At 39.2% G+C, this 107,533-nt stretch overlaps 1 protein-coding gene across 1 annotated transcript; it reads left to right on the top strand.

Moving 5' to 3' along the window:
- The first annotated feature begins 35,271 nt into the window (after window positions 1–35,271).
- Window positions 35,272–105,064, top strand: PIP5K1B (phosphatidylinositol-4-phosphate 5-kinase type 1 beta). The gene is made up of 14 exons (XM_065656936.1): window positions 35,272–35,348; window positions 37,128–37,196; window positions 52,333–52,463; window positions 62,310–62,427; window positions 66,489–66,641; window positions 68,427–68,726; window positions 78,775–78,986; window positions 82,508–82,591; window positions 82,689–82,737; window positions 83,279–83,363; window positions 85,782–85,937; window positions 86,532–86,676; window positions 100,961–101,078; window positions 105,038–105,064. The coding sequence occupies exons 1-14, from the start codon at window positions 35,292–35,294 to the stop codon at window positions 105,062–105,064; spliced, it is 1,704 nt and encodes a 567-aa protein (XP_065513008.1). The 5' UTR covers window positions 35,272–35,291.
- Window positions 105,065–107,533: the final 2,469 nt, after the last annotated feature.

Raw genomic sequence — 107,533 nt, 5'->3', positions numbered from 1 at the left:
TATAGGATGTTTATCCCATGGTTTATTATGGTAGAGATGCTTTTGTAATAAAATTCATTAAATGGTCTCTCAAAATTCTTTGATCTTCAAAGCAGGGAATACACAGTCTGATGAATGCCTAATGTAGTTGTTGCTCTGACTCTTCCAGAACCTAAAAACCATAAATAATTCTTAATTTGTCACATGTCTTCCTCCACCCGGATACTTTCTCCTATCCTTAATGTACTTTTTTTTGCCTTATAGCCATCTCATAATTGATTCATGAAAAACAAAATTGAAGACAAATCACAGAATGGTTAGGGTTGGAAGGCTGAAGACAAATATTTAAATCTATTTTGTTTTTAAAGATCAGTTTCTGGTAATTAACATGTGAAGCTAAACATAAAATGCAATTGTAAAAATGTTCTTCTTCACTCGTTTTATTTTACTGTATTTAATCTCTTTCCTAGATTCTCCCCCTCCCCCAGTTAGATAAAACAGGGAGTGGAAAATAATTTTCTAAGTTTAGGAATTGATCCTTAAACCTTAAACCATTAAAAACGGCAGGAGGTTTCTTTCACTGAGTTCAGTTGGTGCTAGCTTGGAGCTGCTTATAAACTTTAGTTATGTATTTGGGTCTTCTTGATATCAGGAGAATTGAAACACATGCCTGAAAATAACCATATGCTTACGTGGTTTGCTGTAGTAGTGTGTGTTTGTGGGATGGTGTTTCTTGTCTAGCCTGTAGGTAGGTGAGGGATGATTTTTTTTTTTCTTTTTGACAACAGCGGAACGGGCTAGGAGCTATAAAAAATATTTTCTTTGTGGCTCGCATAATGTGGTACATGTAGCATTGAAAATATACTTGCTGGTTCCTGCAGCTCCATGTGTACGGTGTCTACTCAGTGTGTTTGTGGTCTGTGTAACCAAGGCACGGTAAGTGTGCTGGCCTTCTTGGCTGCTTTGGGGTAGAAACTGGCAACAGTCTTTTGTTAGGACCTGGGCAGCTGTTTGTAAGGTGCTGCTCCCCCTTCTCCCCTCAGCTCCCATTTGGTTTTAAGAAGAGATAAGAGCTGGCACAGATTCTGTGCAGTTTCCAGCACCCTGCAGGGTACAGTGCTAACAGTTGCTGAGTGCCTGCCTAAGCATTTATCTTACACAATGATTGCAGAGTATATGCTTGTTGGTATTGCAGTGTGGTTACTTTGGTTACTGCTAGTAATTATATGGTGCTATAGTTGAAATTTATATACTGTGGGAGCTAAAAAGCAAACTTTACTAGTCAGGTGAAATAAAATGTGCACTTAGAAGCATACAGATGAGCAGTTTGGTATATGTTGTAGTGTTCAAAACCCCATATTGCTTAGAACTGAATAGCAAACTCTGCACAAGTTAAATGCAATGAAATGCTTTTCTAAATTGAGTCTTATTGACAGTGCTAGGCAGGACTGGGAATAGAGTCTTCATGCTTTCCCTACCATCCAGTGTTAGGTACAGCTTGGACAATTTTTCGTCTTCTAGGTGTCATTTGTATTTGCATCCATTTTGTACTGCACCTGCTTATTGTGGACCAACACCACTGATATTCTGAACTTTATTTTCCCTAAATAGATCAGGCATCTCATTTGTCATCGCAGATTCCTGCTGTGATTATGAGGTCACACCTCTTATTCTTCACATTTATACAGTCCAGAAAGTTTTTTCCCCTTCCATGTGAGGAAGAACCTTCAAGTCCTTCCTCAGAGAGCTGGAAATCCCATCTTTTACCTTCCCTCTTTATTCTCCAGCTGTGAACTAGAAAACCATATCAGCCTGTTGCAAGGTACAATATCTACCATTTTGCTGTTCCTCCTTGCTGTAAACCTAGCTGGTTTATTTGTGATCATCAAAGTAAGGGGGAATTTGTAGGTGTTACAAGTGCCTTGTGTATTTTCACCATTGTTTATATGTGCTTCTGTTTTGTATTTTAAAACATAAGATTTTCAAAAACTAATAGTAAGCTAGCATTAGTTTCTTCAGTACATCATGGTTGTGATCTGCATCATAGTCAAAAAGTAAGTTACTTGTAAAATTGTGTGGTGCTGTGTACAGGCATAGTCATAAGATGCTTCTATGACTAGAAAAGTCATAGAAAAAGCCTGCCTTGGTGCCCTTTAACTAGAGCTAGTTTATGATCAGAGTTATGTTAAGTATAATGGACACAAATACAAAGATGATTTGATTATACCAATACTTAAAAAAACTTAATACCATTCAATAGTAGAAACACTGCTGTAATTTACAAATGCAGTTATTAAATCTTGTTCACCACTCCAGAAACATAGCTGTGCCAGTTGAACTGAAGGAAACGGCTAGCATTTAAGCTTATAGCTTGATGAGCAGTGCAGTTTAATGGGATGTTGCCTTCAGCACCAAAGCTGACTTCAAAATACTGCAACTGTTATTACAGTTTGCAACTTTTTTGACTGGTGGCAAACTGTTGGTGAGGGTTTGTGATAATATTGGATCACTGAACTGATCCAGGTTAAAAATAACTTTGCAAGAACAAAAGAAGTTGGTGTGGAGGGCAGCTGTTTTTCAGCTGACTGTTTAAATGGTGCAATTTGCTGGTACAACCATTTGTGGGGGTGTGTAAATGGCAGTGGAGAGGTGGAAGAGAAGTGGAATTAATAGAGAGAGACCTGTTAGTTTTGTCTTAAGAAAATAGTATGTGAGATTTCTGTCAGCGTTCCTGTAAGCTAGTTAAGAGAGAGAAACTTGCTTGGTTGCAACAGCTGTTGCCCCGACCATGTCCCTAGTCTGCATCATAGTCCAAATCTCACTTTGTTTGCCCATCAGGGCTGCTTTTGTTGGCATGAGCTTTAGCATTGCAGACCTGTGTCTGCAAAGGGAGTGAATGAGCTGGATTCTCCTTGGGCTATTTTGTTCCCAGAACTTCCCATCCATCTCTATTTGGGAAAGTAATTTTCTTTTTTTCTCCTGCAGAGTTTGTTTTCACAAGAAGTTCTTGGCCTGGGTACCTGTGTAAGTCATTTAAATGCCAGAGAATACATCTGTGTAGCTAACTGATAGCTTAATTGTAGCTGGGGTGTGCCTGTCCCTCTCCTGGTCTCAGTGCAACTAGTCCAGGCAGCAGCAGCTGGAGGAGCAGGGAGGTACCAAGGGTGGCAAGCTGATGGGAGCCCCAGGTCTGTGCTGGGCTCGTAGCCTGTGCTGGCCTTTGTCCTGTGTTACTTTGCTGCTCTTGCTGACTGCTCTGTGTAGAAAGGTGTCCCAGTGCTGGAACGGCGCTCCCATTTGGTTACGTAAACTCTTGTGAAGTCTCCTGCCACTGGACATAAGACCATGAGACCTGGAAGAGTTTCCTCTTGGATTCATTACAAGCTGTTGCTTCTTCCCCAAATCTAAGGTTGATTTTTCCCTGCCCCACCCCCCCCCGCCCAGTTCATGGAGAGGGTTAACTGCGTCTTAAACTGTGGTTTGCTTGTTACTAGTGATTTTTGAAGCAACAGTAGGGTCACAGGCTGTGTGTCAAATGGTCTTTTTTTTTTTTTTTCCTCTTAAGCTTACTAAAGGTTTCTGTGGATCTCTGAGTGATTTGGAGGACAGTTTGTTGGCTTACAAAATTTGGGAAAAGGGTTTTCTTTGTTTGCTTTTTTTTTTTTCCCCAGCAAACTCAGTTGTTGGTAAAACATCCTAAGCACTCAAGACCCAGAGAAACAGGGAGCAGCCAGGTTTCTATTTGGGTCATGTCAAAATCCATTACAGTTGCCACTGTTGCCTATCTCTGATCAGAAGATTAATGAATTTTTTTTTTTTGGGTCAAGATGGCAGTCCTCATGGTTACATATCTTCCCTAACCCAAGCTGTGAAGGTGTAGTATTATGAAAAAGGAGCTTAGAAATTCATGGGCTTCTTTTTATGACTGTATATTAAAATCTTCAGAGTATGATTGACCTAAATGGAAAGATTCCAGGAATCCCTGGATACTGCTAAGGTAACTTTCTGCCTTGAGATGTTCTGCAGTTGTTCTTGGTTTTAATGTGTCATGAGTCAAGGCTTTTTGCCTGAGAGTAATGCAATGCTTGTATGAGACCATGCCCTGGTTGACAGTGTGGCAGTTGCACTACGTGGCTTGTTGGTGTCTCCTCCTCAGGAGGAAGGTGTGCTTGTGCAGTGGTGTGTGGTTGTCTTGTTTGCCCGTCATTGATAACAGTAGCTCAATGACTTTTTTTAATCTCAGGAAAAGAAACAAAACCATCTTGGCTAAGAACACTGAACTTTATTTTAAGTGGTGCTGAGTTAAGTTTTTCAGATGACTTTATTACTTGGTTGCTTCAGCGTCAGGTCTTACGTTCAGAACCCCAGTGAGGAATTTGTCAGGTGTGTCAAGGACCTTTGTCTTTAGTGTGCACTTCTCTTGTTCTAATGTCTTACAAGTTTCAGAGGGCTTGTGTACAGATTTGTTTGAATATACACATTTTTGTATTCATAAGTCTAAAAAAATACTACTAAGGCAATAAATAGCCCTGTTCAGCCTTTTTTCTCCAGTATGTCTGCTGGCCATATTACAAAAGGCCATCTGAGGATGGGAGGGTGAAAATTTACCTTCTTGGCTAATGGAGAGGTTGGCATGCACTATAGTCTTTTGGCTTATGAGTCACGGTAAAAATTACTGCACCTTTACCCTCTTCATACCACAAAGTGTAATCAGCAGATCTACACCTGCAGGCGCTGATTAGGATCTTTTCACCACTTTTCTTTATGATATGTTTTATGCGAGTCTGTTCAGAGAGCAGATGGGGTGTTCCTGGTTTGTGCAATGTGGAGATTGCCCCTACCCAGCCCGCCCAGCTCCTGGTCACCAGGCTGCAGAGAGATAAAGTGATATTTCTGTGGCTCTGAGCAGTCTTGTGTAAGATACCTCAGAGCTCTGTATAAATAGTCTGGAAACAAAAAGGCATATGTGGCTTACCTTGCATGGAAGAGTACACCCTTAAGTCAAATTTGAGTACCCAGGTACTGTGAAAAGTGGTGTCTTCATTTTGAGTGATGTGGAAGTCAATATGGATAATTGTATAAGGTATAGTGCAATGCATGAAGACACAGGCACATACAGAAGCCTTTGAGGGACTGTCACTTTAGCCCTTTATTCCTTACTCAACCTTGAACACACTTTGAGGAAAAAAAAAAAACCAAACTTTTCACATTCAGAGTGGTAGTGGAAGATCCTGGGAGGGAAGAGATAAGTCCCAAGTTCGGTCACTTTGTTCAGCACAGAAACAAAGGAAGTATTATGAAGTGCTTTTTGGCTAGGAAACAGAAAACCTTTTCATGGGAGTCCACAGCTTCTGGTTTTGTTTTTAATACAAACATGATGATGTAACAAGTCATCTCATTAAGGAATGATACTTGAACATTTCATGTTGTTTGGTTTTGTTTACGTTGTAAACCCTTTGCCAGCTATTCACAGATCACTATAGTAGGACATTAAAGTATTGCAAATGGAAATAACATTATTATAACATTATTAATAGAAATCTGAATTGGAACCTTACTTTGCTTTGAGGCTTTACACTAGGAATAGTTTGAAACTACGGGGAATGTGGATGGGTAAGGACCGTAAGTCTTTCATTATCACATATGCTTTGGTTATGCTTCTGCTGAAATGTATGGTGATGATCCTGTCAGAGATGTGGTGCTACTACTTTATTCTTCAGTCATGTGAATATGGTCATTCTAAGCATATGCAGAAACAGAGATGACGTAGTCAAAGAGGCAGTTCGGCATCTGATTTCTCAGCAGAAAACCAGACATGGAATATTATTTCTTGGTGTGCAAATAATGTAATTCAAGTGTGAGATATTAGAAGTACCTACAATCAAAACACAAATATCTGTGTAATTTTAAGACATCTTTTAAAATTCTATTGTAACTAGATGAAACAATGAATTTCAGAAAAGTTTTACTGATACTGATTGTGAGAAGGAAGAGCTTCAGACCTCTTCAATAAAATAGTCCAAAGTAATTCAGAAGGACTTCTTAGATTGCGGTGCGTATGGCAGATTGCTTCTGTATCATTTATGTAGGAACACTTGCTAACATGTTCACTGTTAAATTAACAGTTTATTTGGGTTTTAAAATCTAATTTTTCAGAGCTGAGACTAAAAGAATGAGTAGCTTCTAACTATAAATATTTACGTTAAAATGGTTCATGTTCTACTTCACATCTGAAATGTATTCTTAAGGATATTTTATTCAGTCTTAGGCTTCAGTGTTTGAAAAAAGTGACTTCAACAGTAGGAGAGGTGTCCTATTTGTTAGCCCTCAAAACTTTTAATTAAGTCTTTAAGTATTATAAACCATCATCTTTGCTCAGCCCTGAGGTCTCTCTCTGGAATTATGTAGAACATGGTCAACTAATTTGGACCATGTCTGTGAACAAAAATTTTATCTGCACATGTTAAATAGCAGATTTGGTGTACTGTGGTGTTCTCATGCAAAATAGCTAAGAACATACCAGTGTCTAGCTATACTGCATATTTTGTAAGGCCGTCCCATGCCTTTGTTTAAAGTTTACATGATTGCTTCTCTTTCTCAAGGTTACTATTGTGCTAGAGAACGTACCAGTTTTTGTTGTGTGTTGTTGTATTCCTCAGTGTGACTTTTGTCATATGCTTTGCATACAGTTACATTGGAGTCTGAAGTGTTACTGCAGACAGCCAGACCCTATCTAGGACTGTCTGTCTTATTTGACTAGCTGTTTTCAGCAGAGTAGCAAAACTGGAGGTTTTGAGCAGCAAATCATTACTTTGAGGTCACCTGCAGCCTATACAGCCTGCAATGAAGGCAGTGTTTCCCTTGTTTATGTCTCCTTATCTCAGCACACTGCATTATTATTATATGAGCACAGGCCTTCCTGTTGTGCTGTAATTAGCCAAGAGTGAGCACATAAAGCTTCAGTGTAAAAGAAGCAGCACATTTTGATTCTGAGTTACTGGTTCTCAAACTTGGGATTATTGCCTTCTGTTAGCAGCTGAACTGATCAATTAAATTCCTCTTTCTAATAACAATCCAGTAAGTCATTAAACTAATTATTCCATTGCTAATTAGTACTCATTTTTTTCTTTTTCTGTATAGGTTTGGTTGTAAAGGGGTGTCTAACATGCACTTGTCTCACAGCTTTAGAAGATACAGTGCTTACTGTGGGAAGGCTGATTATGTTGTAAGATGAATGTACTTTGCAACACCAAGAAAGGAAATTGTTATCACTGTGTTTCAGCAATGTTCATAACAGTATTTTCTTAGCATATGAATAGTTAGAAATGTTATGTAGACAGAAAAAAACGAACCCTAGTCTATTTTGCCTATGGAGGATATAGTTTCTAGAATTAGCTGGATTTCTTTGGAGTCTGAACTCCATCGTATTAAAGCCCAAGCAGAGCATGCCTTGCATGTTACTGACCTCTGAGTTTATTTTGATGAGTCTTTTCAATGTTTGAACATACCCAGCTTCTTTCTGCTTCATGTGCTTTGTGTCACAGACGTGATGGGAACTCTACAGGGTGGAAGATGCATCTGAAGACCGACACGTCAAACTGATTGTCAGAGAGCAGTGCCCTCTTTACCTTAGTTTCTCCAGAGGAAAAGTTGTGTAAGGATCCCTACAGTAATTGTGTACTGCAGAACTCATCTTTGAACCTGCTCAAGAAAGATCACTGTAGTTTCAAGTGCATTTGATCAGACTGTGACTTCAGTGCAGTCCCAAAGTAGTTGTGCATCATAGGAGTATCCTACCTCCTATTTGTGGTCCTTGAATTTATTTACCTGTGATGTAAGAATGATAGTTTTTCAACAGCTGTTTGACCTTATGTGGAGGTCAATCGTTAACTAGTGAGCAGCCATGAACATCTGCACAATTACTGAGTGCAGTTACCTTTAGCACTTGCCTTGACTCCTCCCAGTGTGCGCATACACATTGCAGAGACTACCTGTCATTCAGAATTGCCCTTTGCATCTCACCACTTTAGTCATCGTTCCAAGTTTGGTATGAAGTGATGATCTGTGACTACAGAATGTTGAAACCTAATCAAGACCCTTTCATGTGTTTCAGCTGTTCACACTCCTTTTGTTAGTTTGCTGCATAGGCTTCTCATCCGCAGCCTCTCCCTCTGACACATGCGGGAGCTGAAGTGGTGAGATCTGAGTCTGGGTATTCTTTGGGTGAGGAAGGGAAGCCCCTGCTAGGGGGAGGTGTGTGCCATGATGTAAAGATTGAAACAGGACTTCTACCTGGCCATAGCTTTTCCATACTTAGCCACACTTCTTTTATGTGGGCAAAGGTGGCTCTGGATCTCACTCAGTCGTCCCAGTGGCAGCCTCACCAGTGCCCTCAATCAGCCTTGTGGCATGACGGTCTGGGCAGATGTGCCTCAGGACACAGCTGGCAGAGGGGAGACATCAGTGCAGTGTTGATGCAGATGACTGATAGCGTGAGGGGTATACGTAACGTATTATCATAAAGAACTGATGCACATACAGAATCTCTGGCTGGTTTGTGTCTGTGTTTAACTTATAAATGAACTATGAAAGTCACCTGTGAAGGATGACCTGATTTCTTTGATTGTGATATGATATTATACAACAAAATGTAGCTTTGCATGTTTCATTCTTCTTGCATCAGGTTGTGTTTGGAAAAAAAAATGGCTAATGAACAGACATTTTTGTTAAATTAAGGCATGTAGTGAGAATTGTAGTAATTAAAAAAATCTGTATTAATTGTGTATTGGAAGCTAAGGCACTTAACTTCATTATTTTAAATAATAACATGTACTGCCAGGTCATAATCTAATTTTGATTGTACATTTGCCTTTCAAAAGGGAGATACTGCGGACTGATGTTTTGTTTTGTTTTTTTCCCCGCCCTGAGGCAGGCTACCAAAACACTGGAGTGGTTTATTCCAGAAGTGTACCCCATAGCAATTATGATAAAATTTATTTAAAACTTTTTCCATGTATGGCATTATAGCAGCCCTTACTTGAGCTGAATCTTACCTGTTTATGACTGCATTCCTGTGCCAGGCTGCCTTTGTGATCAGAGAGGCATTGGAAGTCAGTGGGAGACAGTTGTGTCAAGTAGTTCGTAGCCCTTTGCAAAACTCAGGGAGATTTCCCATTGATTGAGAGGGGCTTAAGGAAGAGCTTGAATCTAAAATCGTAATGTTTGGTTTATTTTAGTCTGAAATTATCTGGTCTGTTCAGATGTTGTTTGTACAGGTATTATAGAACTTCGAGTTGAATTTAGGCAGCTAACAAATGTGATCTGAAATTAATTCAGTCTTCTAATTTATTTGTTCATCCAAACTTGATTTCTTCAATGTCCAGTCTTTTTTTGGTGTATCTTTTCAATGTCCAGTATACGTCTGATTTAATCTGCAATATCAGGATAGCATCATAGCTATAGCAAATGTGAAAAATATGAAGCACACAAGAACATTATCTGTTTGGAATAGTTAAACTGGAGGTTAAAATGCCAGTGGCAATTTCAGCTTCTTTCAGCTGAAGCTACATGTTTCATAGCAGACTGTGGTAGGAAGTAATTTATAAATTGTTTGGTGCCTTTTTTTTTTCCTTTGGTCACAGCCTGTCATTAGTAGAAGAATTTCACTTTGCTTTGCTATACCTGCAAATGATAAAGTGCATGATGCACTTGTGTGGCTCATAAAACTTGAGTTAAAAACAGAAGATGCCTTAGGATATTTGTATTGGCTGCTATTGAGCAATGTCTTGATTTTTACATAGATCCTCAAAGCAGAAGAATTTATCTTAACTTTAGGTCTAATTACAGGGATGGTTAGTTTCAGGATTTTAACTTGTTTGTTGAATTGTAAACGTTTTTCTCAGTGTTTGCAAAACCGTAGTATTGTGTTAAGCACCACAAATTAAATGAAAACTGCAAGGAATATATGTGTTTTTATGAAGTAGTTTGAGGAGGTAAGTAAGTAGGCATAGTGAAAAATGGCACTTAATTGTTCCATTTGCAATAATCTCTACGGATATTAGTGAAGAACCTCTGACTGGAATTTAGTAACTGCTTAGGTTAAAACTTTGTTACAGTAACAACTGCATTAAATATTTTGATGTTTGCTTGCGATGTTGGTTTAGTATTGTTTAATAGTATTTAGTATTGTTGGTTTATATTGGTTTTATCCAGAATACATTTGAAATATTGGGGACTTACATTAAGAGGCTTTTCAGCTCAGGCTGAAAAGGTTGGGAGCAAACAATTTTTGACTCTGGTGTTTTTGTGGTGCTTCTGCTAATTGAAACAAGAAGCAGCTGTTGATACAGGGAGGTGGAAGGTGGAAGTCTTTCTGTAGGAACTCAGAAATATTAAGTATAAACATAAATTCTGCAAATTTGTTGCTTTAACCCGTCAACTGTAAGTGGTATTTATAAAGTGCTTTGCAAACTCTGAGAAATACTAGAAAGTATATGTTTACAAAGCGAGAATGGTAGTATGGCAATAATATACTTGAGGGTGGGATTTGCACAAAGTGCCCTCAAACTTGGAAGGAGGAGAAGTAAAATTATTAGTGGTTTTCTTATAACTTCTATGAGCTTTGCTGGATACTGTGTCTTTGCCGTAGATTTAAAGTTGCAAACATGAATTTTATACAGCACACGTGATGCAACTTTGCATTTCATGGAAGAATTAAAGGTAGCTGGTATGTGGAAATGAGTAGTTCAGCAAGCTGCAGCTGGTTCTTGTAACCTTGGTTTTGGTTGTATAGATTTGTTGTATAAGGCACTGAAGGTAAGAATGTTTTCATGAAGATCAGCATACAAGGCCTAGGCTAAGTAAGTTTTTTACTTGTAGTTAAAAACTTGCACTTAGATTGTGACATTCAACTTGATACTCTGCCCAACAAGCTGTCACTTAAAACCTGGGATGTGAAGAGAAAACCAGGGCTTGCCTCATGAGAGCTGTTGAGTCCCTGCAGTTTCTTCTGGCAGAAGTGAGGGGTGCAAAGGCTCAGCCCTTTACGTGAGAGGCTCTTAAGGACTAAACCAAAAGTTATAAGAGCTGTACCTTTAAGGGCTAAATGGAAAAAGAAGAAATGCAGTGTACTATGTATAGGAAAGGGGTGGCTGCTGTCCCTGTTGTGTTTCCTGTGGTTTGTCACCATCTCACAGTAGAGCCGTGTGCTCTGCCTGGTACCTGCCTGTATGCATGGCAAGCAAACACAGGCTGTCAACCTGCTTATGCTGTGGGTCTCTAAGAACCTCTAGCAGCTCCCAGACTTGGATTTGACACTGTGAAGCACCTATGTTATTTAACGGACCTTGGCATTATATTTCATGCCATATATTCTGTTAGATGACTTTATGCCTATATATTCTACTCTGTCACACATGTTCTGTTGAAGTGTGGCATTATATCAGTGTAACTGACAATCAGGCCTGGCATTCACTGAGTGATTAGCAAAGCCAGCAGTGATGTTGGGAAGTTATAAGGTCATTCTTGTTCCTTCCATCTGTTCATTTACATTCTCTTCAAGAGAATAGGGACCTCTGCGGCAAAAGCAAACATTTTGGTGAACTAAACCCTCAGACAGTGAACTATCATTTCAGATGTGTGCAATGGATATTAAATGAAGAGAGAGAAAAATAATACAATTTGTTCCAGTTTAAACTTTTTTTTTTGTGCTGATAGAAGATAACAAAAGTGGATGACAACAGTAGCAAAAGGCAATTTGCAAGGATTATTACTCTAAGTAGCGTGGGAATGGTATGTGTGAGATCATGTTATCTCCACTGTGTTGCATTCTGCTGAGTTAGAAGCAAAACTGATTAATAAGGTAGTCTTTAAAAATCTATGTACACGGGCAAACTATATCCGCAGATATCTGGGTTTCACTGGAAAGAGAAATTCCCATTTGTGCTCAGCCAGGATTGAATTGATTTGGATGTGGTCCATAAAATGTGGTTGGCACTACAGCCCCAGTACCTTGTATTGACAAGGATTTTTTTTGGTGCAGCAATATGGCCTAAGAATGCCAATAATCAACAGCAAGTTCAGCTAAATACAAAGTAATTTATCTGTTTAGTTGGCGTGATAAAGATACAGAGACTTGAAAGCCAGGAGTCACTCAGATCTAATACTGTGTTGCAGTGGCACACAGTAATATTGTAAATGATTTTGAATACAGTGTAAAACTAAGTTAAAAACAATTTGTTTTTATGAAAAGTCATAAACTAGTATTGGAGGTGCAACCTGTTATTCACTGATTCATAATTCACATTATGCAGTGATTTTAATAAATATCATGAAATATTCATTTTTATATTCTTTGTGTTTCAGCTACTGTAAGAACATATCTTCTCATATGTAAGAAATGCCTTCGTTGTGTAGTAAAAAATGTTAGCTTTCTAACATTTTAGATACTATTTTTCAGTAAAAGTCTATGTTTTTTAGTATCAAAGAGTTATACAGGAACAAATTACTTTTCTATTTCACAGTTCTGATGGTATGTTCTTTTGAGGATATTTTCCAGTTTGTCACAGCATGTTAGGAACCAATTGTATTTTATAACCCTTTATCTCTCTGTATGTATATGTACAACATACATATGTATAATATCTTCATAATATAAAAAAGTCTAAAATGCAATATATATTGTAGACAGTATATATAACATATATATAAAAATTGGATATGTATGTATAAAAACTTCTGAGGGGTCTTTCTGGACTCAGGTAGATTTTACACATTGTGTATTTCCTTTCAGCCTAATATGCCTACCTATGACTTAAATACGTGCTTTTACAGAGATTAAAAGTATATGCTATTTTCCTGTGTTTTCAAAAGTCTGCTCTAAATAGGAATGTTCTTAAAATCAAGTTTGTTTCTAGTAAATGGAAGTGATGACAGTAAGTTTGTGAATGATTACAGAATCGTTTTTTTCTGTCTTGAATTATGGAGAGGAAAAAGGGCTGTAAAAGAGGTGATTTCTAGTCATATTTTCTTTGAAAACGCAGGAATGATTAAACAGGCCTTTTCCCCCCCGCCCCCCCAGTCTTATTTTGACCTTGTAAGAATATGAACACATCTTCCATGATTTTATAGTTCTGAACACAGAAACTTTGCAAGTTGCCTGGACTATAGGTGTCTGTACTGTCACCCACATGGGCGATACTGTCTCTTGCTACCTGTCCCAATGCTAGAAGGAAATGTAGATGTCTTATAAGGAGCACAGGGCCTCCTTGAAGTTGTAACTCAACAGCTTTTTGTAAAGCGCCAGCAAATTGAAATTCTTAGGTACTTCTTGTGCAACTCAGACACTGGAATTGAAAAATACTCTTCCGAGTCACACTGTTGAAGCGTTAATAGAGCTTTGCTGTGCAGGCATGAAACAATAAGCACTCCCTTTTCAGATGTTCTTAGCTATCAAGCAAAGCTGCCAAAGCTGTACCCCAGGTGCTTGCAAACACTGATGTTTAAACCTTGAGTTCCTTGGCCAGAATAGTTTATGCTAGTGGAAAAAAGAATTAAGATAGAAAGTGTTTCCCAGGTCTCTTGCCAGCTAATTGTGAGAAAGTGTCGTGTACCCATTTTTAACATTTGAAAGTGTGCAGAATTATGCTTCCTTTAGTCAATGGCCAGGAGAACAGCTAGAAAACCAAACCTGGAGCAGCTTGTTTTCTGCTGATGTTTGGTGAAAATTTTTCACAAGAGAAAGAGGAAGGCTAAAGCTTGTCAAGGTGTTAGGTTTGGTCTGATTTTTGGATGGTGAAAATGTGTAAGGCACTTATGTCGTGCATCAAATCCAGCTTGCTTTACAATCCACAGTTTTTCTGAAGTGGTATGCTTGTAGTTCATGAGTTGAAGTACGGATACATGGAGGAGTGGGTGTGGGGATGTTTATAGGTTCTTCTTGCCCCTTTCTGCCCTTCCAGGTGATATGCTTGCTAGCTGGTCTGCAGATTGTTTTGCCAGTAAGTTGGAGAAGGCTGACAGTTTCTTGTTTTCATCTACCTGTGAAGTTAGACAATATGTCAGTATAATGGAAAACTGAAGCAAACTATAAGGATGGGGAGAACAATGACCTAGAATAACAAGCTGGTTTATTTTCAGTGAAGTCTGCTTTCATCTCAGTTCTCTTCAACCATCCCCCTCATCTTCCAATCCCCAATGCAGATAGACTACAAACAGATACTTGTCTGGTAATGTGTAAGATTCTGGCAGCGAGTGGTGACCAACAAAATCATGAAAAAGAAGGACTTTTCTTCTTTCATGGTGTTTCAGGAAGCATGTTCAACTCCTGAAATCATTGGATTGAGTGCAGATATACCTTCAAAATACACTGTTTTCATACAGGATTGTAAGAAACTGAGCTGCTTTTGTCAGTTTAAATATGCCTCCCAAGTCCTTATTGCTGACCTCTTTTGTAAAAAATGATACAGATTAGTCCTGTTTGGACCTACAGCATATTGCAGATGCAGCCTTCAGGGCCTTATATTTTTTCAACTATTGAAAACCACATTTTGGAACTCCAGGACTTTGAGTCCATGCTACAAGCAGATTAAAAAACTACTATTTCAACAACAACAAATTTAAAAAGTGTTTTCATGTGAGAGAGCTCTGTTTTTCTTTCTAAAGGTGTTTCCTTAAATACTGTTCATCAGAGATGAAGTGTCTGTTGTAGGATTGTGCACTGTTGATAACTCATACAGATGATTTGACAAGAAAATGTTCTAGCAGTGGAACATCTTAGAGGGGAGAGAGAGGATCACATTGAGGATGGTGGATGAAAAGAGCTTCCATTTCTAGTCTGTTGCAGAACCACACATTTTTTTTTTTCTCTGGCTCTTCTGCACTGTAGCAGGATGCATACATAAGTCACCTGCCTGCTTTTTATCTAGAAAGGTGATCTTCTGGAGTGATGGACCTACCTCTCCCATCTTGTCTTTTTTCTTCATGTTTTCCTTAGTCTCTTGAGATTTTCATAATATGCTTGTTTGGGATGATATTTACAGAGATCTCTGTAGCCTGGGTCCTCTGTTAGATGTGAAATACATTGGACTTTCATCATCTATGCCCTAAATTGAGGGAGAAGAGGGACACTATATGTGAAAATAAATGCTAGTTTCATTTATGTATATGCAAATAGGTAATAGTAGTAGCTTTTACAAAGAATAACGAGGTCTGAATTTTGTCAGACTAGAAGACAGTATTGATATTACTTTATTGTGTTCTTAGTAACTGATGAAACAAAACTGAGATGTGCATTTACTAACAAAGTGATATATTACAGAAAGAAAAGTAACAGAAGCCTGTGGAAAGTTTGCAACTCCACACTTGACATCTTTCTCTATTTTTAATGGGCATCTTGATGAAATTAAAATATTCTGCTCTTATTCTAGGAGACCTGTAATTAGCTACTACATTGTATCCAAAGAGTGCTTTTTGTTGTAATTATGTTAGTGCCCCTCTCCTTTTACCCCTTTTGTGAATGTAAATGTTTTTTTTGGTGCCATAGATTTGCTGTAACCATCCCTTCTTCCTGACTGGAACAAAATTTTCAGGTCAATATTTTTATTACAGCTCATTCCAAGTTCTAAATTAATCTTAAATTAATCTAAACTAGTCTTAAAATCACACTTTTAAGGGTGACAACCTGTTCCCCAGGATATGCAGTTACTTTGATATAACCGTGTTCAAATGAAATCAGATTGAATATACATGTTTAGCAAAAAGTGTTCTGAAATACAATCTAAGTGGTTTCATCTCCCTGGAGAGTACAGGGACATAGCAGCATCTCCTAAAATTTTAGTTCCTTATGTCCCATCAAATAAGTGTTAGAAATAAGAGCATCAGTTGAACAGTGAATCAGTCTTCAACTACCTGCCTCACTTTTTTTTTTGATTGATTTTTAAGTTCATACTGTTAGAAAATTCCTTGAAATGGGAAATCAAATTGCACCCTGTATATACCACGAGAGTTTTCCACTTAGAAAAAACCAATGCATTAACATGTGTTAGGTCTTTTATGGACCATTACCACTTAATATAAATAGACAAATAAAACCTTTTCTGCAGCATTCACCTCAGACTCTGTAACTTGAAAGGTAGGGTGCTGCTTTCATCTCCGACGTAAGTGGAAACCCATCTGAGTGTCTCATTTTAAGAACAGATGGGCAGTAGTGGATATCTGAAAAATCAGAATAAGAGGGGAAAACTGGTAAGGCAGTTGTTCTTAATCTTACCCACAGAGTTAACAAATACACATACAGTAGGGGAAAAAAAAGGTTTCTGATATTATTTTTGATGCCATGCAATATTATACAAATATTTGCAAGAGTCTGAAAGAGTGAAACCATAATTCTGAAAAGTCTCAGTGCAGAACAGGACAGTTGGCCTCTGTGAATTCAATGATTCTGGGTTGTTCAAAATGCGCTTGAATTTTGGCAGTCCAATTTCTTGCAAAGCGAAATCAATACAGGCAGTAGTAACTATAATGACACTTCTAAATACAGCCGATCATTGCAGAAATGTGGCTTGTATATAATTTCCATTTTTTGAAGGTAAGGAATAAGGAAAGTGACAGGAGTGTCACAACATGCTTCTACAAAGGAAATAAGGATGTCAGAGATTCTGTATTTCCATGATTAGTCTCATCTTTTTGTCCTGTGGGCTCTGGGTTCTTGGCTATCTAGCTAAAACACGAGCTCTTTTCCTGTAAGAGATGGACCTGTTTCTCATCCGAAGATGCAGTTACTGATGGCGTAGTGAGAATTTCTCATTAAAGGGAAGTTTCATGTGTAACTCTGTCTATATGCACAACTATTAAAAGGATTCAAGTAGTTTCCCTTTTAGACCACTCTGAACTGTAGAATTTCATGAGTGAGTTGTTTCCTATTCATAGTTTCCTTAGGATTAGTTTTGCATTTTCTGTTCTATGTGGCTACTTCTGCAGCTATTGCAGTAAAGGTGGGGGGTTTGTTCAGTACATAGGGACTTCCACTTTATTTTCTTTTTAACATGTCCTGGTTCTGCCAACGGCTAAGCATCGGAGTAGTTTTACTAAGGTCATGGGGATGCAAGAAGTAAGGAAGACACATTTCTTCAGAAACATCATTGATTCTCTTATTTTTGAGCCACTTCTTGTGATGCTTAAATTTGTTCCTAATTATTTTATAAATGCTGTATAGAAAAACACCTCAAGGGAGTGGATATGGACTGTTTGTCATTCACTTAGTCAGCCTTGGCATTATCATTGCATTTTTGCAAATATTACAGGCCCATTTAAATAATGATGAGTGATGCCAAGTGATAGGAGCAAACTATATTGGGAAAAGTGTGCAGTGACAGAGTGTAAGAATGTAGTGGTGAAGCTTGCTTATACAGGATCGCACATACTGCAGCATACAGTCAAAATGATGTTGTTTTAATGAGCTGCAAAGGCAGTTCTCGGACTCATATCTGGAATTTAACATTGATTAAATGGTGTGTTCTGCAAAAAGCCTGCTCTGAATATATTTATTAACTATCTTCATTTTCAAAAATTGTAACATTTCATTTCACACAGAATGTTGGGAGTGGGGAAGAAAATCATGCTGTATTTTTTCCCTTATTATCAAATATGTGTTTTCCTGGTAGGAATTATATAACAATGAGCTGCAAAATAGGAAAAACCAATGTATTTCAAGTTACCATGAGAATATTTTGTAGTTTAGTGGGTCAGTTTGGAGATTAAGCTAGAATTTGTCTAGCAAGAGTGTGGATCAGTTGAAATGATGACAGAGTCCAGATGTTGAATAGGAAATAGAACTCTGAAAAATCACCTTTCAAGAATTCCACTGAGCATGTGAAGGAACAAACCTGAAGAATGACATGTTTGTGGCTAGGTATTATGTCACTGTGTCCAGGATGAGGCATGGTGAGAAAAATTCAGGCTTCTGCGAGGTGTCTCCTGTGGGAGGAGGAGCAGAGGCCTCCATCACTGCATGCTGAGTGTGGAGCTTTGTGTTTGGGCCTTGCAACAGGCGGCATGTGACTGAGGCCTGTGCAAAAACACGAGAGATGGGCTCCTTCTCTGGTTATGAACTGCTGTACTAAAATTCACACAAATGTTATTTATTGAAATTGTGGCCGTGAGGTGTAAAGGCAGTTAGATCACAATACTGATATCCTGTATTTCTCTCTCAGGGCCCATAGTTCCAACTTGTATATGAATTAGAAGAAGAAAAACACTATGCATGCAACCTTTACTTTCTCTCTTTAATCTGTGATCTATTTTGCATGGTGTGATGACAGAGGAAAAGAAAGGCTGCATGAGGCCTACATGTCTGTGGTACAAGCTCTCGGTTATCAAAAAATGTGTTGCAGGAGCAACTTCGCTCATTTGAGCCTGTCTGGTTCATTGTGACTGTGCTTCTCATCCCTGTGAGGCTAATTTTTGCCTCTGGTAACAGGTAGAAAAGGATCTGAAACACGTGTCTTTGTTCAGTTTGGAAGAACAGTGTAACGCAGAACTTTTGCAAAATAAGTACAGGTTCGCATCTTGCTCCTTTGTCTCCTTCCTTTAGCCCGAAGGTTCCTTTTGTAACCATAGAATTATCCCACACAGAGAGAGTGCAAGCAAAAACTCTTTTCTACAAGCAAATGTTACTTTCTCGTAAGGAACATTGTCCACCTAGACTTCCAATTTGGGCTGTTTTGTGTGGTGAAACACCATTTGGAGGGCCATCACAAATATGGACAGTAATGCAACCTTAGTTGCTTGGCAAGGTTTTAAAATATGCTTTACCAGCATCTCTTACTAAAGAGCAGTACACTTGAAATAACCATGCAGGAGGATGTTTCCCAATATTGGCAGGATGTACTGCAAAAAATACAAGTAGTGTTTTAGTATCTTGCTGAATTCCTCAGGTGGTTGGTTTTTTTTCTTTTGTAAAGGTTTCATCTGGTTATTAAGCCATAGAACTGAAGTGTTATCTCCTTTTGCTCTGATTTTGTGGTACCAGAATTCTTTCTACAGTTGCTTTTGTTTTAGCCAAAATCATGCATACAAGTAGTAGCTTAGATTGATCCATGTCCAAATATTATTGTGCTTGATGTGTTCCTCACAGAAATGCATCAAACTATTAAGTGGCTAAAAGAAAAAAATATATGGTGGTTGGTGTCAATATTTTTCTTAAAGAAATTACAGCAGAAAAGGATTTAAGGTGGTTGTCTTCAAGCCAGTGGTACTCAGCAGTCTACTGAAAGATTAGGAGACTTGATAGTAGACGAGTGAGGAGTTAATAAAGACTCCAGACTTCTTGAGAGAGGTGAGCAGGACTCTGATATTTTTTTTTTTTTCCCCTCTGTTTTGGCTGTCTACAACTGCAACTATTTTTCATAACAGTGCTGTGCTTAGTGTAAACTAAAAATCCTAATAAACTAAAAATAAACTAAACATAAACTATAATGTAAACTAAAAATCCCGTTCAAGAGTTTGGGATCAAAATGTTATGCACTGGTATGCATGGTTAAGAGTAATAAGAATCACATCTCACACAGATAGATCAGCTGCAGGTTGGTACAAAGTAGTAGAGGAAGACATGAAAGAAGTGTGTGTATATGTGTGTGTGTATATATAATTTTTCACTAAATGTGAATGCTAAATTTCTGTCTGTAGTTTGTGGTACACCTAATAATAAGTCATGGTAAATATCTGAAAGTGATGAAACCAAGGCTGGACAATCCTTTCTTTTCACAATAACTTGGTATAAGCGAATGTGATTTACTGTAGCAAGCTGCTCAGGTCTGCTGAGCCCATAACAGACTTCTGCATGAGCCAGTTCTGGTTTGTTTGCACAGCCCCCCCTCAGTGTCTTTTGCAGACAGGTCTCTTCAAGCTTTTCTGCGGTGCAGGAGCAAATTACAATGCCTGCCTCTGCATCTAAGCTCTTTGGGTTTGGCTGATTGGTTTATTTTGGTCTGTCTCCTTGATCTTGACCATGGATTGGTGCCATCTTGTAAGACAGTAGTTACCTCATAGCAGGCAAACAGGGCAGGACTGAATATCTCAAGCCCTTTCTGTGAGATAAATGTATATATCTATGCTTCACAGTGAACTGACCCTTCTGTATGTTGGGCCAAAAAGTACCTGTATTGTCCTGGATATAAAAATCAAGTTTGTTTTCTTGCTCTTTTCCCTACAACATAACTTTATTCTATTAGCTGTTTATTGACTTTTTAAATTAATTTTGTCCCTCCCTGTGTATCCTTTTGACTATTCAAAGTTAATGGCACTGAATCCCTGTTTTTAATAGGCCAAAGCAGAAAGCCTTTCCTATCCATGTATTTCCTGTTAATATATATTTCCCTTCCACTTTGGCTCCCTTGCTCTTCATCCACTGTTGCTTCCCATTCCTCCTTTCTTCACAGTTCAACAGTGCACAGTCTCTTACTGAGTCTCTCCATTCCCTTCTTGCACATTTTTCTCTTTTTTTTCCTTTGTTCCCCATCCCAAATTGCTCACTGTGTTTAGTTGCACCCTTCCTGCCTGTTCCATGTGTGAGTGTTTTCAAAGTGAAAGAAAGTATACTTCCCAGCTAGTTTCAGGTTTTTTTCCTGCTGTGAGGACATAAACACAGCCAAGGAAATCAGTGTCATGAAGGTTAGTCCAGAGAGAGAGAGTTTCAGTAGCCCTGGCTGCTCTCTGAGCAAAGAAGAGTGTACACCCTCATGGAGTTACGTGTCATGCAGGTATGAAATACCTCTATAGATTCCTCTTCCATCTGCCCACCCTGATACGTGTCAGCTCTTGGAAGCTGTGTGTGTTACGCAGAGCTGTGCTACCTGGAACTCGCTGGCATGGAAGGACACCCTTCCAAGCCTGTGCAGGGACCACACTGGCTGACTCTGGGACCTGCCAGGCCTATTGATGCAAGAGATTGTTCAGAGACAGGTGTACCAACACAGGCAAATTGCTTGGTAGAGCAATTAATAAAGAGGTATTTAATTAGAAAACCTCCTTGTTACTTACATGGTTCAGAGAAACTCCCAAGTGAAGCATCTACCAAAAAGCATTGCAGGACATCTGCTTTACCTTTGTGTGGGGAGAGTGGTTTGCCATCAGCTGCTGGGTCAAGGCTGTTGTGTGTCCTTGTCACAGCCTCATTTAGCATCACCGTAGCAACTCCTTCATTCAACGAAAATGCAAGCTTAGACCTCTGTCTCCAAGCAAGTGCTTTCTGCTGAAAGCCGTTTGCTTTGAAGGGAGATATGGATAGTGTCCAGTTTTTCTGGCTTGTATGCTGGGCCAGTGTTAGTCACTGCTAGTTAACAGCAGCTTTTTTTAATGTGGTACAGCATCTTCAGTCTGCCTTGTGAGGCATCTTACAGTGTCCGCCCTTCCTCTCACATGTGTATACACTAACTTGTGCACACACACTCACCAGCCAAAGTGCCTCAGGAAAGATTTTTATCTGACCTCCTCATCAGCTTCTTAAATTAATGGCCTTCGCTTACAAGCATTTGAATAACACGGTGCTCTGCAAGAAAACTGTTTACACCACCGTCACCATTTTTGTGACCTTCTGCTGCAGTTCCCCCTGCAGCGAAGGGGCCGCCTCTGTCTGTCTTGCAGCCACCCTTGCTGCTGGGATGATGAGGAGGGTAAGTGTGCTGGGTAGTCTGGCTGGCTCTTGTATGTCTCGGTTATTAATTTTTTCTTCCCTTTTATTTGGTGGTCTTTGGTAACTAGTGCAGGGTTGCAGTTCAGTGCTTTTATAATGGTGTTTTATGGCAAGACCAGTCTCTTATTTGCTATAAAGTAAAAGCACAGCTAGCTAGTCCAAAATATTAATGAATATCCCTTTTCACCTACCTGCAAATTGACAGGCTGCTTATTCCTGGGAACAAGACACAAGCTGGAGAGGTTTTGGGAGTAGTGAGTGCACACTGCTAACAGCAACTCTTGAAAGGCCATTTTCTATAAATACATTTAAACATATGTACCATTCAGTGTACTGATTTATGTCACCTCGGACTGAAAAAATTGCAACCCAGTAACTGGTAAAATCATAGGCTGAAAAAGGTGTTTAATTTATTTAATTGGACATTCCAGCTGATTAATGCCAGGTGAGGCATATCAGAAAGTGGAGTATTACATTGTATACTTTAAATCGTAAGAACACTCTGTTCCTCTGTGAACCTATTAATTTAATGGATTTTTTTTTCCCTTTAGTTTATGGAAACTATGTAACGTTCACAGCCAGTGACTGCATTTTATCTTATTGGAATTTTATTCTCTTTCTTGTTAATGATTCATAAAACAGCATGCATTAAGCAAAAAGTGTGTTTTGTTTTCGGTTTTTTTCCTTTCTGAATGCTGAAAGCTTTATTTTTACCTTTTGAAAACTGTGGTGTGGGCCATTCACTGACTTACAGAGAATGCTGTATGCCTTTTCTAAACTAGTCATAATGATGCTTCTAACCCAGTTACAATGATGCATTGGGAGTCATAGATAGTGTTTAAGAGGGCTTCTGTGTGAAGGAAGGAGATTCTTATTGGGGCCTCCGAAGAAGTCAGAGACCTCTTTCATTTGTGAGGAAACTCACACTCATTTTCCTTGGAATAGCTACCAGGTTCTGGTCTTTCTCTTGAAAATTCGGTGGTGTCAGGCTGTCTATGGTTCTGCTACAAAGTGTTCACCCACTACTCGCTCTGTTGCTGGTGGAGAACTGTCTCCTTTTTAAGTCTCATTCTCATTGTGTTCACTGTCTTGTGTGTGTCTTAATAAAAAGCTAAGTTATGTTCAGATGTATCCTTTGCTTATAGTGATAGCTTAAGATTTTGAATTTTCCTATAATTTTTCCAGATAGGTTATTTTAAAAAAAGGAAACTTCCTTGGGAGGAAGACTGTGGCAGTGTTTATATATTATTTATGGACTCACAATTATCACACAGGGATGTTCATATTGGTGCAATTAATGTGGAGTATAAACCACGTCTAGAAAATAATGGAGTGTTTCAGAACTGGCAAAAATATTTAGAAATGACTTCATTTTACTTTCTTGCTGCCAAAAATGTTCAGGGACAGGCTTTTCCATTTGATTTTGCAAGTGAAAGACTGTTGGAAAACAATTTGCTTATATTATCTGGCTGTAAATAACAACTTAAAAAATGTTTATTTGAAAACGTTTGTATCGCCATTTAAAAATTCTGTGGCTAGGTTTTCATATCTTAGAACACCTGCACATATTTCTTCCCAAGATATACCTCATGTTCTTTAACGTCAGTAGGATACTTATGTACACTGACGTAGTTTTGTTTCTTAAAGTGCACTACAAGTATATTCATAATTTGAGATGAATGCCAAATTCAGCATACTGTCAGGCTGCCGTCAGGCAAAAAGCAGTCGGTTGCTCATTCTGGTCTGCCTATCGAAGACTGACTTGGAGAACAGAAGTATATGGTCCATTATAAGGGCAGTCACAACCTCTGAATTTAAGCAGCCACGTGGTCAGGGAATGGCATAACTTTTAAAAAACAGTAGCAGTTATTTTGGTGCACTTAGTGGTGCAGTTCTACTCTAGTGGCTGTAAAATTGCTGTCTCTGTTTGATGACAACTAGACAGCAGCTATGACAAATAGCAGCTATTTCCTTACCTGCTGAGCAGTTCTTTCCTTAATTGGTTTCAGAATTTGACTTTATTGTATTACTCTTGTTTTTTAAACTACTCCTGTCTAATGCAGCTTCTGAAATTATTTTTTTCTCCCTTAAAGCTTTCTCTGCTGTTTAAAAAGAAACATGTTAGAAAGCTCATTTAAACTGAGACGGCTTTTGTGCTTTATAAAGCATTTCATAAAATGAAATAATGGTGTCTCTTTCCATAGCTTTGTGAGTGGCTTGGGAAAAGTCTCTGAGGAACTTTTGCTGTATAGGAAACTGAGAACTCTTAATCTAATCAAGGGAATTTTGATGATGTAGAAGTTTTTCTTTGTTGAGAATTTTACAAGGGGGTTTCTTAAAAATAATTTTCAATAATAAATGAGCTTTCCGTTGAATTCTAACTAAAATTAAGTTGGATGGGTCCAAGGAAAACTTCTAATTGCAGATTTAACTTTCCTGAAAGAAAAGAGGGTTTTTTTGGGGAATGGGAGGGTGTGGGGTGGGGGAAGGTGTTTTGTGGTTTGTTTTTTTTTAATTGGTCATAACTGATGTTATTATTCAGTACAGTAACTTCAAGTGTTTCTCATGTAAATTTAGATATAACTTTCAAATTAGGTGCTTACAGTGGTTTTCTGTATCTATTCTTGAGTGACCTTATTTTTCATACAGCCTAGGCACCTGAAAAACAAGTTGCTGTTTGAATATATGTTTGGGAACTTAACCTTAGCCATGTGTTACTGCAGATCTTTTCCTCAAGCTAATTTTGAGCTTAGTTCTGATGCTGTTGCCCACCCCATTGGGCACTACTGATAACACTTCTTTCCATCTGCCTCTCAGTCTTGCTTTCTGGTTTTGTCAGATGTAGACTTGCAGCTCTGAGGTTGTGCAGAAGTATGTGGATGATTGGAGCAACTGAGACACTAGATCTGCCATTCAACATGGGCCGAAGGTCTGACATGTTGCATCACATTCCTCATCCCCTTCCAAGTTTCTTCTTGATCTCAGACATGTCTGTGTAAAAGCTGTGTTCATGGCTCTAAGGAGATCCATTATGGTGATTATTCTTTGGTTGGTTATTTTCCTGTTAGCTTAGTTGTCTAGGTGGGTTTTCCTGGAGCCTGAGGAGGACTGGCACCATAATAAGGATGCTGGTGGGTGCATGCTTGTAAGGCAGGACCATAGCAGCACTGGCTTGGATCAACTGAAATTGTTGCAGATATACAGCCTGAGTGGTACATGGTGATACTATGGAAACCAGGAGGAATCATGACAAGGTATCCAGACATTTTCCTTCCTTCAAGACAGTACCAACTACATTTAAAACAGTTGTATAATCTGTCAAAAAATCTCCAATATTGCCTGCACATCTTCTAAGGTAGTCTGTTCCAGTCTTCAACTATGTTTTCGCAGCTGTATAGAAGGGCCCTCAAATGGAGGCAAAACTGGGATTTTAAAGACTTGAATTTCTTTGATAACTTGGCTGCTGAAAAGCTTAACTTAGTAAAATCTGTATATACAAGCTATGCTTGCAGGACCCCGGGTAAGAAAGCATAGAGGACTTGAAGATCATGATCATCTACTCCAGCATTCAGCTCAGTGTTTCCACAGCATATCCTTCTGCAAACTTTGTTGTGATTGATTATATGCTAAGGGGCTGTGTAATTCCCAGTGTTGTTTCACTTACAAGTTGTCAGTGGAGAACTGATGAATAAATTACGCCATCTGTTTTAGTGCATGTGAATTATTTTAACCACAGTTTTTGTGTGTTGTCCACTTAATCTCTTTTGCAATGTTTTTCTAAGCAAATAATTTCTATTGTCTTTCTTCTTTAGGTGCTTCTGTTGTAAAGTTCTGCTTGCATAGCCATTTTGAGTTGGTGAAGAAAAACACAGTATGGCTGACCTTTTGTTGAGGTGGAAAAAGGTGGATAAGTAGAGAAAAGATAAAGGTCTCAAAACAGAGCCTTACAACTATTGTGAAGTTGTTGTTTCATACACATTTCTCATAGTAGTGATTAGTCTTGTGCTTTTCTACTTTTGATCTTGTGTGTTCACTCTATGCTTTTTATACTTTATCCTTTTGACCTATTTTCCATTTTTTTGGTATGCTTCTTTCTGGTTCCAGATCACTAAAGTTGTTGGTTTGACAAAATTCCTCTTTTCTATATATTAGCCACCAAGCAAGGTGGAATTGTTTGCACTTCTGTTTGTGTCATTCCTTTAGGAAATAAGTAACACTTTCACTGACCTCCTTTTCCCTTTGTATGCGTCTTCATTCCCCTTGGATCTTACCTATCCATTAGATAGTGATGTAGCTTGCCTTACTTTCCTTCCAAAAATCATGACCACCATGTTATGTGATCCCTGTCATTCAATTTTGTATGTAATGTCAAAGGCAAATGTAGAATAATTTTCCCTCTGGTGCTTTTGGTTTCTTAATCAACCATTGGTCCTATCACGCTGCAGTATTTTGTTGGACAGCATGTGTTATGTGATGGTGTTATCTTGGAGTGCAACATCTGGTATGTGTTAGTAGCATCAGGACTATTGCCATATCAAAGTCGCTGAAGTGATGGAGCACAGCTCTGATTCTGGACTCTGTAATGTCTTCTTATGCCCTTCAATGGGATACTATGGTAACTTCTATTTTCTTCTGTTGCATACAGTTGTATATAGTGTGTAGACATTTCTTTCTTTTGCTTGTCTCAAAGACAACCCCATCTTGACGATTCTTATTCATTTGTAACCCCAGCTGACCTGGTAGAAAGGTGGCTAGTCTTCTAAAAGCTACTGTTGTTGGCATGTGAGATCTCAGTTATGAAAACATAAGTAGGAATTAGAAAGTCTTTTGCTATGTACGAATACGCCTTTCTACTTCATATGCTTTCAGTCTGTTACAAAATAATGATAAATTAATGAGACCATTTCACTTTGTAAAAGGAGGGCCTGTTAGCAGTTTCTGCAAAGTACACAATGTGACATCAGTTACGTAAGGGATCAAATGTTTGTTCTTTCTGATTGCTGGTCTGGGATCAGTGATTTGGAAAAGTTCCATAGTTCTTAATACATGAACACCGTATACTGTGCAGTAGAAAGTTTGCTCTGCTTTTACAGTTGGTGTTTGGATGGACATCAGAGATCCTTCAGTGCTTCTGGGAGGAGCAGAAGAAACAGCAGTTCACAGTAGAGGTTAAAGGGGCTAATAGGCAGTGGAGGAGTAACAGATTTAAGACTCTCAGAATGTAGCTTTGAATTTGGAAATTCCTAGAGGGTTTTCAAGTTATTTGTGAGATGCAGAATTTTAAAAATGCAGAAAACACAAATGGAAAGGGGTGTGTTTTGTTGGAGGAGCACAGCATGCTATGTTTCCAAGGACTTCTAAACTTTGATTCCCTTAAATTTGCAGTTTTATGCCCATTGTTGTAAGCAAGTTTCCATCTGAAAATTCACAGTGGATTATTTTTAAAACAAAGAATGTGATTTGTTACAGAAAATAAAATACATAGCTATAAGTTGTGCTATTGTTGAGAGAGAACAGGTTAATGCACTAGGAGTACAACAAATTAATAGAAGAGGGCAGGACTCTTGAGAGTTGTTGAATCTCCTGGGTAAAAAAACTGTATTCTGAGTATTTGTAAACTTTGGATGTGATATTTGCAGTTCTACCTTTTTATTTGTTTTCCCTTTCTGAAAGCTAATGGAGCAGGATAGATGATCTGACAAGTCTTGAAGTAAATTGAAGCATTACAGTATAAACCTATGTAGTTTATAATATAAATAACACTGGTAAACTACTTTTCAGCAAACTAAAAAAAGTTGGCACTTCTATTATGACCTTTTTTAAAAAAAATCAAATACTGTGCCATATTCCTGGAAATAGTGTCACTGTAGAAATCAAACAGTGTGAAAATCTTAGCATTGTACTTGGGTCAGTTACTGAGAACCTAAAAGATCTGGCAGGGCACTGGAACTATTGTGGGTTATTAAGCTGGGTAAATAAAGGTGGTATGAGCAGCTGAGATGATTTAGACTATGTGAACAATCTGAATGGCAGCTTTGTGATGCTTTTTCTTGCTGGTTTCTCTGTAGCCTTTGTACTGTCCTGATATTATCATGAAGACCATGAGAAGATGATTTTTTTTTTCTTTTCCATTTTACTTTAGATGTGAATTTCATCACTTTGTGTACTACTTGTGATCTCCACCCCTCTCTTATTTCTGAGAGAAAATAAAAAAACTCACTGGATTTATAGGCTGATCAGGTCTTGAAACTAGACAATGTGAGCAGGGTTATCTTAAAAATTCAGGTTTTTTGCTGGACATAACAGGCTATACAATTTCTGATCTACTTTTTTTAGCTTGGTGCAGCTGTTCACTCTGAAATCATTCATCCTAGCATTAATTAGCAAGACTAACCTCTTACAGTTTCCAGTAGTGTAACAACTGTTACAGTACTATCACAAACTTTACCCAGAAGGTTTGATTTTGAATCACATTTAACAAGTTGGGGGTGGGAGGGAACTTGCCAAGGTAACAGACCTAAGTATTCTTTCTCCCCTCCCCTTTTCAATTAATACCTTTTTTTTTTTTTTCCCTGCCAGGTAGGCAGAAAAGATAGACGTGTGGTTTGGTGTTGGTTGTGTGGGGTTTTTTTGTTTGTTTGTTTGGGGTTTTTTGTGTGTGGTGTTTGTTTGTTTGTTTGTTTTTTAAGCAGGATAAATCACTTATATCTGTGATGCACTAAAAAGTATGATCTGCTTTCACAGTTGGTGTCTGGAAAGCAGTAAGAGATCCTTCATTGTTTCTGGGAAGAGCAGTAGTCACAGCAGTTGACAGTAGAGGTTAAATAGGCTAACAGGCATTAAAGGAATCATAGACATAAAAGACACTCAGATTGAAGTTCTGAATTTTAGAACTCATTGAGGAAAAGAGACTTTTTCACATTTTAAGCTTTTTCAGAATTTTTAATGATTGTCCAGTCCATTGCGACATGTAAACATTGACTTCATTTGTGGGATATATTGGTTTAAAATACATATACTACCTTTTACTACTTGGATGTTTTTGGTATGGGGACATACAGGTATGTTTGCTCTTAGATTGCTACATGACTACTGATATGAAGAAATAAATCCATTCCACAGACTAGTGTCTGGGACATTATTTTAGAAAAGAAGAGAAGAAAAAAAATAGCTGAACTGTATATGTATTTTCTTAAAACTTAGTGGACACATATTACGTCAGTTTTTACTTGAGAGCTGTGTAACTGCAGACACTCATGTACAAAGAACATTCACTGAAATTGAAGGATATAAGTTGAGGGGGTTAACTTGGGAGGGGGATGACTGTTGAGAAAGTTGTACAATGTTTCGTGTATTGCCTCTTTTTTTACTCTGTGTGCTACACCAGATTATACTTCCTTTCACTTGTTTACATTTGCTTGTTGGCACACTGCCTAGCAGGGCGTGCAGGTTCTCAAACACCGATCCACATTGTTTGGTCACTTCAGAATGAAGGCAATTAAATAATGAAAAATACAGTCACCATTGTTTTAAAGCTCTATAAAGAAACTGAAATGCAATAGATGTAAAAGTTCTAACAATTTAGGTGACGCTTTTCACTTTATGTTAGCAATTCATCTTGCCTCCTGAGAGTTCTGAAAGCAGTGCAATGTGAAAAAGCTCTGAGGTCCCTTCTTCAGTTCCTGTTCCCAGGGACACCTGGAAGTATGCTGATATTTTTGACTTGATTTCCTATGGAAACAAGATGTGTGTATGCAATTTATGATGTGTTTGAGAATATTTTGTGTGTCCTGAGCCCCTGCCTTTGCAAATAGTCTTACGAATAATCCAACTGCTCAAATTCTACTGGAGTGGAAAGGGGAAAGCTATATTCAGTTTTTGTTGACCTAAATTTGTCAACTAAACTTGATAGTGGTCCAGGGTACCAGCAAGTTTCATGGAAAAATAGATGAGATGATATCTAATTGGGAAAACTAGTGCTGATGTATGTATTAGATGCCCAAGAATACAGGAGGGAGGGAGACTTTATAAATGCATCATCTTCAAAAGAAGTTTGGTCAGTACCTAAGAAGGTGTGAGTTCCAGTCTTGCTCATCCCAAGGCAGTAGGGGAATTAGCATTATTAGTGCCTTTTGATCTTGGAGCTGCTCTCCCATGGCTCCAAGAATACAGTGAATGGTTTCACGGCAGGGTGGGAGAGAATCACAAAAGAATGAGTTCTTAGTAGTTTTTTATTAGTGAGTATGTGTTGAGGGATTTCTTCTCCTGTGGAGCATTTTTGGTTTAGAGGTTTTGCTCCTTCCCACACCGGTGTGTAACACAGATTTCCAGTTTCATGCTTGAGCTGAAATCTGGCAGTGTGTGACCTTGTCCCTCAAGTGGTTTGTTGGAAGCACGTTGCCATATAGATTTGCAGGTCCTTTTAGTGAATAGAGGAGCTGACTTGGCAAGCTACTTTCACAACTACTGCAAGGAAAAGTATGATCAGGCAAATCTTAGCAGTAAAAATGAGTTTTGCTGTAAATGAAATGGTTGAGATTTTCATAGTTGCATTAAAAGATGCTGCTGTGAAGTCATAACACTGGAGTAACGAGGGCTACCAAGGAATTTAACTTGGTGACTCTTTTTAATGGAATACACTATAAATGCTGTTTATAGAATTATGAATGTCTGGCAACATCTTTACATGTTATGCTGACAAACTGCCATAGTCAAGAACGCAATCTTGTATTGAAAACTTCCAGTTACTTAGGACAAATAAAATTATTTTTCCGATCATCTCAGATTTTTGTCTTATGCTGACTTAATATCCTTGGTATGAATTTAATATGAGATTGTGTGCTTTTCTGAGGAGTTGGCTGCCCCATTCTGGGGGTTTTGTGTCTTTCTGGAGGAAGAGAGCTCTTTAAGGATTAGAAAGTGGCTATCTCTAGTAAATAAGTTGTCTGAAATGCATCAAAGTAAAAGAATCAAATTTCTGGATTAATTCCAAAGTCTTGTATTCCATCCCAGTGCATTCACTTAAAAAAAAAAAAAAAAAAAAAAAAAAAGGGAAAAGAAGGTCCAGTTGTGTGTTTCAGACTCTTAAAGCTAAAAAATGTGCACCTGTCTTTTTTGTTTATTATTGGTCTTAAACAGACTGTTGTGGTTTAACCTGGCAGGTGGCTAAACACCATATTCAGCCATACATTCCCCTCCTGCCCCCACATCAGAGGGACAGGAGAGAGAATCGGGCGCAGGGGCGAAAGTAAACCTCATGGGTTAAGATAAATACAGTTTAATAGGACAGAAGTGGAAAGTGATAATGATAATAATAAAAAACCGAATATATAAAACAAGTGAAGCACAATGCAATTGCTCACCAGCCATCAAACAATACCCAGTTCCTGAGCAGTGGCTCCCTTGCAAACTTTTCCCTAATTTATAGACTAAGCATGACATCTCATAGTATGGAATAACCCTTTGGCTAATCTGGGTCTGCTGTCCTGGCTGTGTCTCTCCCAGTTTCTTGTGCATTTCCAACCTCCTCACTGGACTTGGTATAAACATTGCTTGGCAACAACCAAAACATCGCTGTATTATCAACATTAACCTCATTCTAAATGCAAAACACAGCACTATGCCAGCTACCAAGAAGAATATTAACTCTGTCTTAGCTGAAATGAGGCCACAGGCGTACTTGCTTCTTGTATTCTTTGACTTCCAGTATTCTCCTTTTGCCCACTTGAATATTTTAAGTGTCATTTTGGTTTAATTTTTGTTTGTTTTTTTACTTCTCATATTTAAAATGACAGATTATGCCAGGTGAAAAGGCAGCAATACATATTCTTTCAAATGATGTTTCTCTTTCTGAAGGTATTGGCCACTGTAGAAGCCTGGCAGCAGTACACCTGGGGAGATGTCTCTCTCAAAAGCTAGGAAAAAAACATATGTGAATTTTAATTACCAGCCAGGACAAAGTAGCAGTCATAGCAAGAAGCTACATGGCTTGTATTTGGAATGTGATTCCTAAATAGCATATTTTATCAGTGCTTTTAAAAGACAATTAATTTAAGAAAATCATCTAAAGATGCTAAGAAATTCATTCTTCAAAACAATAAGATTTTCTTGATAATGAAGAGAAGGCAGAACTCCTTTTTGTCTGGATGAATTAATATGTGATGTCTGGGAGTTTAACAACAGCATTTGTCGTGGATGTTTGCTTTCATTGAAGCTGGTGGGAATGCTAAAGTTCACTTGAAATTGAGCTGAAAGGTGTTAGTACCATAACCTGTGAGCTGGGCCTAAGCAATTAAGGTTGTGTAAAAACAGGTACGTACTTATAATCTGGCAAAATGAATGCTTTATGCTGTTGGTAAAGGGTGAATTTCTGCAGGAAAATGCAATTAAAAACTAAGGAACAAAAAGACAAGCTGAGTGGGAAGCTCACACTTGCTGTCACCTCCGTTCCCAAACCTCCAGCTGTGTGGTGGGCAGGTGGAGCTGATGCAGCAGGGCCCTGGCTGGGCAGAGAAACTAGAAAGGCGCCCCTGTAGCTTTGGAGTAGAATGCGTATGGCACTTTCCCCCCAGAATCATGGGAACTGCAGTTTCTGTTAGTTGGGAAGCGTACAACTCAACAATTCCAGTGTGAAAAACTGAACCGTGAACCACAATTTTTTTTGTTTAAAGGTTGAAGTGTATATTGAGTAGGCATGATTCTTTTAAGTCTGTGTTTAGGACAAGGATGGAGATGTTCTGAGCAGAAAGTTGGAATTAAAGACTGTAGACTTGTGTCTCAAGAACTGAACGTTTCACGCTGTTTTTTTGCTGTGAGGAAGACTGATAACCAAAACATTGACTCTTCAACAGCATTTGGGAAAAATACTCTTTGAATTTCTACTGAATTGTAATGTTTCTTTCTTTTGTCATCAGGTAGGATGTGTGCATCTAAGAAACCAAACAGAAAGTCTTTATAGCCCAGTCGTTCACTGAATACCTACAATATTTTTGAGACTAAATGTTTTCCTCTTCTATACCCACCCCTCACCCCACAGTCTTACTTTATTGTGAGCCTGCCCTTTCTCAGATACACGCAGAGATCCAATGCTTTAGTTATGATAGTTTCCTGCTATTGTAATAAATAAATAATAGTAGCTTAGCCTGGAAGTGGGTCGAAGACGGTAAGTTATGACCTATCTTTACACTGTTAAACCTCAGCAAATCTGAGATGGTAGCTCTTGCTATGTACACTATAAAGTACATGAGAAGGCACACCGTATCATTTCAGTAGCTGCAGAGCAGGGAGGAAATATGTGAAATAACACTTGCTTTGAAAAAAAAAAAAATTATTAGCATGGAATAGTTGTCACAGCAAAGATCTTGAGGGATGTTTGACACAACCCTAGCTGTGTTGTTAGATCTGTGTGCTCTGTTTCTCAAAAGATTAGGAACTGAAATAATTCTATTCTAAATGTCTCTAATAATGAAATAAACTGGTATAGATAGGAAAAATTTACTTTCTTCATTTTCACATAAATGTTCTTGATTAATTTGTTTGACTACACTGGGAACAAGCAGGGTTTTTTTCCCATGTCTGGCATGTGTGTTTTCTTCAGCTAACATCTTACTGAAAGAAAGTTCTGGTGTCGCATTCATGTTTGGCTTTTGCAGCATATGTATGATCATATTTTAGGAAGTTTTGAGACTAATAGAACAGCTTATTATATCGATAGTCCTCGGAGGTGTGTGGAGAACAACATTTTGAAGGGTTTTGGTGGTTTGACCCAGGGATCAGTTTAATAAACAGTCTTCCTCCTACTAGCGACTAAAATGACATTTAATTTCCTACAAAAGTAGTTTTAACAAAAGTTCCTGATGTCTGAATTAATATACTGATAGAGTTGCAAGCATGGATTGGTATTAATTAATATTAAATGTGTGACTATAGGTAAGCTAGATAAACTACACTCAGTTTTAAAAGGTATCATAATTGGGTTGTTGCCTTTAAGTAGGAGTTGACGTATAGGATCATGCTAATACACATCCAAGTAAAGGAATTACTGATGGAGCTAATTTAATTGCATGAAGGCTACAATGAAGAATGTAGCTAGCTGCAGTAGGAAAATACTGGTATTTGATGTTAGGAGAGGTTTTTCTAAGGAAGCTTTTTTTTGTTCTCAGAAAATCCAGGTTTCTATTTGTTGTCCCCTTTCTTGTCTCAGGTGCAATTAATAGTCTGCTTCTCTGAAGGGGACGAAAATACTGTTTTGAAGTCTTCTATGAAAATATTTCTTAGTGGTATTATGTGTACTTTTCAGATTACTGGAAAATTAAATTCAGTGGTTGAGGCCTGGGAATATTTTTTTGTTAAATCAATTTTTAGTTATATACAAGGTGCTGTTTGTACTGATTAAAGACAAATGAGATTGGTTTTCTTCCGGTAGGGCTGAGAAGTTGAATTGAGGACTAGCCTTACTGATGTATCTTGAAACAGATGTAGAAGATGAGAGGGAGAGCTGATGCCAAAGAGCTATCAAATAATATCTGATTGTGTGGTATTTTCTCCTATGTTTAGTCAAACCGTTTTAACTATGAAATAGCTCACCTCAACAAGACTACTTGCAGAAATGATGCTGATAGTAACTACCATTATTGGAAACTTCCAAAATGAGTTTGTTGTCTATGGCTACTCAGTGTGCAGTCTTCCAAACTGTCACTCCTATTGCTTGTTGTTTGGGTTTGGTGGAATTAAACTATGGACTATCCCAAGTAATTGGTTTATTATTTAATTTTTAAAATCTTCATGGAAGAGAGCATGTAATTACACAACACTCCAGAGCATGTATGTCTTCTGCTGTATAGAAATGTTTACTGTGGCGTTGCTGGTGCTGCAGTAGTGAAATTTCCCTAGGGCAAAGGGAAATTAGACTGCACTAATTTTATCCTGTGTAGTACTGCCGGTTTCTACGTACATTAAATGGAATGCTGCGTTCAGCTCTGGGACTCCCAACATAAGGAGGACATGGACCTGTTGGAGAGGGTCCAGAGGAGGCCACAAAGAAGATAAGAGGGCTGGAACAGCTCTGCTGTGAGGACAGGCTGGGAGAGTTGGGAGAAGAGAAGGCTCCAGGGAGACTTTATAGCAGCCTGCCAGTACCTAAAGGGGACCTACAAGAAAGATGGAAAGGGACTTTTTACCAGGGCCTGTAGTGATAGGACAAGGGGTAATGGCTTTAAACCGAAAGATTGTAGACTTAGATATAAGGAAGAAATCTTCAGTGTGAGGGTGGTGAGGCACTGGAACAGGTTTCCCAGAGCAGCTGTGGATGCCCCATCCCTGGAGGTGTTCGAGGCCAGGCTGGATGGAGCTTTGAGCAGCCGGGTCTAGTGGAAGGTGTCCTGCCCGTGTCAGAGGCATTGGAACTAGACGATCTTTAAGGCTTTCAACCCAAACCATTCTGTGATTAGTAACCAAGTTATATGAGATGAATGTTGAACAGAATCACTCATAGCTGGTTTCTTGCTTAGACTGAAGAATAGTAGAGAAAGGAAATCTAAGGCCGTTCTGCGATATGTAAATTTGTGATGACAGAGTGATAACAGATTTTTCTTTTAATAGGTTCTGGAAGGCATTAAGAACACTAATGAATGGCTTGATCTTTGCTCTCAGCTCCAGAAGACTTGTCCTGTTGTTCATAAGGGTATGTATACTTCCATTGTTAAAGTGTTGACAAACACTAGAATGGTTTTAAAACATGTCATAATAGTAGTTTGTTTTATTCACTTGCACAGCCACACTTAGAGTGTCTGACCCAGGTGATCTCTAATGTAGTGGCTTATTCTTGATCTAGTGTTGCTTTATAGCTATGATAATATGCATTGTCAAATAAAATATCTCTGTGCTCCTTTGAGGAGATACATATATCAATGCAGCCAAAGGCCTTGGACCTGTGAAACATGCCACTGAATATCTGGCTCACAAGCCTGATAGTTTTTCCCATAATTGTACCTTTCAAGATCATCTCGTGCAGTCCACTGAGGAGCAAGATTTCACTGCGGTGTCTCCCTGCAGACCTTCATACTGGTGTGGGGAAAAACAAATAGAGGGTCACATAGAATCAGTCATATGCTGGACATATGGGTGGGGCAGTGCTGTCCTTTTAGTATGCCCGAAGAATCCTTCCCAAAAGGATCCTTTTGAGTACAGGTTTTGCACTGTAGATGTATAAGGTGCTTGCACAGTGTTTTGGGAGAGAGGATAACTTGCCACTCGTATATATTTGATTTTTTGGAGAGGGATTTGCAGAAAAGCTGTCTTGGAAAAATCAAAATTTCAAAGCCTGCATGAGTGTCATTAATGTTATTGAAAATGTAAAGTGACCAAACTGTGTGAAGCAAAAGAAAAATGTGTGTTTGCTTTGGAAGAGGATTGCATTGCTGACATAACTTAAAAGAGAAAAAAAACACAGAAAATAAAATTTCGCTGATTTCCAGTAAATGTTGTATCTCCTCAGTTTACCAAACCTTATCCTTTTGTATTGCATTGTGACTAGGAGCTCCTGGTTTTGTTTGCCACTGTACAGCATCTAATAAATAGACGTTGCCTTTCCCCAAATAGTTTACAGGTCAAGTCATTTAGAAACTGATAAAAGTTAATTAGAAAGTGACTTGTGCTATATTTGCTACTGTTGATCTGTGAAAGTTGGTGAAGTAACCATAGAGAAAAGGTGGCAAAAAATGATAGCATGACCTATAACTTCTAATGTTACTGCCAGTCCTTTGTTAGTTAATACTACTTTAATAATCCAGAAGATTGCATTACCATCACAGTAATGGAATTCACTACCTTTTTGATAAAGAGATGATGAGGCTGATAGGTGTGACTCCTGAACATGTTCGTGGACTGCACACAGCTGGGGTTTTGTGTTGCTGCTGATGCATCACCTGTCTAAATGTGGGACCCCTGGACTTAGAGCTGAGCTGTTTCAGAGACATGCATAAAGGTAGTAGAACAAGAATTAATCAGAAACAAATGGAGCAAGGAATATAGGTGATATGTTTGTATGCTTAAAAGCATGTTCCTTACTCAAAGAGAGAAACACGTAACATAGTTGTTCTAAAACATATAATGAGTGAATTGGCAATGAATTCAGTAATTCAAATGAAGAGTGACTTTTGGATACAATACAAAAATAGGATGTACAGTGCATTTTGTGCCGCCTCTATAAAGAGGAAAAGAGGTGATCTTAAATGAAATATTTACCTTCTGTCCCTCTGGGCATCCTTTTAAGCAAGTGACAAAACAGAGAGGAAAGCTTGAGAACTTCAGTGCAGGAAAATGCTCATGAAATGTCACTGATCTTGGTGACTTGCTGTCCCCTATAAAGTTTGAATTTAGCAAAAAAATGGATAACAGATTGTGTGATGTTTTCTGGACATTAAAGCAACTACTTTGTTTATAACTTAAGCTTTGTTCTTAGATGTCATCTGTTACTGAAAATGGAGATGTTACTGCGGGAAAACCAAATGAAGAGAAAACATATAAGAAGGTAAATAATACAACACTTTCATGTGTGTTTTTCCCTTTATATTGGCAATTCAAATCTGCTGTAATTGAAATATATTTCAGACCTGACTAAATATAAGAACAAACAAAGCATGTTCCATGAATTTTTTTTAAAGTACCTTTTTCCTTCTTTGAAATCGTAAGACGTTTCTACTCATTCCAGAGCTGAATATTTGAAAGCTTGTTCTGTACAGCTTTAAAGTATACGCTCTTGCCAGATTGATAGAGATTCTTTGCTCTTAGCAACAGATGCAACAGATACACCTCTGGGCATAAACACCGTTGTCAGAAATTTAGTATGGTAAGTTCCCAGATACTTAGAATGTTTAGTCATAAACACCGTTGTCAGAAATTTAGTATGGTAAGTTCCCAGATACTTAGAATGTTTAGTCAATGTTTGTGAACTACAAACCTGCCCTACCACCTCCTCAGTGCTTTGCCAAACAGTACAGTTTTTGTTTGCTTTGCTTTTTAAAAAAGAAATGTTGTTAAAAGAGAGGACATATTTAATGTAGGAACATGCATCAATGGTAGTAGTGTAGGGCTATTTAGATGTTGTAACAGTAGCTGATACTGGTTTTGGTTTTGTTTTTCTCTCACTGCTTATCTGAGACCAGCATTATTTAGGTTGACTGTTGATAACTAAAGGGAGCTGTAAGTGCACATTTTTTCTATACATATTTACACAACCAAATTGTTAGCTACCAGATTGCATCACTTTCTTGACAGATCACCTCAAAGAAGTGGTGATTTTTTTTTTCTTAATTTCTGTAATCTTGTGTATAGATCCACATACTCGAACAGTATATATAATGGATTAGGGTTTTTCATTTCTGAGTGTTACCTACAGCACTGATGATGGAGTCAAGGAGAATAATAAGCTACTATTTCTTTTCTCATCTGTTTTGTTGGCAGGTACATTTTCAGTATCTGGGCGGCCTTGACATTCCAGATAATTTTCTCAGAAATGAAGTAATGTTTGAGAAAATGTTGGTTTTCTTTTTAGATATAGGTTATGTTCAGTCTCCCAGCTTATGACTATGAAATGTTGAAGTCTAAATTGTTCTTGACAGTTAGTATGAGAAAGGAAGAAAAGTTCAGTGCCTGAGGTGGACACTTTTGCAGTTTTATAGTGCTAGGCTAGACATGACAAATCCTAGTAGTCCCACCACAGATGACTTTCCATTCCCTCTAGTCATCCTTCATGCCCTTCTCTGTTCATGTTCAACTCTAAATTCACAATATTCCAGAGGAAGCCTTGTTAAAGGCTTTTCACCATGGCACAAATTCTTCTGTGTATTTACTAGAAGTCCGTCTCTGACAAAACCCAGGATTCACAACCACATCACACAGAGATCACAGGGACTGTCATCTCTAAATTCTGCTCTTTCCCCTGCACTACCTGTTGTCTGTACTTGTATCTTATACCATTTTAATTCCTTTTCTTATACTTACACCATCAATTGTTCTGAATTCAAGATCCTATGCTGCGTATGACCCATAAGTTAGTGTTATGACCAGCTATTACTATGTTCCTGCTTTTGTGGTAATGTTAATAAAAAATTTTTAAAATGTTGACCCCACAATTTATCCATGTGGAGTTTCCTAGTAGCATTGCTTTGCTAAAAGTGAAAGCATCAGGCAATGTATCTCTCCTCTTAAGCCCAATTCCTTGCAAACCTTGCACTTTGTTTATTCTCACCTTCTCCAGACATTCCAGTTAACATTGTTTTGTATTTTTTTACAGAATCAACTGCATATGTCTAGAAAGTTGATTACAGGGTGAGCCTGGCAGGACCTGTGTTTGACCTGTGTTTCCCATTTAATTCCATAGTTTTAGGTAACCTTCACAAGGCAGTCTTGCTCTGTTGAAGTCCTATTTATAATTAGGAACCTCCTGCCTTTTATTACCCACATCACTTTTCTTCACTCTTTTATACAGGTATTGCATCTACAGTTCTCCAGGCATATGTTGTTGCACTTGGTTTGTTTGGCTGGAAAATACTTGTGTTTTTGTCCTATGACTTTGCCACCTCCTACAGAAATTGACTGGAGAAGAGCTTGTTTTCTCACCTGGTGCTTTTTCAGCTACTTGGGCAGTTCCTGTTCCAGTCTACTACTGCCCTCGATCACAGTGGAAACTGTGAGACAGATGAGATAGTCACATAGTTCTAAGGTCAGATCATGCTTGCCAACCCATTCTCATTGCTCAGAGGCTTCACTTCCACATTTTTTTGTTAAAAAAAAAAAAAAATCATAAAGGTGAAGAAGCTTGTGCTGTTCAGCTTAGAAAAGCAAAGGGCTGTACCTGGGCGTGAATTGTGACAATTCTGGTTTTCACTCTGCTCTGCTTTGAACTCTAATATGTAGTACAAGGGCAGCTGTATAACTGCTGTTAAGATGGGACTGAGTAAGTTTATGAAGGACTTTGTGGCATGGGACCTCAGGTACTTGTGTTTGTCTTTGACCTGGAGTATTCTAACTAGTGATGTATTCCCCACAAAGGTCTGGTAGCCAAAGAAGTTGTATCATGCGAAGTGGATGTGGAGGATTTCAAAGTAGCAATAATACAGGTGGAAGCAGAATGAGTAACTAGCATGTAGTCCAGAAACACAGACATTAGAAAGGTTTTGTAATGTCGAGTTTTGTGTGGATAATTCAAGGGATTTCTAGTGATAATTCTAGGAGAGAAGAATCCTGAAATGTGATGACAGTTTCAGTCTCAAGCTCACCCCAGCTAGAGGTCACCTTTGCAAAGCAGAGAGATTAGCAAAGGAAGAGTTAATGTCATCCTGCCATCATCTCCTGTTGTGGGACCAACTGGTTCCACATAGGCACGCAGTAACAGTAACTCTGTTCTGAGCTGTGTGGTTTGGTCTTAAATTTAAGATCTTTCTTCAGCTCTTTTATCTCCTCAGAAAGCAAAATGCCAGTGTGCCTCTCTATCCTCTCCCAGCAATTGCAAAGGGACTTTATGATTCAGGATCTGCAGTCACATTGTGGCAGAAAGTACACAATGCTCAGATGCATGCAGGAGTGTCTGTAATGCCCAAAATAAAATGAAATCTGTAGGTAAAAGGGAGGCGCTGATACTGCCCTGCTGAAAGTTATGTTTTCCTTGTGTAGGGTGGGAGGTGAGGGAGACCAGTCCTCAATCTGATCTAAAAGTCAAAGTGGCCTTTTGCTTTAAACAATATTGCATTTTGCTTAATTATATCTTGTGTCCATTTGTCTTTCATAAGAGCATGCAAAGGTTATATCTGTGCAGCTTTAGTCATATATGTATATATAAGTACACACAAATGGAAAAAGTATTGCATGGAAAATGTCCGCTTTGTGATGTAAAATGCAGTGACCCATAAGAAAAAATTAGATAAAGGCCTTGGCTTTGGAGGTATTTTCCCTGTGTCAGATCCAATGAGAAATAAGCCTAACTAATCAATATATATTAAACAATGTTTTAGTTGCTTGATCTGGAAATGTAAATATCCCTTATTAAGAACTGTGAGTTCTCTCATAAGAGAAACCTGGAGGGAAATTAGAGAAAATAATTGCAACTACTTGATATTTTTAAATCGGTCTGTTTTATGCAAGTGTAAAAAAAAATCGTATTTATGTCTTGGCGATGAATGTGTTTTTTATCTAGTGTAAAGGAAACTGCTGACTTTAGCCAATACAGTCTGTCCCATTGATATAGAGAAGAATGACGGCTTACTGAAACCGATTTTCATCAGAGAACAAATTATTTCTGGAAGCTGTTTGGAAAAAACAAACAAAAACCAAACAAGCAAACCCAAACCAAAACACAACAACAAAAAAACCCAAAACCCAAACCAGAAAAAACAATTTTCCACTGGGGCGTGTAGGAAACCTTCATATTCTTTTTCTTGTGGTTCACTCCCCCTTGCTTGTGAAGACTCCAGAGTAGATGATGTCGATACAGCTTTGAGTAGCAGCTGGACTGGACTGACTGATGTGGAAAGGACATACAGCTGCAGTTGCACCTGGTGACATGGGGCTCAGCTGCTGGAGCAGGTGTAGAACAAGTGGGAAGTAAAGACTCCTTAATCTGCTCCTTCTGCTCTTGTTCCCCCTTCACTCCGTAATTCTGCCTTTTGCTGTTCATACTGTCAGGGTGTGCACTGCTGAGAGTGATGTTCTCATCTGGTGCACCTCATCTCTGAGGACTAGCTATCTGTGATAAATTAGTTTGTAGCTCTATGCTAAGAAAAAGCATCTGAATCACTCACTGGTGAAAATGGGCAGTCCTCAAAATGTACTTGTCCTTCCTCTGTCTGTATGCATGGGTGTATTTTGGCCCTGCTTTAACTCTTAGGCATAGTTTGGCCTTGGGATTGCAGAGAGATTACTGTGTGTTCATCCTGGGGGAAAAAAGGGAATCTTGTCTATAACAGAAAAGTTTATTTCTGACCTCTAGTATCTTTGCTGTGCAGTGACAATGTGTTCTAAACATGTCCTGAATCTATGTAGATTAGTTAAAGAGCTATTAATGTTTTACAAACATCTGTAGTAATGGCTGTTTTTCATTGTTTTAAAGTTCACCCCAGGTAAACAAACTTTTTCTGGGAGAGCATCTCTGACCTCCTCCAGGATAAACTCTCTAGAATAATAGGTAGTCTGTAGTGGTATCAGTTGCATTTCTGGGACTTTAGATTCTTCCAATATTTTCTGTATTATATTGGTCAGCTCAGCTAAAACAAAGGTACATAACATCTTTATCCAAATTAATTAAATCTGCGTTTCTTCAGTTTTCAAGAATAGCAACGTTTTGGCCCACTCTCCTACCAGAAGAAAACCTGACTTGTCAGCTGCATGAATGTAAACACCTTGCAGCTCCAGCAAAATGTCTTAGATTACTAAAACCTTGTGAGAGGACTTGCATGACTATTGCTACAACATCTTTGCTCTTCGGTGACAACCAATGATAGGCCAAGGGGTAATGGATGCAAACTGGAACACAAGAGGTTCCACTTAAATTTGAGAAGAAACTTCTTCTGAGTGAGGGTGACAGAACACTGGAACAGGCTGCCCAGGGAGGTTGTGGATTCTCCTTCTCTGGAGACATTCAAAACCCGCCTGGACGCCTTCCTGTGTAACCTCACCTGGGTGTTCCTACTCCAGCAGGGGGATTGGACTAGGTGATCTTTCGAGGTCCCCTCCAATCCCTAATATTCTGTGATTCTGTGATCCTTTCAGACTCTGAAATGTGTAACTAGACCAGGACAGTGTCATGGTTTCTATTATGAATCTTGCTTTTTTATTCAGCTCTAATTTGTTGGTTTGTTTATTTTTGACTTTTAGTATTTCTGCTGTTGCAGTCTGACATAGATGCTCTTCTGGCTTTTGTCTCATATTATTTAGTCAAATCCTTGAGAGAAGATGTAACACAAATTTGTGGCGTTTTTTCTTTCTAAAAAAATTTTCTCTTTTTCTTCCCCTTTTGCCCCCTTCTCTGCTTTTACTCCTTCTCTTGCACCCTTTTCCTTTTTTCTGTTTTCTGCCACAAACTTCCTTTGCATATTCTCTCCTTAAAATGGTGTTATTTAAGGTGAGTCTATAGGGCTCTTCAGTTGCAGTCATTTGCTACAAGCATTACATTCTCTCAAACTCCTCTTGGATTTTCTCAGTATCAGTAAATTTCAAGAAGTTGCTAAGTTTACAGCATGAATATCACCTAAATAGTTTCAGTCACTCTAATCAAAGAACTTAGCTAATGGAAGAGAAATTGCACAGATAAGTGCTCAATGCAGCTTTTAAGATAGGGGATTCAAATAACTTTATCAAAGAAATCTTAAATCATGCAAATCGTGGCCAGCTCTTTGAGGGGAGGGATGCTTTTGTTGTTTGGTTTGGTTTTTGGTTGGTTTGAGGGGTTTTTTTGTTGGTGATGTTGTGGTTTGTTGTGGTTTTTGATGGTGTTGGTGGTTTTGTTTTGTTTTTCCCCCTGGGGGTGGGGTGTCAGGAGGAGAGAAACAGAGAGAAGAAAGAAAAAAAAAAAAAAACAAACCAAGAGACTGTGATTATTTGCTCGATTTCATTCTTGAAGATCCTAAGCAAAGTAGTAGGGGAGGCTGGCAACAAAATGCAATCACCAGACTGTAGCTTCTCTGGGATATTCAGAGTCTTGTCACGGAAATCTGGAGTATATAATAGCTACTTTTTTTCATTTCCTCCTGGTATTTTGCAGACTTTGTTGTGAGAAGCTGCTGACACACATGCAGCTTTTAAACTGTGATGTCATCAATCACACCGTAGTCCAGGGGAATGTAATTTTAGGAATGTATAAATGTAACTACTCCTACATTTATACAGTCCTAAAATTAAATTCGGACCTTTGAAGGCAACTGTGAGGTTGGTATCGCTCCCAGTGAAAATGAGTTTGACAACCCTGTGGTGGTACCTAAATCTACTTTCTGACAAAACAGACTACAGTAGCATCTTGATGCTTAACTGTAGGACGGTGGCAAGAATGGGGCACAGGCAGATCTGCCAAAGCCCATTAAGTGTGTAGAAGAAAATCGCACCAGGAAACAAAGCAGAGATATATAGTGCACTTGTTGTGGAAACCTGCTACTAGATTATCAGAATATCTACTTGTAATCTGAAGGCTGCCACACATGTATACAATTAGACTTTGTTTATCATTATTACATATCTTGTGGCTCTTCCGCTTAGTGTATTACAAGTGCTTTACGTAACTTCTTCAAAACTGTGTGTCATAAGTGTGAGTCACTTCGCCCAGGAGCAAAGGGAATTTGCCTGAATAAAGGAAACCAGCTACCCATTGTTAGAGCTTGCAGCCGTGTACAAGCAGCATTGCTGCATCACTTTTGGCACTGGTTTATACCTTGCGTCTAATGTGTGCATGTAGGTGACTTATTCCTGCAAATACTGAAACCTCGCTACTGGATTTTTTTTCTGCACTGGGACCTAGGTTTTCAATGGCAGACTTCAAGCGCTTTGTACATCCGTAGAAGATGCCAGTGACTGTCTTTACGGGGCTTGCTGGAGCAACTACCAAACTTATGGGTCTCAAATTGTTTTCCTGAGAGACAGAGAGAAGAACCAAAGAATTTGGACTCCCGAAATTTAGGCATAAATGTTTTGAAATGGAGGAAAAATGAACTGAAAGCCCTGGAGTCACCTGAAACCAATTTTGGAAAATGAAGGGAGATCAGATTCAGCTTGGATCAGAAAATAATTCTGATAGCAGTTAAGCTGGAAGAATCTAATGTGTCAGTGTCTCAACTGCTTCCTGGGAGACCATCCCAACAAAGTTGTTAAAATTACTCATAGAAGTACAAGAAAACTACTTTCACCAATTACTTTGAACAGTAATTGTATAAAGAGGAAAAAAATATGCAGTATTATCAGTTCCACTTGTTTAATGATCTAGCATTTATGCTAGCATTCAGCATAGTATGTTAGAAGGAAGAACAACTTAGTAATAGCCATTCACTACCCCCATATCCCGGCAGCAAGATCCAGAGGTGAGGGTGATGGGCAGAAGTCCATCCTTCATGAAGTGTGACCTGCAGCAGCTGGGCAAACAGTTGATAGAGAGAAAGACAGTGTCAACTGAAGGAAGAGGGAAGGAGCGTTGCAGCTGCGGTCACCCATGGTTACAAGTTGTGGAGAAACAGTAAAACTACTTAAGTCAGTGGGATTTTCTAGTAACTCTATTTTTATATCCTTGTTTGTGATATAAAAGGAAATCGATAGCTCAAATGTGGCAGCTGCACAGAGCATGCTGAGATGTGGTAGCCACCTTCAGCAGACGCAACTACAAGAAGTGTTGTTTCAATGGGAATGTGAGCACAGCAGGCACTCAAAGATGAGACAGCTCTAATGCAGAAGCAACAGACTAGCAATAACGGCGCGTACATCTTGAATCGAATTGCAACTTCCCAGTGTTCAAAGAGAGGTCTTTTAAAATGTTACTGAAAGAAAGCATGCTGTTTTTCAACAGGCACACCTTTCAGGTGGTTTGGCTTAGGGGTTTGCACAATTTATGGAGGCTTAGTGTCTTTTCAGGAATCTGTAAAAGATAAACTGTGTTTGCATGGGAGCGATGGTGTGTGTGGATTGATGGTACTTATGGTAGCCACTATAACTGAAGAACAAATGCTTATTTGTAGTAGAAAATTCATATCTAGCCTAATGCATGTGGCTTGGATAATTTTTACCACGTTAGACCATGTGGATTTCCTTTTCCCCTTTTTTTTTTTTAACTTCACTGAGAAGGTGTCTACATGCAGCTAATCTACACCAGTCCAGTTCATTAAGTCCCACCAAGCAGCAGAGTGGGCTGGTGAGGGAGACCAGGCTTCTCCACAGACAGCAGCAGAAAGAAATGAACTAACGGCAGCTATGTTGTAGGAAACATGGCTGCAGAGCAATGTTAATCAGTGGTGGCTTCTACTCAGATGCCTTTTTCTCCCTATCTGTTACGCAGAATTGTGATAACTAGGTATCTCTACCATTTCATTAGGCAGATTTTGAAACCTGTTTCAATGACAGTAGCATAGAAGGTGGAAGAAAGCAAACATCCTGCCTTCCAGAGTGATAACGAGGTGGAGTTGCTGAGGCAGAGTTCATTTTTCGTCATTGCTTTATAGCACCTGCAATAAGGCAGGTGTCTTCTGGAAGAATCGTCATCTTTGCCTCAGAAAGTTCATAGGCCAAACTTCAGCTGCAATAAAATGAGTTATAAAAAGGGAGAGAAGATAAACAAGGACAAAGTTTACATCCACGTAGTCCTAAAGGACATTCCTAGGATGTCTGCTTTTAAAGAAGGTAAGAATATTAGTGTTACATTTTTCATAAGCTGCTTGTGGAGAATGCATAAAGAATTAGCAAAGACCAATTGAGAGTTAAAAGAAGAGTGGGAAAATAACTTTGAATGAGAGTAGAGGGCCACTTCCGTAAAATTAAATGAAGCCTGTGTCCTACTCTGTTACTTTCTGCTGGTGGTTTGTTAAATGATTTGGTTTTGGTCATTAATAGTACCATATGAATATAGGGAAAATACAAGAAAACTTGTTTAAAAGAATTAACCTATTTGCCATGTCCGAAGTCTTTGTGCACTATGTACCCAGAACCAATCCTTTACCTTCACATCGGTGGTTAGTTAGGTTTACCAGCCATTTACAGCCCTCACACTCTTCATGGAAATAATTATTGAGCAATGTATAATATGCTTTGTGGTAACAAGACTTTCAGTCTTGTTCAACCTGTTCATCAGTGGCCTGGATGAAGAGACTGAGTGCACTCTCAGCAAGTTTGCTGGTGATACCAAACTGGGAGGAAGGGCTGACACACCAGAAGGCTGTGCTGCCATTCAGCGGGACCTGGACAGGCTGAGGGACTGGGCAGAGAAGACCCTGATGAAGTTCAACAAGGGCAAGTGTAGGGTCCTGCACCTGGAGAGGAATAACCCCAAGCACCAGTACAGGTTGGGGGTGGACCTGCTGTGGAAAAGAGCACTGCAGAGAAGGACTTGGGAGCTCTGGTCAACAACAGGTTGACTGTGAGCCAGCAATGTGTCTTGTGGGCAAGAAGGCCAATGGTACCTGGGGTGCATTAGGAAAAGTGTGACCAGCAGAGTGTGACATATTGTGGACAGCGAGGCAGACTGACTAAAACAGAAAATGTGGCAATATTAAAGGTGGAATTACCTAAGCATTATGGAATACAGGGAAGGAATTTTGTAACTTGAGGTGAAAATAACAAAGTCATTGCAGTAAATCCTTCTCTTGTTTGTTAACCTGTTACTTGGATATAGAGCAATGCAAAGTGGTAGGGTGATCCCATTCATGTTCAGTGTGAAGCTGGGTCTAGCAGAGTCTGTCTGGGAGGCTTTTTGTCTCAACAGTTCAGTAGCTGTGGGACTCCTGCTGGAGCAGTTTATCCTCAGTCCATCTCTTCCTGAAATGCAACCATTTTCCCTTTGCTGATCTGTTCCCATTTAACAGGCAACTGGAAGGAAGTGGAAGAGAAATGTCTCTCTACATGCTGTGAAATACTGGCATTCTGGGGCAGTACAGAGAACGGGCAATTTCTCAGTTTGCATGGCTGCAGGAATTGTAATTTACATTATACTTAATGGTATGGTTTCATGCTTTGGTTTGTACTATCTGCATAAGGTACATTTTAACCTGAATTTGTGTGCAAGTCTTGCTTTTCTCTCCTGAACTAAGTTTTGTTGAAAACTTAGAGTGGGGAGACAGTCTACCTGATGCTGGATGTCGTCTGGAGGGAAATCCAGGGGTCCTGCTACCAAGACAAAAGTGTGATGTCCCTATGGCACAAAGCACTGAGCTAGCTTAAATTCAGTGTCTGTTGAGATGTGCCTGAGAGGTGATGGCACATCAATTTTTGAGGAGGTAGGTTTTTTGCTAGTTCAGACTTCACCTGTCCTCCTGCAGCCAGTAGAAAGACAAATATAAGCCCTATCCAATTTGTTTTATGCTGTGAAGGTGTGATTTTTTTTTTTTTTTTAATTCACCTGGGTGGCTCACATTAGTACTTAGGCAAATTGAGGAAATGATCCTGCTAAAAAGTTATAGTTGAGTCAGGTCTTTTATAACTCCTTAGCTGGACACAGAGAAGCTGTTGCTGGCACAAGAGTACCAACACACAGATTTTAGGGGCTGGAGGGGAACGAGCGTGTCTGTGCTTTTCAGCAGTAGCATCAGAAGTGGATATTAGTATCAAGTCAGTACGACCTTGGCTGGTCTGAGAAAGATGAGGTTGCTTGTCCACACCCATGTAAGTTTATGCTGTCATGTGTTGCCAAGGAGGACAGATCCTGGCCTGGTACGTTAGGATCCAAGGTATCAGAGCCAACAAAAGGTAGTTTAATCTGAAACTGGCAACATTTTTATTGGTTTCTGTCTTCATTGTCAGTACAAAACCCATTAAAGCACCTGTGCAGTAGGCAGTAATACCCTAACCAGCAAAAGGAGGATGGTTGCTTTTGCGTTGTTGTGCCCCTTTTGGTAGCAAAGACAGCTGTCGTCACAGTGTGCACCTTTTGCTACAAGTCCACGTAGTTTCACAGTCTAAAATTCATCAGCTGAAGTTGTTTATCCTGCTGATTATTCTCTTTTCATTTCTTAGTGCTTTAGAAGGTGTTGAGAATAGGTTAAAAGATCCAAGAGCCACTGTGCAGTCACTGTACACTGTCAGCTGTACAATTACAGCTGATATGTGGACTCAGAGCAACTTTCTGAACCTCTACATGAGGGTAATAGGAAAAAAAAAGATTATTTCAGTCTCTAAAAGAGAGAACTTGTGGCACAGAAGGTTGCTGAATTTTTTGCTTGCTCTACAGCAGGAAAGTATTCAAGAGGAATTGAAAGAAATAAGGGGCTTGAGTTTGAAACTAGATTTTGCTGCCTTCATGGCCATTAAAAGAGGTACCTGAGTAAGGAAAAAATGCACGAGAGAGATCAGTTTTTCCATTTGCATTTGTAGATTCCAAAAATACATTTTTGTGGTAATGAAATTGATGAATCAAGAACATTTCCCCTAAGGCTTGAGGAGCAGCTTTTTTATCCTTCCTTGGATTCCATTATTAATCACAAAATAATAATAACAGTAATAACAAAGTTAGACCTAAACCAAGTATTTGTTTTGAGATAAATTCCAAGGTTTGTTCTATTTTCATTTTAAGGCTTGTGAAAACAAAACCTTGTAATTCGTAAGGGGATATTGGGTGAACAGCCTTTGCTGGGGTTAACTTACAACAGCGGTTTACAAAGAATTGACTTTCGGCCGGCAATTGCCTTCAGCATCCTGTAACTGCTATCAGTTTTTTTAAAAACAGTTGTTAAAATATCCTGAATTATTTCATAACATTGCTTTTTCTGTTAAACCCATTACTGTGATTGCTGCAGAAATGATGGGTGGTTACTAATAGCATTCTTGAATAGGAGTAGGAATTAACAAGAAGGTAACGTTATAGGCAAGGTCTGCACCATACTAGTAGAAGGCCTTACATTCTGCATTCTGAAGACTCTAGGTCTCCTTTTGAATTTGCAGAAATCCTACAGATATTGTTTGTGAGCTTCAAAAGTGATCCAGACTTGAGTTCTTCAAATCATATTGTCAAGTTGCCTGCCTTTTTTTTTTTTTTTTTTTCCAATAACTTATCCTCTCTCATCCTGCCTGAGGCAATTGGCAGGTGAAGTTGCTAAGCCACTATCCGTCACATTTGAGAAGCCTTGGCATTCCAGTGAAGTTCACGCTGACTGGAAAAGGGGAAGCATAAGCCCCATTTTTAAAAAGGGAAAAAAGAAAGAGCTAGGGAACTACAGGCCAGTCCGTCTCCCCTCTTTGCTCAGCAAGATCATGGAGCAGATCCTTCTGGAAACTATGCTAAGGCGTTTAGAAAATAAGGAGATGACTGGTGACAGCTAACATGGCTTCACTTAGGGCAAATCATGCCTGACAAATTTGGTGGCCTTCTCCAATGGGATTACAGTGTTGATGGGTAAGAAAGGAGCAACTGATGTCATCTACCTGGACTTGTGCAAAGCATTTGACACATTTGACATCCTTGTCTCTAAACTGAAGGGTCATGGATTTGATGGATGGATCACTCAGTGAACAAGGAATTGGCGGGTTGGTCCCACTGAAAGTGTTGTGGTCAATGGTTCAACGTCCAAGTGAAGACCAGTGAAGAGTGTGTTCCTCCATAGTCTGTATTGGGACCAGCACTGTTTAACATCTTTATTGGTGATGTGGACAGTGGGATCGAGTGCACCCTCAGCAAATTTGCTGACGACACCGCGCTACGTGGTGCAATCAACATGCTGGAGGGAAGGGATGCCATCCAGAGGGACCTAGACAGGCTCAAGAGGTGGGCCCATGCGAACCTCATGAAGTTCATCAAAGCCAAGTGCACAGTCCTGCACCTGGGTCAGGGCAGTCCCAAGCACAAATACAGGCTGGATGGAGAATGGATTGAGAGCAGCCTCGAGGAGAACGACTTGGAGGTGTTGGCTGATGAGAAGCTCAACATGACCCAGCAGTGTGCTCTCACTGCCCAGAAAGCCAACCATACCCTGGGGTGCATCATAAGAAGTGTGACCAGTAGGCTGAGGGAAGCGATTTCCCCCCACTTTGCTCCACTCTGGTGAAACCCCACCGGGAGTCCTGTGTTCAGCTCTGGGACCCCAGCATAAGAAGGACATGGATCTACTGGAGCAAGTCCAGAGGAGGCTACAAAGATGATCAGAGGGCTGGAGCAACTCTCCCAGGAAGACAGGCTGAGAGAGTTGGTGTTTTTCAGCCTGGAGAAGAAAAGGCTCCAGGGAGACCTTATAACAGCCTTTCAATACCTAAAGGGCACCTACAAGAAAGATGGAAAGGGACATCTTACCAAAGCCTGGAGTGAGAGAAGAAAGGCTAATGGCTTTAAACTGAAAGAGGGATTTAGATGAGATATAAGGAAGAAACTCTTTACCATGAGAGTGGTGAGGCACTGGAACAGGTTTCCCAGAGAAACTGTGGATGCCCCATCCCTGAAAGTGTTCAAGGCCAGGTTGGATGGGATTTTGAGCAATCTGGAAGATGTCCCTGCACATGGCAGGGGGAATGGGCTAGATGACTTTTGAAGGTTCCTTCCAACCCAAAATATTCTATGATTCTGTAATTAGAAGAATACAGTACTGTGGTATCTACTGCTCTTTCAGACATGTTCACTGCCACAGCAAGGGACTAAGATGGGCATCCAGCTATGAAGCAGAAACTCTGTTTGCATGTGTATCGTTTGATCAAAGTTACATAATTACTGCTTTTGTTGGGCATTAATCATTCATGAATAGAGGCTTTTCAAGGAAAGAAAAATGTGAATCTTCTTATGACACAAAGCCAAATCTTTTTAATAGTCAAAGTAGCACTCTAAGAATGGTGGTGTTGTTTGTTCCCACCAAATTGCCTGTTCTGAACTGTTATGCAAGAGCAGGTTCTGCTTGGTGTGCAGTCTCAGTTATTTAGGAGCTACACATCTCTGTCCTTTTCTAAAAATAAGCAGTCACTCTAGCATATGCTGTTCTGAGAATTATAACAAGAGTAGTTTTGTTTACTTGAACCCTTTCTTATGTAATTCCCACTCCTGAAATGTGCTGAAGTAGTTCTGACTGTGAAACTTCTGGTGTTCTTTGCTTCCACTGAGACAGTTTCGTGCTTGTTTGGTGGGTGGGAGGTAAAACCTGTAAACAGGCTCCAAAATGGTATCATCAAACTGGTGAAAATACAACATGCCAAGGGAAGATAACTTTCTTCCTGATAGCCTTCTTTCCCTTCCCAATGATTTTCTTTGTTTACCCCTTCCATCTTTTCCTAAGAAGAATTCTTTTCTTGACTAATTTCTTGTTTTGACTCCGTTCCAGCACTTTTTTTAATCCATCCAGCAGGTTTGTCTAATCAGCAGGAGAAAGTTTCAGAGATGGTCTCAATTTACATATATACAGTATTTATCACTATTTGGCACTATACTTTTGAACCCTTTTCTCCCCTGCAAGCCCTGTTCGTTGAATTTAAGATGTTTCACTCTATGCGCATAGATTTTTATATAGAGGTTTTTCTTCCTTATCACTTCAGTTTCTCTCTGGATTCCCCCCAGTTAATGCACCTCTTGCACTGTCTGTTAAGTAAAACTTAAAATAAATACATTCATATCCAGAATCTGTATTTAAACCATCAGCCTGTGTTGTGATGCCTTGGTATGCATGTACAATCACCTGGAATTTGTGACTTCTTTTCCAGAAGATAATGCAGTTATCTGAAGCAGTTTGAATGTCCAGTTAGATTGGAAGTGTCTGAAGTTAGAAGCCAATTTCCAAATTATTTGAGCAGTTTGAAAAGTCTGTCTGTACAATCAGAGCATTGATTTTTTTGTAGCTTTTGCTACAACATAGTGTTTCTTTTAAATCTTTTAACTGAAAAGTGGTCTTCTCTCTGAGGTCTAGGAGGTAAATATGACATAGCATTTTTACTAGGAAAATTATTGACAGTTTAGCCTGTAATGTTATGGATAAAGGACAGAAATCTATTTTTAGCAAACTCATGCTTGAATTCTTTATACACAGACTGCTTCCTCAGCTATTAAAGGTGCTATCCAGTTGGGAATAGGATACACAGTAGGAAACCTTACGTCAAAACCGGACAGAGATGTTCTTATGCAAGACTTCTATGTAGTGGAAAGTGTCTTCCTGCCAAGGTAAGGACAAGTCTATTCAATTTTGTTTTCAATAGAATTTCATAATGAAACTCTTAACTAGATGTTTTAAACAATGATTGTTTTCCAGTTCTAAAAAAAATAAGGCTAGGGTTAGTTGAATGTATGAGAACTTGAAAATTATCCTGTCTTCATGTTGTCATTGAAAACAAAAGTAGGGAGAAAACTGGGAAGATCACACTTCAACTGAAGATTTGAGACTTGTTTCTTCTAGAGAAGGAAAGTAATTGTGATGCTTTCAGTTAAAGGATCCGTTAATTATATTTGGAAGTGATTTGTGGATCTGTATGCAATTAAGTATTATATCCTACATTCACTTGTATAGTTTAGTTTTTAAAAACTGAGGATAATACTTGCCATTTTTTTGAAGTGTTGTCAGAATTTAGGAAAAGTCAAATCCTGCAATGTTAAGAGTAGTGTAAGAATTTACACTACACTGTAAAATTCTAGCCAGGACTAGCTGGCTCAGCTCTTACTAGCTGACTCAGGTTGTGCACCATTACTGCTTTGCATCTCAACTTGTATTGCTGCCAAGTGGATGCTATAGAATTTGTAATAATACGGTTATGCTGATAAGAGAAATCAAGGTCATACTAATTTGGGGGCTTCAGAAGCTCAGGTACAGTGCTGTGTAACTTTTCCAAGTTACATATGCTAGGAATGGATAAAGAAGGTTAAGGAAAAACATCTTTCAAAACTAGGAAACTAGAACTGTTGTCTGGATTCTTAGAAGTGCTCATTATAAGTAGTGCCCGTCATTTCCATGAGGATATGCTATGTATGCAGTATTCCCTGAATTTGGGAGAGTTTTCTGTGAGTTTTTCAAAGTTTGGTTCATGTGCAGTTTGAATGCCACTTCATAAACTGCTTGTAATAATTTACAATCCTTAAAAATTACTGATGTCACTAAAATGAAGTTAAACTGACAGTGTACAAAATAATTGTAGGCACTTAAATGTTGATCTCTCCTCATGTAAAGTTGCTTGATTCATCTTTTGTTTTCCTCTGAATTGAGATATCTTTCAAAGAGAAGAAAATGTATTTCTTAAGTGAAATGAAGCTTTTATATTACATTCTTTAGTTCCTCGTAGTTGAGGGTATTGTTCTGGTATTAACTATAAAGTTTGTGCACAGTTTTGTAGTCTTTCTCTTGTAGATTAGGTAAACATATAGAAGTTAACTATGTGCATGTGTTTTCATACACTGTAATAACAAAATTTTGTTTGCTTTAAAAAATCCAAATTACAGCTGAGAAATTTCCATATCTTTTGACGAAGTTTTTGTTGGTCTGAAAAATGGAGTGAGAGGGAGTGACCCATCATATTAGTGAAATTTGTGACTGTGACAATGATGCAAGCTTCTGTCGTTTGGCTGTGGTACCAGCTTTGTTGTTCATGGAATTTAAATGAAACATATATGGCAAAACTGTTCTATTACGTAGCACAGTTTTGGGAAAAAAATCTCACCTCTACCTTTTTTAACATAGTTGTAAAGGAACAGGTAAAATAAAATGGTTTGTAGTCCATAACATTGCATATGTGTTCTCTCATGTAACATGCATGTACACTCAGATTTCTCTGGTTTGTGTTGGTTTTAAGGGAGAACTGGGAGAGATCCCTTCTGGCTTAAAAAGAAAACAAAGGCAGAAGGAATAACCTGTATGCACTAACATAAAACTATATTATAAAAGCTTTAGTAGCACCTTTTTGGACAGTTTCCTACACATAAATCATGTAAGGAAAATTAAACAAATGAAAGTAGTGGCCAGAGCAGCATAGTTGTGGGGTTTTTTTCACAGCTATGTAGTAAGCAGAATTATATATGGAGCCTCTCCATAAAGAGCACTTGCTGATAACATTCTCTGTGAAACTAAAAACTGGCTATCCTCCACAATATCTTAAAACCAAGACACTCAGTTTCTTATGCTAATCCACAGACGTCAAATTTCAAGTCTTTCCTGTGTCTCAATGTAACATGCACGTTCACCTATCTAAAATGGTTTCAATCTAAAGTGGTATTAGTTTCTATAAATTGTGGTAATTTAGGATGGTACATAATGATACAGGCATCTTTCCTTCTGGTTGTGGGTGTTGGGATGTTGAGTTTTTCATCATGTCATTATGTGGATTGCTCCTGAGTCATATCTATAGGTAGTTTCATTACCATAGTTGGAGGTAAAAAGCTAAGATTTTGTCTTTTTTCCAGACAGGGCTGTGCTCTCAGGTTCTCTTTTTCCTGGATTGGTACCTACATGTGAAGGCAGTGTTGTTAAAAGTCATTACTGTAATGACTTTTTTTTTTTCCTTTGGATTGGTCTGAGTTGAAAGCAATTAGCTGAAATTAGTTACACTGTCAGTTCCAGTGGGCTTACCTCCATCTGGGAGCACCCTGGAGCGAGTAGAAGTTAAGCTTTTTGCCAGGTGTCTGCAGCTGGAGGAGAACCTGACAGTGCAGCAAGTGCAGTGCTGCAAGCAGGCACTTACGAAGCAAGGAGCAGCGTGTTTCCACTTGCTTTGGGTATGCACAGTTCAGCTGCAAGCCCAAGCAGACCATTAGCTGAACTTCCCCTTCGTTGCAGACTATTCACAGCAGCCTCTTTGCAAGCTGTCCTGCTCCACCTTCCTCCCATGTTTTCCCTGTGTCCACCTCTCCCCATGTGGGTGTGCAGCCAGGTGAGAGCACAGCTGTCCTGCAGAGCCACGGCACACCTGCTGCTCTGGCAGCAACAACAGTGCTGTTATGGTGGTGGCGATAAAATAGACCCGAGATAGTAGAAATGCTGTGAAACAGCAGCTTCCGTGCCAGAGAGCAAAATAGTGTTATCTGTGCCCTTTTACTGTTAGGAGAAAGTTACCAGCAGTTGTTTATAAATGTTATCAGTTGCAGAAGATAAATAGTCTCCTTGCATCTCTTGGCCCCCAAAGTAAACCTCAGCACCGCCTGTACCCCAGCTTCAGTAACCATAGCAAAACGCTTCCAGCAGCAGTCAGGATTCATGAAGGAGGGAGAAAAACACCGAGGGAAAAAAGTGGCCCGTTCAGACCTGAACATAACTGCCCTGCTTATTGTGGCAGCTACTGATGTAGATCAGGAATAACTCTATGGATTGCAGGTTATGCCTGGTCTAGAGTTACTTTATAACTGGGTTAAATTGTCCGAGTTTAGCCCAGAATGATTTAGGTGTTTATTTCAGGAGGTGGCTTTGAGCGTAATATGGGTATCTCTGTACAGTGGTTGGGTTTGAATTGCAAAAGCACTTGCTTTCATTCGTACATTGTAGTGGTGGAGGGGTTTCAAAACTGCCTTTGTCACTTTTTGCTTCACGTTGTGGCATCCCTTTTTCTTGAGCTGCCGAGGAGTTCATCACATGTGGCTTTTGAGCACTAAATGAGGTATTATTAGGGGATTTTATAAAGGAGTTTTTTGAGAACCACTGTCCAGAGGGAGTTTAAATGGCACTATGCAAATGTGCTCCTTGGACTGAGAAACAAATGCAGTCTGCAGTGACTCAGTTGATTCTGAAGATAGTGTCTGAAGCTTCTGCCTGGATTCCTGAATAGGGTGAAACCGCAAGAGGAACTACTACAAGTAACCTGTCTTCTGGCTTTTAAACACTGCTTTGGAAACCCAGCGACAGAGTTGCTTACCTGGTGCTGGTGCTGCTGCAGCAGTGGCTGGAAAGTTCAGTGGGAAGGTTTTGTGTCCTGCCAGTGCTCTGTACGCTCTGTCCCCGTGATTCAGCCATGTGGGCCGTATTGTCCTCTTCACGCATTGTGCTCTGTGCCCCTGACTTCCTTGGTTGGAACCAGTTCATTTTGTGGCGGCACATTTTGTCTCCAAATCGGTCATTCGTGCAATGTGGCCACAGCAGTGTCTTGACAGCTTTTGATTGAAGTGTGGAGCTGGCTCCAGGTAGCGTGGCCGTGGTTAGAAAGGCTCGTTGCTGAGCTAATAAGCCTAGCTGTGTCAGGCAGGGGTGACAAGCCGGTGGCTGGGCCATGGGGCCGTGCAGCCGCCTGTGAGCTGGCAATGTGGGCCACCGGCTGAGCATTTCTAGCAGGCACATACTGAATAGGCACATTTTCTGTAGTGGTGCTTGACAAGCCAAACAGAAGCTGCTCCACTCTGTCAGCTACCTGTGGCTAGTCAGTCATATGCAGCTTAGAAATGCAGAGCATTTGGAGCAAGGCAGCACGTTCCAGGCTTCATCTCGTTTTGTTTTCTTGGATGGAGGCTGCTGCTAAGCACAGCTTTGAGTCTGACCTTTTTGCAGCAAGCTGTTAATCAGTCTTGTGCACTTCCCGTGCTAATACACTTTATTTTTAGGGTCTAAACCCTGCATATTGAGAACACTTGCTATGGTTTCTAGTTTAACTAGTAAGTCTGTTAGATGCTATTGACCTCTCTGCACCCTGCAGCTACTGTCATCTGTACAGTAAACTGGTTCAATTACAGATTGCTTTCTTGTGATGCTAATGAAAGATTATTCAGTGTTTTCTGCTACTTAATGTCAAAAGCTTAACATTGTATTACGATAGCATTTGGATGACAGTCCGAATAAGCAGTCAAAAGTACTAAGAAAAGTCAAATCTTGGACATATTTTAACCTGTTTTGGTTTTACCCTACATATTAAACCAAAATGTACTGTTTTCTGGTAGGTTTTTTGGGAATGATTTAGAAAAATGAAAACTGACACTTGTCCTTGGAAGAATCTTTGTACCAAACTTGTGTCATAGGTTACCTGATTGGCTAAGTAATGTCTTGGTAATTAAAGTAGTATAGAAAACTCTGTAGGCTGGGTGTGAATAGTACTCAAATGTTCACACTAGTACTTAGTTGTTGTGTAACTTAAACCACTGTGTTTGTTTCCAGTTGGGCAGTTTCACAGCCAGATAAGAAAGTAGCCTTTGATAAAGTGCTGCTGCTTTTCTTTTGTTTTTCAGTTGCAGAGGTGCACAGGGTAACCCAACTTCTGACGCTTTTTATGATTTGTGAGTAGAGTGATAGCACAGATAGGAGGAAGTTGCTTCTGTTTGCAAAACAAATAGTATTCAAATTGGAGATACTGTGGCAATAAAAGCAAAAACATGCTCATTATGAATTATTGGTCTTAGCTACTTCTGTTAGTGACAAATTCTTGGTAAACCTGTGATAACCTGGTTACTTGTGTGGTTATGTAGACATACTTAAGCTATTTTAAGGTACCCTGAGTGAGATCCCTTGCCTTAATAGCATCTCCAGTTGGTGGTGAAATAGTCATATCATCATAAAAAAATGTCTGTGTATTCAGCTATTACATAGATAGAATTGGCTTGACTTGTTTTGAAGATACTTACTATCACAGTTCTATTTTAAAGCTGCCTTGCAGGGGACTGCTTAGGATAGCATATAGTAACCAAAAGTATAGGAGAACATACAGTGGGAAACAAAGCTATTACCACTGGACTTTATCCCACAGTGTGAAAAAGCCACCACACACCTATTTGTACAGATAGCCGTAATACCTACTTCCATCATGTGGGAAACAGTTGCTTTCCTGAAATGATATATAGGAGATGAATACACCAAAGCACTACCTGGTCTGTGAGTTTGTAGATTTTAAACACATTTTGATGTATTGTAAAAGAACAGTTTTATCCAAGAACAGTGAAACTGATTATCTTAGTTTTTAATATTGGGAACATTTGATTTTAGATGTTTTATTTTGATTTGAAGATTTTAAAAAGCGTTGCTTTCACAGGAGAGAACTAAGGTGTTCCTTCTCTTCACTGTTTTTACAATACATACAAGAAGGGTATACATAGGCTCACAGCTACAAAATTACTATTTCTTTTGTGAACAGCTACGTCAGAGCCTCTTAACATTGCTCTGCGGTGAAAGCTTGCTACCAAGAGATGCAGCTGGCCTTCCCTGCCACTTCAGATAGGTGTGCAGTCTCCTGAGTGCAGCCTAACAGGGTGAGGCCGTAGAAGAGAAAAGCTGCCGAGAAACATATCTAGGTGTCTTGTCTAGCAAATTTTTGCAAGCCACGGGGTTAACCATTAAAAATGCAATGAGTTTTAGTTCATTTTTAGTTTGATATTGTACCACCTACACTTTAAATCAACTCTCGGCATTTACTAAGAGACAGGTTAAGGTGCACATACTGTCATTTCTAGGCATGCTTGATTAAAAAAAAAAAGTCTAAAATTTCAGTATTAAAGCAAGCTTGTATACTAAGCTTAATCTTCCTTTTTTTCTTTTTTATTCTACCTACGAGTCTTTTGCTTTTGTATGGTCTTACAACTGAGATTATTAAAATACCTCATAATTTACAGTTGCTTCCTAATCTTTCCAAAGCCTATATTGTTTGTCATAGTGCATATGCAGAGACTTGAATTCCTCAAGATTGCGAGAACCAAAAGAACCAAAGCCATTGTTAAAAGCCTTTATTCTTCCTTTTTTTAAATTCTGGTAGACCTGTGCCCTAAAGTATCTGGGAGAAAAATTGTACAATTACCTAATAGTTTTAATATATAAAGTACATTTCTATTTTATCCAAAGCTCCATTTTGCAGATTAAGTTTGTCAACAGTTCACAGGTATTTTTCTTGTCCAACTTCAGAGACATAATTGTCCCCATGAAACTCCCTCCTCTGATTAAAAGTTGTTATACGCAGTGCTTTGCATGTGTACTTTAGTACAACCAGACTGAAACACACTTTTAAATTGCACCAAGGAAATGTGGGAAGAAACCATGAAATACATTATCTCCAGAGCTAACAAAGTGGAAGGTGGATAATTTTGTCTAAATAAGGTTGAGATGTATTTGCAATAAGCATTTTGTACAGTGGAAACTTTCCTTTTCAATTAAGAGCAAGGGCATACTCAGCCACAAGAAATTTGAAGGTTTTCTGTTACTGTAGGAAATTGATGGAAGTGGAGGTGCTTTTTCCTTTAAAAGTAGCAACAAGGAAACCTTACCAACTTTCTTCCAGAAAGATAAACATGAAATCTTAAACTTCTGTCAAGCTTGATTGTTGCATCACAGAAGAGCTTACTGTTGCGATCCTGAAAACTTTTCTATCAGGCAGTAAAGCTGAAAGTAATTATTATGTTTAACAGAAATGGAAGGGTATGATAAAAAGCTCTAGAGAGCTTTAGTAAAAGGTATTTTTAAGCTGATTTTACAAAGGACAAGGAAACTTGTCTGCATAATGAAATTCAATATGTTTTCTGTAGTAGACTTGTGTGCTCTAACTAAATGGAATTTCCCTCGGTGTAGATGCTGTTCCAAAATAATTGCTCTGTTCTGCAATTACTCTGGAATATGTCTCCACCTACTATACATCACTGTCTGTTTAAAGACCCAGTATTGGCTATTTTACTCCATATGCACTTGCAAAATGACTTGGACCCATACTATTGTCGCTGCAAACCTCCTGTCTTCGTTTCAGCCTGGTGAAATTCCAGCAGCAGTAGATGTTTTGGTATAGTAGGGACATCTAATCTATTTAATGCCATGCTTTCACAAAAGAGGCTTTTGAGTTACGGCTGCAGGAAGCAGAGTTATAGAAGTATTTATGTATTGAAAGGTAGGACTTTTTAATAAAGTTTAGGTGATTAATCTTCCCTGACAATGATGTGATGCTTCAGCAGAGAACACTGTTCTGTTCTTGTCTGTCTTACAACAATTAAATGCATTTGCAAATATAGCCTCACATTCCCGTTATAGTATGTATTACCCCATGGCATCCTCAAGTTGCACAAAAATGCAATGACATGCATCCAGCTATATAAAACTTAATGTCAGAGAAGACTAGCAGTGTTCTGAGCAGCTGAAAGACCTTACGAGAAAAAGCATTAGCCAATCTTGACTGTGAAGAAAAACTCTTATCTTCAGCCTAATACCCTGATGATTTCAATTTTTTACTATATAATGGAACAATAAAATACACGCAGATTTGATTTTAATACCTTGGAGTTGTGATACAGTAGACTACAAAGTGATCAGATGAGTTCTTTGGGACTAGGCAGCCTTCACTAGCTGTAAACCGTGTGGTTTAGCTCTCCAAGAAGCAGCAGTATTCTAATGTCTTTGTATGTGTCCTATGTCATCCACAACCATCATTTTGTTTGTGATTTCCAGACAGAAACTGGGTTTTTTCCTGTTTTCATGTCCTATTCAAGAGTCTCAAGTATATGCATTTCTGGAGCCTGAGAAAGCTTATTCTCCCACTCACACAGTTTAATTAGTTCAGTTCTGGTGGATTTTGGCAGTGTCCATGCAGTGGTGGCTAGGTGGGTTGAGTAGACTTCTGTCATCGAATTGCTATTAAAGGAAGGTGACAAGTTCATATGACAGGCATTAATTTTACAGGATCAAAGCTCTTAAATATTTTCATGATATTTAATTTAGTCTTTGCAGGAGTGTTGCTTGGAGTTTACTTCTTTTCACATCTGTGTGAATTCCTAGTTTTATTTATCTGTTTTATATACTTTGAATAGTCTTATTGCCAAGCGTAGAGGTATGTGCTTCATTTCTGAACAAAGTGGTTAGGGTAAGTAAGTAAAGAAGTGTTCAAGAGCTGATGTTGACCACTGTGTCAAGTCTTGGATTTTGTACTCCTCTATTTATCAGACTATTTGGAGACTGATCAAACTTTGTCTTAAACTGTTCCTGTTTGTGTTCAAATCATAGTGTAGAACTTTTCTGCTTAAAAGCCTTCTTTTGGTTTGCATTATTAATGATTCCACAGGCAGTTTTAATTATTTTTTTTTTAATTCTGGCAGCATTTTGCATCTGACTTTCTCCTTTAGCTCTAATGGTGTACTATAATCTCAAGATTCATACAACTGCAGCTTAAAAATACAGTGAGATAGTAAATGTAAAACTAGAGAAGGAGCTAAGGAGGCTACAATTATTTTTTTTTTTTTCCCATTTAAGAAAGACTGTCTTCCAGGCTGGCCACCCTAGTAGTCTTTGTGCCTCTTCTGTTTTCAATCTGTATCTTGCATGTAAGTGCACACCATTTCCCAGAATTCTCTAAATAGTCTGTACCTTGTGTTCCTATTTAACCAACTTAGTGTGTTAAGCTAGTGCCGGTTTAGATTGGGGTGGGATAAAATACGTGACGTGACAACCAGCCAAACAGAAAACCCCTTTAAGATCAGCAATGCCAGAGTGGCTTCCCAATTTCGGACTGTACTATCAGGAAAGAAAAAGATACCATGGCCGCAGTTAGCCTGCGGAAGACGAATGCTGAGGATGCTGTTTCATAAACAAGGCTGAGCAAATCCATGTTTGTTTGGCACCAAAAAACAGGTGTGGTCCTACTCCCTTCCTACTGCTCTGGCCACGCAGTTCTGCCCTCGGTGTTGTGTTGTCCTTAGTGCCCGTTTGACCCCCCTGCAAACCACTTCAGGTCACCAAGCCAGTGTGAAGTTGTTTTGCTGCATTGACTTCCAAACCTCTTTGCAAGAGCGTACGTGAGGTGGAGTTGACCCTTCCTGTGTCAGTAAGCTATTAGACTGGCTTACCTGGGAGGGGTATCAGAAATTGTAGCATTAGTTTAAACCCGATCTTTATGCAAATGGGCATGGCTGGTGAAAATAGTCATTCCCTTTAAGACAGGAGGAAGGAATTTGCTGGCAGTATTCTGTCTGTCACAGACATTTCCGTTACACTGATAAATGGTGATAGGGAGGTTTGTCTGCACTTATGACTCTTGTCTCAGAAGGCCAATGGTTGCGTTAGGCAGCTTTACAGTAAACCTGGCTGCAAGGAGGAAATAGCTAAAAATTGCTGAGTAATAATTTGGTTTGGTTTATTTTTGTTTTTGTTTTCAGTGAAGGGAGCAATCTAACCCCTGCTCATCATTACCCCGACTTCAGATTTAAGACGTATGCACCTCTTGCCTTCCGCTATTTCAGAGAACTTTTTGGTATCAAGCCTGATGATTACTTGGTAAGAGCTTGCAGTTTTCCTTTGAGTTACAAATGATTGTAATGTATACTAGTTTCATAGTGGCAGAAGAGGATGCTTTAATAGTGCCAAAATGGGTAGTAAATTTTGTGTGTAGAGAGGTTAATAACTAGTGAATATTTTTAGTGTTTTATGAAAATATTAATTCTTTGTCTTTCAGACTATTCCTATAAAAACTTGCCTTGTTAATTGACTAGAGTAACTTGAGTATTACTGCTCATTCAGGTCATCGTTACTAGAGAAGTTATAGTCACTGCTTGTGTGACTTCTACCAATTCAGTTCTAATAAAGTGCTCTTGTGTTATTTACGTTATTTATTCACTTCATTAAAGAAGCACTTATATGCAAATGTTCCCATCTAGCCTTGAGAAAACTGGGTGGCGGGCTAAAAAAGAAGCATTTTAGAGTATCTCCTTTGTTCTCTGTATTTTATAGTCTGACTTTTTCCTTCTCAGTATTCAGCTGTGTACGTAAGAAAAAGGTGATGCATTTGCTATTGTCATACAAGCAGGCTTTACTTGGTAGAACCACTTTGTGCACTGCCAGGGATGAAGATCCATTATTTTACTTTTCCTGTAGTTCTTCTGGAAGGGTAGTGTGAAAGCAAAGAGCTGGATTGCTTTCTAGATGTTTGCTTTATGTCTAGTTTGTCTCATTACGGTCTACCCAACAAATCAGAGTCTCAGTACAGATTAGCAATTTTGTACATCAGTCAGAGTTTTATTGTTAACTACTTTTGAATGAGTTTTCAAATCTTTTGCTTCCATTATTGATAACTATTTATTTAAAATGAAAATAATTTGAAAGAACTTGAAGGAATAAAAAATTAAAATTTATTAAATGGTGCTGAAGCATTACTTAATATATTACTTCGCTGAGTTCTGTTGTGTTCAAGTGTGTTATAAGGGCTTTTTCCCTTGGACAATGAACCTTAAAGCAAAACTTGACTAGTTTTGCTTTTATTTCAGTTGAATGTGGGTGTTTGATTTTAATTCTTTAACACTATTTATGGATTTTTTTTATTACTAGGCCTCATGACAATAATTATATATAAAAACAGATAATTCCTTTGAATTGGAGATGTTAGTAGCAGGGAAGTGGAGTTAAGTTGGGGTTTTATAAAGGTGTCATTATATATGTGTTATTTATCTACATTTATGGACCTGGCAAAAGACGAAGTACCAGGCTGTGTTGCCAGCTGCTAAAAAGACTGTACTTCCTAGAGTAAAGCTATGATCACCTGCAACTTCTGTTCCATCTAAGGAAGCGTTTGCAGTGGCATAGATTAAAGATTGTAGAAAGACTGCTTGCTGTTGATAAGAGATTTGTGACACTCAGTTTAGCTACAAAATGACTAATCACTGAGGGAAAATCCCAGTAAAGTCAAATTGTTGCAGAATCTTTTTCCTCTTGGCACAGCAAAAGACACTAGTGATATTTTGCCAAGGAACAGGCACAACTAGAATAGCTAGTTTCAAAATTAAGTGTACTTTGTTTTCTTGAAAATACAAGAGTAGATTTCCTTCAAACAGGTATTTTTGTGAAATGTAGCTGGGATAACAGTGCTTGTTGTTGTAAGTGATGCATGTCTGTGTTAGGGTTATACTTGCTCTGCAAGCACGTTAGAATCCATTTCTGTTGTTTCTGATTCCAAATGGGCATCACTTTGCAATCAGAGTAGGTTGTAGTCTCTTGCGGTCCAGATGCAGATATGATCAGAGGGGTGCTATGATCATAAAACAAAATTATTGTTTGGGACCCTTTTGCCAGTTGGTTACGACCGAAACATCTGGTTAACAATTTGCTCCCAGTAGTGTGTGTCATGGTTCTGGCAGAACAGTCCCACCTGTTTCTGCGAAATCTGGATCTGTCATGCAGTGACCGTGATTCCAATTCAGTATCTAAAACGCTGTAACAAAATGCCAACTGATTGTCCAACTGTGGCTGAAGGGGAATGGAAGTAAAAAGAGAAATTACAGCAAGTGCATGTGAGTTGACGCTGTTCATTTGCAATGACAAACCCCGCAGATTTGCATTTTCACCTTTTCCAAGGACCTTCAGTGGTAATGCACTGTAGGAGTCAGACTGGATAGTGAGGGTAAATATATTTTAACAGCTGGTAGAATTAAATTGTCACTGGAAACCTCATTTTGCGAGTAAACTTCTTGATCTTAAAGTACTTAATGGTCATGGGCTTGGGGATTTTCTTACTTTTCAGATTTGACTTGATTTTAATCTCTGTCCAGTCAAAATTTGCTGAACTTTTTGTATAGCAGTACTTGGTGGGTAGACTTTTATTTTACAGGAATGAACTGAATAGTATAATGACCGGCACACAGTGTAGGCTAATGACTGTGCTTATGCTATACTGTTTTATTGAGCTTTAATGCTTAGGATAATTGGTTTGAAAATGCTTACAATAATGACAATTACTCATGAAGCTTGATATATTTAGGCAAGAATAATGCAATACAGCTGCTGATTTGCTCTGAAGGTCTGTAGTACTGCAGACCAGTATTGCTGTTCTATCTGTAGACAATTGCAGCTGTAGGATTAATAAGAAAGGTCTCTTGTATTAATTGGAACTGAGAGAACTGGAGAAGCAGAGAGAGAAACAGGTAACATTTTTATGGCGTGCAAAAGTCATTTAAAAATTGCAAGCATGGAAAAAGCCGCGACTGCAGCCATGATAAGAAAATGCATTAAGGCAGTGGTTTTGAGTCCAGAGGAAGGACATTTCTTTAGTTCAAGTGCTCACCAAAGAATATATTTATTAGATTTTCTTGTATCATTTTCTGTGCTATCACCACCCACTGAAATTGGTGGCGAGGCCCCAGTTAAACTGAATGAAAGCTGTTTTGAACAAACAGAACTGTTTTTTTCTTGTGGAATTGCTCAACTTATCTCAGGCAATAACCCAATAAACCAGATATTTGTCACTGAAACAGTTATTCCTTTTGTTCTGAGAAGACCAGAAGGCATACCGTACTGCTAATAATAATTCCCTGGTGCTTACACTACTCACAATTCACATCCTGTGTAATTTTGTTTCTTTCAAAGACTGAAGCCTTAAAATATTGGACTGTACAGCAAATCTCCAAGTGTGTAAAATGTGTGCTATATAACAAAGGAAAAGAGTGTGTGAATGAAAGTTTAATGATATTATATTTTAAACAAGCTCTCAAGTTTAATATAAACAGATTTTCCTATGTTTTCGAGGTTAATGTCACCTCTCTGTTTAGCTTGAATGAGGCATGAAGTGTGAATTAATGGAGATTTAATGAATGTACATTAGCCTCCATGTGAGATCTGCTTCTACTAGTAAGGAATACTCCTCGATGTCTTTTTCCTCCTGATGTGATAGTAATTATTACTGTCTCCCTGTGGAAGAGAAAAACCTGTCTAAGCATCCAAAATAATGGTCCTTCAAAACCCCATTTTTCCTACTTCACTGGTATTTAGTTTTTCTGTTTCAAGCAGTTTTCAATCAGAAAACTACATTAGCAGCTGTGCCGAGATGATTATTCTTATAGTTTCAGTCCCAGTTTCCAAAGAAGAGGGCTTGTCCGTTTGTCTGTATTGAGAAACCAATACTCCCAGTGTGTTTGTCTACCATGTTCTTGTACCTGTTTCATAAATGGCTATGAAAAGTGAACAGTTGCAGTGAAAATATCATCTTAAGGCTTTTGACTCAAGAATTCTCAATGCTGATGGTGCGAGGTTGGACTTTCTCCACCTCAGTCACTATCTTCACTCCAGGGAAGGTTCAGCTGGTGCAGTGGGACATGCAGAGGGACCATAAGCTCACCTGCCCGTTGCTTCTCCAAGGTTGTGCAGAGTGGGGTGTAACAACGGCCCTGCTGAATCTAAGCCAAATTACTGTGACCCAGCTTGCTGTACACTAGCAGAGTTGCTGCAGTTGAAACCCAAAGAATAAACTCTGTGATTCCCCTGTGCCTACCTGAATGTGTGGTTATCTGTAGTAAACTTGTATTCGAGTAATGCATGCATTGGCAGTGAAAAACAATTTTTTTCTCTTCCAGTACTCAATCTGCAGTGAGCCTTTAATTGAGTTATCCAACCCAGGTGCCAGTGGGTCCCTATTTTTTGTAACTAGTGATGACGAGTTCATTATCAAAACAGTTCAACACAAAGAGGCTGAGTTTCTTCAGAAGCTTTTGCCAGGTTATTATATGGTAAGTCAGTCAAGACTGTATTTTACCTGTGTTTTTCCTGTTTTGTGTCACATGATTGAGTTTCATTTGTTGTCTTTTAATCTTTCATTGGCTTTATCCATATTTCTCGTAATATTTTGGACACTTTTTACCCATCTTTCAGCTTTCTGCCGCACATCCCTATTGTGAAGAATAGATATAAATCAAGAATATAGTTAAGATAATAATTGCTGTTCTTCTAGCATTCAAGATGAAACTGAATGTAGTCTTCTGATTTGATACCAAACTTTGCTTCGAATAAGCTAGTAACAAAAAAGCTTTCTAAATTTCTAATCCAGCTTTTTTTTTTTCTCCATTTTTTGTTTGTCTATGCTCTGCATTTCACTCAGAGTGGACAAAGAAACTAGACCGGTCAGTTTCACTTTTGTTTCTGGACTACTTCTAATTTCCATTTCTCGTGTATTAAAAACAATGATGTAAAAACCATTTTTATCCATAGAATTTGTTCAAAACTTAATTTTTGAATGAGGGCTAATGCTAAGTTGATTGTATTGTTTTATGTCTGTCAGTCATCAGAAAGGGAAACCATTGATCCAACGTAAGAACTTAATTCTCCTTTTTTTAAAAAAAAAAACAAACAAAAAAAACCCCAACAACAAAACACAAACAGGAAAAAACCCATATGTATGAACATAGATTCTCCTGGATGGTACACAGGACTTTAGATTATTAAACCTGTGATTGACTTTCTTTTTTTTCTTTGCTTTCTTAAGACCTGAAAAATTACCCTCTCACTTGCACTAAAAATGAGGACTGTTGTCATTATTACACTAAAGTAACATGGATTCAGTGTTTCTCTTAAAAAAATTGTGCACTGACAGTATCAAAAAGTGCAGTGGTGGCACGAACTTTTTTGTAGTGTTACTAATCATGATTATTGGCTCAGCCTACGTTTGAGTTATTACAAATAAATAGAAGACCTCTTTGCTTTGTTTCTGAGAACTTTATCCTCACTGCTACCATATGAAAGAGTTTCCAAATTGTAAAACTTCAATAACTTCGATTTTTCTCCTATTAATGTACTTTATTCCCATAGTTGTATATTGTGACTTAGTAATCGTGTAAGACTTGAAGCAGCTTTTCCCCTTCTTGCTTTTTCATGCCAAAAACTGAGAGTAGTTGTATTCAGGAGGATGTCTTTTGCTTTCACCTCTCTTATCCTCTCCTAGTTAATTTTTTGCCTTTTGTGGAATTTGGCTTATTTCACACATTTCTGTTCTGATGGTCAGTCATGATTCTGTTATGACTTCACATTCCTGTGGAGACAACCTGGTCATTTGGCACTAACCCTCAACATGAAAAGCCTCATGGAGACAAGGGTTCTGTTTTTCAGAGTCCAGATCAAGCTAATGAGAACTACATTTGGCCCAAACTCCTTCCAGCAGGTGGAATGCAAAGGTTGTTTAGGCCAGAATAAATAAATGAAATCTTGAGGATGCTTTTAGGTTTGGCCTGTCTGCTCTGCCCTTTCATGGGGTCTGGGAAGGAGAAACCTGTCAAAATGCAGTTACTGCTCTGTTCGTGGCCTGTATAAGTTCCTGGCAAAAAGGCAGTATTTATGCTAGCTTTCTGAAATACAGACCCACAACAAAAATCAGCTGGTCAAAGAAACTGTACTAAATATGAAAACGTGCACAATTTTCTTGATGTTTGTTTGTGTCCTTTTGTATTAAAAAAACCCCCGAACTTTCTTAAGCATGGAAATATTGAAAATAGACATATTTAACAATACTTCTTTTGTTTTAGAATCTGAACCAGAACCCAAGGACTCTTCTACCTAAATTTTATGGGCTGTACTGCGTTCAGTCAGGAGGCATTAATATTAGAATTGTTGTAATGAACAATGTTTTGCCACGAGCTTTGAAAATGCATTTCACGTATGACTTGAAAGGCTCCACATACAAAAGGAGAGCATCAAGAAAAGAGAGGGAGAAGTCCAACCCTACGTTCAAAGACTTGGATTTCTTGCAAGACATGCATGAAGGGTTGTATTTTGACTCTGAAACACACAGCGCACTAATGAAAACACTACAGCGGGATTGTCGGGTGAGTAAACATTATTGACTATTTAAACTTCTGTGTTTGCATCTGTTCTAGATTTACGTAAGCAAAACAGAAAGCAAGATGAGACTCTGTTATTTAACCTCCATTCCTTTTCCATGCAATTTAATTAGGAAAATCTATGGATGTCAAAGCCCTGATGAAGCCTGTATTTTAGTTAAGTCGTTGGGATCTGAGATTCTGGAATTGTAGAATGGAATATCCTGAGTTGGAAGGGATCCACAAGGGTCATCTGGTCTGAGTCCTGACTCCATACAGGGCAATCTAAAAGTTAAATCATGTATCCAAGCGTGTTCTCCAAATACTTCTTTTATACTAACAGGCTTGGGACTATGACCACTTCCCTGGTCAGCTTGTTCCAGTACTTGGCTACCCTCTCACTGAAGAACTTTTTCCTAATGTCCAGTCTGAACTTCCCTGCTGCAGCTTTAAGCAATTCCCTCACATCACCAAGCACCCTTTTGCCACGCTCATGAGGAAGCTGTTGACAGCAATGAGGTCTTTTGGACACATTCTAATATTTTTTATGTCCTTCTGCTATTGTGGAGCCCAAAACTGCACACAGTACTCGGTGAGGCCAACCAATGCTGAGTATAGTGAGACAATCGCTACTTTCATGTGGTTGGCTGTACTGTGCTTAATGCACTCCAGAATATGGTTGGCCGTTTTGGCCACCAAGGCACATTGCTGACTCATTAAGCTTGCCATCCAACACAACCCCCAGATCCCCTTCTGCAGGATTGTCTCCCTATTTGTCCGTACATGCAGGATTACACTGATCCATCTATGGAAATACAGATTAATATAGGAAAATAATCCAGTAGAGGTCCTATTTGGTTGGTTGGTTTTTCAGTCTTTCTTTCTTTCTATTAATTTGGAGATTTTAATGATTTTTTTCTGAGGCACAGTAAATAGCCATGCGGTACCATTGTTACTTTTGATAAACTCTATGTAAAGCTGCAAGCTCAGTACTGCTTTGGTAAGTCTACCCCTTTGTAAGTTAACAGTAGCTGGGAAGGTTGAGTGGGGGTGGCATGTTTAGTGGCAGCAATCTTAGTTCTGGAGCAAAGTGATTTCTTCCCCAGCTGAAAGGTAGCACTTAATGTCCACATAACATTTTCAAGGCAGGAGAAGGATGGATACCTGCCATTGTCCTTTGAGAGGACCTTGATGAATGGAATCAGTGCCTCTTATAGACAGGCAGAATTGTTGTAAAATGGATTTTTTTTTTTCTGTAGCAAAGGTAAGAAAATATAAAGTAGGAAAAAGGGCAGTTACCCAGGTCTCTGAGTTTCACAAGATTCACAGGGGTTGTAGAAAGAAAAGATTGGCTTTGTCTGAGGGGAATCCTAAGAATTCCAAAGTAAAACAGCAGAATGGGTAGGCTGAACTCATCACACAGAAGAGGCATCCTGAACATCAGAGTTTGTTATTCGCTGCCACCTGTGGCGAAAGATGGAAAGCATTGTTTTTGCACATGAATAGTACTTTTTGTTTAATCATCACAGAAGTCTGCAATGCCTTGTGCTTGGTTTGTAAAGCTCTGTGACCTAATGTTCAGCTGCATATTCAGTGTGAGATGTTTATCTAACACCACACATTGTTCTTTCTGTAGCCTCTTGCAGGGAGCTTTTCCTGAGCTCCTGCCATGTGTGTTAATGCAGAACATATCAGTATGTCACATCTGGGGATCTGGATGCCTTTTTGTGTATCTATCCCCCTACTTGTCGAAGGTTACTTACCCAGTGAAAGCCTGGGAGGATCTATTGTATAGAAAATAATGAAGAGAATCTAAAAGAAGGAACTGAACTGAAAAGTAAATAAACAAGAATCAATCACTTAATTGTTGCATGTAAAGGGGACTCTTACTGGTTGTTTGAAAGTAAGGGCAAATTCTTGCTATGTGTTGAGTGCTGAACTAAACATCAGCTTTTTCAATGTGTAGTCTTACATTAACAACTCTAAAGTTTGTTTGCAGTTCTTAAAGACCCAGCTAAATCTTTATATTATTAAAATAAAATAAGAAAATTATGTTTAAATGATAAATGTGTATACATAAATGTGTATATATATATACACTATAATATGGGTCTGTGTGTGTCTGTATGTAGATATACACACACTGAATGTTATCTGTCTATTAAAAAAATAAGACTGACATTTTTTTCTATTAGAATAAGTCTTCCTCTCTGTCGTAAAACAAAGGGAGCACACACTTATCTTTCACAAAGCTGAATATGCTCAACAGATGAGGCTGGATCTGACTACCTGCCTTTAGAAAGAATAGAAATACTCCACCCGTTTTGCCACTGCTTTTTTTCTGCCCAGATTTTATTTGGATGACTACTTGGTATGAGTGCTAACTGACCTAGATTTTTAAGGCTTCAAAACTTGTTATCTATTTCATTTTATTCCAGAGTGAGAAAGTTAGTGTAGGCACTGGAATTCAAAATTCATCAAAGAAAGAAAATTTTTGATCTTGCTAATATTTCAGGACTGAAAAATTATCCTCTGTGTTGCTTAAATTTGATTATATTTTCATTGTTTATGTTTGCAGTCAGAATCAGTAAGCAATGATGTTTTTCTCCTGCTGCTTTAATATAAACATTGCCAGCTGGTAGCCCCTCTCCTCTGTAGCCCCATCATTAAGTGCAGAGGCCTGGCAGAACTTGCTGGTGACCACAAAGAATGCGATGGTGACCTGTTGTGATATGTGTCTGTTGCCACTGTATCACCTGCTGCGTTCAGTGGTGGGCCCACATTTCCCTTCGTCAGCCTTTTACCATGAATATAGCAGTAGAAACTCTTCTTTGAGCCCTTGACATCTCTTTCAAGTCTCAACTCTATCTGAGCTTTGGTTTCCTTGACAATAATTGCCATCTCATCATGCCCAGGCAATGTTTCTCAGTTCCTCTGTTGTAGCCTGTCTGTCCTCCCCCATCCTGTATGCTGCTTTTTCACACTCAGGTTGTGCTGTGGCTTCCTTGCTTAGCTGGGCTGGCCTCCTGAAACATCTCCTGAGCTGACAGAGAGCTCCCTCCCCAGGGAAAGGTAGTAGTGGTAATAGCAGCAGTGGACCACTGCTGGAGGATCAGTTCTTGTCTGTCACACCTTCCTGCAGCTCTGAGATGTGTGATATACCTGGTTAGAGGATAGAGCTGTGGGCTGGTGGCTCCAGTAGCCACTGCAGGTTGCAAGCTTTGGGACAGGTACAGATTGACAGTGTTCTCCAGCTCCTCAGTCCCCTGCTTATTATGTTTACACGCAGGGTGACAGGGTCTGAAAGCTCTGCTCACATACCATTTTGCACCTTAGATAAACCAAGGAGTGTAATGTTACAGTGTTCCTAAAGATGTAATATTCCTGAGTTTATTGTACATATGATGCACACAATTGAAAATTTGAACTAGCTTTCAAATTTCAGACTATTGCTGAGACTTACTATAGCTATCGTATCCTTGGCAGCAGACACTATCATCATAGTTACTGGGGTGGGTGGCAGGAGGCAAAGGGGAAATGACAGGGACACACTACAGGCAAACGGTACTAAAAATAAATAATTTCACTTGCCCGAATACCTTTTCTGAAAATCTTTGCTTTGAAGCCTTATTCACTTCAGAGTGCTTTATTTGATAAAGCAAATGTGCCTGTATTTTTAATAATGGTAAATACTGAGAGTATTGGAAGGTAGTGTCAATAGCTGTGATTTATTTTTAATAATCATGCTGTTAGCTACTCTGATCAATGTATAAAATTATTAATTAAGAATAGTGTGGATTCTCCAATTTCCAAATAAAATTAGGCTTATAAATATTAACAGAAGCTGTTCTACTCATTAATGAGACCAAGAATGGTACATAAGGAAGTACTATGTAAAAACAAAGTCAGTAAAGACATTAAAGACAGTTTAAAGTGCATTTGGGGATTTTTTTTTTCCTTAAAGGTGCAGAAAATTAAACTCCATGTCAAACTTAGCTGCTATTGTGTTCTGTTACAAGTACCTAATCCTGCAGAAATTGTTTTCCATGTGGAGGAATACTTACATGGGGCAAAGGGTATAAGCTATGGCACAGGTACAAGTAACATTAGCACAATTCTGTATGAGGAAGACTAGAAGTGGATTAATAGTAGTATTTTTCGTAGTTGATATGGAATCAAAGTAAAGCTGAGCATCCATTATTACTTATTTGATCTTTACTGGAGCTCTTAAGCAGTTTAATAAATACACGTTACCTCTGTTCTAGGCAGAAAGCATGGGGAAGACACCTGTTCTCTGCTATAAGGAATTCAAAGTCCAAAGTTTCTTTTGATCATCCCATTTTAAAAGTGAAGATAGAGTTTTATAGAGGTACATGTCAAAAAGTACTGTAGTAGAAGTACACCAGCACATCTCATCAGCATATAGTCCAGTTGTTTGATTATGAAAACACTCTTAATATCTTCCATGTAATCCTTTAAAGTACGGAAGAACTGGTAACTGTTTATTAAAAATAAAAAAGAGGGAAGTCCCTTCTAAAACTGGCAGTGTCGTGGTTATACAGAGATATTATTCTACAAACTGTTTCTCATCTAGTTACCTAACAAAGCATGTTAATATAGCTTTAAACAGGAAACATGAATTCCAGCGGAATAGATAATCACAGGATTCTGTATTAGTAAATCTTTGCTTCACATGCTTACACAGATACAGTATGTTCTCAAATGTCAACTAGTCATATGCAGGAATTTGAGGTATTCTATTAAAAATAGCCTAGTTTTGTTTTTCTCTTTCCATCTGCTGCTGAATTCAAGAGAAAAGAATATTGAAAAGGGCTAAAACGAGGACTACATGTAAATTCAGTTAGCTCTAGTAACTGGGCAAATGGGAAAAAAAATTTACAGGTGGTGTTCCTCTTGCTGTTAATGACTACTTAGTAAGATGTTTACCGGTATGCACTCAGATAACCTCTTTTTGTAAGTCAGTGGTCAGTTCCCAGTATTTCTGCCTCCTCTTGTATATAAATATGGGAGATGAAAAAACTGTCTATACAAATCAAACTGTATTTGTTTATCCAGAAATTTGTGATAGAATTCCCCAGAGAAATTGCGAAGACATGACCTTGTAAAAACTGCAGTTAAGTTTTATTCCCCAGGTACTTAAAAACATGGGGGAAAAGTGAGCCAGAATTTATAAGAGCACTAGTGATCTTCATTTGTTACCTAAGGATGCCTTTTTTCTTAAAGAAGCATATTTAAGAGCTGGCCTATAAACTCAAAATTAGTTCTTCTCAGTTAGCTTGCTGACCTTAGTGATCCTGTGACACCTGTCACATTTAAAACTACATTAACAAATGTTGTTTTACACAAGCAGACGAGGCAACTCACTGTAAAATTGGAGAACTTTGTCTTGCAGTAAGTAATTAGATTTTCTGTCTCAATAGGAAGAGTATTTTCCCAGTTATCAATTGAAATGCTAATGACCTACATGTAGGCAAAGTATGCATGTTTTATGATTTCTTACTGGGGCATACCTCTTCCAAATTCATGAGCATGGAAAGATAAGTTTCTTCTTCTCTCTGTAAATACAGCTATTACTAAGAAGTGTTCTTCAAATAATCTTTACTATTTCCTTCTTCATCTCCTTCATTAAGGCATATCTTACTGCAGATGAGGAAACCAAAAGCTTCCCTGATGGATGAAGGTTGAATCAGTGGTGTTGCATCTGTGGCAGAACACTTCATTTTTATAGTGTATTTTTGCATTAGGAAATTAGGAGAATGATTAGATGCCTCACAGGGCTATTATCAGGAATATTAAGCTAAGAACTCCACACTACCTGGAGGATTAAAGTTTGTGAACACTATTTTTGTCTGGTGGTCAGAGTTATATATATAGCATATCCTTACAAACAGTGAGGTTGGCACAACTTGAAGAAATATTGAACTGCAGCATAGGGCAGAAATAACAGATGGCATGGAGGTGGAGAATGTGCTGATCTTGGATGAAGGGCCTCTTTGTAAGAAACAGTAATTCAAGGAAAATGGACATAGAATGATACTGCAGATCTCTTGTATCTTCATATATTATCACTCCTGTAGTGTCAGCTGAAATTCCAAATTTCCCTTTACTTCTACTTTGAAAATCAGAAACCAGATTGTAATTTTTAGGAGTGTTAGTTAACAATATGTTTCAAGAATTCTGTTGAAATGAGAAGTGACTCAGTATATGCTCTGCGGGAGCTGGTGATTAATTTTCTTGGGGTAGCTGTAAATCAGACCCAGCACTAGGCATTTGATGTTTGTGTACTTGTATCTAAGAAATGCTTATCTTACAAGATAGTCCTTTATTTTGTGGAATTTTTATGTATCTTCTTACGTTAGAGAATAATCGTTGACTTGGTGTAAAATCTGTCTTCTTTCTGTTATGTTAGTTCCTATATCCCTTTTCCAAAATGCTTGTAGAAGCGGAAGTGCTTGTTTGCATGGTTATCCTTTTAGTTGTTGCATTTCATAAGCTCGTGAATTTTTTTTTTGAGTAACGTTTTCCTTGATTCTTTCATTAAAATGACCTTCTGACTTGAGTTGTTTCACATGATTAGCAATGTGAATGCAGATTTCCCTGTCAGACAGTACACAGTTTGGGCTGCATCTAAAATAAAAATGAAATTTCATGGCAGAAATCCTTGCTTTCCTCTACTAGTCACTGTCTGAGATAGTTGAGTGTAACCATGTCTAAGACAATTCGCAGAATGCTTTAACATCTGATTAGCTCAGAAAAGAAAATCTCACTCAGGGAGTTATTTTTCCGTGTTCCAAAACAATGTATTTTGTGATGCCATTTCACTGTGGTTTTTGGTTTTTAATATGACATGAAAACAGAATCATGCTTAAGGCTAGAAGGGGATGAGTGATGCTTGCCATCTGGAAGTTGTCAGAGCAGCTAAAGCCAGCCTTGCAAGTGGTACTCGGTGACCAAGTGACAACACTGTGTAGACAGAATCGGTGTCGTTAGTGAAATAACACATAGTGAATAAATACAAATGAGATGAACAATTTAATATCAAGTTAATGAACACGATGTTTACTTGTCATTATCAAATACAACACCTAATCATGCTGCGTGCTAACAAATAAAAATATCCTGGCCGAGATCTCCCAGTGCCATTTTGCTAGCAAGGTGTATTTCAGAATGGTTACATGAGTAAGGGTTGAATTTGCCTCACTTCTAACTACACAAGGGTTGTGTTTCTGGGAGTTAATGTCAGTTTCTAGTGATCTCACATGGATGACATCAGGTGTTTTTTCAGGGCTTTCTCATTTCGCTATGAATATAGCCTTTTAATACTGTGGTTTGTTTCAGTGTTTTTTCATTAGATCAGAAAATGAATTTTCATTTTGGTATCTTTGCAGCAAAAACTTGCTGCTGCTTTTGAAAAGCAGTTCCATCTAAAATCATCAAAACTACTTGCAAGCAACCCTTGACCCAGGAAAAGGCTTATGCCTTTTAATGTTCTCGTAGGATGCTGCATGTTCAGCAGTATCTCAATGTGTTGTAGTCTGTAACTTTTCCTTGGCCAATCAGACGAATTTGTACAACCGTGTGTACAAAACATTGCTTACATATTTTTTAAAAATAATGATTTGATATTTGATATATTAATGATGGTACATATTTGAGAACCCTTCAGATATTTGTATATTCAACTGGAAATCCCACTGATGGAAGTAAAATTTCTGTCTTAATACAGACCGAAGAGTTTGACACAAAGTAAGATGTTGTTGAATGCTGATGTTTGAGATTCTTCCTTGTTCTGGTTAATTATTTCATAGCAGAATTTTCCTTGAAAACACAGGGGAGTGAAACATGCTTAGATCTGGTCAAAGGGTGTATATTTGCTTTGGGAGTGGCTGGTTTGGTTACCAAATTTCTAAGGGGAGGTAATCAGAACTGTATATCAAACCAGCAGGCAGGCAGAGGGGCAGATGGTGTTACAATATCCTGAAGGCACTTTGTAGACTGGACAATCCTGCCTTTGAGTAGGGCTGTGAATAGGATGTCAGGGCACAAGGGCTGGACTTCATTTGCTATGTGCTGTTTGTAAGAATACGTACTGTAGTTAATACTTCAGATGCACATGTGTTTCAGTTTCCTAATGATCTGGAATAACAAAATAGCTACTTGTTTTTATGATGTTTTTCAGAAATCCTAGGACAAAATCATAAATAGTCAAAGATATTTTTAGTCCATTGTATCTCACAAGTAGTATGGGTTTAAGTGACAGTGGTGAATTGATGCAGTCATAAAGATGAATTTTATCACATAAGATGTCCCTGCGGAAGAAGAAGCAGCACATTATAGTACAGCCTTCCATGAGGCTACATCCAGTCCTAGTCATAGGTTATGTAATTAGTGCAGTTAAATCATAACATGTCTGTAATCTAATTCAAAAACCAGTAAAGAACAGCTTGAAGGCAGAGCTGTCAGCAGCTATGTTTATAACTAAAATAAAAGCGGCAATGCTTTTTCCAAGCCTGACTAGCTGCTGTAATCTGGTTTTGCATAAGCAGTGTTGCTGACTGTACTAAAGTAAGTATTTTTATAGAAGATGCATTGTATTTTTTTTCCACCTTCGCAGAATCTGCTTTCAGTGGAAAATGAATGCCAGAGATTGAAAAGAGTTCAGCTGTATTGTACCTTTGTCTTCTACTTAATATAATGGGTACATCAGAAATACAGATAGACCAGAACAGAGCTTTCCTACCTCTTTGCCTATATACTTAGATGTTGGAGTTTAAATTATCTCTAGTAGGCTCTCTTTTCCTCCTCATGCAATTTCACAGACCACAAGACCTTTCCTGGTGATTGCCAAAAAATCTCATTTTGGATTTGCAAAATGTGTGTTAGCCATCCCAGTGTTTTGTGTAAAAATATTTATGCTTTGATAGTCTTCATCTAAATTATGTACCTGGAGTTACTGCTTTTTATTTTTCATCTCTGCAAAAATCACGTTTTGTTCTTGTTCACGTAAAAAGATATACTATTGCCTCTTGATTCCATGCCAAAAATTAACGCCGTTATCTTAGAGCATTGTCTGCCAACACATATCACAAGTCATTCCTGATCTGTATGAGGTGAAAGAGGGGTGAGTGGCACACCACATCCTTCCTAGTTGCTACCAATTTCTTTCCCTCTAGTTAGTACTGCTGCCATATGAGATATTTAACACAGCCGCTGTTTGCCAACAGTTTGGTTGTATTAGGATCACAGCTTGTTTTAATCCACATTAGCGTATTGACTTGAACTGTATTTCCTTTCAATGGCAGTATGCCAGACTTCATAATGGTGTAACTGACTAGGAACTTACGACAGTACATGTGCATGAACGAAGAAAGTGAACTCATCTACTGACAGAGGCAAAAATGGTTGGTAGAGCTGGAAGAGAAGGCTGCTTGGTTAAGTCATGCTTCAGAAATAAAACTGCGTTTGCAGTTTAGATAGATCTTATTTAGCCTAACAAAGAGAGATGCTTGATTTTTGTACCCAAATTGCATCAGCTTATTAATGAGAGAGTGGTAGCAAATGCTTTTTTTGACATTTGAAAGTTCTCCAAGAATGCTTTCTCAGTTATAAACAGGAGATCGAGGGAAGCTACAGAGTATTCTGGCCAAAAAAGCTCAGGGAGGTCTGGAACATGCATTAGAAGTGACTTAAAAGTGTCTGTAGTTGATAAGTATATGGCAGAACTATTAATTGATTATTTGCTATAAATTAAAAGGTGCTGACTGGACATATCTTCCTCGGCTACAAAATAACACCAGGTTACATTTCAGCTATGTATTTTTCTTTCCTACTTGTAATGAGCATTAAGCTAATTAGATAGCTAGCACTTTGACCCATGTGGGACAGTAGAAGATTTTTGTTTAATTATAATTAAAATTCAAGAGAAACTTGCACTTTGGCCTATTTTTAGTTAGGTTTTCCAATGCTGCTGTGTAATTCATATTGTCTGTAGTCATATTTTGTTTCAGTACAGCCGTTTCTTCTTTGTTGATAGGTTCTAGAAAGTTTTAAGATCATGGATTACAGTCTGCTACTGGGAATCCACATACTGTACAGTAACACAAAGGAAAAAGAAGGAGAGAGTTCCCAAAGTGCATCAGACACAAAACGTCCTGGAGGACAGAAGGTTCTCTATTCCACAGCCATGGAGTCTATACAGGGCCCTGGGAAGGCGGGGGACTCAGTCACCACAGAGACAACGAACACGTAAGTACCATAACCTGCTCTTAAGATTACTATTAAAACTCACACATTGTGTTTCTTCAGTCTGTGCCACTTGGTATTAAGAGGCAAACCATTCAAGAGTACACTGTATTTCAGGGGTTGAAAGATTAAGCCTTCCTTTTTTTAAAAAAAAAGTTAGACCACCTACATTTGCTGCAGAGCTTGATTAGTTTGATCATCTTTAAATACACGATAGCAAATTTTCTTAGTTCAGAGTGACTTATGTATGCACAAGAGCATTCATTTATAAACGACATGTTATGAGACAGCTATTACAAGAGTCCCAGGTATAATTTAATTTTAACTGACAGCAACCTGATGAGCCATAAGCAAAAACTATTTATTAACACTGAAACTGATATTCCTGCAATGGTTATTTTCATCTCAAAAGAGTGTACTCAGTACATAGAACTGCATCATCAACCAAGGAACTTCAGTCACATCCATGTATATCTCCTGAGATTAAGAACTACTGCTTTCCTCTTTTCTATCTAGCAAAAACTGCAGTAGAAATTGTATATAGACAATAGTTGTTCTGTTTGGTATTACTAAGAGCATCGTGTTCACCATTCTCATTCTCTATTATCAATTCTTCATTATAATGAGAGTTTAATTTCAAACTAAGGGTTTGATCTTCTCTTGGTTCTCAAGGGAGCTGTCTAGGTAAATACAACTGATGATATAGAAACATGTGCTTAAACCTACAGCAAACAAATGGGAGAGTTAGAGGTTTTAGCATTTATAGAGAGTTTCCAGATGTTCAGAGCCCTAGAATATAAATTAAAAAGAGCTGAATTTCACACAGTTTTTACATCATTACTCATATTCACACAGAAGATGGTGAATGCTCGTGGAACATCATGGAAGGAGGGACTGGCCGCTTGGGAAGAATATAAGGCTGTTGTCAGAGGAGGTAGGGAGGCAACTAGGAAAGCCAAGGCCCCCTTAGAATTAAATCTTGTGAGAGGGGTCAAGGACAACAGAAAGAGCTTCTTCAAATACATGGCAGATAAAACTAACAACAGAGGCAATGTAGGCCCACTGATGAATGGAGTGGGTGCCCTGGTGACAGAAGATACAGAGAAGGCAGAGTTACTGAATGCCTTCTTTGTCTCTGTCTCCACTGCCGGAGGCTGTCCTGAGGAGCCCCGTACCCCTGAGGCCGCAGAGGAAGGCAGGGCAATGGAGGAGTTTGCCTCAGTTGATGAGGACTGGGTTAGGGACCAGTTAAGCAGTCTGGACATCCATAAATCCATGGGTCCAGATGGGATGCACCCGCGGGTGCTGAGGGAGCTGGCTGAAGTCATTGCTGGACCGCTCTCCATCATCTTTGCCAAGTCTTGGGAAATGGGAGAGGTGCCTGAGGACTGGAGGAAAGCAAATGTCACTCCAGTCTTCAAAAAGGGCAAGAAGGAGGACCCGGGTAACTATAGACCGGTCAGCCTCACCTCCATCCCTGGGAAAGTGATGGAACACCTTATCCTTGGTGCCATCTTAAGACATATCAAGGATAAGAGGGTCATCAGGGACAGTCAACATGGCTTCACCAAGGGGAAGTCGTGTTTGACCAACCTCATAGCCTTTTATGAAGACATAGCCATGTGGATAGATGATGGCAAAGCAGTGGACGTGGTCTGTCTTGATTTCAGTAAAGCATTTGACACCGTCTCCCACAGCATCGTCACAGCTAAACTGAGGAAGTGTGGTCTGGATGATCGGGTAGTGAGGTGGACTGTGAACTGCTGAAGGAAAGAAGCCAGAGAGTCGTGGTCAATGGGACAGAGTCTGGTTGGAGGCCTGTATCTAGTGGAGTGCCTCAGGGGTTGGTACTGGGACCAGTATTATTCAATATATTCATCAATGACTTGGATGAGGGAATTGAGTGTGCTATCAGCAAGTTTGCTGATGACACCAAGCTGGGAGGAGTGGCTGACACGCCAGAAGGCTGTGCTGCCATCCAGCGAGACCTGGACAGGCTGGAGAGTTGGGCAGGGAAAAATTCAGTGAAATATAACAAGGGCAAGTGTAGAGTCTTGCATCTGGGCAGGAACAACCCCAGGTTCCAGTATAGGTTGGGGAATGACCTATTAGAGAGGTCATCCAAAAAAGTCCCGGTGTTTATTATATACGGCTCCCATCACCTGAGCCAGTGCAGTGCTGTGCAGATGATGGGCTGGATGGTGCTGCTGCTGAAGCTGGCTGCAACAATCAAGTCCTTCCTTGGCCCCTTGCACCATCACCTCTCCTGTATTGACATAACTGGTGCTGTGGCAAACCTCACTGAGGTGGGTGAAAATAAACCTGGGTCTTACAAAAAGGACCCTTAGGTCAGTCTTGTGTTGTGGTTCATTATAAGGCCATATAAGCATGAGGATGAAAATTGATACCCAGCAGGAATAACTGCTGCTTGTACTGGGTTGAATTTACAGTCGTACCTTCCAGGAAAAGCTGACAGAATATAGTTTTGTAAACCACTTAACACTTCCGAATGTCTGACCAGTTGAGCTGGAGTTTATGGTAACAGGGTTTTACAGTAATTTAAACCCCACTTGTTCTTACATGGTTTCCTTTGTGTCTAGAATAATAAAAAGCTTCCCCCACCCCCCAAAAAATGTTAAGTAGATGGTAGCCCTGGTTTGTCGAGGGAAGAGACTACTGTGGTTTAGTGGCAGAAGGGGGAATATACTCTCAACTATGTATTTTGTAGCTGTCTCAGGTGTGTATTACTTGTTTCTCAAACTGTTAAAAAAATTGGAGGTATCATTTGTGTTGCATGTTCAATCTGTTTTTCTTCTGGTTTTGTAGTGGGTCCATCAATATCAACAGAAGCTAATAAACTGAAAATTTGATTTCAGTTTCTGGTTCTAAAAACAATAGATCTGGGTTTTTTTCTAGGTGGTGGACTAGGAAGAGTGGGTCTTACAATGAGCATCTTGTTATTTAAGGTCATGGCTGAGTAAATACTCTGAACCAAGTGGAGACCCAGGCAGTCAGGATTCTCAAATTGATACTGTTAGTTTCCTGTCACTAATCTGTCTGTAAAGAAGTTTTGGAAAAGCATGTACTTAATTTTCGGTGAAAAATACACAAAACAACCTTTTCAGACTTGGAGCAATGTTTGGGCTCTCTACAGTTCTGTTATGTGTGGTCAGTTAAGTGATAAAATCCTCCTTCAGCTAGGCAAAATTATTTATTTTCCATAGTAATAAACTAATGTATGCTTTTCCCCCAGTTTTCAGATCATCTAAGTATTTCCAATTCTGTCTAAAAGTTATCCTAAGATATTCTTTGTTTATAACGGATATTTACCATTGGATCCCAGATACTTTAGGTTTGCCATTTATAATCGGTTGTAGGCTAAGTTACCCACATTTGACTGACTTGGCACTGTGGTATCTAGCGTAGATGTTGTGCTTATTTCTTTTGATTTGCAAGTGGGTACAGTTCACCTGCTGATGATCAGAAATCTTGCAAGATAATCTGACTTTTCTTGTTTCTCTCAGAATGGGAGGTATTCCAGCTAAAAGCCATAAAGGAGAAAAGCTGCTTCTGTTTATGGGTATTATTGATATTCTCCAGTCTTATAGGTACGTTGAATTTCAAGTTTTTATTGAATAAGTTATTTTGAAATTACTTAAAATATGGAAATTTTATAAAGTTCTGATTTTGTTTTTATATGCTTAGGTTAATGAAGAAGCTGGAACATTCTTGGAAAGCTCTTGTTTATGATGGGGTAAGTAGATTTTATTTTTTTTTTTAACTGCTGATACTTTAGCAATGGAACTTCAACTTATGTTGACTAGGAAAGAGGTAGCTCTATTATAGTTGTAGTCTACCATCAGCACATGGTTTGGACTGTTGCTGAAATCTTTTAGGTCAATTTCCCAATACATGCTCTGATTTTTTTTTGTTGGTCTTTCAGAAAGCAACTAAAATTATTAGCTTGTCATTATAACTTACACAAGACAATGTCCACTTAGCAGGACATTGAGGAATCTGCAACTGAAAAATGTACATAATGTGAATAAAAAACATGTCAAATACTAGGAAGATTTTGCAGAACTTGGCTGTATAATTTATAATTCATAATTTCATAAATGAAATACTCAACAGTTCTTGAAGAATTAACCTTTAAAAATGAAAATCTTGTTAGGGTTCACTTGTTTTGAGTACGCCTGAAATATAAATTACCTGGGTTGTCCACATTCTTTCTTGACAATTTTCTTTTGATTTACTTACGGAAAATGTGACCGAGACCTTTTTCACTCTTGTAGGACACTGTTTCAGTTCATCGACCAAGTTTTTATGCAGACAGATTTTTAAAGTTTATGAGTACAAGAGTTTTCAAGAAAGTTCAAGGTAAGAAAGTTGTCACTTTTACTCTTTTAGATACTTTTATAATTGTTACTTTACAACACTTCTGTCTTGGCAATAAAAGAATCCTTTCTTCAACATCATGTAGCACTTATATTGCTAGAGGTTGAGTTTCTTCACTCAAGATAATGGAATTGTAGTGTAACAGTAAAATTACCATCCATTATTTGCTGTGGTTTTTTTGTCACATCAGGGGCATCTGAAGGTAAAACAGGTTCTCTGATATTAGCACTGATATAAATTTAATGATCTAATGATGTGTCCAGTTCTGCATCTGTTATTCATGGGACTGCACCCATTAACTTTAATTTACTTAATTTGCAAAAGTAAAGATGGTTTACATACCAGCTCTAGTATGTTTGAAAAGACAGGCATTCTTCCCTTTGACATGTATTTCTTCTGTGCTTTCTCAAGGAAAAACAAAAAAACAAAGAAACAAAACAAAAAAACCCAGAAGTTGGATATTAGTAGACTTTTGTCTTTGTGACTATTGGCTATTTCTCGTTTTCCCCTCCATTTCTCCTTCCTTAGTCATGTATTTCATTCTCAAGGGTAAGATACATCTCACTACTAGGTGCTTGCAGGATGTGGTGGGTTGACCTTCACTGGCTGCCAGGTGCCCATCAAGCCTCTCTGTCACTCCCCTCCGCAACTGGGCAGGGGGAGAGAGAAAATATAACAAAAGGCTCACAGGTGAAGATGAGGACAAGGAGATCACTCAGCAATTACCAATCACAGGCAAAACAGATTGGACTTGGGAAAATTAATTTATTACCAAGAAAATCAGAGTAGGATAATGAGAAATCAAACTGGATCTCAAAACACCTTTCCCCAGCCTCTCCCTTCTTCCCGGGCTCAATTTCACCACTCTCATCTTCTCCACCTTCTCCCCACCAGCAGTGCAGGGGGCTGGGGAATGGGGCTTGGGGTCAGTTCATCACACGCTGTGTCTGCCACTCGTTCCTCCTCACACACTTCCCCTGCTCCAGCACGGCGTCCCTCCAATGAGAGACAGTCCTCCGTGATTTTCTCCAACCTAAGTTCTTCCCATGGGCTGACATTCTTTATGAACTGCTCCAGTGTGGGTCCCCCACAGAGTCACAACTCCTGCCAGCAAAGTACATCCACCTGCTCCAGTGTGGGGTCCTCCATGGGCTGCAGGTGGATTGTTGTACAATTAAGGACATGATGCCTCATTTTCTCTCTAATCTTAATTTGTCTGTCTCATTTTTCCAGGCTGTTAACCTGTCTTAATATCCCACTCTTGATCTGCTCTGCATACAAGGCTATTAATCTACTTCTATAGGGATTACTGGTTCAAATGCGTTATTCTTTTGTAAAATAAAGAACTGGGAGTGTTCCTGCCTTCAGGAATATTATTTCTAAACTTTGAGTTAGACATTTCAGTGCAAACTCTTAAGCCCTGTTCTGAATGTGTGCTTTTCCCCCTAGTGCCCACAACAAGCCTCCATAAATAACAATAAAAACATAATAAGTAGATTCAGCCTTGGGCAGAGGCTAGCTCGGCAGCTATCTAATATGTTAGTTTTTAACAGTATCCTGGAGTTATGGATCTGATTCTCATCTTCAGTCTTTAGCCAGCTGGCTTCAATCCTTTTGAGTTTTGTATTAGAGCATAATATTAGCTATTGCAATGTATGTGAAGTAACCTTGCAGCCAATGCATGGAGGTCAGCAGCTGGCAAGTGAAAACCACTAAATGAACTGGCTGGCATCCTTCTGGAGAAGAACTACAAATGAGAGTCATGGTTCAGTAGTAGTGGCAGTGGTCAGAAACCTATAGTTTCACTCAAAATGCCATTGTAAGTAGTCAGGCTCCGGTAAGAATTACAAAGGTGATGTTTATACCTGAGTGTACAAGCCATCTGCATTTTGGAAGTATTTCTTCTACCCAAAAAAGATGTTTGACACATGTCACTGAAGTGGAAATTCTGCACTAGCACATGCATCATTATATAGCATTAGTTCACAGCTCAAGGAAATGATCATAACCTCTCAGAATACTCCAAGTGTCTTTTCAGTTTTCCTATCTTCTGGGGTTTTTTTCTGTATCATTTTGTCTCTGATTACATTGGTTGATACTCCACAGGAGATTTTTAACTTACTGATGTCAAAGTTGGTTATCTGACTTGATGTTTTTCATCCTATGAGCAGTAAGAAACCCCAGAAAAAGACAAAAGTACTTCACACATAGGTCAAATAACAATGCCATTGGCTCTAGTTTTGGTATCATATTTGATAAGTAGGTGTGTATCTGGGTATGTTCTTTGTCTGTATTCAGAAACTATAGCTTTATAGATGGCTTGCTTTTCTATATGCTGCTAAAGATGTGCAGGGGGATAAGATGACATCATTCAACAGCTATGCTCATTTGGTAATGCAGCTTTAAAGTCTTCACCTTCAAAGAAACGGTGCAATTCCATCACAGCCCTAAAGGCAACATCACAAGAAATAGTGTGTGCAGTTACCCACGAGTGGAAAGATGAAAAGCATGGCATTCTTGCTGAAGGACAAAGCTATGCCAGCCTTGATGAAGAAGGTAATGTCTTGCAAATCAACAGGCCTATAACCAGAAAGCTTCCAATCTGGCTGATCTTTCAAAACATCAGAGTCAGGTTGTTCTCATTGAGAGAGTTGTTAGTCATATTTGGCAGAACAGACCTTTGGGAGCAAGATGTTTAATCAAACATGTCACATGAAGTGTTTTTAAGCTCAGTTCATTGTTCCCAGAGTCTTTTTGAAGAGATACAGGCTTTGCCCCTTTTAGAGCTCATCTGCAGCCAGGCTCAAAGGAGAACCAGCTGCCTAATCCCATCTGAAAACTGGGCCCTGGTCATGTGAGATCAGTTCCGGAAATGAGAATAATTAATCAGATATTCATACCACTGTTTACTATTTGGCCTTGGAGTTGCTCTGTATTCTGCTGAATGTGCTGGCTAGCAGCTGAAATTTACCCTGTAATGCAAAGAGTGTGGGTATGGGAACATGAATATTGCATTCTCATCAATTCAGACATATTAAGAAGCTTCAAGAAGCTGTTGAGAGCACTGTGTGACTCCATACGTTTGCATAAAGACTCTTGGATTCAATTTGAAATTAAATTTGTTAATGTTCCTTATTTTTGTGTATGCAGTACTAGGTTCACGCCACCGGCCAGATCTGGTACCAAGCACTCCATCTCTGTTTGAAGCAGCTTCCTTGGCAACCACAATTTCTTCTTCTTCCTTGAATGTAGATGAGCATTACCAACGTGATCAACCTATGCTCTACTCTAGCAGGTAAAGGCTCTATATGTAGTAGAGGATTCCCCACTGTTTTGCTAGAAGTCTGACAATGTGTGCAATGGAAGGAGGCTCTGCAAAAGAAAAAACTGAAGGGGCAAGTGTCTCAGTAGCTCAGTATTGAGCCTCTCCAGTAAAGGAGGGGTGCTGTAAGCCCATAGGATTTGTTATGTATTGGTTTGCTATTATACTATATGTATTATGATTGGGGTCACAAAATGGAAAGCATAAACACAGAAAAAAATTTATAGTATACTTTGAATTTTTTGTCATGTTCCAAAACTAAACTGGGCATTAAAAACTTGCTTAGGCTTTGGTCTGTGCCATAAACCAAACTGCATTAAGAACAAGGTAGGAAATACTTGTAACTTGGCTGTAGCCTAAAACAACTGCAGAAAACTGTGGTGTGCTAGGAAAAGGGACCTACTTTCACGTTGATCTTTATTCTGAATGTACAGTGCTGAATTGTCGTCTTTAAGTTCTTTCAAAATGACCATTTTCTGAAGTGAATTTCTATGAAACTTCACCCATGAGTGTGATTAGAGCCTAACTTGAACCCAGTAAGGATAAAAACAGAAAGGTCTAAAGAAAAGTTGTGTAGATGCTTGTGAGCCAGCTTGAATGTGGTTTGAGTTGTCTGAATGTACTTCAGCCATGACTGTCCAACACCATGCTTACGCCATTGTGTCTTGCTGGGAGATTGTCTGTGTGTGCTTGTACTCTATGTTGTACACCTGAAATGTGCTGTGTTGTGTGTTCTTGCCTGCTTGCAGATCTCTTCACCATGTGTTGTACTGCAGAACAGCCATTTCTGTTTTTATCAAGAAGGGTAACTCTTGTGAACTCAAGTGTCTTGAATTTTGTTTGGAATAAGTTGGAATCCTGGACTACACGGTGTCTATACAGATGTATAAGCTCACTCATGTGCCAAGATCTTTACCTTAAACTGTATGTCATCCAAAAAGATCAGGTTATTTCAAAAGCAATTTTGAGGCAGTAGGACTTTACCTCCTATAAAAATTTGACCAACTGCATTTTCAGAAGTAAACTGACTTACAGAGTTACTTGATCAAAGTGACATTTCCAGCTTCCATTTTCATTAAGTTGAAATAAACCTCACTGATGTGGCATCTTCCATAGGTCTGGTGTCTTGCTATAAAAGTTTGGAGTGAGGTATATTTTGGGGTGTAACAAAGGTGAAGTTTTAATTACAGAAACATCACAAGTTGTCCTAAAATGCATCTACAGAAGCTTTATGAAATAAAATGACTCATGAATACACATAGAGCTCCTTCAATTCAACTTCTGTCAGTCTTATCCAGTTTGCGACAAAATTAGCTGTAAGACTTCAATATTCCATGATCTTTTACCAAGTTTTAGCTTTTCTAGAAATAAGGTTATAGAGTACTAGGGTTTTGTTTTGGTTTTTTTTCCAATTTGCTTCAAGTATCAAATAAAACTACAGAACTGCTTTTGTTAGCATCGCTCAGCAAAGGAGGTCTACAGAGTTATTTGGATAAAAAGTTCAGATTTACTGTAAATTAAACATTTCAATACTCTTTACTGTCCATAAATTAATTGTAGAGAAAAGCTATGAGTAAGTACTTGATATTCTTCTGTAAAGGTATTACAAAATAATTCTAAAATAAATAAGGTTTTTAGCAGATCTACACTTTGGTGTTTAGACTTGCTTACTCTCCAGTTGTGATTCAGTCAATGAAATAACCTAAAATGTTGTGTATGTTGTCAATTATGTGATTACCCTGCACATCCTTATCTTACAAAATCAGATTGTAACTAGTGTCTACAGTCCTTGTACCAACATTCATAGGTGTGTAGCTCTCTCCACGTCTTGTGTCAAAACAGAAGACGTTGCCCCATAGCCAGGAGATCTACCACAGGGGCTGGCTGACTAACATCGTTGCTGGTCCAGATGTATCCTTTACAGCCAGGGCTCAGTGGCAAGTTTTTCTCCTGACCAAGTACTGGTTCATGTCATAGTCTCAGTATTTATGATGCATGAGAATGAGCTTTGCTGTCATGGCTCATGGCTTTCTTTTAGGATTTAAGAAAGCTGCTAAGCATATTCAGTATTAATTTCCCCAAGATGATTCTGGGCACTTGCAGTTTTGTACCCACCTCTGCTTTCTGCACCAGTGCAGGGAGGTCCTTACTTCTTCATGGCACTAAATAATATATCCAAATAAATTTTACTTATGTTTTTGTGGCACATTGCAGGAACTTCAGCCCTCCCGTGAGAAAACCTGTCAGGGAAATAAAAACACACACCAAAAACCCCTATGCTACAATGATGTCGTAGATGTCGTAGATTTTTCTCCCTGGAGTTCTGCTTTTGAGTATTACAAAATGTTGTGATGCAGGACTCTTCACTTTGCCATTTGTCTCTGATAAGCAGAAAGCCTGGAGCAGTCTTTGAAACACAGCCTGAATGAATGATTTGTTTACAAATGTGAGCCTGCTTTCAGTCTTTAAGTATGTCATTGACTGTGACATTCTGCTTCAAGTTATTTAATAGAATTAACAGTTTGGTATCTTCTTTGTCAGCCTTTTTCTTCCTCTTTCAAAGTGTCCTGGTATAAAGTAGAAAGTACACAAATTTTCTTGTAGCCAGTCAGAAATCTCTGGTGTAGGGTAATAAAGGGAGGCAATCCTGTGTGCATAGTAATAATATGGTATCTGTATGGCTCCTTGACTCCTGTTGATGCTAATGAGCAGTATGTGCCCAAACCAGTGAGCAGACCGATGCTGTTATTTGCTTCATTAACAAGAGAGCGGTAATACTTTTGGATATCTTGAAGCACACATCATATTTGTATCTTAATTTTTTCAGAATTGCCCTTGTTTTCTATCAGCCATGAATGTAATCATTCTCTAAGGAGAAGGAAATGGCATTTTGTACAAAAAAAAGGAGATCAGCACCATCTTTTCTTGAGGGTGCTCAGCACTTGTGGTAGGAAACAAGGAACTGCTGCCAGCGTGGTTACGCGGACAGGGGTGACTTGCTGAGCTGGGACTGTGTCATGTGAGGAGGGTTTGTGTACATCTGGCTTGCTACAGATTAGAAGTAGCATAATTAATTGTAGATAATGCAAAGCAGCATTTAGGGACTTGTCATTAGAGCAAAAAAGAGACCAAGCAGCGGTAATAAACACACAGTTAATTAGGAGTGGTTTTCAAGATTGCTAGCTGATTATTTTTTGTCAAGTTATTACTCAGTCCTTGAAAAGTTGGAGGAAACTTGGTGTTAGCCAGGCAGTGTGAAGAAGAACTGGTAAAAGTAGTGAATGAAGGAACGGTGGGGAGGGAAAAATGGCTTTATTTTTCAGCACAGAAGGCACTTTATCTAAAAAAGGGAAGTAAAAAGGAAAAAAGGGACAAACGTGACATGTTATTCAGCAAGTGTAGGCTTTCTTGTTTGTCAGAAGACAGCTGTTTTCTGTTCTGTGAAGCTCTTTCTCAGTCAAATGGTTGTGTCATAAGCAATGTCAAGTATTCATTTAGTAAGAGAACAGAATTAACAATTTATTGCTTCTATTAAAATTTTCAAAGATTTTCCACTCCTCCTCAAATAGGTTTATATTTGGTGCAGACGCATTTTGGTATCTAAAAGGTCTGTTTTCTACTAGAATATACATTCAATTTTGAGTCCAAATATACTTCTTTGAAAGGGTTTATTTGTTGATCTTAGGAAATGTAACGCCTACATATTGTAGCAGGAATTATTTTTATAGCAGTGATAACATACTTTTTCCACCTGCTGGTTAAGTTTTCCGAGTAATCATAGAATCACAGAGTAGTTTGGGCTGGAAGGGACCTTCAAAGATCATCTAGTCCACCCCCCCTGCAGTGGGCAGGGACATCTCCAACTAGATCAGGTTGCTCAGAGCCCCGTCCAGCCTGGCCTGGAATGTCTCCAGGGATGGGGCATCTACCACCTCTCTGGGCAACCTGGGCCAGTGTTTCACCACCCTCATTGTAAGTAGTTACTTCTTCATGTCTGGCCTGAATCTCCCCTCCTTTAGTCTAAAACCTCCTATAACAACAGGCCTTGCTGTAAAGTCTGCCGCATCTTTCATATAGGTTCCTTTTAAGTACTGAAAGGCCACAACAAGGTCTCCCTTCTCTTCTCCAGGCTGAACAACCCCAACTCTCTCAGCCTGTCCTCACAGCAGAGCTGTTCCAGCCCTCTGATCATTTTTGTGGCCTCCTTTGGACCCTCTCCAACAGGTCCATGTCTTCCTGGACTGAGGGCTCTAGAGCTGATGAATAAGTACTGATAAATTAAATTAAAGATAAATCTGAATGGCTTGAGCAGTATGACTGTTGTCTCAGTTGACTTTGCTTTTACAATTGCAAAGAGCTGACTCATAGAATCATAGAATGGTTTGGTTTGGAAGGGACCTTAAAGGCCATCTAGTTCCAACCCCCCTACCATGGGCAGGGCCCCTTCCACTGCACCAGGTTAATGCAGACACTTCTGGAAATGTTTTAAACAGGAGTTCCAGGATACAACAGAAAGTCTCTTTCTGATGTATCTTTCAGCAGGTCTCATGGCTTCCAGTCACAAACCCAAACAAAATCCCATGATGCATAAAGGGCTATTTCATGTCTCTTGTCTTCAGAGCAATGCCAAGACACTGTGGGTTGTATAAGGAGGATTCCTGAATTTTTCTGGTACGTTCGAGCCTAGCAAAATAATATATATGAAAACTAGTTCTTGTTTCCCTTCATATATTCTGTACCTCCTTTCTATAAGATGTGCATGTAGTATTGACTTCAGCTTTCTTTTTCATCTTCTTTCTGCTTTTCTCTATATTTTTCAATTGTTTGCCTCACTTTCATATTTCTGGTTTTTGGTGCAGACCACTTGAAACTTCCAGAAATGTCCAAACTTTGAATTGAAATGTCCCATGACTTGACATTCTATGGAAGAACTTCTTCAAAGACAACTTAGAAAATAAAAGCAAGTTCTTCTGCTGGTTTTTTCCCAGTGTCAGGGATTTAGAGGTATTAGTTTTCCTGTTGTAAGGAATATTTAACCACACCTTTTGCCAGTCTGTTTTTCTATGTAAACAAACTTTTGTGTGTTAAGTTTTAATATTCTGTCTGTCCACCCACCACCCTTAGTCTCTGAAGCTTAGACGAATTTGTCGTAGTCTGATTCAAAGAGGATTAAATTAATGCAACCTTCATGAAAATAAGCAGCTAGGTGGAAGAAAAATACTTCAATGTTCTAATGCTATGAACAGATGCACTGAGACACTGGGGGAAACCCCATGGGAAAGAAAGAAAATTTGACTATGATTGAAGCATGTAATTGTAGCTTAAATAACAAAAAGGCCTTTACAGTTCTCCTCTGATTGAATTACTTTTGCTTCCTTTTTTAATTAAGAACCGATATAAACTACAGTGTTTTAAGCAATAGGAGGGCAACAGCACAGTTGAACATACTCATTGTGGCTGACCATTACTGAACAGGAGAAAGTAATTTTAAAAATGGGAGTGTTTCGCTTGGTTATTCTTTATTTTTCAATCTAAAAATTAAGGATGAGAACTCAGTGCACTGTTGAAATTGTACAAAACCTCTGTTCCACTGAAGCGTGCTTTCTGGTACTCAGTATATACAGGGATTTCTGTCCTGTGCTCTCCCCCAATTTGTCTTTGCCCAACCAGAAGTCTGCATTAAAACTGGCCATCAACACAGCTCTGATGCCGTTGCAGAAATCTGAACTTTTAGTTACTAACTGCTGACAGCATGTGTTGCTGTTAAGAGATTAATTACAAGATTTTTTTTTCTGCCACTTTTATGCAGAAGTTCCATGTACATGTCAGTTGCAGCTCAGTTATTTAACTGGAATAAGGCTGTCATTTGTAAATCTCATTAATGTGCTGGTAGAAGATGCATGTTATATCTGAAGAGCTTTGTATGCTTTAAGGTGTACTGTCATTCTTTTCTTCCTATTATAGGATTAGAGCTGTACTAGTTAGTAACGTATCTAAATACTAATGCATAATGTCTAAAAGTGTTCAGGGGTACTTAATCAAATAAACAATTTATGTTTATTTGATTAACAATTATGCTCTGTTGGAACAATGATACTGTGACAAGAAACTTAGCAGAAAAGCAGATTGAAGAATACTGGTTTAAAGAGCATAGCACTGCTACCTGCAGCCCTGAAGAAGCATCAAAAAACCATTGTTGGACAAAAGGCATATATACATCTTATTTAATCTTACATTTTCTTATTTTTTAATGATATACGTTTTTTTTCTTAATGATACATGCTGGCATTAGAAGAAAACAAGGCTATCTAAGTGAACAGAATTCCTCCCTCTCTGGTGGTATCAGAAGTTAGTATTTGGATTTATTGTAGTTTATGAAGTTTTTGTGGAAATAGAAGTGAGAATCTTTCTTAGCATGTAAATGCTTGTTATGGGCACATATCAAAACATAAAATTTCAGTCTCTAGCTTCAAACGTGTAAAGCGAAAGTGTAAAGCAAATCTGGATGATGCACCAGTTTCATTAATTTACTAAGGCATGTCTAAATTTTCATGGTTTAAGCCTCATACGTATGTCTAGTAGATTATCTTGTACAGTTCATAGTCTTAAGGAAGATTTATCTGAAATTTGCTTTTCCTACTAGGTTGGTTGTTTGTTTGGGAGGTTGTTTGTTAATGAGTTACTTTCATAGCCAGAGGAATACTGAGTAATCCTGGAATTCAGTGTAAATGGTTAAAGATTATTAGTCCTTAATGTCTAGTACTGACTGGTTAGCATCAGTACCAAGGGATCAGTGAGGCATCTAGATTTCCTGAAAAAGAAATATATTTTTTTTCTCTAATTAAACTTTTCTGAGGCATTTACGCTTAACCTTTTAGTCATTGGGATATTAGAGAACCTTTAGTAATGTATGAGTCTGGGAAAAATTAATGCTGCTTTGTTACAAATCTTCTTTAAAGTTGTCTGTGTGGTTATAATGCTGCTCTACTAATGTATTATTTAAGCATCTGAAACTGCTCTTAATACATTAAGTATTTTCTTTGTGTAGGCATTTAGATTCAATATTAAATACTGTATAGCAAGTAAGAATTCAGAAAAGACATTAACTCCAGCAAAGCAAGGAGAGCTGACTATCAGGTGTAGGCTGCTTGCCCAATGATATTCTGAGGCTTGTGCATAGAAAAAAGGCTAGAGACTCTAAATAGAAATTATTAGTATCTGTGGCAAAACTGGAGACTTCGTATTTTACCATAGTATATTTGCCCTTGTTGGATATTTCAATAATTTAGCTGCGAAGGGTGGCAAGAAAGCAGTGACAAAGATTATTTTTTAGAAGACCTAGTAGGAGTATTTCCTTAATGGAAGTTGGCAAGATAGCCAAGTATTTTGTAAAGCAGGGGTTCTGTCTCTGGAGTGGATCAATGCTGTCCCAAAAGGCAAAGGTCAGTGTCCTTGGCAATGGAAGAAGGACGTAACGAAGACTGAAAAGGTCTTGTGAACAGAAGTTCCTCAGTCTGTTTTGAGCAAGTGATCTGGTGTGGTGTTTTTAATTAGCCTTGAGTGACCCTTAATTTCACCTGTTCCTGCTGCAAGCCTATAGGTATATATTGATAAGTGTTAATAAAAGGTATATATTTTTTTTTCAGAAAACAGCCTGTACGATTTAATAGATGACCATATTTTCTGTTACAAATGTTCCTTTCCTCAAAACATCTCTAGAAAGAGTACCACTGCAGTGTAACTCAACAGAATATTAAACAAACATAATAATTAATAGAAGAGAGAGCAGTAACTAAATATAGCACCCTGATTACACCTGACCTGTTTAGTTTATTTTTTGTTCGGAGGTACTGTCTAGAAGTTTCTGATAAAAGTTCTGGTGAAGAACAAGAGATGTCAGCCCTGCTTTTGAGTCTTTCTTCAATTCTAGTGCTGTGTGGGTAGGCAGAGTGAGAAGACTTTGCTGTATTCCAAGGTTTATTTCAGTTTCATGACTGAGGGACCCTTCTTTTGTAAAATGCTCACAATGTGGCTCCACCCATTCAGAAAAATAAAAACCTCCTGAAAAAACAGATGTTCTGTTTGCAGCAGGCCAGTGTAGATGTGAGATTCTGCTGGTACTTGTGATGTTACGTGACCTTACCATCAGGTAACTGGGTTTAGTGATTGTTGGGGAACAAACATTGGTAGCCCTCTGGAAGGAATATTAGCGCAGTAATGTGTCCTTCACCAGCAAATGTATAATGGCTTTTTAATGGATTTTTGTTTTAATCTCACTGCTGTAAATGTAAAACCAGCACTATATATCTGAACACAGTTGGCCTTGCCGTAATTTGCCCCAGCTGCAGTACCATAAAATACACAATGTTGCTTCATACTTTGGTTCTTTGCACTGTTATCCCTTGAGACATACTAGTGTATCATAAGCCAGTCTGCAGAATTATCATAAACTTCATCAACATCACTTTAAAGAGTGAATTATCGCTTTCATGTGTCCTAATTTGATGGGATCCTCTGCCCCATACACTGGATGAACAAAGTGATATAACTTGGCATGGCAGTCTGAATAGTGCGTTGGTTTGTCTTTTTTCTCTTTGATACATTTTAAAAGCAGCCCCTTATCTTACTGGGAGTTTTCTCGTGGAGATCTATATATGTATGGAAGTGGGTATGTCTTTGTCTGTGCTTACATAATTAATTGGATCTAATCCCATTCAACTGCTGATGCCCTGTTTGCCGCACTTTTCAGTGTAATTTGTTTTAATAGAGTCCGAAAAAGATGTGTGTTCTCCTTCACAGAAAGAGAAGTTTTATAAATTATTTAGCCAATGTTTCTTGGAAGCAACTTGGTTGTTGAAAAGTAGAAAGAAAAGCTATAGTTTTTATTAACTTGAAATTTTAGATTATTGCTCATTCACATGCACATCTGTGTATTTAAAAGTCCAATGGTAATAGTAGTTATACGTAAGTAGATGTTTCCTTGACTGAATTTGTCAGTCTTCATGCTGCTTTTCATATTCCATACTCATCCTTGCAAGTCTGATTTCACTACACTAATTTTTTCTGGTGAGGAGGATCCAGAGGAGCTTCTCAGAACAGGCTTCACATGTAGATCCCTCTGTGGGCTGATACATGTTGATGTGTACCTCTCAGTGGATTTGGCTGTTATTACTCAGTATTTTGTGATCTAGACTGAGTTCCTAAATTCTGATTTCTTAACATCTCTTTTCAACTACACATATGTGACAGGTACATAAATGAAAGGTCTCCTGATTTTAATTGGCACCTGCAAAGGTGTGTGGGTTTGGCTGTAGTGAAACTGATGTGCTTACTGTGGTGTTTACTGATTCACATGTCATGTTTTACCACTAGCATGAGTGTAGTAGCACTGACTCACTGTCAGACTCCTTCACTTGAAGCAGCATTTAGAAGATCAGTCATATGTATTGTTTTCTCAGGTCTGTGGTTTTAATGTTTGTCAACAGTGTTTGTGAAATATTAAAAGGTAGTTTTACTATGTTTGACCTACTTTTTTTTTTTTTCAGACACATGTAATTTTTTAAAATGAAACTAGAGGTTGAGTTTTAGAGGTGATATAATATTTCTGCATTGTAAACATTGGACTAATTAAGGCATTTAGTTCAACAGGTACATAGATGTCTGTTGTCCCTATTCACATTTATATGTATGCAGGCAGATTTCCTGCAACAGTTTGTATTGAGATGTACCTTGTAACAACAGTTTTACTGCTCATTTATCCTACAAGACATTTTTCTGACTTTTACACACAGATATTTTAAATATCAAAACTAATGGTGTAATGAGCTGATAATTTTTTTAAAAGTTTATATAAGTTTTCAAACACATTAGCCATTGCAAATGTGCTACTATTTAGGAGATAAATGTACTGTGGGAGATGCTACAGGGAAGCATATTGGACATCCAAAGATAGGCATCGAATCCTGTTTTTATTACAACTCTTCAGAGCAGGGGAGAAACAGTGGCTTGTTCTAATTCATGGCTGTTGTATTTTGGCACTATCTGAAAGAAGCTTATAATTATATTCCTACAAGAGCTGTTCTTCACACTGCAGGACAAAAAAAGAAAACCAAACCAAACAAAAAACTAAAACCAAAATACAGCTCAAGCTTCTGTTTCGGTCAGTTTTTACTACCTGGCACTGTTTCTGTCATTCTTCAAAGGCTGTGCAATGACTTGGAAAGGAGACTGAATGGTTTTACCTGTCCTGCAGGCTGCCTCGCAAGCAGACACATTATGATGAGGCATACTTGTTTTTCCATGAAGAAAACAGAAGTCTTTTATCTCTAAAACTGTCACCTCAGTTTAGTGTAAATAAAATATGAAGGACAGAAATAGTACTTAAAATTTGGAAAGGTTTAAAGGACACCAGTATTTTGATTTTTTTAAATTATTATTATTACTATTTTATTTTTTTTATTATTATTTTAGATAATCCCGACTGGTTATGCTAGTTTCTTGACAAAGTGTATTTTTTCCTTTATTCCTTAGAAACTTAATATGATCTTATATATATCTTCCTTAGATTAAAATGTGTAAAATTTATGCTCTTCTACAAATCTGCAAAAATTCAGTCTAATTTAATTGTTCCTCCTGAAGACTGTGTACCCTATACCTCATTTTTCAGATTTGCAAGTAGCAATCCTTAACTATCTTTAGCTTTCCAAGATAATTTGAGTTAGGGCTTTTTTATATCTCATGTCCAAGAGAACATTTTAGAAGGACTTTGGAAAATGAAGGGTTTATTTTATTTTCTACTCAGGAGGAAGAGAAATTGAGCCTGGTTTTTGATTAAAAGTAGTGAAGTGTGCTGATTTAGGATGTCAAAATAAGGCTTTTCTCTTTCCTTCAGCATAAGGACAAACTGTTTAGTGCTTTTTAAAATAGGATCCACATTAACACTAAGGATTAGACCTTAAAAAAAAGAAAAAAAAGCTTCTTGCTTTTCCCCCTTTTCCTAGGAAAATTGGAAATCTTGTTCTTATGCATATCTTAATGAAGTTCCTAGTCACTTAGCCAGCTGGGGTGCATGTTCTTCATGGTGTCATTTCAAGGCAAGTATAACAAACAAAATTTTCTTATTCTACCATGAAAATGATTTCTAACTAAGCAGCTGTATCTAAGGTGGTTTTACTACGTTATTACATGTAAGCACTGTGCTGCATTTGCAGCAGAGTTCAGCTCCTGGCAGAAGTGGTTGCTTTTATACCAACACCCGCATGAGCTCCAGCTGCAAATTAATGTGGAAGAGCCTTGAAATTTCTACTTTCTCCCTTATACACTTTAGGGATTATCTTCCCAAAGTGGACAGGTCATGTTTTTTTAAACAGAGAAAAACTTCCAGTTACGGAACTTAAGGTATATGAAAGAAAGCTCTGTCTTGCAACAGTTTTCCTGCACTTTTCCTTTTAATAAACAATTCTTCATGCAAGAGATGAGTCTGAATTGCTTGCAGAGTTTCTCTCTAATTATTCAGTGTAAAAGTCACAGCAGCAAGGAGATTGCTATCAGCAGATAAGTTGTGGCTCTTTGATTGTGAGAAAAAAGGTGGACTGACATCTGGTTTTCATTATCTTCTCTCATGCCTGATTTTGTTCAAGGAACTTTAGTCATTGCTGGTTTTCTGTATGTAAGATTACTGTATCTTAGTACTTTGTTCTGCCCTTCTTTTCCCCTTTCTGTGTGTTAGTTTTGTGACGTTTATAGCAGCCTTTCTTTGACTTCTCTTAATGTGCTGGTTTTGTTTCGACCCTTATGCTGCCTGACTGCATAGTGTATTTCTATAATAGGTAGGAAAAAAAAGAAAAAAGAGGTACACTCCAAAGAGGAGATGGCATTGGCTTTATTCTGTGTTATAGGCAAAACCAGTAGTTTAACAATCCCAAGATGGAGTGCTGAACTCAAATTGCTATTGTTTGCTATCCACAGCAGGCTGTGAAGCAACATAGATTATGATTTAACAGGCTAAGAGCATAGGAAGCGCAGTGCCTTCTAATGGAAAAGTAGAGAAGAGGGGAAGAAAAGTGTGTGAATTATACTGAAATACAAGGAGGTCTTAGTCTTCTGATACACAAAGGATATAAAATAAATGCCACTAGTATGAATTGCAGAATCCTTGCCTCATCTTGAGTACAGGTTCCACACGTCTTCTGGAAGTGAAAGAGGTTAAAATTAACAGCTGTAAAGGTGGTAATGATGTGGCCTGATACATATATGACAGGAGTAACTATTTCTTTCTTTTCTTTTTCGCTTTTAAACCTAACCTGATGCAAGAATGAAAGCCAGGGATACACCACAGCCTGCCTGACTTGCTTTACAGTTAGTAATGCAGAGCAATATTTTCCAGAAAGAAGGTTTGACCACAGGATTTGCATATTTTTATAGCAATAGTAGCTGCTTACTGCACATTCCTCTCATGTCACCTGGCTTTCATCTGTGGGCCTTTGCACATCCAGAGGCCTCAACTGTGCAACAGTGGGGTCAAAACTCTGCCAACAAAAGTGACTCTCTCCCCCTACACAAAGAGGGGTAGTATCTTTGCAAAGAGGTAGTGTCTTTCGTGCCAGAGCTTATTTTGTGGGAAATGATCAACATACAGCTTCCTCACAAGGGGAGGAGGAGGGGCAGGCGCTGAGCTCTTCTCTCTGGTGACCAATGACAGAACCTGAGGGGATGGCAGGAAGATGTGCCAGGGGAGGTTTGGGTTGGACATTAGGAAAAGGTTCTTCACCCAGAGGCTGGTGGACACTGGAACAGGCTCCCCAGGGAGGTGTCACGGCCCCAAGCCTGGCGGTGTTCAAGAAGAGACTGGACAAGGCCCTCAGACACATGGTGTGACCTGTGGGGTTGTCCTGTGCAGGGACAGGAGTTGGACTCGCTGATCCTTGTGGGTCCCTTCCAACTCAGGACATTCTATAATTCTGTGTTTGGCAACAACCCTTTTTTCCCTTCCTGTCTGCTCTCTGCTCTTCAGTAAAATGAAGCATTGCCAGAAAACTGATGTGACTGAAATGTTGCTCAGTAGAATACAACGGGTGTGAGAAAAATGCTACTAAGTCAGTGGGAGCTGGGTCACCCTTGTGACAAAAGAAATAGTCTTGCTATTGAAAAGATGCCTAGTACACTACATAATAAAAGGAACATTGTAATGTAGCAAATGTAATGCTATGTGCTTAATACTAATATGACATGAGGGTGACTGATGATTCACTGTTTTGTTGAGCATTTGAATTTTTTTTTCTACATTGAATGCTAGCTTTGCCCTTTCTGAAATTATAACTCATCTGAAACATGTTTAAGCTACAAAGTACTGCAAAGGGAGAGGAGAAATGAGTCATTACTGGACTGATGGCTGTAACCATATTTTCATACTCAGTTAATATGCAGAATTGTTTGCTTTTCACCTTGTGTGCAATTAGATAAGAACTTATTTTTTTAAAGTTTCTGCAAAACTGACAGTTGAGGTTTCAGGGCAGCTTGGAGTCTGTTAGTTTCTGGCAGCTAGTGAGGACAGGTGATAATGGCCACCACTCCATTAAAACACCCTGAAGAGTTTCAGCTTTGTGGATTCAAGTGTGTTTAAAAAACAAAACAAGATTTCTGTGTGGACGCATTTGCAGTTTCACATTCTTTCTGGATAGCAGAGAACAAAAAATTGTATCCATGAATGAAATAATACAGTGCACTTGCTCTGTAAATACCACTTCCTTGTGGAGCTGTACTAATTACAGTACATTCCTGTTCTTTTCCCAATTTCCCTTCTGAACTGTTGGCTGCAAGTGATCCTGTATCTGCATGAGAATGTCCAATTCTACTGTGCCTAACTACTGCATCTTTTTTCCTGATTTTGAATTAAGAAATCCTGCCAAAATTTACATCATGCATAATGTGGAAGTAACTTCTTTTGAATTATCCCACATTTACTGGGACATACTCTCATTCTTTGAGTAAACATAAGAGTTCAGGAACAGTATTACTTCCTGGCAAAATTTTAATGAATGCGACAGTAGAAACTGTGGTTTGTGTAGGTTAGTCAAATATGAGCTGCCAGTTATCTAACCATTGCAAATGCATCTATATTTGTCTAATTGTTTTCTGTCTTTTCAAGTATTTGAACCTTCTATGTTTCAGAGAGAAACATGCTTTAAAATTTTCAGCTATGACTGAGGTCTTTGTAACTTGTATTTTCAGTTGACTGTAGTCTTCCTTCTCTTTGCAGTAAAGGGTTGCCTTCAAGTTCAACATTCACTTTAGAAGACAGTGCCATCTATTTGACTTCAGAACAGAGCACACTGGAAATGGAAAATGATAATGCTTCAGTCTTGGATGTCTACTTAGTAAGTTGTGAAACTTTCCTTTTAATGTTGAATATTCCACAATGTAGAAATTAAAATTTCTCAGAGAGGAAAGTTGTGTCTACATATGTGATTTTGAAGCCAGTGAAGTAGAGCTCATGGCAGTCAGGTGGAGTCCCTGGTGATTGCATGAAAAGCAGTGTGGCCAGCAGGTCGAGGGAGGTGATTCTGCCCCTCTGCTCTGGTGAGACCCCACCTGGAGTCCTGTGTCCAGCTCTGGAGCTCTCGGTACAGGAAAGACATGGACCTGTTGGAGAGGGGCCAGAGGAGGCCATGAAAGTGATCAGAGGAAAGGCTGAGATAGTTGGGGTTGTTCAGCCTGAAGAAGAGAAGGCTCCAGTCTTATTGCAGCCTTTCAGTACTTAAAAGGGGCCTATAACAATGATGCATGGCCTGTAGCGATAGAACAAAGGGTAATGGTTTTAAAATAAAAGACAGGAGATTCACGCTAGACACAAGGAAGAAATTTTTTATTATGAGGGTGGTAAAACACTGGAATGGGTTGCCCGAAGAGGTGGTAGATGCCCCATCCCTAGAAACATTCTAGGCCAAGCTGGATGGGGCTCTGAGCACCTAATCTAGTTGAAGATGTCCCTGCTCGTTGTGGGAAGGTTGGGCTAGATGGCCTTTGAAAGTCCCTTCCAACCCAAACTGTTCTATGATTCTATGAGTTAATAGTCCAGCACACTTAGGGGAATTGTTGTCTAGTCTGTCTCCACTAAAGCAAGAGAGTTGCAAGTACCAGTGGTCAGTTCGATGTAGAATTGACAAAGTTAACTGTGACCTCAATAGCCCATTAAATCAGCCTGTTCCTGTAGGACTCTTGTTAAGTGGTCTTGTTGCTGGTATGACTGACATGAATTGTCTGTAAAGAGCGACTCTCAATTCTTGAAATGTTATTCAAAATGGACAAATGAGTAGTTGTATGCAGCCTAACCTTGCTAGCAGATTGGCTGACTTAGTGAATTGTGCTTTAAACTAAAAAACTTGTGGGGTAGGATCCAGAGCTGTGATGCCTGCATATTCGTAAGCAACAGGATGGATGAGCACACCTACTGGAGTGAGGAATGGAATCATAGAATCATTTCAGTTGGAAGAGGCCCTCAGGATCATTGAGTCCAGCCATAACCTAACCTAACTCTAGCACTAAACCATGTCCCTAAGAACCTCATCTACATGTCTTTTAAACACCTGCAGGGATGGTGACTCCATCACCTCCCTGGGCAGCCTGGTCCAATGCCTGACAACCCTTTCCATGAAAAAATGTTTCCCAGTATCCCATCTGAACCTTCCCTGGCACAACTTGAGGCCATTTCCTCTCGTCCTATCACTTGCTACTTGGGATAAGAGACCAACACCCTCCATGCTACCACCTTCTTTCAGGTAGCTGTAGACAGCGACAAGGTCTCTCCTCAGCCTCCTTTTCCCCAGGCCAAACAGCCCCAGTTCCCTCAGCCGCTCCTCATCACACTTGTGCTCCAGACCCCTCACCAGCTTCATTGCCCTTCTCTGAACTCTCTCCAGCACCTCAATGTCTTTCTTGTAGTGAGGGGCCCAAAACTGAACACAGGATTCAAGGTGGGACCTCACCAGTGCCGAGTACAGTGGGATGATCACTTCTCTAGTCCTGCTGGCCACACTGTTCCTGATACAAGCCAGGATTCTGTTGGCCATTCTGGCCACCTGGGCACACTGCTGGCTCATGTTCAGCCGGCTGTCAATCAGCACCCCCAGATCTTTTTCTTCCAGGCAGTTTCCAGCCACTCTTCCCTGAGCCTGTGGCACTGCCTGGGGTTGTTGTGACCCGAGTGCAGGACCCGGCACTTGGCCTTGTTGAACCTCATACAACTGGCCTCAGCCCAATGATCCAGCCGGTCCAGATCCCTCTGTATGGCCTTCCTACCCTCCAGCAGATCAACACTCCCACCCAACTTGGTGTCATCTACAAACTTACTAAGGGTGCACTCAATCCCCTCATCCAGATCCTTGATAGAGATTAAACGGAACTGGTCCCAATACTGAGCCCTGGGGAATACCGCTTATGATCAGCCCCCAACTGGATTTGGCTCCGTTCACCACAACTCTTTGGGCCCGGCCATCCAGCCAGTTCTTTATCCATCGCAGAGTACACCCATCCAGGCCATGCCAGGTTCTCCAGGAGCATGCTGTGGGAAACAGTCAAGGCTTTACCAAAGCCTAACTACACAACATCCACAGCCTTTCCCTCATCCACTAGGTGGGTCACCTTGTCATAGAAGGAGATCAAGCTGGTCAAGCAGGACCTGCCTTTCATAAACCCATGCTTACTGGGCCTGATTGCTGGTTTTCTTGTACGTGCCATGTGATGTCACTCAGCATGATCTGTTCCATGACTTTCCATGGCACCAAGGTTAGACTGACAGGTCTGTAGTTCCCTGGATCCTCCTTCTGGCCCTTCCTGTAGATGGGCGTCGTGTTTCCCAACTTCTAGTAAACGGTACCTCCCCAGTTAGCCAGGATTGCTGATAGATAATGGAAAGTGGCTTAGTGATCACCTCTGCCAACTTCCTCAGCACCCTTGGGTGGATCCCATCTGGCCCTATAGACTTGTGTGCGTCTAAGTGGTGTAGCAGGTCACTAACCATTTCCCCTTGGATTACTGAGGCTTCATTTTTCTCCCCATCCCTGTCTTCTGGCTCAGGGGGCTGGGTACCTGGAGCACAACTGTTCTGAGGCAAAGGAGGCATTTAGCCCTTCAGCCTTTCCCTCATCTTCTGTCACTGTTTCCCCCCCACATCCATCAGGGGATGGAGATTCTCCTTAGCTCTTCTCTTGTTGCTGATATATATATATATAAACATTTCTTGTTGCCTTTTACAGCAGTAGCCAGGCTTAGCTCTAGTTGGATTTGGGCCCTTTTAATTTTCTCTCTGCATAACTTCACAGAATTCTCATATTCCTCTTGAGTAGCCTGCCCTTCCTTCCAAAGGTTATAAATTCTCTTTTTATTCCTAAGTTCCAGCCGCAGCTCTCTACTCAGCCAGGCCAGTCTTCTTCCCTGTTGGCTCACCTTTCAGCACATGGGGCAGCCTGCTCCTGTGCCTCTAAGATTACCTTCTTGAAGAGAGAACAACCTTCCTGGATTCCTTTGCCCTTCAGAACTACCTCCCAAGGGACTCTGCCAACCAGCCTCCTCAACAGGTCAAAGCCTGCCCTTTGGAAGTCCAAGGTAGCAGTTCTGCTGACCACGCTTGTAACTTCTCCAAGAATAGAAAACTCAATCATTTTGTGATCACTATGCCCAAGGCAACCTCCAACCAACACGTTGCCCAGGAGTCCTTCTCTATTTACAAACAATAGATCCAGTGGGGCTCCTTCCCTGGTAGGCTCGCTAACCAGCTGTGTTACGAAGTTGTCTTCCATACACTGCAGGAGCCTCCTCGACTGCTTCCTCTCTGCGGTGTTGTACTTCCAGCAGACAACTGGTAGGTTGAAGTCCCCCATAAGAACAAGGGTTAGTGATGGGGAGACTGCTGCCAGCTGCCTGCAAAATATTTCATCTCTCTCTTCATCCTGGTTGGGTGGTCTGTAACAGATCCCCACCAGGATATCTGCCTTGTTGCCCTTCCCCTGGATTCTTATCCATAGACACTCAACCTTATCATCACCCCCATTAAACTCTAGACAATCAAAACACTCCCTGACATACATGGCTACCTCCTCTCCTTCCTCACCTATCCCTTCTGAATGCTCTCCAGCCCTTTACAAAGGCAAGAACGTTAAGTTCAATCACCTCAAATGTATGTATGCCAATGCTCACAGTCTGGGCAGCAAAGACGGAGAACTGGACCTTTGTACCCAGTCTGAGAGTTTTTATGTGATAGTGTTGAGGTTTGATTGCGGGGTGACAAACTGTGGCAGATGTACTGTTAGCCCCCTCTCCCTCCGCTTTCCCCCTTTAGCTCCTCCCTATCCCTGCTTCCCGCTAAGGACAGGTGATTGGGAGGGAAAGGACAGAGAGAAGAGAGTTGGAAAAATTAATGTTTTACTGATGCTACTAATAAAAATAGAGAAAATAATATGAAATATACAAAACCAATCTTGAAAGTCCCGGCAACTGCTCTGGCAGATGTGGGGCCGGCACCCGAAGTCCTGGACTGGACTCCGCAGCCAACTGGAGCTGGATTCAGTCTGTCACTAGGCCTCAGTTCGCAGGGACAACTGGCAAGGTCCTCTCCCAGTGTCGGCCATAAGGAAAAAGGGATGAGATCTTTGTGATCCCACTTTTATATGAAGTATCACGTGAATGGGATGGAATACTTAGTTGGTCAATTTTCAGTTCACCTCCTGCTTGCACATCTTGCGAGATGCATCATTATCAATGACCTTGCATTCCATTGCTATATCTACCAAAACATGTATCTAGCTTTCAGGAAAACACAGTTTGTAAGAAGACTTCAGCTGACAGAAAAATTCACTAGAAGATAAACTTTTTTTTAACAAAACCAGGACAGATAGGAATCACGGAATCTTGGTGGGAAAACTCACATGACTGGAAGACCATAATGGATGGCTACAAACTCTTTTGGAAATATAGGAAGAGAGGAAAAGGAGGTGGAGTTGCACTTCATAAAAAAAAAAAAAGTGAGTGTATGGAGGTAAGCTATGGAGACCACAAAAGCTCTGTCAAATGCCTTTGGATTGAGATTAGATGGTTCATCACCAAGGACGGTCCTGTGTTAGGTATCTGTTACTGACCTTCCAACCAGGATCACAAGGCAGCTGAAACCTTACTTCATCTGCTCAAGGAAGTCTTTGGCCAACAGAACCTGGTCCTCATGGGTGACTTCGATTACCCAAATATTTGTTTGGAGAACAACACAGCAGTGCACATGTTGTCCATGGGATTCCTGGAATGCATGAGGACTGCTTCCTGCTACAGGTGCTGGGCATGCTAACATAGGAACTGTGCATTGCTAGATTTACTGCTCACAAAGCAAAAAGGCATACTTAACAACATAACTACCAATTACAGCCTTGGAAACAGCAATCACAGCATTGTGGAGTTTAATATCCTGCTGAGCATACTGAAGACCAGTAGCTGGACAAAGACACTGGATTTTAGAAGATCCAGTTTCAATACACTCAGAGCCCACATGTGAGGGGTTCCATGGGAAGCATGCATGGAGGGCAAAGGAGCTTGTGAGTGCTGGGAGATTTTAAAGAACAGCCTCCTGGAATCACAAGAACAGTCCGTCACCGACAAAGGAAAAGGAAGAAGGCAGAACAAGAGACCACTGGGGTTTAACAGTGAGCTTTTGGGTGTACTTAAAAGCAAAAAAGAAGCATACCAGCTATGGAAAGGTGGCCAAATACCCACGCAGGACTACAAGAACCTTGCTAGGGCATGCAGAAATGCAGACAGGAAGGTTAGGGCTCAGCTAGAACTGAAATTGGCCAGAGATGTCAAGAATAAGAAAAGTTCTTCAGTTATGCCACTAGTTAAGCACAAGCACAGGGAAGATATAGGCCCCTTACTAAACAGGGCAGGGAAACGAGTTACTAATAATGCTGATAAGGCAGAGGTTCTCAGCACCTCCTTCATCTTTACCAGGCTGGCTGGACCCCAGCTCCCACAGTCGAGTAGCTACAAGAATGTATGTGTCAACCCACCAGTAGCACCCGCTGCAAGGGCTCACCCCACATAAATTGGGAGCCCACCCCAGCATGTTAACCGAAGCGGCTGACGTTGTTGCAAGGTCTCTGTCCATACTCTTTGAAAAGTCAAGGAGCTTGAGGGCATCCCTGATGACTGAAAAAAGGCAAATCTCACACCCATCTACAAGAATGGCCCAAAAGAGGACCCACAAAACTACAGGCCCATTAGCCTCACTTCAGTCCCTGGGAAAGCGGTGGAATGAGTCCTTCTAGAAACCAAGTGAAGCAGGTGATTGGGAAATCCAGCTCAGATTTACCAAAGGTAAATCATGCCAGGCTAACCCGATCATCTTCTAAAACAAAATAACATCTTCTGTCAGCACGGAGGGAGCAGTGAATGTTGCCTACCTGGGCTTCAGCAAAGTATTTGACAGTTTCCCACAGCCTCTTCCTGGACAGACTGTCACAATACAGACTGGATGGGTGGTCTGTGAGACAGGCAGGAAATTGTCTCACGGGCTGCACTCAGAGGGCAGGAGATCAATGGTTTTTACTCAGGCTGGCAGCCTGTCATGTGTGGTCCCCCAGGGACCATTACTGAGCCCCACACTCTTCAATATCTTCATAAATGATCTGGATGGTGGGACAGAAAGCACCCTCACGAAGTTTGGTGATGTCATTAAACTGGGTGGTGATGTGGAGATATGAGAAGGGAGAGGCATCTTTCAGAGATGTGGACAGGCTGGAAGAGTGGGCCAGCAAGAACTGTGTGAAGTTCAACACAGGAAAGTGCAAAGTTC

The sequence above is a fragment of the Caloenas nicobarica genome, chromosome Z (genome assembly GCF_036013445.1).
Source record: "Caloenas nicobarica isolate bCalNic1 chromosome Z, bCalNic1.hap1, whole genome shotgun sequence".
Classification (NCBI taxonomy): domain Eukaryota; kingdom Metazoa; phylum Chordata; class Aves; order Columbiformes; family Columbidae; genus Caloenas; species Caloenas nicobarica.
This window is presented reverse-complemented; position numbering and strand designations above follow the sequence as displayed.

What these genes read in the sequence shown, in the direction of transcription:
- PIP5K1B (XM_065656936.1), top strand. Translation starts at nt 35,292, where the DNA reads ATGAATGGCTTGATCTTTGCTCTCAGCTCCAGAAGACTTGTCCTGTTG. An exon ending in ACCACAGAGACAACGAACAC is followed by an intron (nt 78,987 to 82,507) that starts GTAAGTACCATA and finishes TGTTTCTCTCAG; the next exon opens with AATGGGAGGTATTCCAGCTA. An exon ending in AGTTTTCAAGAAAGTTCAAG is followed by an intron (nt 83,364 to 85,781) that starts GTAAGAAAGTTG and finishes TTGGTAATGCAG; the next exon opens with CTTTAAAGTCTTCACCTTCA.